Source organism: Trachypithecus francoisi, unplaced genomic scaffold (assembly GCF_009764315.1).
Source record: "Trachypithecus francoisi isolate TF-2019V2 unplaced genomic scaffold, Tfra_2.0 Lachesis_group2, whole genome shotgun sequence".
Classification (NCBI taxonomy): domain Eukaryota; kingdom Metazoa; phylum Chordata; class Mammalia; order Primates; family Cercopithecidae; genus Trachypithecus; species Trachypithecus francoisi.
In genome coordinates this window covers 73,107,877-73,229,616 of record NW_022681465.1, presented here as the reverse complement: position 1 = coordinate 73,229,616, position 121,740 = coordinate 73,107,877, and the positions used below count along the sequence as shown (strand labels likewise).

Sequence of the window (121,740 nt, the reverse complement as noted above, 5' to 3'; positions counted from 1 at the left end):
GATTGAATAAGCTTACCTACAGCTACCTACTGGCAAAAGAGAATACCACAGAAATTACGAATTCTGGAGGATAAAGTTGAGTATCAAAGTTAGGGTCTGTTAATAAAATATGGTAAAATATATATCTCACTTCAAGAAACGTTTTGGACAGTTTGGCAAATTTCTGTATATCATTACTCCCAATGTCTTCCACTGTATATGTCATTGAAAATGTAGTTGGCCCCAAAATAAACTAAAAAGCATACTTATAAATTCATCATGCCGCTGATCTTTTAATAAAGTCCTAATGTAGCGGAACTTAGAAAATACTGTTTCATTTTTAAAACTCTTTAGCATGTAAAATACTCAAAAATACAGTACTAGTTCGGTATTGATTTTAAGAAACTAAAATATACTAAAACTTCCCTTAATGCTTAGAGGAATAAAACAACTATGCTTTCAAATTGAATATACCTATTGTGTTGTAAACATTTTAACTGAAAGTTCTGAAAACTCTCTTCTGTTTCTCTCTTCCAGAGTTTTAAAAGTTCTTTATGCAGAGTGCTTTAACATGCTTTGTAAATTCGAGATGAAAGCTTATCTTTCAACAGAACTCTTAGAAGTGTTAATAAGATATTAAGTCTTGACGTTCTTAATCAATACACATTCTAGTAGGTAACGAGGTTGACCCTAATTAGTTTGGGTTAGGTGTTTGAATGTAGGAAGCATTTCAGCAGTCGTACTGTTGTGTGAAGAGGTCCCAACTCCCATCCTGAATTATTGAGGTCCCCCGCACACAGGTGAGGACCGTGCACAGGCTGATGCAGGATTTAAAGGCCATTAATGCCAGTGCCGTCCACCACTCAAATATCCTGATATTTTTAAGGAATTACTACTGTGATTTTAGGTGCAATTTTTAACAATTATTATGACTATATTAGAAAAAGTAGAGCTTATTTAGAGAACTGATATTTACATGAAATCATGATATCATGATTTGCATCAAAACAATGTGAGGAGAAAGTGAACAGAGGTATGGATGGAGCGGAAACAGTCATGGGTAGTGGCCATTGGGACTGGTGATGATACATAGTGGTTTATTAAACTATTCTACTTTTGTGTATATTTGAAATTCTCCATTTTTCTGACACATGAATATGTATTTCAAAGTTTCTGAATAACACTTCCTAAAGCCATGTTAAGATAGCATATAGTATTGAAAACTAAGGTTTTGAACATGAATTTATTTGGTTATGACCATTGGAGAAGAAATGTTTACAGCCAAGACTATAGGTCATAGTGATATTATGAAGACAAACGTTACATAGCCCAGCATTTCCTATTGGCATGTTGTGGTATTTCAGGAAGACTTCATTTGATTTAGGCCAGTGATTCTCAAAGTTTAGTGTGTAGATGTATGCCTGGGAACTGATGAAAAATAGATACCAGGTCCATGCCCCAAAGATTCTGATGAAGAGGTTTGTAGTCATACCCAGGAATTTACATTTTTATTTAGTAAGTTCATGAAGTGATGTATCATCTAAACTAATTACTAGATTTTCATTTCATTGAGGGTGGTAAAACAATGTGATGACGAAATATTTTAATTAAGGTTTATTTCAATATTAAGAATGACTTCGTTTTGCGTGAATTATTTTTTAAACAAAACTGTATGAAAAATATGTACAAATCAGTCACGAATGTCATTGACATTTTTGTGAACAAGTTTCAAATGAAAAATGTAATCCCATCATAACAAAAGTACATAAATAAATAAATGCTGACAATACTGGCCCTGAAGTCTAACACAACTGTTAGACTAATCAGGATACCACTTTCTACTACATGAGGAGCACATAATCAATGTTTCCAGCAAAAGGCAAGTACTGGTTTGTGTAGGTTTATTTAGGTCAGTTGACAGCCACATTATTTTGAGGTGTGGCTACTTGTTTCTCTTCATAGTGTTGAATGGCACAGTGCAAGGCATTGGACACCAGAGGCATAAGCATAGGCACAGCCATTTCTACCATGCTGACGGCAGGCAGGTAGACAAAAAGGAACCCCTTTCGTGCTTGTTTGGAAATGTGACGGCTAGGCGCAGTGGCTCAAGCCTGTAATCCCAGCACTTTGGGAGGCTGAGGTGGGCGGATCACCTGAGGTCAGGAGTTCCAGAGCAGCCTGACCAACATGGTGAAACCCCATCTCTACTAAAGATACAAAATTAGCTGGGTGTGGTGGTGCATGCCTGTAATCAGAGCTACTCGGGAGGCTGAGGCAGGAGAACTGCTTGAACCTGGGAGGCTGAGGTTGCAGTAAGCCAAGGTTGCACCATTGCACTCCAGCCTGGGCAACAAAAGCAAAATTCCATCTCAAAAAATAAAAAATAAATGTGACCAGTAATGTGACAAATAGGCTGGGCATGGCTCACACCTGTAATCCCAGCACTTGGGGAAGCTGAGGCAGGTGGATCACCTGAGGTCAGAAGTTCAAGACCAGCCTGGCCAACATGGTAAAACCCTGTCTCTACTAAAAATATTAAAACTAGCCAGGTGTGGTAGCATGCACCTGGAGTCCTAGGTGCTCCGGAGGCTGGGCAGGAGAACTGTTTGAATCCGGGAGGTGGAAGCTGCAGTGAGCTGAGATTGCACCAAGAGAACCAACATGTACTAAAATACCAGTTGTGTACCAGGTACTTTGCATATATTAGTTTGGAATATATTGGTTCAGAGGAGACAAAGTTGCTCCACAGCCAACATGGAATTTCCCACTCCATAGAACTTTTTAGTTATATCTAAATTATGTCCAACAATGGGTTTCATTTTACCATTTTAGCATAATATGAATATAAATGTGACAGAGTTCTCTTGGCCCAGACAACGTAGTGCAGAGTCCAAAGGATGCCAAGTGAAAACAGGCCTTTTATATCCAGTTCTTGAAAGGAAAGGAACCAAACACTGAATGGAATTATGTGATATACTTTCCTTTTTATATTCTGAGGTAGTCATCAAAAATTATGGTAGAATACTGATGTCTATGGAGCAGAAGTACAACTGACAGTAAGTCAGAAGTTACTTGCCAATCCCATTCTTTCACTGTAGTAAGCTTGACAGAAGAATTGTGGAAATCTTGTTGATTGATCACACATTTTACATATTAGATTAGATCTATGCCCCCCGCCCCACCCACAGAGTTAATTTTACTGTGTCCGTGAACTATATAGATTCTTATCCCTTCAAGGTAAGTCTAAAATCTGTCCTGGCCTGAGACACCTGAGTTTTTTCATTCAATACGCTCGGTAAATTTACATTGACAATTTATGCTGTAGTAATAAGTCTCCTGTGGCCTTTATTAAAGCCTTCAATCTAATAATTGCTTTTAATGGAAATATTTCCTCAGTAAAAAATGAACTTCTAGGACCACAGCCACCCTGTACAGTACTGAGTGGGAGTCTGTAGAGTGGTTAATGCATATCCTTGTGTCAAGCTCAAGTCTCCTGTTCTAAAGGTGAGCCTGGAACAAACAGCAGCAAGGTAAGCATGCTCCCATGATCCTGCCATTTCTAGGGCAAGCCTGCTCCAATGGGGAGTGTTAAGTTCCATAGCTTCTGGCCTTTAACCTAGCCAGATTGTAGTGGTCTTACATAAACCAGACCTGCAAATCATACTGGGATTAAGGACCAAGGCCACTGGTGATGACAGGGTGCCAGCTCTGCTCTTCTTAATGTCTGTGTAGCATAAGGTATGAAATCGGCATGCTGGTTAGTGGTAGTGTTCACCTGGATCTAAAAGGGTAATTGAGGAAAGGCTGCTATTCTCGGTCGGGCGAGGCAGGGCAAGATGCAGGGGGGCTGCCATTTGCATTTTATACTCTGAACAGTGTGGTGATTCCACTGGGTTTGGTGGGAGACTGTCCTTGTCTCCAGACATGGGTGAAGCCAACTGGGACACATAATTCAAACTTGTTTCTCCAGCTGGGACTTCTCCCAGGGAGTTCATGTAGTTTTTTTCTAGTGCCTTTAGTACATTTTCAGGTGAGGTCATTAGTCCCAGCATACTTGGTGGGGCTTTGGGGGATACTGGAACATGGCCACAAAAGCCAGAGTCAGAAGCTGCATGGTTATAGGTAAAGTTCTCAAAACAGATGCAGGGGCCAGGGCCAGAGTGATTCTTTTCTGTTGGAAGGAGATAAAGGTAGTTGGGCTTAGTCAACTCAGTTTCTGTGAGTGACTTCCTAGTGCCTAGGATCTGTATCTTTGTCCCTTCTGGCTTGCTTACAACTTCAATAGCATCTGGGATACAGTCACTGACATTCATTATTGTTAGGTGAGGGTTCTCCTAGAAAGGAAACAAAAATATGTAAATATAGACATTGGTGTGCATGCATACATGCATCAAAGTATATTAAGCATGTGAAATACACTTAGAGCTTCAATGTTGTTTATGTTTCTTCCCGGTCACAAGTAACCTGGAGGTGAAGTTGAAAACCAAAAGATGTCCCCTGACAGAAGAAATCAAAGCTCCAATCACCTATTTCATGGCTATGAGTACAAAGGTGGCTTTTACTGTGCTATATTTTCCTGAGGAGCTCTAGGAAAGTAGGATTCTGACAGCCCCCACTCTGGGTTAGTCCTTAATAGGTGTATGATATACATACAACTTGCCAACATTTACCTTGAATTTTATTAATGACAGGATGTTGCTCTTGTAAGGGTCAGGGATGTCAGGATAACACGTCTCCTTGATCCTAGAAAAAAAAAAAAATGGAAAATGAGACTGAATTTTACAGTACAGTGGACTAGTTAAGAGCAAGAACTCTGGAGTCAGATTCCTGGCTTCTAATCCTTGCATTGTAACTTAATAAGCAAGTTACTTGGTTCTTCCATGCTTTAATTTCTTATTGGCTAAATGGAGATAATTATGGTACTTATAGTGTCCTCATGAGGATTAAATGAATTGATAAAGCACTTAGAACACTGCCAAACATATAGTAAGTAAGATATAAATATTAGCTATTGCTGTTGAAAAAATTCTGTGGCCTATGTTAAATGGTGATTAGTTTCCTCATATAGTCACCTGGAGAGCAAAATTGTGAAATAAAGTACATATTCTCACCCCAGCCTCTTTTGCCCTTTTCATTTTCTGTACGTTGTTTCGTATTATTCAATGTCATTTCTATCTTACTAAATCTCTTTCCAGATTTTTCTCTTACCCTCTTCTTGGATAAAACCTTCCTCACACACTTACCACTGACTTTTCAAGTAGCACACGATCATGATGAACAAGACGCAGAAAACCATGGGCAGTAGGATATGAATCAACATCGAGGCTGAACAAGGAAAAACAAAGGGACATTTTTAATAAGTACTTTTCCCTTCCTCAAAGGAATAAAATTAAGTTTATGATTGAGAGTAATTTTACATGTTTATTATTTCTCAAATTATGTGTGCAAGTTGTAATATGAGTTCTGCCTGACTTCAGGGGAAAAGCCAACCAACCAACTAGCCAACCAACACAGGAAGCCATTTGCCATCAACAGTGTGTGACTCAAATGTGTTACCTCTTCTGATAGATTGCATCATGACTTGCTGTATTAAAATTATGCTTTTCCACTCCTGCCAAAACTTCATAGTAGGTGAAAACACTTTCCTGTGGGGCTCAGCCATGTGCACTGGCTTGGCCAGTGGGCTGTTGGTAATTGTAATGTAACTAAGTGTTTTAAATGTGCATGTACACATTGGCTTGCCCTCTTGTGTTCCTCACCATGAGAAGTGTGTGCCCCAGGTAGCTGCTGCGACTTCAGCCTTAGCCCTAGAATGAAGATGCGTGAAACAAACCTGAACATAACTGAAGCTTGGAGTCCAGCTTACCCCAGCCTAGATCAGCCAAGTCTCAGCTGACCTGTAAACCCACGAGCATAAAAAGAAATATTTGTTCTTGTATGCCACGGAGCTTTTGAGGGTGTTTGTTACACATCAAAAAATGACTAGTGCATTCCTTCTAGTTAGTCTCAGATTACTTAAATATGTCTTAATCTGGGGAAATGAGTACATTTATTTCTCCAATATGTCAACTGGTGCTTCATTTATTTCAAATGACCATTGTGAAATCTGTTAGAATAAAAATGGAATCACTAATGGTAGGAAACCCTGACAAACAGAGCTGGGAAGGCCATGCAGATAACAAAAAACACTACGAAAACCACAACCTTGCACAAAGGCCATCACAACCCTACACACACACACACAAAATGCTTCTGCAAGGACATCTTCCCATTAAGCCTTGAACTGGCATCACCCTTGTTATTAATCTTTGTAGTCAAGGATAATTATTTCAAAGCAATTATATAATCCTCCTCATTTTTTTTTTCCTTTAAAAACTTTTGTCTTCCTTTACCTCCCTGAATATGCACATAGTTTACTATAGTTTATTTTGGCATAAGTATTTCCATTGAAATTCTCAGTCCCAAATAAACGTCTTTTCTTTTAGAGAGTTTCTCTCTCTTATTAGACTGACACCATCTTCCTGTTCCCATTGCTTGCAATTTCCACCAAATAATAATTCAGCTGGGTTGGTAAACAACCCTTTTCACAAATGTAAATTGCTCAGGGAGGGTCTAGGGGGTTAAGTTATTGAACATATGATTCTGTTCAATCCATTTGCCGCCTCTGCCCTCCCCATGCTCCACCCCATACCTAGCTGTCCTGGAAGAAATGGGGCTTGATCTGGGGACAGTGGTGTGGCAGATAATGTTGGAGTTTTGTAAAGAAACGTGGCCCTGGGTAGATGCACAAGCCCATGCTATGAGGCAACACAGGGTTCTAGAGAAAAGGACCCAGAAAGGTAAGAGAGGGCCAAAACAACTGACCTAAAATTAACCCTGACCCCTGAAAAGGGGAAGGAAACTCTCTTTATGAATCTTACTATGGTAAACTTTGCCCTCAAGAACAGTACTTTTGATGATGTAAACCAAAAAGTATCTGAGACAGGTCTCCATCAATTTAGAAGTTTCTTTTGCCAAGGTGAAGGACAAGACTGGAAGAAATAAACAGAATCACAGAAACGTTATGTAGTCTGTGCCTTCCTCCAAAGATAATGTTGAGGGCTTCAATAACGCTGAGGGCTTCAATTTAAAGGGGAAAAGTGGGCTGGAATGAGAAAGAGCTGGAGGAAAAGTGGGCTGGAGGAGGGAGGGTATGATTATCCACATGTCACAAGAGAAAAGGAGGAGACAGAAGAATAGTTAATTATGTATTCATCTCCCAGGAGAGGCTAAGGTAAGATAAGGCAAACACACAGAGTGCTACCTGTGGAGATATTTAACCTTTTACTGTACCTATCTGCTTAGAAGCAAAAGGAAAGGCAGCTTCTTGCATGAACCAGCTTTCAGCATATTTTTTTTCCTTTGCATAGTGAATTTTATTTTCCGTTCACAATCACTGTACTAGTATGCGTCTTTAGGTATTTCTTTAGGGTTTATGTAGGCATTTTGGGGGCATATATACCTAGGAATGAAGGTTCTCATGTCTAAGGTATATATATATTCATTTTAGAAGATACTACCAAGGAATTTTCCAAAACTGCTTGTACCAATTTACTCCCATCAGCAAGGTATGGGAGTTCTATTTTCTACATCCTCATCAACACTTGGTATTTTTCATCTTTTACATTTCAGCTATTTTCAGGCTAATTTTAAACACAAACTTTCGGAACATAATCTACTTCCATACTCAGGATTTAAAAATGATTCAGTAATGCCTATTAAATTCAGAAGGAAATGTAGTGCCAAATGTCCAAATATAAAAACACAAATTACAGTTGGTTTGGACACCCTGTATGTTTAAACGAACCGCTTACCCTCTCTGTGCCTCATTATCTCTATTTAATAACCTAGTATCCTGATCAGAGAAAAAGTTAACAAACCAATTTACAAAGAGAAAGGATTATTTTGAAAAATACTAACAGAATAAACATTTATTCACTACTTTGCAATCTCAGTATTACATTAATTTTTTGCATTTCTGTTTTTTGTTTGTTTTTGCTGTTTAATCATTCTAGCCTCATTGCAGTAGATACAGGTATTTTTTATTCCCATCTAACAAGATCTGAGGTACAGTTAATTGGATGATAGTCACATAACATTCTACCTATTTTTTTAAAAAAGTAAAATCTCAGGAAAGTAGAAAAAAGTTTGAAATATTTTCTACTTTCTATTTCAAATATTTTATTTCAAATAATAATATAATCAGTAGTCACAAACCAAGCCAGGGCTAATGAAGTTTAACATAAGGGAGATGAATGAAACTTAGAAAAGTGTGTGTGTGTGTGTGTGTGTGTGTGTGTGTGTGTGCATGTGTATACCAACCAAGTAAATTACAAAGGTAGAATAAAACTAACCTGAAAATAAATTTAAAATTAACTCCAAAATGCCAAGAGTGCTCAAGTAATGTAAATCATTGACACATCTTAATCAGATAAGGGGTTCTAGGTTTTGGCTTGGAGACCTAGGGACATGTTTCAGTGTAGTAGTCAACATGCAGTCAGCACCACAACCTGTCTGATACTGTTTGGCTGTGTCCCCACCCAAATTTCATCTTGAATTGTAGCTCCCATAATCCCCACGTGTCATGGAAGGGACCTGGTGGGAGGTAATTGAATCATGGGGGTGGCTACCCCATGCTGCTGTTCTTGTGATAGTGAGTGAGTTCTCACAAGATCTGATGGTTTTCTAAGGGGCTTTTCCCCCTTTGCTCGGCACTTCTCTCTCCTGCTGCCGTGTGAAGAAGGATGTGTTTGCTTCCCCTTCTGCCATAATTATAAGTTTCCTGAGGCTTCCTCAGTCATGTAGAACCGTGAGCCACTTAAACCTCTTTCCTTTATAAATAACCCAGTCTCGGGCAGTTCTTTAAGGCAGTGGAGAATGGACTGATGCAGTAAATTGGTACTGAGAGAGTGAGGTGCTGCTTATAAGGATGCCTGAATATGTAGAAGCGACTTTGGAACTGGGTATCAGGCAGAGACTGGAACAGTTTGGAGGGCTCAGAAGAAGAGAGGATGATGTGGGAAAGTTTGGAACTTCTTAGAGACTTAGAGGGATCAGAAGACAGGAAGATGTTGGAAAGTTTGGAACTTCTTAGAGGCTTGTTGAATGGATATGACCAAAATGCTGATAATGATAAGGACAATGAAGTCCAGGCTGAGGTGGAAGTCCAGGCTCAGATGGAGATGAGGAACTTGTTAGGAACTGGAGCAAAGGTGATTCTTGTTATGCTTTAGCAAAGAGACTGGTGGCATTTTGCCCCTGCCCTAGAGCTCTGTGGAACGTTGAACTTGAGACAGATGATTTAGGATATCAGCAGAAGAAATTTCTATGCAGCAAAACATTCAAGAGGAAGCAGAGCAAAAGAGTTTAGAAAATTTGCAGCCTGATAATGCAATACTAAAGAAAAACCCATTTTTTGAAGAGAAATTCAAGCCAGCTGCAGAAATATTCATAAATAATGCATATATACAGCCACACGTATCTGAACAAGATGCCAAATGTTAATCATTAAGGCAATGGAGAAAATGTCTCTAGGCCATGTCAGAGGTCTTCATGGCCACCCCTCCCATCACAGGCACAGAAGCCTAGCAGGGAAAAATGGTTTCCTGGGCTAGGCTCAGGGACCCCTGCTCTGTGCAGCCTCAGGACATGGTACCCTACATCCCAGCTAACTCAGCTCCAGCTGTGGCTAAAAGAGGTCATTGCTTCAGAGGGTGCAAGCACCAAGCCTTGGCAGCTTCCATGTGATGTTAAGTCTGTGGGTGCACAGAAGTCAAGAATTGAGGTTTGGGAACCTCTACTTAGATTTCAGAGGACGTAAGGAAATGCCTGCATGTCCAAGCAGAAGTCTGCTGCAGGGGCAGAGCCCTCATGGAGAACCTCGGCTAGGGCAGTGAGGAAGGGAAATATGGCGCTGGAGCCCCCGCAGAGAGTCTGCACTGGGGCACTGCCTAGCGAAGCTGTGAGAAGAGGGCCTTCATCCTCCAGACCCCAGACTGGTAGATCCACCAACAGCTTGCACCATGTGCCTAGAAAAGCCAAGAAACTCAATGCCAGCCCATGAAAGCAGCCGGAAGGAGTCTGTACCCTGCAAAGCCACAGGGGTGGAACTGCCCAAGACCACAGGAGCCTATCTCTTGCATCAGCATGACCTGAATGTGAGACATGGAGTCAAAGGAGATCATTTTGGAACTTTAAGGTTTAATGACTGCCCTATTGGAATTCGAACTTGCATGGGACCTGCAGTTCCTTTGTTTTGGCCAATTTCTCCCATTTAGAATGGGTGTATGTACCCAATGCATGTACTCCCATTGTATCTAGAAAACAACTAACTTGCTTTTAATTTTACAGGCTCATAGGTGGAAGGGACTTGCCTTGTCTCAGATTAGACTTTCGACTTGGTCTTTTGGGTTAATGCTGGAATGAGCTAAGACCTTGGAAAGGCCTTCAAAGACTGTTGGAAAGGCATACTTGTGTTTTGAAATACGAGGGCATGAGATTTGGAAGGGGCCAGGAGTGGAAAGATATGGTTTGGAAGTGTCCCTACCAAAATCTCATCTTATATTTTAGCTCCTATAATCCCCATGTGTCCTGGGACGGATCCGGTGGGATGTAATTGAATCATGGGGGCGGTTACCCCGATGCTGTTCTCACGATAGTGAGTGAGTTCTCACAAGATGTGATGGTTTTGTAAGTGGCTTTTCTCCTTTGCTCGGCACTTCTCTCTCCTTCCGCCATGTTAAGAAGGACATGTTTGCTTTCCCTTCTGCCATGATTGTAAATTTCCTGAGGCCTTCCCAGCCATGTGGAACTGTGAGTCAATTAAACCTCTTTCCTTTATAAATTACCCACTTTCAGGTAGTTCTTTGTAGTAGTGTGAGAATGGACTAATACACTGCCACTGCAGCCACGTGTATCTGAATCACCAGTCAGGGCACTCCAGGGTCAGCAGTCCAACAGGACGTGCCCATCTCTACAGCTGCAGCTTCGGTGAGGGCACCCTGCACTAAGGAAAGTTGGTAACTTCAGGCAAGCCTTTTGAATCTATTTGCTTTTTTACATAGGTGCCTTCCAGGACCTTCTATGATCCCCTCATTGAAGATACTCTTTTCTCCTCTTTCTTCCATCAGCATCTATTTTCTCTCACCACATTCCTGTTTATTGGTAGTCAGTGTTTGCCATGAGAATAAATTTTTCCATCAACCAGTTCTTACTGTTTTTCTCCCTTCCCTCTTACTTCTCCATCTTTCAAGCCAAATGTATTTTTGAAAAGATCTCTCTCTCTCCACCTCACCATTTCCCATCCAAATACGCAAACAGGGAGTTTTTGGGTAAGTATTCCATGCCCCTGCCCAATTCCCACCCCACTGTACCCCTGGAGGCCCTAGCAGAGTCAAGAAGCAATTTGTTTGCTGCTGAGGGAAACAATCTAGAGGAAAGCTAGCTGCAGAGAACAATTCTGCTGAGAAAACCAGCGCCACTCTTCTCTAGACAGAAGCCTTGTGGCTCTTCTGATGTCAACACTAAAATATGCTATCTGTGATTTTCAAACATACAGGATTGTGAGACTGAGTTCCAGAGAATTGTCTCAAGGGCCACTGAGGGAGGCAGAGGGAAGATTTTAGGCCTTAATCAGACAGATTACCTCCATTTGTATCTATTTCATATAGTGAGAGTCTGTGTAACTCTTTTTTTTTTGTGACACAAAGGGTTTCATCGAGAGAAAGAGGGAGGTGTGATGGAGAGAAGAAAGGTTTGAAAATTCCTGATCTAGACAAAGCCTAAGTCAACACTTCTGTAATTTGTTAGTTTCCCAGAAACTCCTAAGGGAAGAACTTTGATCTGGGAAAACTCACAGTGTTCATCCGGAGTCGTGACCTTCGTGAACGTAGCATTGGGGCCCTCGCCAGCACTAGTGAATGGAGTGACGAAAAACTCATAGGAGGATTCTGGCTTTAGGTTGTCCACAATCAATGCCTTTTCTTCTGGGTTGTCAATTTTGTATTTGCAACATTCTGAACCATCTGTGATTTTTAAATGTTTTTTTTTTCAAGGAAAAAAATATTGTATTAAAAGTGTGGTAAACATCTTGTGAGAGAGTTGGACACTAATACTCTTGTTAACTCAGCACCATCAATATGTTTAAACCAAACAAAAATCAAATCATAATTTCATCACCATGGGCACACCAGGTAAAATGTTCAGGAGATGGCACAAAAAGCAAAAAATCCACTGAACACGGGGTACTAGTGATCCAACCAAAGCATACAAATCTGCAAGAAACAGTAAGAGTTTGCAAGGGGCTTAAAAATAAATTGGAACAATGCTCAATAAAGTGAAAAAAAAGAGGAAAGTTTCATAAAGAGCAGGTTTTCTTAAGGAGCTGGTGGTGCTTCAGATGCTTCTAAAAATACCAGTTCATATTGTTTTTTAAGTAAGTTAAAACGCTGCCCCACCCCCACCATCTTGCTCACCCTACTAATTTGCTTAAGAACACCTTTTCAGTATAAAGTCATGCAAGAAGGGAATTCAGCCTGGCTACACTCTGAAGATGGCAGCCATTATTTTCAATGATTTCAAATAATGAGATATTGAAAGAATAAATAAATTAAAAATAGACATCACCTGAAAGAACTGCCTTTTGAAATCGTGGGTGGCACTGCCTTGCCTTGGATTTCAGATAGACATGGTACCCTTGTATAAAACCAGGCTGAGATTCAGTAGAGTAATCTTTCCAACTCAGAGTGAAGGAGTGGGATGTCAACATATCTACCAGCACGTGAGGGTTGTCTGAAGGAGCTAGGAAAAGAAGTTGGGATAAGAGAAAAGTCATGATTTGGAAACAGTCTCAGAATATTCATGTCAACTAATAGAAGAACCATAGCCAGCTCCAGAGGTTGTAAGAGCTTATACCGAGTTAAGGAGTTGTATCTGTTTCTCTAGAGGATTTGTGCCTTGACATAGTTTATGCGAGCTGTGAAGGAGTTGAGCAATCTTGTTCAAGTCTTGCCTCTCACAGATGAAGAATGGACACGCAGAGACTAAATAACTTGCACAAGCTCACATAGCCCCCCCCCAAAAAAAAAAAAAGAAAGAAACTAAAGTCTAAAAAAAAAAGAGACTTAATTCTGTTCTTAAATTCGAAACAGTGTTTGAAAAAAGACTCAACCACAGAACCTACTAAAGTGAGGAAGAAGGGAGGAAGTGAAAGTGGAAGGATTATGTTCAAAGAGGCAAGTGGGGCGATTTGATGAACTAGATCTAGTTCCCAGGTTGTGGCAGTGCCCAGTTATCCAAGTGTCACTGAAAAACAATCCAAGAATGTTTACTTTGAAGGCTTTGCTGAGGCTGTTTTCCCACACACGCTTATGCACACTTGGACTGTGCACACGAGGTCACACACCTCCTGCCCACTCTGAGCCAACTGTAAACTGTGGATCCACTCCTGCTAAAGGAAGAACCCCTGAGAACTGGTCTGATTTGTGTGAACAATTAAGCACCCACCTGAAGAAGGAGAATAAACAACCCCATGGGAGGATCAAAAATCCCCTCCACTGCTGGTGGGACAGTGGTGACATTTCTAGGGGGTGATTTCACAACATGTATGTAAAGTCTTAAAAATTATGAAAGAAATGAAAAAAATATTTTAAAAGTTGAAACCCTTTGATTCCAGCATCCTATCTTTAAGACATCATTTACAAACCATTATTATGGATTTGGACAAAGATTAGCTAAAACAATGATTATTCACATAGGGTATAAGAAACTGAACAAAGGAAGAAAGAGAGACTTAGCAAAGAGAATTAATGAAAATGTTTTATGTTTGTATGATTAAAAAATAATTTTAAAAACCCAATAGCTAGAATAAATGGGATATCAAAAAGCGGGTATGATGTCAACATCTTCCTAAACCCAAAGCTAGGAATCTACGAATTGTTCTGAACAAGTCTGCACATGGGGCACATGAAATGCTTTAAACTTACCAAGTTCCTGAGAGTATCCTGTTTTTTTCTCTAATAAACAAGCAATCCTTTTTGTAGATAACCCATAGATTCTGAAGTCGTATCGAACTCCTGGCCTAAAAGCATCTAGGGAAGAAAAGTCAACAGATTTTTAATAACAGAATGACATTTCCTAATTCTGAAAACAAAAACGATGAAAAGGCGTGGCACAGTGGCTCACACCTGTAATCTCAGCACTTTGAGAGGCTGAGGCAGGCAGATCACTTGAGGCCAGGAGTTGGAGACCAGCCTGGTTAACATGGTGAAACCCTATCTCTACTAAAAACAGAAAAATTATTAGCCAGATGTAATGGCGGGCACCTGTAATCCCAGCTACTGGAGAGGCTGAGGCAGGAGAATCACTTGAACTCAAGAGGCAGAGGTTGCAGTGAGCTGAGATCAAGCCACTGCACTCCAGCCTGGGTAACAGAGCGACAGTCTGTCTTCCAACCCTTCCCCCTCCCCCTCGACAAAAGAATGAAAAATAAATTTGTGTTCCCCTAATAATTGCCTTTCAGGAATTTTGCATTTTATCCCCACCATATTCCCTCCTTCCATGAAGCCTTGGAGTCCTCCATGCTGCAAACACCTGGCCCCACTGTCTTGTCTCCAGCAAAGCCTGCAGGGACTAGCCTCTGCAGTGTTCTTTGAAGCAAGAGTTCTCAAACATGCCTGTATCCATGTGCACACAACTGGGTGCAGAATCAGACCAGATACAGAAAACCATTCAAGCCCTTCTTTGACTCCAAATCCCCCTCTGGTTACTTGTCTTCCCTCTTCCCATTAAAGCCAATAGTCTTGAAAGCTTTGCTTCCACTTCCTCATTTCCCCATTACACCTATACCTCTGCAATCTCCTTCCAGAACCCACCACACCACTGAAATTGGCGAAGCCTTGATCATTCTCTGAACAGGGTTATTTCCCACACCTTTCCCTGAGCCCAGCAGATGGCGCCACTCACCCCTTCAGCTCAAGCCACACAAACGCCCACTCTTGTGTCTGCTAAATTAGCAAATCTTCATATTACAAATCCAACGTGGGAGGTAAGAGAACATGTTCTACATGTTCTATTGAAACTGAAGGCTGATGATCGATTCTCATCACCTATATGTCCTAAACATCTTCCAAATCCATGCAATTCTCTGCTTTTGTAAAAGCTCTCTGGACAACTGTTACAATGTCCCTCTGCCATTCGAGACTTTGCACTAATTTAGAGAAACAAGTTTATGAAAATCAGTTCCCATCTCACGTGCAGATGCTCTCTGCAAAAGGAGATTTAAAGGTTGAGTTTTAAAACATATTCTTGTAACATCTGAACCCCTAACACTCATGCTGGATTTGTCGTTTCAAAATTATTAGCTTAGCACAGTCAAAGTCTGTGAAGCAGTCCAGAAACCCCACTTGAACTTGCTTCAAGGTGAATATACCAATGCAATGATATGGAAGGTTCTTCTTACCTGTACTAATGACTGTGCTTGTGGTATTGGGACCTACATTCTTCCACTGGAGCACATCCTGGGGATGGTCACACCAGTCCACAACATAGCCTATAACATCTCCAGGCTGGGGTTTCCAAGACAGAGCGAATCCACCATCTGTGCCTGCAATTCTTTCTTCCTCAACCTCTTCTGTATATAAACAAATAGAGCAATGCTCCAGATTTAACTAACTGTAAATTGTTTTAAGTATGTAAGGTAGAAAGTAAATACATACATGCATGGTATCTAGCAGGTAACAGACCTCCACTGCAATAGTTACAGGTGCTTGGGTGGGGGATGTTTTCATGGGTGAGTTCCTGCCTCTTACTTCCCAGCAAACATTCACATCTGCCCTTCAGATGCCCATCATGTTGGCCTTCTGAAGTCCAACCAGACTTCAGCACCTAGGACAGGGGCCAGTAAACTACCACCAGGATGATTCCAGCCTCTGAGGGCTGTTTTCATATGACCCTTGAGCTAAGAATGGTTCTAAGACATTTTAAGAGTTGTAAAAATACAAACAAACCAAAAAAGAAGGCATATAATAAAATATGTAATGGAGACTATATGACCTGCAAAAATGTTTGCCATCTGCCCCTTTACCACAAAATTTGTTGATCCTTGATCTAGAATCTGGTATTGGGTACTGGATCTGCTTCAAAAATTACCGTTGAATGAATAACTAATGCAGGTTAATTCTCCCACAATAATATCAGTTGCTCCTAAACTAAATACTGCTTCTGAGATGTGTTACGGGTAGGAATTGAGTAGAAGACAAAAAAGAAGAAAAGATTCAGGTATATAAAAAGTTGGGTTATATAAGGATATGCACACAGTTTATGACTAATGCTGCCATCTCGATAGATTTTATATGTTAAAGTAGGTTTCCTGATGTCTGACAATTGGAAAAAGGGTAACATGGCCTCAGGGGACTACCGGTTCTACTGAGTTCCAACAGGGATATACCTTATCCTTGAGGCATGAGAATTTCTCCTCTTTCCACAGACTTACACTAAGAACTGGTTTATTGTTTGTCTGTAATTGACATTTAGCTGGGCCTCCTGTATTTTATCTGGCAATCCTAATTACAACTGAATAGTGGTGTGAAAACCACTGATTCACTTTTATAGGGCATCAAAATATCATCCAGCTGGGGGCACCCAAAGGAATGTGTAGCTCTAGGAATAAGGTAAAAGCCCATGAGGGCTTTATAGATCCCATCCACATGGCTTCCCTGCTTTCCTCCCTCAAGCAGACAAATGCCCCTCACATATTAAGGCTTGACATTTTTCACTTGACTTATTAATACTTAGTAAAATTTAACTCCAAACCAGGGTTGAAACTCTTAGAAAGCTGCTTCTTTAAATTGAAAATATGTTTTCAGAGATGGAGGGAGATCAAAGAGTAGGGGAATCTTTTCGTCAGTCATTCACACCCTAGTGTGAATTAGCTTAACCTTATTGATTTTCTCACAGTACATAAGTGACTTTATACATGCTGATGATGTAGAAACAAGGAGCACTTAAGGATAGCTAGCTGGAGCCTCACATAAGAAGGTCTAGGCATCTGAAGGCAGGGCATGGGGATGAAGGGTATGGTAGGAGACCCCAAAATATATAATTGCTCTCAGCAGTGTTGCTTTGAACTGGTCTCTGCCTTCCTCAGGAGAGACCAGTACCAGCTCCCCAAAGCTGAACGAAATGCCCCCTTTTGCTGTTCGGATCCTAACGAAGTCAGAATATAACTTCTTTCTCTAATATAGTTCTTCAGAAAACAAAGGCTACACTAAACAACTCCTAAACCAACTCCTAGAGTTTTTCTTCTATGGCACAATATAATTTATTTTCCTCATGTGATACATACTGGATAGTTCTTTTATAAAAATAAAACAACAACATCCTCTAATCCAACTCACTTAACCCAAATTTAAGCTGAACTTGAATAAACAAATATCATAGAACCCACCATAACATCATAAGCAGGGTCCAGAAATTTTAATAGCAGGAACCGAAGGATGATATTATTGCAAGGTTCGTGAATGATCCTAGCATGCCACTGCCCAACTGCATTATGTATGCCCATGTGTGTATCATCTCATAGTGTGTAACTGTGGGGCTGACTCTTTTTATGGCTCTCTAAGAAGGAAATTAATATCACTATTGATTTGGCATGTAGGGCAAGGGCATTCCACCTTGTTTTCTCTTTCATAGGCAAGAGATTAGCCAGTTATTATCTTTTATTCTACAAAGTTGGCAGAGCACCTGGTGAAAGCTGATGCCAGTTCTGATGATCTCTGGAAATATTCATGGGCTCTTTCCAGGTGCAAAGACTGACAACACTTTTTACAAAATAGTAAATGCAATTCCTATTTCACAAGCCACAAAGATCAAAAATAGTAACTCCAACTTTCAGTGGTAACTGTTGGTTGGGGTTGCATTTACTTCAATAAACTTGAGATAACTTCCCAAGTATGTTGAAGAATCCCCTGGACAGAAATATCCTGAGCCATGGCTGAAGTCTCCCCACACTGAGGGGACTGTCCCACTGAAACATGTTGACACACTTGGCCCAAAAGAAAATGGTTGTTTGGTGACTAGACATTTTGTCTTCCCAAGTTACTGTTTTCTCAATGTATCCATCACTATTTAATAACGTCATCAACATTTTCCGGGAGAATAAAAACAAAACAAAACGCAAAACAAACTCACTGTTTTCAGGGTCCGCAGAGATGACTATTATAGAAGCAGGAGAAGCGCCCACACTGTTGTTGGCTGTGACGCAGATTTGGTAGGAACACCTGTCGAGGATTAGTTTTGTGCTGTTGGCTGGTGCCGGAATGGAACGGAGCTCTGACCTGGACGGTTTGTCTAGGTTTTCTACAACTACATTATAGAACAGGATCTTTCCATTGGCATGCAGTTTTGATAATGGCTGAAAAAAATATTGATAAACATTTTTAAGTGGATTTTAATTGAAAGGATTTTGTACAACTCCTTTTTCATCTTTTCTGTCCCTCAACTCCTTTATATATGCACACCCACCAGAAAATTCAAACAGCTTAATAGAGAAAATAACTCTCTCAACCAAGTCTGAAATCAGACATTCAAATCTAACTGAAGGTGAATAGAGAAGAGGATCATTTGGAGATAAAAGCCTCAAGAGCATTATGTGTCCTGAGAAGAGGGCTCAGATCAGAATCACAAGGAATAGACTCTTTAACCTGGTGGAAAAAAGAATGTGAGGGGTAGTCAAGGGCAGAAAAGCAATGAGAACAAAGAGCACCACCCTGGGACCCTGCAGGAGGAGCCTGGGTACTGGCCTCATTCCACCTCCAGCTGTATTGTCCCCATGCAGCTGTACAGGGATGAGCTGCTCTCCATACCCAGAGTTCTCCTCTGGAAGGTTCAGTTTGCAGAGAAATTCTTGCTCACACAGTCCCAAGCCGTTTCGGGGTCTGTTCCTCAGGCCTCCTCTCCCCTGGCATGTGTACCACCAGATCTGAGAGTGGGCTGGGAGTGGCTATCTGCTTGGGGTGTGGACAGAACCCAGACATGAAGACTGGCATGCCCACATGTCTGTGCAGAGAGATTCTTGCAGAGTGTGCCAAACTAAAGGTGAAAAACAAAAGTGGGGTAGGTTGAGACCAGAGTCAACTCTCCCAGTATCACCATGTTTCGGTGTGAAATTGACGCATCACAGAGTTCAGAATACAAACCTGGCCTTCCAGGTTGTCATGAAGGTGTATTAGGCAAGATAGAAGGATAAAATTTACTTTCTATTACAATTTTTAAACATAAATAGTATGAATGTTTAAATATGTGTAACTTTTAACTATCATATGTCGTTGTTTACTTACATCTTTGCCTTTGGGCCCTGCAAAAGTCAGGGCTGGCCTGAGTTGAAGTTGCAGAGAAGGTTCTACCAATCAGAACTGACTGTCGGTTGCATGAGCTGTCAAAGGGGTGGAGTGGGAGTCCTCTACTAGGTAAGAAATTCTATTGGATGAATGCGAAGATCCCTCCCACTTGGGACACTGGACCAATCAACAGTTCTCCAGAGGAAGACACATTTGTTTCCACAAATGGGGCTTTTGGAAACAATCACACTTTTGGAATCTGCACATCTCACCTTCCAGAATAAGGTCACAGTATGATTTCCTGGCTCTGAGTTCACACTTCTCCAGACATCAGGGGCCTCTGAAGGAGCTGAAATTAACCAAAGAAAAGCCCTTGGGTCATAATATGTATGTAACGCAATACGCTCAACCTTTTTCTAGGTTGGTCAAGGACATGACAATTACCTGTCTAACCTGAGGCTTGCCTCTCCCCTTTTTGCTCTCTGTGACTTCTACCCACTGGTCCACAGCCACACTGCTCACTCCTCACTAGGTGCACATAGTACACGGCTTTATAAAAAGGTCAGCTGCCTCTGAAAGCCTTTATAAACATCAAGCCAGAGAACTACCAAAGAATTTTGGAATAATTCATCCATTAGACCAATTCCAGATGAGTTAGGTAGATTTCCCCTTTTCTGACTTTCTAGGCAGCAGACCTTTGCTACTTCCTTGCCTCATTTGTGATGGACAGAGACACACTGATGGGAAGCCCGCTAGGGGCAGGATGCTTTCTTTCTCACCTTCATGATACCCATGGCTGGTCCGCTCACTGGAATGCTGGTCTCCCTCCACTGGGAAGGCCTCATCCCACTCTTCCTCCCAGCACCCTGCCTGTGGCTGGGTCACCTGCTTGCTGTGGACACTTGAGGCACCTGCAGCACCCAGCATTTCTTCTATCGTGGCTCTCACCATGCTGTTTTAGAATAATGTGCTTCCTTGTCTCTCTGTCAATAAACCATAGGATCCCTGGGGCCAAGGGCTTTGAAACTCCAGCATCTGCCTCAGGGCCTGGCACTTTGTGAACTTCTACAAACTGTTTGAATAAAAACCAAACTTCAAAGGAACTCAGAAAACAATCTGCTTCAATGTCCCAATCTTTTCTTGTCTCAATCCCTCACTCAGAAATCTTTGTAAACGGATTGACTGATTGATTTTGCATCTAAATCCGCATTTGCTTAATCAACTTATCATGAGGAAAGGTCTTTAAATCCAAGCCAACTCTGGGTACCTATGTATAAAACCATTTAGGGGATCTCTTTTACACATAATAATAGCTAATATTTATAGAGGGGCTACTAGATGCCAGCCGGGTTCCAAATGTTTTGCATATATTAACTCATTTAATCCTCATAACAATTCTATGGGGCAGGTATGATTATTTACCCCATTCTCCAGATAAGGAAACTAAGACCCAGAGAAAGTAAGTTAATTTCTTAAATCACTCAGGTGAAAGTAAAAGTGAAGGCAAGATTTGAACTCAAGGTAGTTAGGGTCTGGTCATTCCACTATTCACCTTTAGAAAACGGATGGTCAACTGAAGACTCAGCTTGCATGACAAGTTCAACAAAATTCTCATTAAAAAAAATCTCAGCAATGGAAAAATAATGAAATCAGTGCCATTTATTTTAAAATCTTAAAAAAGGAACACATTTTAATCATTGATTGATAAAAATATTATGAAAGTCCTATTAAGATGAGTACATCTTTTAGTTTGTAAATTGTTTTGTTGGATTTATGTAATACTCTGTATTCCACACAGAATCAAATTTTCTACTGATACAATTTGTCATGGTATGACATTCACAAGAATAGTACAACAAAAAGTAGTCAAAAGAGAATTTAAAACATTCACAAGCCACAAGAAATACCAAGCTTTAACTGCTGAACATATAGATGACCCAATGATAGCACATCCATGGAGACAAAGAAGAAAGGGACTCACAGGTATTGATGTCATTCTGCAACTGAGCCCTAACAGCATATCTCATTTTTAAATCCAGACTTAAAAAACATCTTCATCTCTCTACTCAATCACATTTTGTGAATGTGCTGCTTCAGCTTTCTGAATTTAAAAATACAACTATAGCATGTCTCCTATGACTTTTATTTTTAATGTTTACTCTGAAACTTCTCTTGAATTCTTAAAGATAGCTTGAATATTCTAGTATAGCCCCTAATAAAAATAATTGAATTAAATTCAAGTATCTAATTAAGAGAGTTATTAGCAATGGCTACAAACCTATAAAACTCTTGTGGTAACAAAAATCAATTTAAATATAAGATGTGGTACAAAGTTGTTAGTTTAAAATCTAATGGTTTAATAGTCCAGATTCCATTTTAGAGTAATGATATAAAATCCAAATTACTTATTAGTAGGTTCCTTAACTTTATATGAATTATTTTTCTTCCAACTCTTCCAACTTTTCTTCCAACTCTCAGTTTGCCAAATCACAAATTTGATTTTAATCAGAGAAAAAACATCCTTTTTGGGAGGTGCAAATCGGTATTTACTAAATGTTTACCAGTCTACTATCATTGATAGGGTTTACTATATTTCAATATATATCCCAGTGCTGTCAAATTGACAAATTGTGACTTCATTAGTTTGATTATCAAAACATAACTTCAAAGTCTGTCACCTGAGTGCTACTTTAACCTCCAGACTTCTTTGTGCATGCTATTATGTTCTTGAAAGTAATTTAGCACATTTCCATATAACTCATTCATGTGAAACCATAGTCAATACTTCATTATTCAGTAGTTAATAATCAAACTTCAGTGAATCATATCCCTCCCTATTACATTTTATTTTCCTTTGAAATACTTTTTTAAAACTTCTTAGAAACTTTTTATAATTTAAAGTTTTATTTTAGAGTCAGGGAGTACATGTGCGTGTTTGTTACATGGATATATTGTGCAATGCTGAGGTTTGGAATATGAATGATCCCATCACCCAAATAGTGGGCATAGAACCCAACAGTTAGTTTTTCAACCGTTGCCCCCTCCCTTCCTTCCCCTTCTAGTAGTCCCCAGTGTCTATTGTTTCTATCTTTATTTTCATGAATACCCAATATTTAGTTCCCACTTAAAAGTGAGAACATGCAGTATTTGGTTTTCTGTTCCAGGATTAATTCACTTAGGATAATGGCCTCCAGCTACATCCATGTTGCTGGGAGGAACATTATTTCATTATTTTTTATGGCTGTGTAGTATTCCATGGTGTATATGTACCACATTTTCTTTATCCAATCCACCACTGATGGGCACCTAGGTAGATGCCATGTGTTTGCTATGGTGAATAGTGCTGTGATGAACATATGCGTGTTGGTAGAATGATTTATTTTCTTTTGGACATATACCCAGTAATGGGATTGTTGGGTGGAACAGTAGCTCTGTTTTGAGAAATCTCCAAACTGCTTTTTACAAAGGTTGAACTAATTTATATTCCAACCAACAGTGTATAAGTGTTCCCTTTCCCTGCAGCTTCCCCAGCATCTGTTGCTTTTTGACTTTTTAATAATAGCCATTTTGACTGGTGTCCTCATTAGAAAAGGCAATAGGTGCACAGAGAAGCTCAAGAGAATACCTGTGAGCACAGACATAGAAGATGACCATCTATCAGCCAAAGAAATGGCCTCTGAGAAACAACTTCAGCCAACAACTTGATGTCAGATTTCTAACTTCCATAATTATGAGACACTACATTTCTCTTGTTAAAGTTCTTCCATCTGTGGTACTGTGTTATTAAAGCCCTAGAAAACTGTTACAACCTATTAATACACATACAATATATTCCCTGCAGCATGGCTGAAATGAAAAGTTTTATTATGTCAGGCTCCACTTGCATTTGAGAGCTGAAGCACTGTGGAAAGTGGCCTCCCTTAAGAAATATTATGAAGACATGTGAAGAAGGCTCCTGCCCTGATGGCTACAGGGATGAGTTTTGTGAGATGACACATTGTAAACAAATGCATACAGTAGCTTAAGCTTCCCCCTTTTCGTGTATCACCTCCCTTTGTGTGAAAACTTTCTTGTAAGAACATTGGCTATTAATACTTAAAGAGAAGGTCTAGCAGGGCAGTGGTGCTGACTGCTACAGAAGCTACCTGGGGTTGTTAAAGAATAAAAACAGTAACAACATGCAAAGATTTTTAAAAATAGCCTTTCTGATTGGTGTAAGATGTTGTCTTATTGTGATTTTAATTTGCCTTTTTCTGATGATTGGTGATGTTGAGCATTTTTTGTTTTTCTTTTTTGGCTGCTCGTATGTCTTCAGAACTCTCTGTTCATGTCTTTTGCCCACTTTTTTTATTTTTAGATAGAGTCTCACTCAGTCACCCAGGCTGGAGTGCAGTGGCATGATCTCTGCTCACTGCAAGCACCACCTCCCAGGTTCACGCCATTTTCCTGCCTCAACCTCCCTAGTAGCTGGGACTACAGGCGCCTGCCACCACGCCCGGCTAATTTTTTGTAGAGACGGGGTTTCTCCGTGTTAGCCAGGATGGTCTCGACCTCCTGACCTCATGATCCACCCACCTCAGTCTCCTGAAGTGCTGGGGACCGCATCCAGCCCTTATGCCCTCTTTTTAATGGGGTTGTTTGCTTTTTGCTTGTTGAATTAAGTTCCTTATAGATTCTAGATATTAGATGTTTGTTAGATGCATAGTTTACAAATAATTTCTCACATTCTGTAGGTTATTGCTTACTCTCTTGATAGTTTCTTTTGTGGTTCAGTAGCTCTTCAGTTTAATTAAGTTCCGCGTGTCAATTTTTGTTTTTGTTGCAATTTCTTTTGAAGACTTAGTCATAAATTATTTCCCAAGGCCAATATCCAGAATAGTGTTTCCTAGGTTTTCTTCTAGGATTCCTATAGTTTGAGGTCTGACATTTAAATCTGCATTCATCTCAAGTTAATTTTTTGTACATGGTGAAAGGCAGAGGTCTAGTTTCATTCTTCTACATATAGCTAGCCAGCTATCCCAGCATCCTCTATTGAATTAGGACTCCTTTCCCCGTTGCTTATTTTTGTTGACTTTGTAGATCAGATGGCTGTAGGTGTGTAGTTTTGTTTCTGGGTTCTCTATTCTGCTTGACTGGTTTATGTGACTGTTTTTGTACCGGTACCATGATGTTTTGGTTACTGTAATCTTGTAGTATAGTTTGAAGTTGGGTAATGTGTTGCCTACTGCTTTGTCCTTTTTGCTTAGAAATGCTTTGGCTATACAGGCTCTTTTTTGTTTTCATATCAATTTTTTGAATAGTTTTTTCTATTTCTGTGAAAAATAACATTGATAGTTCATAGAAATAGCATTGAATCAGTAGATTTCTTTGGGGAGTCTGGTCATTTTAATGATATTGATTCTTCCAATCCGTGAGCATGGAATATTTTTCTATTTCTTTGTGTCATCTATGATTTCTTTCAGCAGTGTTTTCTAGTTCTCCTTGTAAAGATCCTTCACCTCCTTGGTTAAATGTATTACTAGGTGTTATTGTGTATGTGAGTATTGAAAGTGGGATTGCATTCTTGACTTGGGTCTCAGCTTGAATCTTATTGGTGTATAGAAATACTACTGATTTTTATACATTGATCTTGTATCCTGAAACTTTGCTGAAGTTTTTTTTTTTTCAATCAGATCTAGGAGCTTTTATGCAGAGACTAGGGAGTTTTCTAGATATACAATCATATCACCTGCAAACAGAGATATTTTGACTTCTGACTTTCTCTTCTTCTATTTGGATGCCTTTTATTTCTTTCTCTTGCCTGATTGCTCTGGCTAAGACTTCCAGTACTATATTAAATAGGAGTGGTGAAAGCGGGCATCCTTGTCTTACTCCAGTTCTCAAGGGGAATGCTTCCAGCTTCTGTCCATTTAGTATGATGTTGGCTGTGGATTTGTCATAGATAGTTCTTATTTTGAGGTATGTTCCTTCAACACCTAGTTTGTTGGAGTTTTTAACATGAATGGATGTTGAATTTTATCAAAATCTTTTTCTGCATATATTGAGATGATTGTGAGGCTTTTGTTTTTAGTTCGGTTTATGTGATGAATCACATTTAGTGATTTGTGTATGCTGACACAACCCTGAATCCCAGGGATAAAGCCTACTTGATTGAGGTGGATTAGCTTTTTGATGTGCTGCTGGATCTGGATTGCTAGTATTTTGTTGAGGATTTTTGCATCTGTGTTCATCAAGGATATTGACCTGAAGTTTTCTCTTTTTGTTGTGTCTTTACCAGGTTTTGGTGTCAGAATGATGCTGGCCTCATGGAATGAGTTAGGGAGGATTCCCCCCTCCTCAGATTTTTTTGGAATAGTTTCTGTAGGAATGGTACCAGCTCTTTATACCTCTGGTAGATTTCGGCTATGAATGCATGTGGTCCTGGGCTTTTTCTGGTTCCTAGGCTTTTTGTTACTGATTCAATTTCAGATCTCATTATTGGTCCGTCCAGGGATTCAGTTTCTTCGTGGTTCAATCTTGAGAGGCTGTATGTTTCCAGGCTGTATGTTTTCTAGTTTGTGTCCAAAAACGTGTTCATAGTAATCTCTGAGAGTTTTTGTATTTCTATGGGGTCAAGTGGTAATGTCCTCTTTGATATTTCTGATTGTGTTTATTTGGATCTTCTCTCTTTATTCTTTATTAGTGTAGGTCGTGATCTATGAAACCTATCCTTTTAAATAACTCCTGGATCATTGATCTTTTGTATAGTTTTTTTGCATCTCAATTTCCTTCAGCTCAGCTCTAATTTTGGTTATTTCTTGTCTTCTGATAGATTTGGTGTTGGTTTGCTCGTTTCTCTAGTTCTTCAAGGTGTGATGCTGGATTGTTAATTTGAGATCTTTGTTGCCCAGGCTGGAGTGCAGTGATGCAATCTTGGCTTACTGCAACCTCCACCTCCCGGGTTCCAGCAATTCTCCTGCCTCAGCCTCCCAAGTAGCTGGGACTACAGGCACGTGCCACCACATCTGGCTAATTTTTGTAGTTTTCAGTAGAGATGGGGTTTCACCATACTGGCCAAGCTGGTCTCAAACTCCTGACCTTGTGATCTGCCCGTCTTGGCCTCCCAAAGTGCTGGGATTACAGGCATGAGCCACTGCACCCAGCTGAAACTTTACTCTTAACATGGCTTTGCTGTGTCTCAGAGATCCTGGTATATTGTTATCTTTCTTCTCATTAGTTTCAAAGAATTTCTTAATTTCTGCCTTAATTTCATTGTTTACCCAAAAGTCATTCAGGAGCAGGTTGTTTAATTTCCATGTAATCGGGTGGTTTTGAGTGATTTTCTAGTACTTGTTTCTGTTTTTATTCTGCTGTTGCCTGAGAGTGTGTTTGGTATTATTTCAGGTTTTTATGTCTAATTGTGTGTTCAGTTTTAGAGTATATGCCATGTGTAGATGAGAATAATGTATATTTGTTTTGGGGTGCAGAGTTCTGTAAGCCTATTTGGTGAAGTGTCAAGTTGAGGTCCTTAATATCTTTGTTAGTTTTCTGCCTTGATAATCCATGTAATACTGTCAGCAAAATGCTGAAGTCTCCCACTATTATTATGTGGTTACCTAAGTCTCTTTGTAGGTCTCTAAGAACTTACTTTATGAATCTGGGTGCTCCTGTGTTAGGTGCATATATATTTAGGACAGTTAAGTCTTCTTGTTGAATTGAACTCTTTACCATTATGTAACGCCCTTCTTTGTCTTTTCTGATCATTATTGATATATTTGGATAGAAACTGTAATAGCAACCCTTGCTTTTTTCTGTTTTGTTTGGTTGGTACATTTTTCTGCATCCCTTTACTTTTTAGCCTATTGGTGTCACTGCATGTGATATACATCTCCTGTAGACAGCATACAGTTGGATCTTGCTTCTTTCTCCAACATGCCACTCTGTGCCTTTTAATTGGGGCATGCAACCTGTGTACATTCAAGTTTAATACTGGTATGTGTGAATTTGATCCTGTCATTGTCTTGTTAGCTGGTTATTATGCGGATTCGATTGTGTGGTTGCTTTATACTGTCAATGGTCTATTACTTAAGTCTGTTTTTGTGGTGGCTGGTAATGAACTTCCTTTTTCTTTTTTTTTTTTTTTTTTTTTTTTGAGACGGAGTCTCGCTCTGTCTCCCGGGCTGGAGTGCAGTGGCCGGATCTCAGCTCACTGCAAGCTCCGCCTCCCGGGTTTACGCCATTCTCCTGCCTCAGCCTCCGGAGTAGCTGGGACTACAGGCGCCCGCCACCACGCCCGGCTAGTTTTTTTGTATTTTTTTTTAGTAGAGACGGGGTTTCACCGTGTTAGCCAGGATGGTCTCGATCTCCTGACCTCGTGATCCGCCCGTCTCGGCCTCCCAAAGTGCTGGGATTACAGGCTTGAGCCACCGCGCCCGGCCTCTTTTTCATATTTAGCACTTCCTTAAGGATCTCTTCTAAGGCAGCTCTGATGGCAGTGAATTCCCTTAGCATTTGCTTGTCTGAAAAGGATCTTATTTTTCATTCACTTATGAAGCTTAGTTTGGCTAGATATGAAATTCTTGGTTGGAATTTCTTTTAAGAATGCTCAATATAGGCTCCCAGTCTCTTGTGGCTTATAGCATTTCTGATGAAAGGTCCACTGTTAGCCTGATGGGGTTCCCCTTGTGGGTGACCTGCCCTGTCTCCCTAGCTGCCTTTAACATTTTTTCTTTCATTTCAACCTTGAAGAATCTGATGACTATGTCTTGGAGATACGGTGTCTTTGGGATGGTCACCTCGTCTAGTATCTCACAGGGGTTCTCTGCATTTCCTGAATTTGAATGTTGTCCTCCCCAATGAGGCTGGGGAAATTTTTGTGAATAATATCCTCAAGTATGTTTTCCAAGTTGCTTGCCTTCTCTCCCTCTCTTTCAAGAACACCAATGACTGGTTGATTTGTTCTTTTTACATAATAATTTTTCTTTGTTGTTTTTTCTTTATTTTTGTCTGAACTGAATTTTATTGAAGAACTGGTCTTTGAGCTGAGACTCTTTCCTCAGCTTGCATTTGTATTATGAAATTCTTAAAATCAATGATTCAACTCTATCAGATCAGTTTGATTATTTCTTTAAATGGCCATTTTGTCTTTTATCTCCTGTATCATTTTGTTGTATTCCTTAGATTCCTTGGATCGAGTTTTGACTTTCTCTTGGATGTTGATGATCTTTGTTTCTATGCATATTCTGAATTCTAGTTCTGTCATTTTGAACAGGTTAAGAATCATTGCTAGGATGCTAGTGTGGTCTTTGGAGGTAAGAAGATACTCTGGCTTTTTGAGATGCCAGAGTTCTTGCATTGTTTATTTGTCATCTGTGTGGGTTGATGTTCCTTTAATCTTTGAAGTTGCTGTCCTTTGGATGGGTTTTTGTTTTGTTTTATGTTTTATGTTCTCTGATGTCCTTGGGGGACATCTGATTTTGGTACAAGGTGGGTTCAGTTGACTGGGTTCCCATCTGGAAGATTTTAAGGGGTCAAGGCTCAGCTTAGCACTCCTGGTCTGCATGCTCTAACTCTGCAGGACTGGCATCAGGCCCCCACCTTTGTTCTCTCACCCCTCAAGGCTAGGAACCTGCTGCACTGGAGGGACTGAAGTATTCTCAGTCTGCTGGCCACAAAACTCCGATGAGTGGTGCAGGCCAAAGCACTTCATCATGGTAGTGGCAGCAGGATCCATGCTCATTCACATGTGCCAGCAGCCAGGGCAGTGCAGTGGGTTGTACATGCATCAGCTGGGGTAGGGTACCTCTGGGAGTAGGGCTGCAGGGTTCCTGCATGCAGTTGCCCTGGTGGTGGGATGCAGGCAGGGACAGAAGTGCCAGTGACAGTGTTCACACTGATGATGATGGCAGTCATGGGGGCAGGAGGCTACCAGTCTTTGTGCATGAGTCTGCACAGGCAGCAGTGGTAGTGTAGGGGTGGGTAGAGTTGCCAGCATCCATGCATGCATTCACACCGACAGTTGTGCTGGCACTGGGAAGGCAGGGCTGTGGTTGTGTGTTGGTTTGCAGCAGCCACAGTGGCAGCACAGAGGTGGGGGCAGAGTTGCTGGTGTCTGTGCATGCATTTGTGCCAGTGATGCTGTTGGGGGGGGACGTGGGGCCATGCACACATTCACACTGGTGGCAGTGTCAGCAGGAGTGGGGGTGGGGTTGCTGGTGTCCATGCACTCTTTCACACCAGAAATGGCAGCACCAGGGGGAGGCAGGACCACACGTTGCACTTATGCCAGCAGCAGCAGCAGTGGGATATGTGCACACACGAGCCACTGGAGGAGAAGAGGCAAGGTCCACCCACACGTGTGCACTGGCAAAGTGGTGGTGGGGTGGCCATGGACAAGTGCATGCTGGCAAGGTGGTGCGGGGGAGGCTGTGGTCAGGGGAGGCTGCAGGTGGGCTGATGCATGTCAGTAGGGGTTGCTCTGCTGGAGCTCTCCAGTGGTCAAGTGCCATCAGCCAGCAAAGCAGCTATGATATGGTCCCCGAGGAAGCACCCTGGTTGGGCATCTGAGGCTGAAACTCCAGCTAGCATGGCCAGGATGGAGCCTCAGGAGAGGCCAGCAGACAGGGGACCACTCAGATTGGACTGGTCCCATCTCATGGGTAAGACCCTTCTCCTCTGTCTAGGTCTCATGGTCACCCTTATGGCCAAAGTCTACTAGAGGAGCACGGCAAGGCTTAGGGGATTTGTGTCCCTGGCCATGCTCGACTGCAGACATTTCTGCACCAAACCCTCTGGGCTCTGCCCAGGATGTACCTCTATTCCTACTACCTCTCTAAGAAGCTCTTCGTGCCAGCCCAGTTGTCTATGAGGGTTGTGGGTTTTCCTGCTGCCTGGATTCCAAAGGTCCATGGCAGGGGCAGGCTGCCTGTTTGACCACTTCCCCAGGAGTTCCTGGGGGGTCAAGAACAAGCGTGGGTGCTTTGTAGCCCTGTGCAGGGTGTGCAGCTTCCTGACCCTTCAGCCGAGCATCTGCGTTCTCCCTGTGTCCACTCTTAATGTAGGGTTTTCTAGATATGGAATCATACCGTCAGCAAAGAGAAAGAGTTTGACTTCTTTACCTTTTGGGATGTGTTTCTCTTGCCTGATTCCTCTGGCTAGGACCTCCAACTTCTATTTCTTAAATATGATTGCTGCATACTAAAATGGTTTAAAAAAATTTGGCTGCTAAGTGTGAAAGTGTTAAATAGCAACTGTCATGAAATTAACAAAATTTAACAAAATTAAGATGTTTCCAATATTAAAAAATAAATTTTCTATTTTTTTTAGTTTTTGGTTTGTGAGAGGACAAGTAACTTTTGATCTGATTCAGAACATGTCTTTGAAAGAAGAACTGTTTTGGAACATAACATAAAAATGTATCTCTCCATCTTATAAAAATTTAGTCTTTTTTGCCTAATAACTGACATTCAAGTTTTTTATTTTAGTTGCTGACTCAACACTTTATGCTTAAGTTAAAGGTGACCGTATGTTTTTAAATTTATTAAAGCAGATTTCAATTAGCTATTGGAGAAGCCAATATTAAATTTAAAGCCACTGGAGAAGCCAATATTAAATTTAAGACTTTACTGAAATACTCAGGGACAATATCTAAGCTCAATGCAAAATCTTCAGCTGGCTTGTAAATTACTATTTATAACAAAAAAGTGCTACAATACAGTTAATAGCACTATATTTTATAAACAATATCGTTTGTACTATCGTATCATTTAACTCAATGTCTGCTCACTATTATACTTAAGCATGATTATAATACATATAAACATGTGAGTTTTCCAGCATTAAGCAAAGCGCGATCAGAAATAATAAAAAATTCCTATACGTTCACCTTCAGTAGATTCCTATCATTTTCTTGTCATCATCAAAAGCAAAGTTAAGTGTTTTCAAGATGCTGGATTATTACTATAATCTAAAAGAAACTCTATTCTTGTGCCATCTTCCCTTTTTACATAATTTTAGTTGTGTTGGAATAAATATTCAAAAAAAAAAACCAAACAGAAAACATAAAGCAAAATAATAAAAATTCTTTTCTAAAACACACTGAGGAAAATGCAACATTCCTCTCAGGAACAGGGCCTTCCAGAACAAAGATTATTGAGGACCCTGTACCCCTAGGGAAAACTACTGGAGTCTCAATGGGCTTGAGGATGGGCAGGCACCACCAGGGAAGTGGGGAGGCCTGCAGAACTTGACTAACGACCATCCTCATGTGTGGATTCTGATTAGTTGCGCCCACCACCCCCAAATTAGAGTTACTGCTTTAAAATGGTCCTCCCAGAATGAAACAGAAAAAGTTCTGCCAGCTGCCATATACAAATAATAATAATAATAAAACACATATGTATAATCCTCCTTTGGCAGTAAAATAGCCAGGACTTGAATCAACAAGATCTGGAGGTTGTAATAACACCAAGAGAGAGCACACAGAACTGAGTTCTGGGTAAGGGTGGAGCTCTGGTGTCAGGCTGCCCGGACATGAGTCGCAGCTCAGTCAGTGCTTGGCTGGGCCAGTTAAATTACTTAATCTTTCTATGCACTGATATCCTCCGGCACAAAATGAGGATAATAAAAGCACCTACTGCATGTCGTCAGGATGAAAAGAGAGGAGCACAGAGGGCCCTTCGAGCTATGTATGGCTCACAGTAAATGTTAACTCCTGTGATTTTTTTTTTTTTTTTGAGATGGAGTCTCACTCTATCGCCCAGGCTGTAGTGCAGTGGCAAAATCTCGGCTCACTGCAACCTCTGCCTCCCAGGTTCAAGCGATCTCCTGCCTCAGCCTCCTGAGTAGCTGGAATTAGAGGTGCGTGCCACCATGACTCGCTAATTTTTGTATTTTTAGTAGAGATGGGGTTTCACCATGTTGGTCAGGCTGGTCTTGAACACCTGACTACGTACGTGATCTGCCCTCCTCGGCCTCCCAAAGTGCTGGGATTACAAGTGTGAGACACCACACCCAGCCAACTCCTATGATTATTATGATGTCTGTACTGTTCAGTAACTCTGCAATTGGGGCAAATCTCTTCAGTTATGGGTACAAGTCGCCTCATCTGTAAAATGGGCAACAGTTATCTTTTATGACATTGAGTTGGTGGGAGATGGAAGCAGGATTGGGCCACTGAATCTCCTGAGGCCCATTTGAGTTCTGAGACATAGTTATTTAGCAGAAAAATTTTGCAATCAATACTGAGGAAACCCTGCCACAGAGCATGCTGGAGAGGGCACACGGTGTGCCATCATCGGGACAAATGACTCGCAAATAAGCATTAAGGTTCCAAATGTCATTAAATTTCAAATGTGGCCTGAAGTTGTTTAGGATGAGACCAACGCTTTCCTTGTCATTAACACTTCCATTTGTTTCCAGTCCTGAATTAAAGGTGTATATTAATTTATATAGCTCCAGATCTACTGTGAAGGTTTAGAAACCATTTTGGAAAAATGAAAGATAAGAGAGAAGATAGGCAGTATAAACAATACTATTGTCAACTGTCTGAGGTGGATGGCTTCCCACTCACTTCTCATTAGGCATCTAATCTAATTTTTTAAATGCTACTCCACCTATATTTAAATACTTTTCTCTTAGTTTTTGGTATAACCAAAATCTCTCAGGGAAACCAGCCTAACTCCTAAGACCTGCTTCTTTGGGTTAAATGCCAGGGGCCTGAACATACCAGCTTCAAGTGTGGTGAAGTTCTGACCACTCCATTCACTCCATTTCCAGAAGTGGCTGGCATCAGCACAGCGTACTCGGACCATATACTCTGTGGCAGGTTCCAGTTCACTTAAGAAGTACTCACCGTTCACCTTGATAGAAACATCGTACTGCTTGATCAAAAAAGAGAAGAAAGGAAAAAGGAGAAAAGAACAAGACAGAAGCATCGGTGAGTATATCCCAATTACAAAGGCGAACCAGGACACAGCAAATCCTGACCTGGAGGTCAGGATCGGTTCTTCTTTGGGGGGAAAAAAAATCTCCAAGGCCCATTTCCTAACCATGAAAGTCTATGATTAATTTCATGGACCTTTTCAAACAGATGACCCACACCATTTGAACCTACACAGAAATAAGAGTTTAAAGTGATTTTATTCATCAGTGTCTCTGTTCAGGACAAAAAGGAATTTGAAAATTAAGCAGGGTTCTTACTTGCATCATTTTTCCTTCATCATGGAGTTCAATCTGACACAAATATGTGAAATTATTCCTCATGGAGTGCACCTTCCAGGTCATGATGGCGTTTGTGGCATTTACATTTTCAAAGTTGACACTAAAAGGATTCATTAAATAAACTGTCAAAAAAAGAAAAAGAAAAAGAAACAAAGAAAAAATTCAAGCATAGATCCAAAAAGACATTGGTAATAGTTTATTTCTTCATTTGTTCAACAAGTATTTTTTGGTTCACTTTTGAGAACATGACAAACAAGAACTTACAGACAAGCTAGAATGAACCAACAGCCTTTCTCTCTCAAAGATTCTACTACACACATTGAACAAAATACAGAAATAAACTACCTGAGGACTCTTAAAATTGAACACACGTGGGCAAATTGGGAAGGGGAGTCAAAACTTGGAGAAGGTGGCCCACAGGGGAGAATTATAACAGAACTCAGAGTCTAACCAAAATAACATTAACAATGTCAAGGATATAATCCAAAATATGTAGAATGTGCTAGGAATGCAACATCTTTAGATGACAGCGGGACTGGCTAGAACAGCCCAGGCTCTGTTCCAGTCCTCCCTAGAAACAGGATGTCCTTTAACACTTTAGTGCAGCGAGTCATGTGTTGTCAGGATATAAAATCCAGGATGGATGCTTCTGAGGTCTCTCAGCTATGGTACAAGTGAAGAACTCAGAGATAACATTCTGTTTGCCCTGGGCAGCTCTCCGCAACCTTGTGGACCAGCAGCAATACATCCCAGGCTTGTGTTGTCCCTTGCTGCCCGTCTGATGGTAGTAAGTCCATTTCATGTAACTTGTTGTGTATGAGTGTATTCTGTCAAACTGGATTCAGACAGTTGATAACCAGTGTACAGAGAGCACCTGCTTCACAAAACTGGCACAGCAAGCAGGATTCAATTTGACAGAACAATGGCTCATTGGTGAAGTAGAAGGGGCAATACCCTATCTCATACCTAGCCCACGGCAGAGACCTCAGACCAGCTAGATGTTTTATGAGGAAGAAGCAGTGATAAGAGAGACATAGGCCACATATATACCCCGAGAATGTGGGTGAGGTGGCTGCATGGATTGTGGCAGAGGAAAGAAGCACGGAAACAGGGGAGCTTAGTGCACATATGTGATTGCTCCTTCCTGGGTACGTAGATGCATCTGAAGGCATCTGAGAGGGAATCAAAAAGAGGTCCTCTGATGGTCCTTGAGACATCTGAGAGGGAACCAGCATGCACAGTGCAGGCTTTCACAGAGAAGGAGACTCAAGATCCAAAGGACACACATAGACATAAGCAGTAAGCTCTCAAGCAGCCTGGTTGGTGTGTTTGTTGGATAAAGGGACACTGTGGACCCAAATGGTGCAGTTGGGGTTGCAGCCAAAGTCTCCAGGTGCCTATCGAAGGCCACTGGCCTAATACTTTTGTTAAGAGAAAACAGAAAAAGAAGAAAATTCAGACTTTTCTGGGGTTCTTGGACCCTGGAGCCCACATGACAGTATTTCCTTATTCTTTTAGGTGAAAAATTAAACTGGCGACATTTGGAGGTTTTCGGAGAAACATAGTGACCCCCAAGATGCTTATCTGGTTGTGGGCAGGGCCCGTTGGGCCACTTCAGGGGCCAGTAACTATGGTTCCTACCACTCAGTGCATCACAGGCATTGGCATTTTGGCTGCTTGGGGCACAGAAAGCCACCTCCATCTGAAGGGGTATGTTCCCCCAACACAGCTAAGAATTTGAGCCATAACAGTGGGGCATATCCACTTCTGCCTGCCACCTAAGCTCCCCAAGTTCCAATGGCTTATTCAACAAAAGTAGTACTATTATACATACTGAGTGGAGAATAGGACAGTACTTGTTAATCGAGTTCACCTGCACAAGCCACAACCATGCACAAAAGTCAACACAACCTTACACACAAAAAGTACTTCTACAAGGACATCTGTCCAGCAACTGGATTATATGTTATACATGTTATAAACCACCCTCTCACAATGTAACAGCCCAGTTTGGCTGGTCACAAAAGGCTCCCCAGGGCATGGAGACTAACCATGGACTATCACAGGCTAAATGCCAAGGCCACTTAAGCTGAACACCAAAGAAGAATCCCTGATATAGCCAAACAAAAGTGCTGCCCCTTGTGGCATCCTCTAATAAAAACGAGACCCAGCAGCTGGTAGGTCTCTTTGAGTACTGGAGACCACATATACCCAACCTGAGTGTCCTTTTGCTCTCCTTAGTCAAGGTGACCAGCAAACCCATCAATTTTAAATGAAGTCCTTTGCAACAACAGGCCTTGGAAGCCCTTCAGCAAGTTGTGGTCCAGGCACTGCTTTTAGAACCCTTAATCCCTGTTAGCTCAATAAAATTACAGATGTCCAAAACCTCCATGCATGTTGACTGGAGTCTCTGGAAAGAAAAAACCACCACCGGGATGTACCAGCCTCTCACATTTTGGATACAAAAGTTGCTTGAAGCAGCCCCCAGATACACCCCTTTTAAACAGCAACTCCTTGCTTGCTACTAGGCACCAGTCTCTGGACACTGAGCATCTTATGGCCAGAGCACCACGTACATGACACTACAACATAAAATGCCCATTCTTACTTGGGTTCATGCAAACTCCATCAATCAAATTAGACAGGCTCAACAGAGCTCAATTATGAAATGAAACTGGCACATTTAACATCATGTCCACCCAGGCCCCATGGGACCAGTAGGTTCCACGAACAAAGGGCTAGCTAACGAAAACTGACCAAGTAACCTGTTGAGGATGTTTTGGCTCCTCCTATGGATTAAAAAATATGCCTACCAATGGTCTGGCATGGTTTACTAACAGTTCTGCCAAACTAAAAGCAGATGGATTTCATTGGGCTGCCACCACCATCTGGCCAATAGATAGCCAACTTTTGACAGAGACTGGACATGGACATTCTATCCAATAGGCCAAATTACTTGCAGTGGCAATGGCCATGCCAGCCACCTTTCTCACCATATCTTGCTGTATTTTCACAGACTCATGGGCCATTGCCAATAGCCTAGCCATGTTGTCAGAAGAAAAACAACTGAGTGACTGGACTGATTAAGGAATCCCCTGTGTGGGACAAGACTTATGGCAAGAGCTTGCAACATAAAAGTTGTCAGAATCAAAATGGGGTCATTTATGTTAAAAAACAAAATCCTGAAAAATGAAGCCAGGTAAGGTCACACAGGATGGGCTCTCTTACACCAATACCTGAAAACAAAACTATCCCGAAACAACCTGTAAAAGCCACAACCATGCACAAAGGTCAACACAACCTTACACAAAAAAATACTTCTACAAGGGTATCTGCCCAGCAACAGGATTATCCAACCTTACACTGACACCACCCTTGTTATTGATCCTTGTAGTCAAAAATAATTATCTGAAAACATTATGTAATCCTTCTCATTTTTTTCTTTAAAAACCTTTGTCTCTGTTTACCTTCCTGAATATACACATAGTCTTCTATGGCACATGTATTCCCATTGCAATGTCTATTCCTGAATAAATATCACTTTCTTTTAGAGTCTCCCTCTGTGTTACTTAGATTGGCATACTGGTATCTCAGAAGCAAGACTAAGATGGCTAAAGAAAAGGCTCCATCGATCGTCCCACCTGCGGGATCACCAGATTTAACAATTATATGAGAAAAGCACCTTCATAAGACTGAAAAATCAAGTAGGCACTCACAGTACCTGGCTTCAACGTCGTATCACTGAAAGAGGCACTGAAAAGGTGAAGAAAGATATTCTTCAATCACTGATGCCACCCCTCCCCTATTCCCTGGCAGCAGCCCTGTGTCATGGACAAAACCTCTGTGCACTTAGGACAGGGAGAGCTCAGTGATTTAGAGACTTTGCATGGAATTCAGTGCTGCCCAGTCACTGGCAAAGCAAGTAAAACTGGGTTGAACTCAGCTGATGTCCGCCTACAGAGGGAGCATTCAGATAAGCCCTAGCCAGACAGGAATCACCCATCCCAGCAGTCAGAACCCAGTGGTTCTGTCAAGGCTCACCACTGTAGGCTAAAGTGCTCTGAGGCCCTAAATAAACTAGAAAGCCAGTCTAGGCAACAAGGACTGCAACTCTTAGGTGAATCATAGTGTTGAGCCAGGCTTAGAGCAAGCAGACTTCAGGGAAAGATGACCTACTGAGACACTAGCTGGGAAGGCTTAAGGGAGTGTTTGTGCCACCCCTGCTCCAACCCCAGGCAGCACAGTTCGTGGCTCCAAAAGAAACCCTTTCCTTCCACATGAGGAGAGGAGAGGGAGGAGTAAAGAGGACTTTGTCTTGCATCTTGGATACCAGCTCATCCAAAGTAGGACAGGGTACCAGTCAGAGTCATGAGGCCCCCATTCCAGGCCCTATCTCTCAGATGACATTTCTAAAGACACACCCTGGGCCAGAAGAGAACTTGTTGCCTTGAAGGGAAGTACCCCACCCAAGCAGGACCCATAATCTGCTGACTAAAGAGCCCTTGCCTTTGGGCGCTGAATAACCAGGAGCAATACCCAGGTGGTACACCATGGGCCTTGGGTGAAACTCTGAGACTTGCTGGCTTCAGATGAGACCCACTATCGTGCCTACAGTGAGAGACACCCTCTGCCTAAGAAAAGTAAAAGGGATTTTGTCTTGTACCTTAGGTACCAATTGGAGACAGGGGAGTAGAGCACCAAGTGGGCTCTTGGGGTCTCTGATTCCAGGCCTTGGCTCTTGGCTGGCATTTCTGGATCTGACCTGGTACACAGAGGAGCCCACTGCCCTAAAAGGTGAATCCCAGACCTGGCAGCATTCACCACAAGCTGACTAAAGAGTCCTTGGGCCTTAGGCCAGGCGCGGTGGCTCACGCCTATAATCCCAGCACTTTGGGAGGCCAAGGGGGTGGATCATGAGGTTGGGAGTTCAAGACCAGCCTGGCCAACATGGTGAAAGCCCGTGTCTACTAGAAATACAAAAATTAACCAGCCATGGTGGCAGGTGCCTGCAATTCCAGCTATCCGGGAGGCTGAGGCAGAGAATTGCTTGAACCTGGGAGACAGAGGTTGCAGTGAGTCGAAATCATACCACTGCACTCCAGCCTGGGTGACAGTGAGTGAGACTCAGTCTCCAAAAAAAAAAAAAAATTATATAAATAGAAACAAGAAAAAGTTAAAAAGTAGAGAGACAAAGTTAAAGGGTATAGTTTTTATTACTTTTCTTTTTGCCTGTTTGTTTAGTGTAAGCAGTATTATGTTATCAGCTTAAAATAATGAGTTATAATGTAGTATTTGCAAGCCTCATGGTAACCTCAAATTAAAAAAAAATATATGTATAATGAATATGCAACAAGGAAAAAGCAGAAAATTAAATCATACCACCAGGGAAAATCACCTGCACTAGAAAAAGACATGAAGAAAGGAAAGAAGAAAGAGAAGAACAGAAAACAACCAGAAAACAAATAAAAAAATGGCCAGAGTAAGACCTTATTTATCAATAATATTGAATGTAAATGGACTAAACTTTCCAATCAAAAGACAGAGAGTGGCTGAATGGATTTAAAAACAGAAGACCCTATGAGAAACACACTTAACCTATAAAGGCACATAGAGACTGAAGATAAAGGGATAGAAAAATATATTCCATGACAATGGAAACCAAAAAGAAACAGGAGTAGCTTTACTTATGCCAGACAAAATAGATTTCAAGACAAAACCTATAAAGAGACACAAAGTAGGTCATTATGTAATGATAAAGGGGTCAATTCAGCAAGAGGATATGACAATTAGAAATATATACACAACCAACACTGGAGCAGCCAGATATACAGAGAACTATCAGAGCTATAGAGAATGATAGACCCTAATACAACAGCTGCAGACTTTAACACCCCATTTTCAGCATTAGACTGATCTTCCAGACAGAAAATCAACAAAGAAATATCTGATTTAATCTTCACTATAGAACAAATGGGCCTAATAGATATTTACAGAAATATTTTGTACAACGGCGAGAGAATACACATTCTTCTCCTCAGCACATTGATCACTCTCAAGGACAGATTATATGTTAGGTCATAAAACAAGTCTCAAACAGTTTTAAAAATTGAAATAATAGCAGGCATCTTCTCTGATCATAATGGAATAAAACTAGAAATCAGTAACAAGAGGAATTTTGGAAACTATAAACTACATAGAAATTAAACAATACGCTCCCAAATCAAGAAATTAAGAGGGAAACTGAAAACATTCTTGAAACAAATGATAATAGAAACACAATGCACCAAAACCCATAGGATGCAGCAAAAACAGTACCAAGAAGGAAGTTTATAGCTATAAGTGCCCACATCAAAACAGAAGAAAAACTTCAAATACACAACCTAATACAGAACTAGAAAAGCAAGAGCAAACCAAACCTAAAGTTAGAATAAATCATAAAGATCAGAGATGAAATAAATGAGATTGAAATGAAGAAAACAAAACAAAAGACCAACAAAAGTGGTTTCTTTGAAAAGATAAACAAAATTGACAAATTAGCCAGACCAAGAAAAAAAAAAAGAGAGAAGACCCAAATAAATAAAATCAGAGATAAGAAGAGAGATATCACAACTGATATTGCAGAAATTCAAAGGATCATTAGAGGCTACTATGAGCAACTATATGGCAATAAATTGGAAAATCTAGAAGAAACAGAAAAATTCCTAGACACATAAATCTAACAATATTGAACCGTGAAGAAATCCAAAACCTGAACAGATTCAATAACAAGTAACAAATGTGAACTTGTAATAAAAAGTCTCTGGGACCCAGTGGCTTTACTGCTAAACTCTACCAAACATTTAAAGAAGAACTAATACCAATTCTACTCAAACTACTCTGAAAAACAGAGGAGGAGGGAATATGTCCAAAGTCATTCTACTAGTCCAGTATTACCCTGATACCAAAACCAGAGACAGATAAAAAGATGAAAACTACAGGCCAATATCACTGATGAATATTGATACAAAAATCCTCAACAAAATACTCCCAAACCAAATTCAACAACATGCCAAAAAGATCACTCATCATGACCAAGTAGGATGTATCCCAGGGATGCAAACATATGCAAATCAATAAATGTGTTACATCATATCAACAGAATGAAGGACAAAAACCATATGATCCATCTCTGAGCAGCCATTGAAGGGGAAGAAACTGCGGCGGGGTGTGTGTATGTGTGTGTGTATGTATGTGCACGCATGTGTGCATGTGTGTGCATGCACTAGTGTGTGGACAAGGAGGTGGGGGCAGCTGAGTTAGAGTCCCAACTCTTGGACTCTATTTGCTATTCTCTTCTTTCTCCCCCACACCTATCTAGTGGTAGTGGGCATTTATATTTGCGTTCCTTTTCATTCATTTATAAATCTCTTAAAAGTTTTGGATTGGGGGTATTGGGAAAGGCAGGAAAGGGAAAAGAAGGAGAGTAGTAGCTGAAGAGGAAGAGGAGGACATGGAGATGAAGAAGATTAGCCTGGAGTTAGGGAACAGAGCCCCAGAGGAGGTGACAGAGTTAGTCTTTGATAACTGCCTGTGTGTCAATGGGGAAATTGAAGGTCTGAAAGATACTTTTAAAGAACTAGAATTTCTGAGTATGGCTAATGTGGAACTAAGTTCACTGGCCCAGCTTCCCAGCTTAAATAAACTTCGAAAATGGGAGCTTAGTGACAACATAATTTCTGGAGGCTTGGAAGTCCTGGCAGAGAAATGTCCAAATCTTACCTACCTCAATCTGAGTGGAAACAAAATAAAAGATCTCAGTACAGTAGAAGCTCTGCAAAATCTTAAGAACTGGAAAAGTCTTGACCTGTTTAACTGTGAGATCACAAACCTGGAAGATTATAAAGTATTTTTGAACTGCTGCAGCAAATCACATATTAGATGGATTTGATCAGGAGGATAATGAAGCACCGGACTCTGAAGAGGAGGATGATGAGGATGGAGATGAAGATGATGAAAAAGAAGAGGAAAATGAAGCTGGTCCACTGGAAGGATATGAGGAAGAGGAGGAGGAAGAGGAAGAGAAGGATGAAGATGAGGATGAAGATGAAGATGAAGCAGGTTCAGAGTTGGGAGAGGGAGGAGAGGAAGTGGGCCTCTAATACTTAATGAAAGAAGAAATTCAGGATGCAGAAGATGATGATGACTATGTTGAAGAAGGGGAAGAAGAGGAAGAAAAAGGTCTTTGAGGGGAGAAGAGGAAATGAGATGCTGAAGATGATGGAAAGGAAGAAGATGACTAGATCATTCTAAGACCAGATTCTCTAATGTTTCTGCGTGTGCAATAGAGTGATCATACCTTTGTTTCTTCATGTACGATAGCTATCCCTACTGAAGATAATGTGTAAATTTTTAGAGGAAAAGTGTGGTTTTACTATTTTTGCCTTATCATTCCAAATAAGAACTAGTCTGTTAATGATCATATTGTATGTAGAGAAGAATTTTCATTGACTCCCATTGTGGAATTCCCTAGCAATTTATTTAGACTTAATTTTCTAAATTCAAGCTTATTGTATTAGTCATTTTTAGCCCATAATTAAAACATGATCACTTAAAAAAATATGATCATTTCAATTGATGCTAAAAAAGCATTTGATGAAATTCAATATCCCTTTCATGATAAAAGCACTAAAATAACCGGGTATAGAAGGAACATATGTCAACACAATAAAAGTCATATATGACAGACCCATAGCTAGTATCATACTGAATGGGGAAAAACTGAAATCCTATCCTCAAAGATTGGGAACAGGACAAAGATGTCCACTTTCCCCACTGTTATTTGACATAGTACTAGAAGTCCTTGCTAGAGCAATCAGACAAGATAAAGGAGGGAAGGGCATCCAAATTGGAAAGGAAGAAGTCAAATTTTCCTTGTTTACAGATGATATTATCTTGTATTTGTTAAAACTTAAAGACTTCACCAATAAACTATTAGAACTGATAAACAAATTCAGTAAAGTTGCAGGATACAGAATCAATATACAAATATCAGTAGCATTCCTATATGCCAACAGCAAAATATCTGAAAAAGAAATCAAGAAAGTAATCCCATTTACAATAGCTACAAATAAAATTAAATACCTAGGAATTAACCAAAGCAGTGAAGTATCTCTACAATGAAAACTACAAAATATTGATGAAAGAAATTGAAGAAGACTCAAAAAAGGAAACATATTCTATGTTCATGGATTGGAAGAATCAACATTGTTAAAATGTCCATTCTACTCAAAGCAATCTACATAGTTACTGCAATCCATATCAAAATACCAAAGATATTCCTTACAAAAATAGAAAAAAAAAATCCTAAAATTTATACGGAACCACAAAAGACCTAGAATTGCCAAAGCTATCCTAAATAAAAAGAACTAAACTTCAGGAATCACATTAGCTGACTACAAGTTATACTATAGAGCTATAGTAACCAAAACTGCATGGTAATGGCATAAAAACAGATACATAGACCAGTAGAACAAACTAGAGAACCCCAAATAAATCCATACATCTATAGTAAACTCATTTTTTACAAAAGTGGCAAAACACATACATTGGGGAGAGGACAGTCTCTTCAATAAATAGTGCTGGGAAAACTGGATATCCATATGCAGAAAAATCAAACTAGACACCTGTTTCTAGCCACATACAAAAATCAAATCAAAATGGGTTAAAGACTTAAATGTAAAACCTTAAACTATGAAACTACTACAAGAAAACATCGGGGAAACTCTCTAAGACACTGGAATAATTTATGCAAGTAAAATCCATTGAGTAATACCCAACAACCACAGGCAACCAAAGCAAAAATGGACAAATAGAATCTCATCAAGTTAAAAAGCTTTTGCACAACAAAGGAAACAATCAACCAAGTGAAGAGACAAACCACAGAATGGAAATTAATTTTTTCCAAACTACCCATCTTATAAAGGATTAAGTAACCAGAATACATAAGAAGCTCAAACAACTCTATAGGAAAAAAACCTAATAACTTGATTTTAAAATGGTCAAAAGACCTGAATAGACATTTCTCAAAAGGAGAAATACAATTTTCAAACAGGCATATGAAAAAATGCTCAACATCATGGATCATCAGAAAAATACAAATCAAAACTACAATCTAGCTAGGTCTATCAATCCTGTTTATCCTTTCAAAAAACCAGTGTTTGGTTTCATTGAGCCTTTGTATGGGTTTTGGGGTCTCAGTTTCCTTCAGTTCTGCTCAATTTTAGTTAATTTTCTTCTCTAGCTTTGGGGTCAGTTTGTTCTTGTTTTTCTAGTTTCTCTAGGTGTGATATGAGATCGTTAATTTGAGATCTTTCTAACTTCTTGATGCAGGCATTTAGCACTATAAACTTTATTCTTTACAGTGCTTTTGCTGCATCACAGAGATTTTGGTATGTTATGTCTCTGTTTTTGTTTATTTCCAAGAATTTTTTTATTTCTTCCTTCATTTTGTTGTTTACCCAAAAGTTTTGATTTTTTTGCATTTATTGAGACTTGATTTATGGCCGAGCATCTGGCTAATCTTAGAGTATGTTCTGTGTGCAGATGAGAAGAATGTATATTCTGCGGTTGGTGGGTGCTCTGTAGATGTCTATTAAGCCCAATTTGTACAGTGTTGAATGTAAGTCCAGAATTCGTTAGTTTTATCCCTCGATGATCTAATGCTGTCAGTGTGGTGTTGAAATCCCCCCACTATTTTTGTGTGGTTGTGTGGTTATTATCTAAGTCTCTTTGTAGGTCATAAAACAGGAAGTACTTGTTTTATGAATCTGGGTGCTTCCATTTGTGTACATATATATTTAGAGTCAACAGTCTTCTTACTGAATTGAGCCCTTTATCATTATGTAGTGTCTGTTTTTTTTGTTGTTGTTGTTTTTGTTTTTGTTTTTTGTTTTTGTCTCGTTTAACTGTTGTTGGTTTAAAGTCTGTTTTACCTGATATAAGAATAGTGACCCTTACTCTTTTTGGTTTTCCATTTTTATGACAGATCTTTCTCCAACCCTTTACTTTAAGCCTATGGATGTCATTACATGTAAGATGGATCTCTTGAACATAGCAGACAGATGGGTCTTGTTTTTGTTTTTTGTTTTTGTTTTTTGTTTTTGTCTCGTTTAACTGTTGTTGGTTTAAAGTCTGTTTTACCTGATATAAGAATAGTGACCCTTACTCTTTTTGGTTTTCCATTTTTATGACAGATCTTTCTCCAACCCTTTACTTTAAGCCTATGGATGTCATTACATGTAAGATGGATCTCTTGAACATAGCAGACAGATGGGTCTTGTTTTTGTTTTTGTGTTTGTTTTTTTCTTTTTAATTCAACTTGCCACTGTGCCTTTTAAGTGGGGGTGTTAAGACTGTTTACATTCCAGATTAATATTTATATAGGAGGTTTTGATCCTATTGTGAAGTTGTTAGCTGGTTGACTTGTAGTTTCTATTCTGTTTCCTTTATAGGGTCTGTGGGATAGATACTTAAGTGTGATTTTGTGGTAACAGGTATTGTTCTTTTGTTTCCACATTTAGAACTTCCTTAAAGATTTCTTGTAAGGTTGGTCTAATGGTAACAAATTCCCTTAGCAATTGCCTATCTGCAAAAAGATTTTATTTTACCTTCATGTATGAAGCTCAATTTGGAGGACATGAAATTGTTGGTTGGAATGTCTTTTCTTCGAGAATGCTGAAAACAGACCCCCAATCTCTTCTGGCTTGAAAGGTGTCTACTGTTAGCCTGATGATCTGACCTTTTCCTCTAGCTGCATTTAAGATTTTTTCTTTAGTGCTGGCCTTAAACAATCTGGTGACTATATGCCATATTGATGTTCATTTTGTGTAGAATCTAGCAGGTGTTCTCTGGATTTCTTGTATCTGGGTGTCTACCTCTCTAGCAAGATTACAGAGATTTTATTCTATTATTCCCTCAAATTTGTTTCCCAGATTGATTACTTTTTCTCCTACTCTCTCAAGAATGCCAATAATTTGTATGTTTAGTGGCTTTACATAATGTCCTATTTCTTAAAGACTTTGTTCATTTTTAAAAATTATCTTTTCTTTATTTTTGTCTGACTAGGTTAGTTTGAAAAACATTCTTCAAGCTCTGAAATTCTTTCTTCTGCTTTGTTCAGTCTATTAACAAAGCTTTAAATTGTATTTTGAAATTCCTTAAGTGAGTTTTTCAGTTCCAGTAGTTCTAATTGATTTCTTTTTGAGATGTTTATCTCTTTCTTCATTTCCTGGACTGATTTAGAAGTTTCTTCATGTTGATTTTCAACTTTGTCTTGGATCTCTTTGAGCTTCCTTACAATTGATGCCTTAAATTCATTATCTGTCATTTCTGAGTTTCCATTTTGGTTCAGGAGCCAGAGAGATCCTTTGATGTTGTTCAGCATTTCGATTTTCATGATGCCAGAATGCTTTTTCCTTCTCATCTGGAGAGGGTAAGGTCTTTTGGCTTTGCACCTATAGCCCTATAGCCATACATACTTCTGTCAGCAGGTTTCACTGTGGGCTCCATGGCGTGGACTACAGACCAGTAGATGGCACTTGCTGGTAAGTGCCAGCTGCTACACAAGCAGGTGGGTAAGTATCCTGTCTATGTTTACTGTGTTCTGTTTTTGCAGGTGAAGGCCAGGACAGCGGAGTGCCCAGTTCCCTGGGATTCCTGTTCTACAGAGGTAGGGTGACAAATGTGGGCAGAGCTGAAGCCCCCTGGCTTGCCCACAAATACCCCAATGGTGAGCACAGGCACTAGCCCTGGCAAGGGTGACTAGGATAAGCTCCTGTAAACACACTTAGGTCTCTGCGGGGATGGGGGGTAAATGGCTTCACCAACTCCACATCCTAGATAGGCAGGAACTTGGGCTGTTTCCCTGTCACTCCCCTGTTGCAGGACTTGTGACTCCTAGTTCAGGGGTACCTTGTAGTCTATCTGCAGTCCACAATGTGGTTGAAAGCCATGGGAAATGTCTGTTTTGTGACTCCATGGGAGTGGTTTCACAGCATAATCTCGTTACTCAACCCAATACAGATAGCCTTATGGCTTGTCTGTTCTCGGATGTGGCAGTACGACTGCTTCTTGTATGGGGGGACTCCACCTTTGGGCCCACGTGAGTGGATGTTGGTTGCAGCGCTATTGGCTAGTTGAGTCAGCCCAATCTCAGGCCCCAGGGAAAGCGGTTGGAGTGAGGTAGGTATTTCCACAGTTCCAGGCCGCTAGCCAGAGGGAATATCCCAGGCCAGTGGGGACTGGGTTTTCAGAAGGGCTCTGGGCCACAGCTGAAATGTTCAGGTAGTGGCAGGGAAGCTAGGCTGTGGGTCCTTCACTGGGGAGGGCAGCATTTCTCAGCTGAAGCAATGAAGACACATGGCTCTGGGGTGCGCAACATGCTCCTACTTCCTCCCACCCAACCGATGCTGGACTTCACTTTTGGGGGCACACAAGGGTGCCACACCTTGTTTACTACCTCTGGGAGTTTTGCCCCAGAGGAACTCAGAGCCGTGACTGTCCACAGTGTTCAGGTGGGGGTGTGGCTACTGTGCTGGAGCCCAAGCCATGAGCCTTGCCTGGAGAAGGGAGGCAGGGGTAGGGGATCGTGTGATCTGCAGTCTGGGTGCTTCCTGGAGGAACACAGACCCACACTACCCCCAGTGTTCAGGCAGGGGTGCAACTGCTGTACTAGAAGCCCAAACCAACGAGCCTTAGTGAGAAGCAGTGGGGCAGTCTGGCCACTCCTTAGCACCGGGACAATGGCCTCTATTGGGGTTACAGCATCTTGCACCAGGCTGCTCAGGGATCCAAGGCCTATGGAGCTTCATGTGGGCTTGAGTAGTACCTCTCTAAAGACTCCAGGCAGCTCTCTGTTAGTCCAGAGGCCTGGGCCAGGGGCATGTGGGTTCTCGTGTGCCCAGGATTACAAAGGTCCATGGTGTAAGTGTGGATCCCCCAAAAACTCTCACCTGTTCACCCTTTCCCCACGTTAGGGAGCCTCCCCTGGCTCCACACCAGTCCCGGTAGGAACTGCCTGGCTTTGCTCATCTCTGTTCTCCATGGGGCCTGCTGCCTCCTTTGTAAATCCTGATGTGATATCTTAGACAATCCACTTGAAGAGCTAGTATTTACAGACCACTTTGTTTCCTCTCTGTGAGAGCAGCGCACACTAGCTGCTTCTAGTCAGTCCTCTTCAACTAGAAACAAGGCCATCTTAAGAAAGGACCTTGCATCCTTCCTGGGAGGACCTTGCATCCTTCCTGATTTCTACAAAATCAGAGTGCTGTTTGGTCTGCAAACCTGATTTAATATTCTGTTTGCTCTGCACATCTGAGTTACAATTTCTGCAAGTACTCTGATCTTGGTTTCATTTTGATTTGGTTGTGTGTATCTGTAAATAAGTTGGCTCTTTTTCTCTTGCTTGCTTTTCAATGTCTTCTGAGAACAAAAATATTGTAAATGGTGGCCAGGCAATGGCCAGTTAAAATCCACTAAGGTGGCTAATCACCTTCTAAAATACTGGTCTAAACTCCTGACATTCCCTGACAGGATTTATAGGATTTATTTGGTCTGGAGAGATTAATAGCAAATAGAATGGGATTCCCCAGTATTCAAGCATGCCAAGTATTCTCGTTGGCTACATGGCTTTTCCTCATGAACACTTTTCAGCCAATGGTCATCTTAAGAATCATTCAGCATCCTCAGACTTGTTTTTCCCAGTACCAAATTAAGAAACTACAACTATAGAATTTTTTAAAATGCTGGTATATAGAGGCTCCCAACTTCTTTATCTGTTTTTTTTTTTTTCCTTCTTCCTCTCTGCTTACTCTGAATCTATTGACTTTTCCACTGGAATTAGGATATTCTACTGTTACTAATCTCAAAAACCAAGTAGAAGTTTTCCTCAAGGCATTTCAGTCAAGAAAAACCAAAAGAGGGCTTTCAAACTCCAACAGCTCTGTGGCAACCAATAACCTAGCCTTGTACACCTAACAGTCATCCTTTCGGAAATGTAAAATTAGGTTTGCCTTGCTAGCAGTCGCTTAGGGTGATATAATACCTAATTAAAAGACTGATAATCTAAAAAGAAAAGGACTAGATAAATGTTTATAAAAAGTTAGGTTCTCAGATTAAACAAGTCAAAATCTTGAGTTCAGAGCAATAACATAAGTTATCTCTGCCTGGCATAAAAATTTTGCTTTGTCTTTCATGCATAAGCCAGAAAAAGCCAAGGGAGCCGCAGACTGTAAGTACCTTTTTCTAAAACATTTCCCCACTTAGGTTGACTAATTGAGCCAATGAGACTGGCAAACAAAAAAATTAATTATTGCTAAAATTGAAGGCCACTTATAGATTTTGGTCTTGTGATACAATTTAGCTAGTCCTAGCTAAAATGCAAATATTTGAATGTTTAACCCCTAAACTCATTTGAAACACAAAAAGGGAAGATGCTTTTAAAAAATCTGCTGCAGAAATTGCTTTACCCAAAATTTGGTACCTAGCCTTCATAAAATTATCTATCAGGGCAAATATAACATAGCCACATGAACAGGTCCCATTTTGTCAGACATGTCATTTGAACCCAACTCTCCTTCCATAAACCAGTGCATTGATTTTGAATTCTTGCTATCTGCCTGTAGGTTGGACTAGATCCTGTATTCTCTTAATTTCCTCCAATATTTGGCTATAACTCTCCAAAACCTGCTCTGTTCCTAAAGTCCTTAAACTGAAGCTGGACAACTTAACTTTCAAGGGACAAGTCTCATACCTGATGTACAAGCTGCACAGACAGGTCATGGAACCTGCTGATTCCACACCCAGTGACCTTCAAGCTGCAAACGAGGACAAGAGGTTGATGGCTTTATGTAGTGAACAACTTTTTCCAAGATGATGAGACAAGATTCCCCATCATAATGAGACTCTTGCCCCTCTTACTTTTTCCTTTCTTATGCGTATCTTTTTCTTTACAGAATAATAGTGTAATTGAAATTTCACAATCAGTAGTTCCTGTTGATAACTTGATAGAATCTGACTCCAGAGCTCCCTTAAGTCATGAAATTAGGAAATATCTGTGCTACTGCTAATACTACATGTTGTATACGGATAAATTCCTCTGGGGAAGTTGAGGCCTGTATACATACAATTTTTTAATAAAATAGGTCACATAATTACAACAGGTCTCACCTAAGTCCCATGTCATCTGATTTATTCAATTGTCTGCCCTTAAGGTGAGGCTCAAAGCTCAAAACTATTATGCAAACTGGAATTACCATATTACTATTAACTTTATTTTCCATTTTCCTTTTAAAATTTTGTACTTCTTCCTTGTCAGATTTCTGCTGAAGTACTATTCCTAACAGAACAATGCTGGCCCAGCACTTTGAGAGGATGGCCAAAAGACTACAGAATAGATAAAATTAAATTTAACAATGAACTCCAGGAAGGCTTATCTTGAGAGTAACTCCCTCCAGACTTCCCTTTGTTGTTCAAATATGGCTAAAATGGTTTTGACATTGACCCCTAGTTGCCAATCACTCCCTCCAATGTGGGACCAGATCAGTAACCCAGGACAGGTCCATCCTGGTTAAAGGATGATCAGCAATGATTTCAGAGAGAGATCTTGATCCAAAGGGAGAAATGTGAAAGTTGTCAGAATAAAAATGGAGTCACATGATTTTTTAAAACCCTGAATAATGAAGCCAGGGAAGGCCATGAAGGGAAGAAGGGTTCTCATGCATGAATATCTGAATAAAAAATTCTCACAAAAGACTGCAAAAATCATAATCTTGCATAAAGGCCATCATAATCTTACACACACAAAAAATGTCTGCAAGGACATCTGCCCAGCAACTGCTTGTCCAAACTTGGACTGATACCGCCCGTGTTATTGATCCTTGTAGCTAAGGATAATTATCTCAAAACAATGATATAATCCTCCTCATTTTTTCCTTTAAAAACCTTTGTATTCCTTTACATTCCTGAATATACACAATTTACTATGGCACACGTATTCCCATTGCAGTGTCTATTCCCGAACATTCTCTTTCAGAGAATCTCCCTCTCTCTTCATTATGTAGAATGACAGCTAGCTAAAAAGGTGAAATACGTGTCACTCATGTGAATGCTCAGACTACCATAGCTGCCCTTATGAGAAAGTTGTCATCATTTTGAGTATCCCATGAGAGTTTAAACTGAGCAAGTAACATCCTTCACAGCCCAAGCAACACAATAATGAATGCATTCTCATAGAATATGGTGGGCTTTCCATGAACCCTGTCCTTTGCAAGCCAAGGGAGCCACTGAATGATACTAAAGAACAGCCAACTCACACAGCAACTGAAGAAAGAACATCAAGATAGCCTACTGGTGGGGTAGTACTCTCATCTGACTAGGGCAGTGTGGACACTAAACGCTGCTTTCCAGCACAAGGAAAACATGCCACTGCAGTGCATGCTGGGAAACACTGAGCTGGGTGGGGCTGGAGGCCTCCCTCTCATCCTTTAAGACTGCTCTCTTAGAGGCTTTCCATAACCATCCTAATGGCAGCAACATCCCGGGCATTCTCTACCCTATTACTTGAATTTTACTTTCTTTGTAGGATTTACCTGCACTTGAAGTTATTGTACTGACTTCTTTACATGTTAACACGTTGCTATGTTTGCAGTCCTCAATCCTGCCCCCAATCCAGCCCTCTCAACACATACTAGCATATGAGTTCACTAGAGGCAGTCACTCAATTTTGTTCATTGCTGGGTCCCCAGTGCCTGCTCTGTTGGAGGGTGAAGTGAGGATTAAGCTGAAATCTAAAGAGATATAGTAATTAAGCAGGTAAAAGGAGAAGAGGGGGGCATCCCAGTAAAAGTGAACAACATGTATAAAGATCCTGCATCAAGAGATTGCAACAAACCTGGAGGAGACAGAGAAGGCACCTGGCCTCAACCTGAAAAAACAAGGGGCAGACAAAGAAGAAGGTGGCCAACCTGTGCTTGACCATGAGGGTTATATCAAGTGATGTTGTCTATATCTTTAAAAATGCTTTACTAATTTTGAAGCAGTGGTAATATGATCAAATTTGCTTTTGAGATGATCACCTTTGCTGGGGTATAGAGAATACGAAGATACTTGTAAATCTGGTGGGAAGCTATATTTGTGGCCCAAGTCAGGAGGGAAGTAAATTGGGCTAAGGGAGTAATTGTGGAGACAGAAAGAAGTGAGTATGTTTTTTAAATGTTTAGAAATAAAAAATCAAATAGTAGTTGCAGATGGAGTGAATCTGAAAGATAAAAGGGTGAAAAGTACCACCAAGAATGATTCCTAAGTAACCAAACGCATACAAGATTCTGTAACGATTCTGCTATAGTGGAAAGCTTTCAGGTATGATATAAAATATAGGTCCCATCTGGCCAATACAAATGCCAATCTTGGACAGAAGACTGCAGAAGGTAGCAACCAACCTGGGCCAGAACATGGAGGTCACATGAAGCAATGCTGTCTGTATCTTAAAAAAAAAAAAAAAAAGCTTAAGTAATTAAACTCAAACTCAGACCATGGGAGCAGGGGTTCACAGCAGTAACAACAGGAAAGAACAGAAGTCCTGCAAGGCAAGGAGCTGAGGAAAATGAGGAAATCCTCTTTTTCTTCTTCTCTCTCCTCTAGACACACAGGTCTGGTAGATTCCAATCTAACCTCTTAATGCTGCTTCTTGAGGGATGAAAGTGAGGGGCACGGCTGAAGGTGAAACCCTGACCTGAAGGGCTGTTGGATATAATGAAGATTGATTAATTATGGTTTTGGGGGGCTTATATCTCTCTATCTTCAGCTCATCCCTAGGCCATGCTGGGGTTTGGCCTGTAGCCTTTCCCTGATATTTACCGGCAAACAGCATAGAAGATACTTACGGGGGAATTCAAGCTCAGAAACCAAGACAGTGAGACATCTGAGCAGCATGACTATGACGAGAAACACGACAAAGGGATTTACAGACTTGCAGTATAGCAGTGGTATTAGAACAAACAGATGAAGAGTTTAAAATTAACAAAAGAAACATTTTTAAAAAGACATACAAGAAATCTATGGATTAGCATAAAGAAGATACAGTGACTCTAAACGATGAATCTGATAAAATACCCTCAAAATACGTAAAGTAAAAATGTATAGAACTTCAGGGAGAAATAAACAATTTTACCAAAATAGTGAATAATTTTAACATACCCTTCTCAATTACTGATAGGCCGGTCAGCAAAACCAAGAAAGATACAGAAGATCTGAACAAAACAATGAACAAATTTAACCTACTTCATCAGAGACTAGATCAATGCTTCTCAAACTTTGATACAGATAGGAAATCACTTGATGACCCTGTTAAAATACAGATTCAGGTTCAGTAGGACTGAGGCGGGGCCTGAGATTCTGCACTTCTACAAAGCTCCTAGGTGATACTGATGCTTCTGGTCCATAGATCACACTTTCAGCAAGGTACAAGCCCGTAAAACAAACCTTGACAATTTCAATGAATATGTACCACACAGACACCTTCTATGACCACAGTGAATTTCTGTTAAAAATTAATAACCAAAAAATAAAAATTTCATTTTAGAAAATTTGAAACAAATGAATTCATGGATTAGAAATGGTATCATATATAGTTCGTTATAATGAAAGCACTGCAATGTTAAGTTAAAACTTACTGGATTGTTGTGGATGCCATAAAACTGGTATTTCAATGGAAATATATAGCTTTAAATATTTTATTTGTGAACTAATACTCAACTTATAAAAGTAAAAGGAACAACAGAAAAAAATCCAAGAAAGTAGAAGAAAATGGGTAATAAAAATTACGGTGGAAATTCAACAACAACAAAACACAATAAAAAGAACAATTTTCAAAGCAAAGTTGGTTTCTTTTAAAAAAGAAATCAAAGTAGTTAAACTTCTAGCAAGATAACCAAATAATAAGAGCAAAGGTACATATAGATAATATTGTGAACGAAAAAGACAGAACCAGAAATACAGCAGAAATGAATATGATGGTAAGACAACTACTTCAAAATAGACTAAAAGACATTGTAAAAGTGATAAAAGATATTAGAGAACAATATAAATCAGATTTAGCAAATGTCATGGATGAGGTAACAGAACTCAGGAAAGAAACAGATATAAAACAAAAAATAAATTCTAAATTGAAGACTAAACTGGAAGTAGTTACCACAGGAAAAAAAACACAACAGATAATTTCTTAAGCAAATAGGAGGTAAAGGGAGAAAAAAAATTTTTAAACAAACTAAATGAAGGGATAAAAGTAATTCAAGAGAAAGTAACAAATATTAAAGATCAGAAAAAAGGTTCAATATAGAGTTAGCAGGAATTCCTGAAAAAGAAAACCAAAGGAAGGTGGCCAAATACCAAAAACGATAATTCAAAAAATTTCCTGAATTAAAAAAATATTTGATAACACATATTGAAAGAATGTACCATATTACTGAACACATCAACCTAGCATAGCCAACACCAAGACAAAGGTTTTAAAGACAAAGAAAAAAATTTTTTGGGCATCTAGGCAAAAAAACCAAGTGACTTCTAATGGGGAAAAAAATAGATTACCATTACTACTAGGTTTTTCATGAGCCTTGCTGTATGCCAGAAAAAAAAAAATGCAACAATAAAATTTATGATACTCAAGGAAGAAAATGTAAGCTAAAAATTTTATATCTATTCAAACTGACCATTAAATACAAAGACCAGAGTAAAACTTTGATTGACATTCAAAAATTCAGGGGACTGTTGTTTCCATAAGCACTTTCTGAAGAAAGTACTAGGGAATAAATTTCAGATAATCAAAATGGCCGGAGAAATATTTGCATAAGCTCTAATGGTGAACATTAAACATATATAGTTACTTGTGGACTTACAAGATGCAGCAAGATTTAAAAGGGAGATGATGTAACAGGTAATATCTATGTGCTGTGCATAGAACATCAAGGTGCCCTGCATTTGCATATTAAAAAGGTAGGGTGGGAGGGCCATTTTTTTCCTAGGGTATGTGAATGACATGCCTGGTCAAACCAATCCCCTCCGCCCTATGCAAATCAGAAACCAACTCCTCCAGCCTCCTCATATAAGCAGCCACTTTTCCGCTGCACAGGGAAGGTTTTCTCTTTGTTCAAATCCCTCCTCCCTCTGTCTCTGTATGGGGGAGCTGTTTCCTTCTTCCTTCTCTCTTGCCTATTAAACTTTTCTCTCCGTAAAACCACTCCACACGTGTCTGTGTGGTTTTATGCAAACCGGCTCGAAATGAAGAACCAGGATATTCCTCCAGTCACTGGAGCCGTATCAGTAGTACCAAAAATATACAAGGGAAAAATAGTATACAAGGGAAACATTTAAAACTTTATCAAATGATTTTAACAGAGGCCTAAAGAAATATAAAAATATACCATGTCCATGCACAGGAAGATTTAGTAACATAGAGATATTGATCTCTCCAAATTGTATTTATAGATTAAGTGCAAATCCAGTGAAAAGCCCAGTAGGGGTTTTCATAGAATTTGGTAAATTAATTATCAATTTTACACAAAAGAGTATGGCACCAAGAATAGTGAGGATATTTCTGAAAAAGAATAGGGTGAGAGACTTATCCTACCTGATGTCAAGACTAATCTGAAACTTTAAGTAAGTTAGTGTAATACTAGTGCAGGAATAAACAGACCAACCAGTGGAATTAAGAATCCAGAACTCTCTTATGCTTTCATAACAGTGAAAGAGGTGGCATGTCAGATCATTAGCGAAGGAAGAGTTATTTGATAAACAGTTATGGAAAAATGGTTACCAAACAGAAAAATTCAGCGTCATAACCCTATCTCACTTAATATAAAAAAAAATCAATCCCAGATGGATTTGGAATTTGTCTTCTTAAAAACCTTTAAACTTCTTACTAAAAACTTATAGGTGACTACCCTTCTGATCCTGGGGTAGGAAATGATCTCTTTAAAATATTTTTATAAAATTATCTGCTTTAAAAATGATAAACTTTTGTTCATCAACAGACATATAAAAGAAAGTGAGTTACAAATTGGGATAAGATATTAGCAGTATAGAAATGAACAACAAATCAGTATCAGGAATATATGAATACTCTTACCAACAAAAAATGTGTAAATTGCATGAGTAAGCTTTTCATAAAAGAGAAAACAGATGTGGCCAAAACACTCATAAGATTCAATCTCAAGACTATCATGAAATACCATTTTATAGCCATTTAATTGGCAAAAATAAAAAAAAAAATGTGCCAATACCAACTTGGTAAGAATATGTGAATCTATAGGGTGGGAGTATAACTGGTACTACTCCCTTGAAAAATAATTTGACCTTATCCTATAAGTTAAACATATTCTACATCTGATCCAATGCTTAAGCATTATAAGCAAGAAAAACAATTGTAGATGTGTACTGGACACACGTATAAAAACGTTCATATTAACATGTACCCAAGAGCAAAAACCTTGATACAACCTGCAAATCCATCAAAGGAGATGCACAAATAAAATATTTAATAGTTACACAATGAAATACTACACAGCAGTAAAAGTGAACCGACTACAGCAACACTAAACAATATGGGCAAATATTAGCAATTTAATATTATATAAACATAATTACTGAATTATTACACACAGCTTGATATTCTTTCTATGCATTAAAACCAAACAAAATAAAGGCATTTTTACCATTACATAAGAAATGAGAATACACATGCACACAATTTAAAGTGATAATTATCTTGGTGGAAGGAGCAGGCTGAGGGCATGATAGGATGAGATATGATAGAAGTTATTGTTAGAGTCCTAGTTTTCAAGTGGGGTAATAAGCTCATTGGTGCTCGTGACATTATTTAAAAAAACAAATAACAGGTGATGCGTGCATCCATGAGGAGAAACGTGGCATCAACAACAGGTATAAATTCTAACTCTCGGCGGGGCGGAGCAAGATGGTCGAATAGGAACAGCTCCAGTCTCCAACTCCCAGCGCGAGCGACACAGAAGACCGGTGATTTCTGCATTTTCAACTGAGGTACTGGGGTCATCTCACTAGGGAGTGCCGGACAATCGGTGCTGGTCAGCTGCTGCAGCCTGACCAGCGAGAGCTGAAGCAGGGCGAGGCATCGCCTCACCTGGAAGCGCAAGGGGGAAGGAAATCCGTTTTCCTAGCCAGGGGAACTGAGACACACAACACCTGGAAAATCGGGTAACTCCCACCCCAATACTGCGCTTTAAGGAAACAGGCACACCAGGAGAATATATCCCACACGTGGCCGGGAGGGTCCCACGCCCACGGAGCCTCCCTCACTGCTAACTCAGCAGTCTGCGGTGATCTATCCGCAAGGCAGCAGCGAGGCTGGGGGAGGGGCGCCCGCCATTGCTGAGGCTTAAGTAGGTAAACAAAGCTGCTGGGAAGCTCGAACTGGGTGGAGCTCACAGCAGCTCAAGGAAGCCTGCCTGTCTCTGTAGACTCCACCTCTGGGGACAGCCCACAGCTGAAGTCCAATAGGGGAAGCAGCGGGGCCGGTGCAGACGCGAACGACTCTGTCTGACAGCTTTGGGGAGAGCCGTGGATCTCCCAACGCGGAGGTTGAGATCCGAGAACGGACAGACTGCCTGCTCAGGTGGGTCCCTGACCCCTGAGTAGCCTAGCTGGGAGACATCCCCCACTAGGGGCAGTCTGACACCCCACACCTCACAGGGTGGAGTCACCCCTGAGAGGAAACTTCCAAAGGAAGAATCAGACAGGTACACTCGCTGTTCAGCAATATTCTATCTTCGGCAACCTCTGCTGCTGATACCCAGGCAAACAGGGTCTGGAGTGGACCTCAAGCAATCTCCAACAGACCAACAGACAGTCCTTCTGACTGTCAGACGGAAAACTATCAAACAGGAAGGACACCTATACCAAAACCCCATCAGTACGTCACCATCATCAAAGACCAGAGACAGATAAAACCACAAAGATGGGGAAGAAGCAAGGCAGAAAAGCTGGAAATTCAAAAAATAAGAGCGCATCTCCCCCTGCAAAGGAGCGCAGCCCATCACCAGCAACGGATCAAAGCTGGTCAGAGAACGACTTTGACGAGATGAGAGAAGAAGGCTTCAGTCCATCAAACTTCTCAGAGCTAAAGGAGGAATTACGTACCCAGCGCAAAGAAACTAAAAATCTTGAAAAAAGAGTGGAAGAATTGACAGCTAGACTAATTAATGCAGAGAATATCATAAATGAAATGACAGAGATGAAAACCATGACACGAGAAATACGTGACAAATGCACAAGCTTCAGTAACCGTCTCGATCAACTGGAAGAAAGAGTATCAGCGATTGAGGATCAAATGAATGAAATGAAGCGAGAAGAGAAACCAAAAGAAAAAAGAAGAAAAAGAAATGAACAAAGCCTGCAAGAAGTATGGGATTATGTAAAAAGACCAAATCTACGTCTGATTGGGGTGCCTGAAAGTGAGGGGGAAAATGGAACCAAGTTGGAAAACACTCTTCAGGATATCATCCAGGAGAACTTCCCCAACCTAGTAGGGCAGGCCAACATTCAAATTCAGGAAATACAGAGAATGCCACAAAGATACTCCTCCAGAAGAGCAACTCCAAGACACATAATTGCCAGATTCACCAAAGTTGAAATGAAGGAAAAAATCTTAAGGGCAGCCAGAGAGAAAGGTCGGGTTACCCACAAAGGGAAGCCCATCAGACTAACAGCAGATCTCTCGGCAGAAACTCTACAAGCCAGAAGAGAGTGGGGGCCAATATTCAACGTTCTTAAAGAAAAGAATTTTAAATCCAGAATTTCATATCCAGCCAAACTAAGTTTCATCAGTGAAGGAGAAATAAAATCCTTTACAGATAAGCAAATGCTTAGAGATTTTGTCACCACCAGGCCTGCCTTACAAGAGACCCTGAAGGAAGCCCTAAACATGGAAAGGAACAACCGGTACCAGCCATTGCAAAAACATGCCAAAATGTAAAGACCATCGAGGCTAGGAAGAAACTGCATCAACTAACGAGCAAAATAACCAGTTAATATCATAATGACAGGATCAAGTTCACACATAACAATATTAACCTTAAATGTAAATGGACTAAATGCTCCAATTAAAAGACACAGACTGGCAAACTGGATAAAGAGTCAAGACCCATCAGTCTGCTGTATTCAGGAGACCCATCTCACATGCAGAGACATACATAGGCTCAAAATAAAGGGATGGAGGAAGATCTACCAAGCAAATGGAGAACAAAAAAAAGCAGGGGTTGCAATCCTAGTCTCTGATAAAACAGACTTTCAACCATCAAAGATCAAAAGAGACAAAGAAGGCCATTACATAATGGTAAAGGGATCAATTCAACAGGAAGAGCTAACTCTCCTAAATATATATGCACCCAAAACAGGAGCACCCAGATTCATAAAGCAAGTCCTTAGAGACCTACAAAGAGACTTAAGACTCCCATACAATAATAATGGGAGACTTCAACACTCCACTGTCAACATTAGACAGATCAACCAGACAGAAAGTTAACAAGGATATCCAGGAATTGAACTCATCTCTGCACCAAGCGGACCTAATAGACATCTATAGAACTCTCCACCCCAAATCAACAGAATATACATTCTTCTCAGCACCACATCGCACTTATTCCAAAATTGACCACATAATTGGAAGTAAAGCACTCCTCAGCAAATGTACAAGAACAGAAATTATAACAAACTGTCTCTCAGACCACAGTGCAATCAAACTAGAACTCAGGACTAAGAAACTCAATCAAAACCACTCAACTACATGGAAACTGAACAACCTGCTCCTGAATGACTACTGGGTACATAACGAAATGAAAGCAGAAATAAAGATGTTCTTTGAAACCAATGAGAACAAAGATACAACATACCAGAATCTCTGGACACATTTAAAGCAGTGTGTAGAGGGAAATTTATAGCACTAAATGCCCACAAGAGAAAGCAGGGAAGATCTAAAATTGACACTCTAACATCACAATTAAAAGAACTAGAGTGGCAAGAGCAAACACATTCAAAAGCTAGCAGAAGGCAAGAAATAACTAAGATCAGAGCAGAACTGAAGGAGATAGAGACACAAAAAACCCTCCAAAAAATCAATGAATCCAGGAGTTGGTTTTTTGAAAAGATCAACAAAATTGACAGACCACTAGCAAGACTAACAAAGAAGAAAAGAGAGAGGAATCAAATAGAAGCAATAAAAAATGATAAAGGGGATATCACCACGGACCCCACAGAAATACAAACAACCATCAGAGAATACTATAAATGCCTCTATGCAAATCAACTAGAAAATCTAGAAGAAATGGATAATTTCCTGGACACTTACACTCTCCCAAGACTAAACCAGGAAGAAGTTGAATCCCTGAATAGACCAATAGCAGGCTCTGAAATTGAGGCAACAATTAATAGCCTACCCACCAAAAAAAGTCCAGGACCAGATGGATTCACAGCTGAATTCTACCAGAGGTACAAGGAGGAGCTGGTACCATTCCTTCTGAAACTATTCCAATCAATAGAAAAAGAGGGAATCCTCCCTAACTCTTTTTATGAGGCCAACATCATCCTGATACCAAAGCCTGGCAGAGACACAACAAAAAAAGAGAATTTTAGACCAATATCCCTGATGAACATCGATGCAAAAATTCTCAATAAAATACTGGCAAACCGGATTCAGCAGCACATCAAAAAGCTTATCCACCATGATCAAGTGGGCTTCATCCCTGGGATGCAAGGCTGGTTCAACATTTGCAAATCAATAAACGTAATCCAGCATATAAACAGAACCAAAGACAAGAACCACATGATTATCTCAATAGATGCAGAAAAGGCTTTTGACAAAATTCAACAGCCCTTATGCTAAAAACGCTCAATAAATTCGGTATTGATGGAACGTACCTCAAAATAATAAGAGCTATTTATGACAAACCCACAGCCAATATCATACTGAATGGGCAAAAACTGGAAAAATTCCCTTTGAAAACTGGCACAAGACAGGGATGCCCTCTCTCACCACTCCTATTCAACATAGTGTTGGAAGTTCTGGCTAGGGCAATCAGGCAAGAGAAAGAAATCAAGGGTATCCAGTTAGGAAAAGAAGAAGTCAAATTGTCCCTGTTTGCAGATGACATGATTGTATATTTAGAAAACCCCATCGTCTCAGCCCAAAATCTCCTTAAGCTGATAAGCAACTTCAGCAAAGTCTCAGGATACAAAATTAATGTGCAAAAATCACAAGCATTCTTATACACCAGTAACAGACAAGCAGAGAGCCAAATCAGGAATGAACTTCCATTCACAATTGCTTCAAAGAGAATAAAATACCTAGGAATCCAGCTTACAAGGGATGTAAAGGACCTCTTCAAGGAGAACTACAAACCACTGCTCAGTGAAATAAAAGAGGACACAAACAAATGGAAGAACATACCATGCTCATGGATAGGAAGAATCAATATCGTGAAAATGGCCATACTGCCCAAGGTTATTTATAGATTCAATGCCATCCCCATCAAGCTACCAATGAGTTTCTTCACAGAATTGGAAAAAACGGCTTTAAAGTTCATATGGAACCAAAAAAGAGCCCGCATTGCCAAGACAATCCTAAGTCAAAAGAACAAAGCTGGAGGCGTCACGCTACCTGACTTCAAACTATACTACAAGGCTACAGTAACCAAAACAGCATGGTACTGGTACCACAACAGAGATATAGACCAATGGAACAGAACAGAGTCCTCAGAAATAATACCACACATCTACAGCCATCTGATCTTTGACAAACCTGAGAGAAACAAGAAATGGGGAAAGGATTCCCTATTTAATAAATGGTGCTGGGAAAATTGGCTAGCCATAAGTAGAAAGCTGAAACTGGATCCTTTCCTTACCCCTTATATGAAAATTAATTCAAGATGGATTAGAGACTTAAATGTTAGACCTAATACCATAAAAACCCTAGAAGAAAATCTAGGTAGTACCATTCAGGACATAGGCATGGGCAAGGACTTCATGTCTAAAACACCAAAAGCAACGGCAGCAAAAGCCAAAATTGACAAATGGGATCTCATTAAACTAAAGAGCTTTTGCACAGCAAAAGAAACTACCATCAGAGTGAACAGGCAACCTACAGAATGGGAGAAAATTTTTGCAATCTACTCATCTGACAAAGGGCTAATATCCAGAACCTACAAAGAACTCAAACAAATATACAAGAAAAAAACAAACAACCCCATCAAAAAGTGGGCAAAGGATATGAACAGACATTCTCAAAAGAAGACATCCATACAGCCAACAGACACATGAAAAAATGCTCATCATCACTCGCCATCAGAGAAATGCAAATCAAAACCACAATGAGATACCATCTCACACCAGTTAGAATGGCAATCATTAAGAAGTCAGGAAACAACAGGTGTTGGAGAGGATGTGGAGAAATAGGAACACTTTTACACTGTTGGTGGGATTGTAAACTAGTTCAACCATTATGGAAAACAGTATGGCGATTCCTCAAGGATCTAGAACTAGATGTACCATATGACCCAGCCATCCACTACTGGGTATATACCCAAAGGATTATAAATTACTCTACTACAAAGACACATGCACACGTATGTTTATTGCGGCACTATTCACAATAGCAAAGACTTGGAATCAACCCAAATGTCCATCTGTGACAGACTGGATTAAGAAAATGTGGCACATATACACCATGGAATATTATGCAGCCATCAAAAGGATGAGTTTGCGTCCTTTGTAGGGACATGGATGCAGCTGGAAACCATCATTCTTAGCAAACTATCACAAGAACAGAAAACCAAACACCGCATGTTCTCACTCATAGGTGGGAACTGAACAATGAGATCACTTGGACTCGGGAAGGGGAACATCACACACTGGGGCCTATCATGGGAGGGGGGAGGAGGGAGGGATTGCATTGGGGAGTTATACATGATATAAATGATGAATTGATGGGTGCTGACGAGTTGATGGGTGCAGCACACCAACATGGCATAAGTATACATATGTAACAAACCTGCACGTTATGCACATGTACCCTAGAACTTAAAGTATAATAAAAAAAAAAAAATTTCTAACTCTCACATCGGCTGTGAATGAGGCAAAGATCTACAGCACATTTACTTGATGACATAGTCTGTCAAACAAAGACATGTTAGTAGCCACGGTGGGCTGTCACAACTCTAGTCTCACCTCGATGAGTCAGGTTAAAAAGGATATTGACACTTCTCTTCCTTAAGTAATTTTCAGCTATGAGTGTGAAGTTATACGTTTCTTGTGAGTCTTGAGTTATTTGCCAATTACACCAGTTTTTGTGTGTACAAAGTTTCTTTGCCCCAGAAAATCTTAAAAAACAAAACAAAATAATACATTACAAGGTTTTTATTTTCGTCAAAGCACATGTATCCCTTATCCCTCAGGGCATACTCAGTGACTGTCAAACTATGTTCCCCATAATGGCATTGATCCATCACCAACAAATACCAATAATGAAAATATTGTTTCTACAAATTTGATATATGTGCTGAAACGTCTGAACATGAATCACTGACTTCCCATGGGTGGTGAGAACATCCCTTAATTTACTTGGAATATTCCTAAAAAGTCAGAAATTGGGTAGACCCAGATTATCAGATATGACTATTTTCACGTTAAGGTATACATTAACTGTCTTTCTTACCATGCTATGCTAAATGTTCATTTTTAAAAAACCTCAAGTAGAAAGTATTAGACACTTGTTATCACTTAAAGGTTTCCTCTTGACCTTGGCAGGTGGTTCTGAAATACTTGTTCAAATTTCCTGCAACACCTAAGTGTAGATTTTGCCATGTTGTCACAAGCACCTCAAACAACGAAGAACTTTTCAATAATGTAACCAGAGCCAACTTACGATTCAAATAAAGTATAGCTTTGGGAAGGTTGTTTAGACCACCCCAAGGCAGTGTCCGTCCCAGGATCCCAAGTACAGTGCAAAGTCTTGAAGTCCTGGGTTTCACAAGAAAAGTCCTTGGGCTCCTCAAGTACTTCTGTCCATACAAAGGAAAACATACCTAGTTAAATCTTTTTATTGGAAGATAAGCCAAATGGAAAGCTCTGTTTAGAGTCTGAAGCCACAGAGTTACTCTGAACAATGAAGGGATGACTGAGGTGGAAGGCTACCTATCAACAGCCTCTAAAAGTCACTTTTCAGGGGTCACCTCATCTTGGCCCCTTCCCCTTCCTGCCCTTGTGATTTTCTGAGATGTCAAGGGCATGGATGGTCCATGTCATGCAAGTGGTTGATGCTGTATCCACTTGACAAAGGTTGTATCCCCAGTGCCTGCCAGTGTTTCATTTTGGTTGCTGTGGCTCACAGAATGCTTTGGGGATGCGAGAGAATCAGTCAGATTTGTGAACCTGCTAAATTCAACAGGCGGGAGCTGCGTGTTTGGGGAATGGTGAAGCACCTCCGAATCCCCAGAGTTACTGCTGCCTCTTGTGGCCATGCTAAGGGGACACAGATGAACCAGGCATCCAGGAGACTGGAGACTTCCTTTGGCAAGGGAGGCAGGGAGGGAAATGTTCCCTACTGTGCAGGGGAAGGAGATGCTCAAAACAAAATACAGGAGGTCACTAGTTGTGCACAGATCTATATAAAAATCAAAATGTTCCCACTCCACTAATATATCCAATGGAACGAATTTACTGCACAGTTAAGAACAGTAATGGCCTCCATTTGCTGATCTCCTACTGCACACAGTTATTACTGTGGCCAGGCGCTACCCACATTCATTAATCCTCACAATCACCATCACTGTCCTCATTTTACAAAGGAGGAAACTGGCTCAGAGAGGCTAGGAAACTTGGCCAAGATGACACACCCAGCCAGGGAAAGAAGATTAAAACCCAGATCTCCTGGGCTAAAACCCTGGCTGACTCCAATTGGACAACCCTGGTTGTCCAATCTATAGCCCCTACCCTCCCTCTGTGATCCCAAAGTAATTCCAGCATGGGTGGGGCACAAAAAGGTATTTTCCCAGTGGTCCAGGTCATGACCTGAACTGTCTCTATCTAATACTATTGATCTCTAGGAATACAACTCTCAGGAAGGACAAGAAAACAACAGGAAATCCTGGAAACATTACTAAAGGTCATCAACTTCAGAGCCTCTCCTAGAAAACTTGGGAAACAAACGAAAATCAAGATCGTGGGTGGAAGTGTTTGTCTTCTAGTAAAGGAGATTTAATCTATTCCCCAGGAAATGAGAAGAAAGGGCCACAGAGAATTTGCATACTTACTTGAGACAAAGAGAACGATGCCTTCTATGCCTTTACTGACATTTCCTTGACTCGCCTCACAATAGATATTTGTCCCTCTATTCCTAATGAAAGGCACACTATTCAAGTTGAATGCGGTTACATGTGGATCAAGTTGTTCTCCATGAATCTGTTTCCCTTCCAAATAACAGGATACATTATTTTGAATGTTCCTAGAAACATAACAAATGGTAACATTGGAGCCTTCTTCCACCAGCTTATCTTTAGGGAAAACGAACAAGATACCCCTTCCAAGAGAATCTTGTACTGCAAGAAAAAAAAAAATAGCCAAGTTAGAATTGCACTCAAAATTCAAGCCTCTTAAAACAAGTTACCCATTTGCCTTCAGCAGATAACTTTAGCTTTTTCTACCTTCTGGAGAAAATAGCAACGTAAATTTCTCTGCCAAACCTCTACCCTTTGGTGAATGCAAGACAATCCTTTCCACCATTGTTCCTATTGTTACACTGATACCACTGCTGTTGCTCTTACTGCCACAGACAGCATATTACTATTACCACCTGAAGATTGCGTGATTGCTATTTGCTGGGTTATTGTAACTGCTTTCTATCAAGTCCCAGCCCTGCCCGAGGCCATGTTAAGTGTGTATGTACAGTATCTCATGTCGTTCTTAGTACCTTATAACAAGGGGTCAGGTAGGACTTAGCCAAAGTTTGCTCAGTTAGAAAGTGGCAAAGCCACATTCAGAATGGCAAGGTCTATACAGCTCCCAAATCCCTCATAATCTCTTCATTATACTGGAGATCATATCTCTTCCTACCTTCTCAGAAATGCCAGTCCCTCAAGTGTGAGGGGTCTTTTAAAAGTTCATTTTTTTAAAGCTTTTTAAAAATCCAACCTTCAAGCGATTCTCGTGCCTCAGCCTCCAGAGTAGCTGGGACTACAGGCATGTGCCACCACACCCGGTTGACTTTGTGTATTTTTAGTAGAACTAGGGCTTCGTCATGTTGTGCAGGCTGGTCTCGAACTCCTGAGCTCAGGCAATCCGCCTGCCTCGGCCTCCCAAAGTACTAGGATTACAGATGTGAGCCATGGCACCCAACCACTTACTATCTTTTTAATATCTTTCCCTGCGGATGTGTACTCCTTTCCAGAGTAGGATATAATGGTTAAGCACATGACCTCTGGAGTTAGACTGTCTGGATTGGAATTCCAGCTCCAACACTTAGTGGCATGGTGACCTTGCATGGCTTCTTTAACCTCTTAGTGCCTCAGTTTCCTTTTCTATAGGACTGATATGAGAACTAAATATGTATAGTACTTTAAAAAGTGACTACGTCATAGATTTAATTCAATTATTATTATCTCATTATTATTATTAGTTTAATCAGAGCAAAAGAAACTGACAAAACCCACTCTAAATTTTAATTACAACAAAATTAAATTATCAGTAATAAAGAATATTTAAAATATATTTATCCATAATCTCATCTTCACCACTTTCATTTATCCATATTCCGCCTCCCCGCCCTTCAAGTCCCGACTAGATTGGTGGGGATTACAATTTGAGCCCACCATTTGTTGTTTTTTGGTGTGTGTGTGAGAGACAGAATCTCGCTCTGTGGCCCAGGCTGGAGTGCAGTGGTGAGACCTAGGCTCACTGCAACCTCTGCCTCATGGGTTCAAGCAACTCTCCTGCCTCAGTCTCCAGAATAGCTGGGACTACAGGTGCCCATCACCATGCCCAGCTAATTTTTGTATTTTTAGTGGAGACAGGATTTTACCATGTTTCCCAGGCTGGTCTTGAACTCCTGACCTCAAGTGATCCACCCGCCTTGGTCTCCTAAAGTGCTGGGATTACAGGCGTGAGCCACCATGCCCGGCCCTGTTTTTGCAAATAAAGTTCTATCAACAAAGCCCTCTCATTGGTTTACACACTATGGCTGCTTTCACACTGCAGTAGCAGAGTTGAATAGTCAAAACGGAGACTGTATGCTCTGAAAAGCTTACAGTATCTCTTACCTGTCCCTTCACAGAAAAAGGTTCCCAAACTCTACTCTAGATGCATACACATTTTGTGTTGCTCAAATAAATATTTACAATTTATGTCTTGCTTTGTTCACTTAACATTTATAATACACACACTTTACATGTTTTGAAAACAAATACAAAATTGCCTGAATCTGCACAACTATCTCAATGAGTAAGCTCAGAAGTAAGACTTCAGACTATATCTTCCAGTGCCAAGTTTCACACCTGTGTTTTTTAGTTTCCATAGGAGCCAAAAGAAAATAACGTCAGTGTCTACCCAGGGTTCCTCAAAGGAGATTTCCACTATTTGACTATTGCTCCTCATTAAAAAATATATTAACCCTTTTCACTGTTGTAACCATCTCACTTCTTACCACTGACTTCCTCCCAGGAACTCCAGTTGCTCCAGAAATTTGGCTCAGGGAAACTGGCATCATCCATCACACTCTTCATTCTTACAAAGTGTGTGGCACATTCCAAAGGGAGTTCTGATTCCCAGCTCCAATGCAGAACCTGGTTCCACTTCACAGTGGTGCTGTAATTCCCCTAAAAGCAAAGAGGAGAAAATTGGAAACACATAGCCATCTTGTCCTATAAAATAGCTTGACTTGACTTATCCCAAAGCACAAACCTAAGGCCCCAATGCAGGTCTACAATATGTACCAGTGAAGTCCATTTCTGCTAGTCAATTCCCCATGTTCTGATGCCTCACATGGGAGCCAGCTATGACCTCCTGCCTTTTGAAAACTCAGCTTCCAATCCCTATGGTCTTCCAATTCCAGGGGACTCATGTGGAACAATTGGGAGAGAAGACAGAGGCTACTCAGGTCTTGGGGGAACAGATCAGAGACAGAAGGTGTTCACTACGCCAGTCCCAGAGAATCTGCTAAGAAAGTTCTTGAAAAGTAGAGAATTAACACAGTCATCCTTTTTTAAAAAAATTGATTGTTTTTTAAAAATACTTGTCTTTGGTAAGGTTTAGATTAGGATGGTCAAATCTCAGTCAAGAAAGCAGTCTTTCATGGCACAGCAGAAGTTCCATTTTCTCTCGGAAGTTGACAGATGGCTCTCTGAGTCTCCCTTGGTTTTCTGTCTCTTATCCTTTCAGATATGGTGGCCACATGGACCACACTCCATCTCTTGGGATCCATCTGTCAGACTCTTAGGTCCTGAAGATGTCAATGACACAAAATGTCTTACACTGTTCTCTAGGAAGTTTGTCTAAGTTGAACTGTAATTTGGGTTTTTGACACAGCCTTTAGCCTTCATCTTTCTGAGATGCTGGTGTTTCCATTCTCTAATTCCACAGGCTTCAATGGTTCCTTTACACCTTGCCCTGTCATGCAAGGCCTTCTATAATCTGGCTCCAACCCAGCAGTCCCTTGCAGGAATCATCTCTCCAAACATAGCGCTTCCTCCACTCTTCTGGATATGCCTTATGATTTCAGACCTGTCTTTGCTCAGGCAGTGTCTTTGGTTTGGTGTCTTCCACTCCCTGCTGTATGGGGATCTGCCTCGTTCTTCAAGCCCAGGTTATGCCCCGTCTCCTTCATGAAGCCTTTCTTGCTCTTTCATCTGCATTCCTCTTGTCTCCACCCCTTCTGAGGCCCTCCTATATACTGTGGCTAGCTGTTGGTATATCAGCTGTGACTTTAGCATGGTCCTGAGGGAGCAGGAACCACGCTGTCTTCTTCACGTGCCCATAGCTCCAGGTCTCCTCAGGGTGCCTCCTCCAAGACCCCTGTTTCCTGCCCCACAGCTGCAAGGTGGAGACGACACACACTTGACACTTCCTGGGGGAACCTGAGCTCGAGTCTGCATCCATGTTTCTACGGGAGAATAATAAGTCCTCAGTGAAGGGGATGGGACAAGTCACATGTCACACACTGCTTGGAGTTAGCAACTCGGAGGCCTTCTTCTATTTATGTCTGCCCCCTGTTCAGGTCCCAAACTTGAACCAGTAACCCTGACAGAATTAAACCCAGCCCTGGGCTGAGAACATCCCACCCAGGGGGCATTTAATTGTGGGCTTTCTTTTTCATTCTCTGCAGACTGTGGTTTTTTAAATGTTTATATTTGATTTCCCATTTATTGCACTACTTTATTCCTAGATCACAAAATATGTTCCTTTAACAAGTTGTGAGGTCCTGACCCATGAAACTCTCACTATTTAACATGAGCAATGTCAAGTACATTTTGCTTAAATACTTTTAAAATTCAAGAGCAAATATCCCAGGACTTTGGGAAGCCAAGGCAGGCAGATCATGAAGTCAGGAGTTTGAGACCGGTCTGACCAACATGGTGAAACCCCATCTCTACTAAAAATACAAAAATTAGCCAGGTATGGTAGTGTGCACCTAGAATCCCAGCAACTCAGGATGCTGAGGCAGGAGAATCTCTTGAACCTGGGAGGCGGAGATTGCAGTGAGCTGGGATTGCGCCACTGCACTCCAGCTTAGGCAACAGAGTGAGACTCCATCTCAAAAAAAAGAGCAAATATTTCCTCTCTTCCCCCGACCCCTGCTAGAAGGAAGTACATCAACCTCACTCTAATGCCAACAAGTCACAGACTGACTTTTACCTTCCTTCTCTCCCTCAAACGCAGCTGCTTCTCACCCACATCTCTGCTTGGCTGGACCCCACAGCTCACTTCTCTCACCTGCATCTCTGCTTTGGCTGGACCCCACAGCCGCTTCTCTTACCTACATCTCTGCTTTGGCTGAACCCACAGCTCGCTTCCTAGTGGCCATACATCCCTTTCCCCAGTTCCCCACCACACTCTGCTGTGCCGCTATTCAAATCAGAGCTTGCCACTTCCTTTGTTCTTATTGCCCTTGGGATAAAAAAACAAAACCTGAGCATGCACCTCATGGTCCTGTGTATCAAGGCCTGCGCTCCCATCCCCATGTGCTCAGGGATCCAGCACCACAGCTGGCTTTCAGGCCTGGAAATTTCCTAGCCCCTTCTCTCAGGGCCTCTGCTCATGCCTGTTGGGTCTGCTCAGAACACTCTTTTCTATTCTACTTGCGAAATTAACTTCAATCCTCTTGGGATATTTGGTCTCAAACAGCCCTTTTTCCAAATTGTGGGAGAAGGTGAGGCGTAACCCCCACCTCATAGCATTTCATCAGTGATCTGCACACACAGCCCATGTGTAGAATACCCTATTTGTGTGTTCACCTCCTCATTCTTTCCAGCGGGCTCAGCGCTGACATTCCCACACTGCGCACAATGCCTGATCTGGGCACACAGTCTAAAACTCTGGACTGAATGATTTAATCATTTCATTAACAGGCAATGAGTTGTATTTCCCCCAAACACTATTTATGTGTGGAACCTGTTTAACCTCAATTTCTGCTTTGTGGTCTTTACAGCCCTGTTAATAGAGGAGATAAAACTTTTCCCCAATTCAGTGATTTTTTTTTCCTTTAAATATGATGAATTGTCTTTGGGTCATTTCATTCATTGAAGTGGTAAGTTTAATTTGACCCTTGCAGACATCAGCAAGTCACAAGAAATTGACACACACATTTACGCAAAAGTCTAACAGAGGTCACTGATTTGTTACTGAGACGTTTGACTCCCACATCTGGCTTCCTTCCAAGCTTGAGCTCTTACTCTACTTTGTCTTCCTATGCCATTGACAAAATCATAAAGCAAAGGGAAGGGGGGGACCATGACCCAGGAGGGCAGGACCATGCAGTTCAGGGTTCCAAATGGCCAGTGCCATCCAGGAGACAGCTCAGTGCCTCTGGTCCAGCTGCAAGTAACTAAGTCAAGGCGCTCTTCCTTTGGCTTGTTTGGGAACAGAGGTGTCCGAGACATTGAGTCCAGAGGCTTCACCGTATCCCCCAGCACGAATGAGAGTACCCCGTCAGACTTGCACTACAGGGAACTTCCCTGTATAAGGGAGATTTTGGTCTAAACAGAAGCAGCATCCTCCTCCTTAACTGGAGGAGGATCTTACATTTCTCCTCAACTTCAGGTATGGTGATTCAGACAGCGTTTCTCAAGGCATCCTCTATTCCATAGGACATGAGCCCACCGATGGCCTGGGGCTGCATGTGACTGTCATCCCTTTCTGGGCACAGGGGTGAAGGATGATTCCCACCCTGCCTCTATCACCTGGAGCAACACAATAAACCTCTCTGTGTTGTGGTTTCTCCACTGTTGTAGTCAGGCTGGGTTGAGTATTATGAGGACGACACAATAGACAAGGCAAAACTCTACCCTGAAGGGTCTTGAGCCCTAGAAGGTTACAGAAATAGTCTATACTAGCTGCTTTCCCTTGAAAAGAGGACTCTTACGGGAATCAAATATGAAAACAGATATGAACAATCGCTTTTTAGGAAAATAAAGAAAAAGATCCACTTGGTCTATGGCTAATATTACTTTTTCTAACAAAACAATAGATATGAGTTACCTTTTGGAAAAATAAAGAATGGGATCCATGTAGTCTACAGTTAATGTTATTTCTGCTAATGGTGCTAAGTGCTAGTCTTCCACAATTCCTCCAGCACATCCACCTCAATTTTTTTGTGTGTGGATAATCCTTAGTCTCAATATGACCTTTGCTTCTATGTTTTACTCATCCCAAATTACCAACGAGTGTACCCATTAAAAATACAAAAATCAGACTCACTAATATAAGGTGGGATAGTGGAAAGATGTGTTGATAGAAGGGAGTAAACAGCTGCATACAAGCATCGCTGTTGTTGAAAATCACCATACCAAGTCTCATTGTGTGAAACTGTCCTTTGAGAGGTAGAATTATAGACTTGATATGAATCCTAAATGGACAGAGTCAAAATTTTATTAAACTTGCTCAGATCTCAAATTTCACTAATGAATATGGAAAGAAACTGAAAATGTTAAAATTAGTGACTTGTATGCTTTATCAAAGGAACTATCCATGCTGTGTCTGTGTACCCAAAGCCTCCACTGCCTGGGTGAAGACTGGAGCCTGGTTGAGCTGACAGAGGGCCCAAGTATAGTCTTAGGCTTCTCTTACCTGCAGGAAAATTCTCAGTTCCTTTCACTGAGAAAACATTCCACTGTCCTTAAATATCCCATGAAAATGACTGAACATTATGTGCATATAGATTACTATAGTTCCCAGATGAGAAACGGAAATCATTAACCACTAATGTGTCCCAGTGCCCTAGATGGGGACACCTCAGGCAAAACTGACAAACTGACCTAATAATCATTTGAACTAAGTGAAAAATCCACCCCAAAGAATTCAAAGACAAAAAGAGTGTGAAATTCAGTATTTTCTTAATTTAATTTGTTGTGGAAAAAGCCACATGTGAGGCAACAAAGGACACAGGAAATTACTCAACAACATGGCTCCTTGTTGGATGGAACATTAAGTGCTAGTACTTACTCTTCCTTGCATTTCAGCTGGGTACAGGCCAAGAAACTGTCAGGACACTACATTCAAAAGAAAAATGTTGCCAAATGATTACATCTTATTTAGGAAAATCTCTGGGGGACAGAGAAGAAAGAGGTAGGAGGAATGAAATGGTTAATCTTCGTGGCTCTCTGGAATTCAGTATGCATGAGGGCAGACTCAACAGTCTTAGAAGACAGACCAAAACTGAGAAAACCTATTTGCTTAGTGCATCTCACCCTACCTACCTATCCTTAACTGAAAACACAGAAATGTAATTGTTTAGACAAACTGTTTTGAGCTGCTAATGTTTCCAAAACGAGAATTTTTCAGATGTTATAAAAGAAAGCCATGGTGTCTTTTTTTTAAAGATGACTTTTTAAAATACTGAGCCAAAAAAAATTACTTACCACCCAGACAATATTGGATGTTTCAGTCCTACTGATCTGGATCTGAAATACCATTTTCAATTCCTGATGATAAGGAAGGTTGTGGACAGTCCATTGTAAATGCAAACTCTGATGTATAGAATTGGTGGAAACTTTAAGTGACACAGGAGTCAATGGTAAACGTTCAGCCAAGACTGAAAAGATCAAAATGAAGTATGAAATAATATTTAATAGGAGCATGATTGAAGAGTCAGAAATAATTAAACCTTAATATCATCATTATTTAGCTCTGGAAAATATTGCTCATATGTGCATCCTGGAATCAGACACTTTGGAAATGTGGAAGAGAATTTGGAAATCACTTAGCAGACACAGAAATTAAGATCTAGATGAATGAAGTGACTTGCTCAATAATATACAGCAAGTTCATACATTGATAAACAGGTAAACGAAACAGAAGAATCCTTTATTGGACAATCTAACTGGTTTGGAAATTTATAACAAGTCTGAAAAAAAGAAAGAGGACTTTTTGATGGAAATGTTATATTTCTGAAAATCAGAAATGAAAGTTTCCTTTTTGAAAGTCAATATTTTATAGTTTGGTAAAAGATTACAATGTGGGAGCATGTCTTATCTGTAGACATGGTCATTTATGTCTCAATGTATTTAACTTAAAAGATAAAGATTAGCAAGAATTAACTGAACTCTTTCGATGAGAACAGCAAGATACCAGACATTTGATGTGAAACAAAATAATTGTGACAAGGTTCCTAGCTCAAAGAAGAAAGTTAGCTGGAGAGACATGATGAACTCATATGAAATAGTCCAAGAGATTGGAATTTTAGACCAGTTAGTGGTATGACACAGTCTGTAAAAGAATAGGAATTCAAACATGAAACAGGTTTGCTGAAGTTGGTGGCCTTGGGAAGCAGCAGACTATCTCTTAGGCTGACTGCATAAACCACCAATGGTGCCACTGCAAATGGTGGCACACAGAGGTTTAAGCTGATATATCTGCCACTAGAGACAGAATGTGTCCTGACTGAGTTAAGTCACTGCTAATTCTTAGAGAAGAACAAATCATGACTTTCCACTTAAGAGGAGAAAAACACCATATAGATTGGAAAATAATTGTGTATTGCTGATTCAACTATTTCAACTGTGAGGGTATCAGAAGTAAACTGGGAGTGGTACAAAGGTATTGAACAGATAAAGCCTGTATCGATAAAATCAGCTGCTATCTGATGACCCATGGCATAACAGATATCATCTTTTAAGCATTCAGTTTTCTAGTTTCAGGGGGATTTCCCCTCCTCATTTGAACCTCTCTAACATTAAGTTTAAATGGTAACAGACTATCTCATTTTGACAACAAAAAATGGAAACAATCTTCAATACTGAAAAAATGTCCCCAAACTGCCATTCTGCACATGCTATTTTTCTCATAGGGAAGTAAAAATAACAATGAAATTGAGCACATGTTATTGACCAGGCACAGTGCTAGGGCCTTTACTTACGCTGTCTCATGCAATGCCTACTACAGAAGTGTTAAACAGCAATTTTTCAGATAAGGAAACTCAAGCTCAATTAGGGTAAATAACATATACAAAGCTATGTGAAGTTAAATAGGAATCTCTCTAATACCAACACCTGTGTCCCCTTTTACTGTCCTCCAACTGTTAAGACAGGAGCATTGGCCCAATCAAAGTTTGCATGGAATGGAATGTCTGAGAAGTATTTGGCATGGCGCCAACAACAATGTCCTGCCATGGTCAGGACACAGGTGACAGGATGGGGCTCTGTATGGAGCCAGATAAACTGAGGAGTATCCCTGGTGGATACAAGACAAACATGATGTTTTTCATGTGATTGGTCCACACAGTAGAAAGCTTCTGATTCAAATGGGGCATAACCTCAGAATTTGGAGGAACACCTCAGACAACTCATTCTATGAAAGTGAGATGAACAAGAATGCCCATAAAAGGCAAGGGAGCCACAACGGTTACCTTCCCAGGAAGTTACCTTGTGATATTTTGTAAATGTGATGCTGGGAAGGGCTAGGGTGATAACTATAACTCAGTGTGAATTCCACAACCGTGAGTTTGGCAGTGGGTCCTTAGATCTGAATCCAGAGTATGTGCAACAACAACAACAACAAAAATAGCCAATAAAATAAACAATTCTGTGCATTGAATAACAATATCAAAAACGTGAAAAGTGAAAAGACAACCTATAGAATGTGAGAAAATATTTGCAAATCATATATCTGATAAGGTTCCAGTATCCATACTATACAAAGAACTCTTACAAACCAGCAACAAAAAGACAAAGAACTCACTTTAAAAATAGGCAAAAGAGTCTGGGCAACATGGAAAAACCCTGTCTCTACCAAAAAAAAAAAATACAAAAATTAGCTGAGTGTCATGGCACATGCAGTCTCAGCTACTCAAGAAGCTGACATAAGAGGATGGCTTGAGCCGGGGAGACAGAGGTTGCAGTGAACCGTGATCACACCACTACACTCCACCTGGGCAACAGAGTGAGACCCTGTCACAACAAAATAAAATAAAATAAAATAAGTCAAAAGACTTGAATGAACATTTATCCAAGGAAGATATACAAATGACTAACAAGCACACGAAAAGATGTTCAATATCATTAGTCACTAAGGAAATTCAAGTCAAAATCACAAAGAGGTACCATTTCTTATCCATGAAAATGGCTATAATAATTTTTAAAATGGAAATAACAAGTGTTGGTGAGGATGTGGAGAAATTACAGCCCCTGTACAGCCCCTGTAGGAATGTAAAATGGCTCCACTTTGTTGAAAACATTTTGATAATTGCTCAAAAAGTTAACTCCAGCCTGAGTGATAGAGTGAGACCCTGTCTCCAAGACAAACAAGTTAAAATAGAATCACCATATAACCCAGCAATTCCATTTGTAGGTAGATATCCCAAAGAATTGAAAGCAGGAATTAAAACAAATAATTGTCCACAAATTTGCATCAGCATTATCCACAACAGCCAAGAGGTGGAAACAACTGAGACTGTCATCAGTGGATGACCAGATGAACAAACTGTGGTATATACATACAAAGGACTATTACTCAGCCATAAGAAATTGAATACTGATACATGCTACAATTGGATTAACCTCACAAACATCATGCTAAGTGAAAGAAGCCAGATACACACGGTTTTATACTGTGATTCCATTTGTATGAAATTGCCAGAATAGTAAGTACCATAGAGACAGAAAGTAGACTGGTAGCTGCCAGGGGCTGAGAGAGAGGGGAATCAAGACTAACTGCTTAAGCAGTGGTTTCCTTTGGGTGTGATGAAAATGTTTTGCAACTGAATCAGGTGATGGTTGCATAACATTGCGAATGTACTAATATTGCTAATTTACTCACCAAATGAGTATCATGAATCAATGTCACTAATTACTCATGATAAAAATGCTTGCATAACACAGAGATTGAGTTCCCATAATCCTACTCTTTTATTCTATTGCCAAATTTAAATCATACATATTTTCATTGGATTTTCCCATACACTTTTAAAAAATGTATTGGAATATGTACCCCATTTTACGATTTTTAAAGGACATGGTTTTTTTTCAAACCCATAAAGGAAAGTAAAAATAAAATGTTAACAATCATTATAACAGCAGTTATTTCTGGATGATGAGGTTGAGTGATTTTAATTTTCTTCTTTATACTTTTTGGTATTTTGTAAACGTTCTTCAGAAACATGTATTAGTTTGAGAATCGAATAATAAGTTGTATTTTAAAAGAAATACTTTGTTAAGCTATCCGATTCACTCCACTATAATCATACCTCAGAATTCCTCCTTAGATTTCCTAAGCTCTTGTTTGGAGCAATGATTGCAACATGCTGTAAGAGTCTGTTTCTGTGCCTGTCTCCCTGCAGACTGTGAGTGAAACAAGGTTGGGACTCAGCCTTGCTCAGCTTAGAGAAACCAAGACTAAGAACATACTAGTTATGGGAAAGACATTCAGTGATTGGTTGCTGAATGAATGAGTCAACTACCAGTCTAAATTTTACTTCTGGAAGCTCTAGACAAAAGAAGAACTCTTTATATTAACATACGCTATCAGTGAGTGCTGAATGACTCAGGTGCTCGAGTGACATCAGTCAAAAATAATCTGGTTAAAAGCAACCTAGGACTTCCTTGGGAAACAGTGGAAAATGCCAAGGTTAAGTCAGAGAGATCAAAGAATCATAAAGATTATTAAACCCAATCCCATTATTTTTCAGACGAAGAAATTGAGGTTAAAAAATGGGAAGTGACTTTGCCACAGCCGCACAATCAGACCAGAACCTAGGGCTCCTGGGTCTCTGTCCAGCTCTCTTTTTATAATGCTGGAGTGTGGCCAAGAAGGCCAGGTTTGGGAATCAGACCAGGACTTAACCACATACTCTCCTCCCACTTTCCCCATCCTGTTTCTCTGACCATCCATAACACTACTCAAGGAAATAAACCATTGTCCATTCATAAGAAGGTTTATCATGCAGCAATTAAAAATAATGTTGTTCTTCTCTAGAAGAACATTTAATATCAAAGAAAAAAACTCATCATGTGTTGTAGTAATTGTTTTAAGTAATAAAAAATTCCTGAGTATATATATACTATAATTTAACTTTTATTTAAAAACACACTATGTATTTATCTCCCTATCTCTGTCTGTATGTACATATACAAACAGACAGAGGAATATATTGCTGCAGTCATAATCTCTGGCTGATGGAAACATGTACCGAGGGTTAACTGAAGAAAGTCTTGGCTCTGCCTTGTTGATTGGAGAAATTAAGCCAGGTTACTTGGAATAAATCCTCAGCAGAAATTGAGACAAGAAATCCGAACAGTACAGGTCAGAGCAATGACAGGATTAATTATCAAAGAAAGCATGCTTGACAGAGAAAGCTGGAAGCAGAAGTGAAGATTGGTTGATAGAAAAACAGGGAAATGTATATCTGATCTAAATAAAAGAAGCTGAAAGCATGAGCAGCAGAGCTTACTCTGAGAGCAGAGTGGCTTGTACATAAAAGGCACATAGTAAATAGTGCTGGATCAGAAAATGAAACTTTACTGGAGAAATGAGCTGGGCTGAAAGCTTAGCGTTAGATGCCTGAGATTTCCTGGAGACCCCGTGTAACCGAGTAACTCATTTTTCAAAAAAAAAAGAGAATGAGTTACTATTGTTTTATTATTTTCTCTTTTCCCCATTTCCCTCTGTTCCCCACTTCCTACTTAGCCCTTTGGAAATGCAATTATAACCTTTTATCTCCCCTTCACCAGACACTCCCTACAGGGCAAGTTCATCTATTAATAATGATATGCTTAGAAGCTCCAGAGAGGAACTCTCACCCACCAGGAGACTGCCTTGAGAGATAACAGTTGATTTACAACCCAAAGTATGCCCACTGTGAAACTCTCTCCCACCTGGAGAATTTTCAGCCACCTTACAGTCTATTTCTGCCCATAAGGATGCCAACTCAGAAATAATACCACACATCTACAGCCATCTGATCTTTGACAAACTTGCCAAAAACAAGAAATAGGGAAAAGATTCCCTATTTAATACATGGTGCTGGGAAAATTGGCTAGCTATAAGTAGAAAGCTGAAACTGGATCCTTTCCTTACTCCTTATACGAAAATTAATTCAAGATGGATTAGAGACTTAAATGTTAGATCTAATACCATAAAAACCCTAGAAGAAAACCTAGGTAATACCATTCAGGACATAGGCATGGGCAAGGACTTCATGTCTAAAACACCAAAAGCAAGGGCAACAAAAGCCAAAATTGACAAATGGGATCTAATTAAACTAAAGAGCTTCTGCTCAGCAAAAGAAACTACCATCAGAGTGAACAGGCAACCTACAGAATGGGAGAAAATTGTTGCAATCTACTCATCTGACAAAGGGCTAATATCCAGAATCTACAAAGAACTCAAACAAATTTACAAGAAAAAAACAACCCCATCAAAAAGTGGGCAAGGGATATGAACAGACATTTCTCAAAAGAAGACATTCATACAGCCAACAGACACATGAAAAAATGCTCATCATCACTCGCCATCAGAGAAATGCAAATCAAAACCACAATGAGATACCATCTCACACCAGTTAGAATGGCAATCATTAAAGTCAGGAAACAACAGGTGCTGGAGAGGATGTGGAGAAATAGGAACACTTTTACACTGTTGGTGGGAATGTAAACTAGTTCAACCATTATGGAAAACAGTATGGCGATTCCTCAAGGATATAGAACTAGATGTACCATATGACCCAGCCATCCCATTACTGGGTATATACCCAACGGATTATAAATCACACTGCTATAAAGACACATGCACACGTATGTTCACTGTGGCACTATTCACAATAGCAAAGACTTGGAATCAACCCAAATGTCCATCTGTGACAGACTGGATTAAGAAAATGTGGCACATATACACCATGGAATACTATGCAGCCATAAAAAAGGATGAGTTTGCGTCCTTTGTAGGGACATGGATGCAGCTGGAAACCATCATTCTCAGCAAACTATCACAAGAACAGAAAACCAAACACTGCATGTTCTCACTCATAGGTGGGAACTGAACAATGAGATCACTTGGACTTGGGAAGGGGAACATCACACACCAGGGCCTATCATGGGGAGGGGGGAGGGGGGAGGAATTGCATTGGGAGTTATACCTGATGTAAATGACGAGTTGATGGGTGCTGACGAGTTGATGGGTGCAGCACACCAACATGGCACAAGTATACATATGTAACAAACCTGCACATTATGCACATGTACCCTAGAACTTAAAGCATAATAATAAAAATCAAAAAAATATAAATAAATAAATAAATTTAAAAAAAGGATGCCAACTCAACTAACCAGTAGATAAGGTACTAAAGTGAGTATGCAAATCCCTATCTGCTCACTTCTGCCACTGCATAGGCCCCCTGCTTGAAAAGTGCCCACTCTCTACTCCAAAAACAAAGCAGTCCCCTTAAAGAGGAAAGCCTGTACTTAATACCCTAAGTTAGCTTTGGAATCAAAAGTTGTTTTTCTTTTTTTATACCAGACCTTGCCCATTTTAACCGGACTCTGCAAGCTGCAAGCAACTGAACCTGCATTTCGGTTACACCTGGAGGTGGGGCAGTGGGTCTGTTTGAAAATCATTCTTATTATAAGGTTTGACCACTCAGTCCAGTTGCACCGTGCTTAGATTTTAGCAAGTAAGATAGAGTAAGCGAGAAGTATACATCCTACAAATGAGAAATCCTATTTCCCACTTTTTGGCCCCAGATTAGAAGAGACTAACATCAAACTATGGTTTTTAAGATGCCAAAAGAAGCAGCATAGTAGCGTCTTCCCATGTACCCTGGACCTAATATAAATAAATCCAGATGAAAGAAATGCCAGACAGAGAATTGAGCAATTATCAGAACAATGTTTCCTTTTCTTTTTCAAGTATCTTTTCATGGAGTTTCAAGGAAGATGAGAAATTCTATGCATATTCCCTGCAAAGATCATTTTCGTGAATCCATGGACAGGAACTGCATGAGTAATTACTAGGAGCAAACACCTGTACACTCCTTTAAAAGAAAAGTACAGCAGGCCGGGCGCAGTGGCTCAAGCCTATAATCCCAGCACTTTGGGAGGCCGAGGCGGGCGGATCACGAGGTCACGAGATCGAGACCATCCTGGCCCCGTCTCTACTAAAAAAATGCAAAAAACTAGCCGGGCGTGGTGACGGGTGCCTGTAGTCCCAGCTACTCAGGAGGCTGAGGCAGGAGAAAGGCATAAACCTGGGAGGCGGAGCTTGCAGTGAGCTGAGATCAGGCCACTGCACTCCAGCCTGGGCAACAGAGCCAGACTTTGTCTAAAAAAAAAAAAAAAAAAAAAAGCCAGGTGCGGTGGCTCACGCCTGTAATCCCAGCTCTCAGGGAGGCAGAGGCGGGAGGATAACTTGAGCCCAGGAGTTCAAGACCTGCCTGGGTAATACAGCGAGACCCTGTTCTCCACAAAAAGGAAGAAAAAAAAAAAAGACAAAAAAAAAAAATACAACAAAAGAAGAGCACAGCAAAGAATAAATATAGGAAGAGGAAAATGTAAAGCTTTGTAAAATACAGATGAAAGGTACAAAAAAGTATGCACCAATAGAAACTCTCTGAAGTCTAAGATCCACTTCTAAATGAGTTCAAAGTAATAGGGTATCAATAATATTTTAGAGGTATTAAATTCTTATTGACTTTATTTATTGTCAATAAGTCAATTCTTATTGACTTTTTTGAGTTTCTGTTGGTTCGTATTTTCATTGCTTTTACTCATATTTCACTAAGCTAACAGCTTCTCAATGAACATAGTTGAGAGACATAAAAACTTGTACTAACCTAGTGGTCAACACTGATGTGGTATATCCAGTGTCTTTTCTCAGCAAGGTACAGAAAGAACTGCTCTGATGATGGTTTGATAAAATATATCCATCATGAATTTCTAAGGGATTAAGTCTATTTACAACCGCCCTAAGGACCAGTGCATTGACCAGGAAGTCAGGGTGAAGGGGTGGCTTATTAAGAGAGCCATCAAGATGAGAGAGGCCAAGACTAAAGCAACCACTGCTTAGAGAGATTGACAAATCATCTCATGGCAGATACTCATGAATTTTAAGTAATTCTCAAAGAAAAAAGAACTGTTTAACTTTTTCTCCAAGCACAATGACTTCAATTGTTCCTGACATGATTTTTGTCTTTACTGTTCCTTCCACTTCTTACCTTCACTCTGGTAAGTCCTCAAGGACAGCAATGTTAAGAAGAATGTTGTCTGAAAGACTACAAATACAGCCATCAGTTCTGGTTTTCTGAAAAATATAAATTACAAAGAAGGAAAATTTTATTTAATTTTCAATCCTGGTAGGTTTCTTTGAGCCAATTGTGGTAGATGAAGCATTAAAGGCTCCCATATTTCTCCCTTCCCTGTATCCATGTCTCTTGTCATGTTACATTAGAGTCCCCCCAAAACTAGGAAGAGTATATTTCCCTGCCCCATGGGACCTTCTTAGGTCCATAGATAAGGCACAAGTGATAGTGTGCCAGGTAGGATGGTGTGCCAGTTTCTACCTGCTCTTTTGTGTTTCTACCTTTGACATGAAAAGAGTATTTATGGGCTACCCTACTATATTAGTCTGTTTTCATGCTGCTGATAAAGACATACCTGAGACTGTGAAGAAAAAGAGGTTTAATTGTACTTACAGTTCCACATGGCTGGGGAGGCCTCAGAATCATGGCAGGAAGTGAAAGGTACTTCTTATATGGCGGCAGCAAGAGAAAATAAGTAAGAAGCAAAAGTGGAAACCCTTGATAAGTCCATCAGATCTCATGAGACTTATTGACCATCAGGAGAACAGCACAGGAAAGACCAGCCCCCATGATTCAATTACCTCCCACTGGGTCCCTCCAACAACGTGGGAATTCTGGGATATACAATTCAAGTTGAGATTTGGGTGGGGCCACAGCCAAACCATATCACCTACTGGAACCAGAAGGGGAATGAGCAACACATGAAACACAGAGGGCCACCTCAGCTGCTCTAGCTGAGACCAGCCTAGATCAGCCAGCAGCCAGCCAACCCCAGACAAGGGCAGCTGACCTTAGGTAAAAGAGCAATAAATGCTTATTGCCATGTGCCACTGATGCTTGGTGGCAATGGATAACTGATCAACCAATTCATTCAGACCAAGCAGAGATTGGTAAAGAAAGGTCAAGCAGAGAAACAAGAGTTAAATATGGACAACAAAATCTGATTAGAAAGATAACAAATACAATAGTCTCAAGAGAGCTAAATTTAAATTAATTACTTGGAGGTGAGAGCATCTCCATTCTTCCCTATCTCCCTCATTAAAATTTAACCTAGGTTAGCATATTCTCCCAAGAGACAGTCAGTTTTTCATTATTCCAAATAATTTCCGGTTTTCCTTTCCTTAGAAAAGAATTGTAAAGACCCAAAGAGCTTCAGTGATTCATCAGGTACTCTGACCACGGGAAAATCTGTGGACATCAAGAATAAGGCTGGATGACCTCAAAAAGGTTAATATGTTCTTAATTTAATAACAAATGTATTAGTCAGGGGAAGCACTGAATTTCACTTTTCTCCTTCAAACTCTGACTCAGCAGAGGGCAACAATGAAACAATTAATTTGAAAACAATTTTTGCCTCTGTCCAGCCACCTGGATTTTATCAAAAGCCAGCAATTCAGTAAACCAGATAATCAACTCTTATTGCCTATGTCCTCTATTTTTAAAAATAATATTTTACAGGTAAGTGGGAACAACCGTGAAGACTAGAAGAGGGTTAAACCACATCAACAAATTATTCTAGGGTGGTCAGACCTGTCTATAGGTAAGCCCAATTGCAAACAGAGGCAAAAATCTGCAAAGAACAGGTTTTATTTATATTCCTTTAAGCACCTCTTTCCACTACTTTCTATTTTTGGCAAACATGTCATTCATACTTCTCCAAAATCTCTACTTAAAACTTCAAATAGAATACACTGAGGGAGGGGCTTCAAGATGGCTGGCTAGAGGCACCTGGCACTCACCTCCTCTTAAAAGGACCAGCACAGTGAGTAGATAATCACATGTTGAATAGAGCATCGAAGAGAGACCACTGGAATTCAGCAGGGAAGTGACGGGAGAACCCCTGAGAAGGAGAGAGAGGTAAAGCAGATGACCCAGCCAGGATTGGCTCAAGAGCCAGAAGAAACTCCTTGGCGCCAGGAAAAGTTAAGTGAGAGATCCCCAGTGGTTTATAGCACTACTGTGCACTCCTGTAATCCTAGCCACAAGATAGTCCCTCCACCCTTGCCAGCCCTGAGACTAGCATAGGGAGCTGCCTGGAGTCTGTGTGATGGCATTGCTCCAGAGAGGAAGTGCGTGTGGGGTCCCTTGTCCCCTTCCTCTCAACAGCACAGGACCATGTTGAGAGCCCAGCCCCCATTAGACTACATCCTGTGCTGGGGCCAACAGACCCTGCTCTCCACATTCCTGCAGCCCTGCTGACATCACCCAATATCCATTCAGAGGGCTGTGGTGTTGTAATGCTGACTGGACCCAGCAGTGTGGCTGCGTCCCCAGCACTCTACCTCACTCAGTCTACATCCTGGGGAACAACTGGTACAGCACACTGGGGAAGCTACCCTCAGAACAAAAGAAGCCAAATCATGTGCTCCCAAAAGCCTGAGAGTCCGTTACTTGGGATCACTGTTACTGACAGCAACTCTAACCCATCCCCAACCTCCAGCATCAGGGCTGCCACCCACCTGCATGTACTTTTAGGGGGTCTGGGGACCAGTCCACCCCACCAACCACTGTCACTAGCACTGCCTGAGTGCATTGTCCGGGGCCCTGGGGATCAACTTGCCCCATCTACCACAGCTAGCATTCATGCACAACATCCGGAGGTCTGAGGACAGGCTTGCCACGCCCAGCACCACCCTCACTAGTGCCTGCACACATGAAGCGGGGGCCTGGGAATTGATCTGCCTTGCCCACCACCTGTGGCAGCCACTCACACTTTCTGGAGTCCTGATGACAGCTCCCCACTACCCTACCCAGCCTGTGGGTGCCCACATACATCATCCAGGAGCTTGGGGATTAACATGCCCAGTCTAACACCACCAGCATCTGCACCTGCCTCCTGGAAGCCTGAGCATGAGCCTGTCATCATCACTGCCACCAGAACCCACCTGCATACACTACCTGGAGTCTGGGAACTGGCCTGCCACAACCCATCACAGCCACCACCAGCACTCACGTGCTGACTGGGGCCCTGAGGGCTGACCTGCCACAACTACCATTACCAACACCACACATACTGCCCAAGGGCCAGAAGATCTGTCTGCCTACCTAGCCTACCACTGCCACTGCTGACACCCAAGAAAGCCACATGGAGGCCCAAGGACTGGCCCATCCGACCCCACTACCACTGGTGCTTGTGTACATCAGGTGGGCATGTGGGGGCCCAAGGACCGACACACTAGGCCCGGTGCCACCAGCACCAGTGGGGCTCAACAACCAGCCTGTCTCACCACAGCTTCCACTAACAACAGCAGACTAAGCCACCAAGGAACTCACAGACACTACTAATGCTGATTACAGCAAAATATATCATACAGAGACTACATTACTGTGTCCAGCCAGAATCAAAACCTAAGCACTCTCTCTACCCAACCAACACTATTGATACAGCTATAGGAAAAAAAATTTTCCCTATGAAAGCAAATCCATAAAATTACAAACAGCAACTCTTTCACCAGATGCTCAGATAGCAATGTAAGGACACAAGAAACATGAAAAAGCAAGGAAACGTGATACCTCCAAAGGAACATAATAATTCTCCAGCAACAGATTCCAATGAAAAAGAAATCTATGAAATGTCTGAAAAAGAATTCAAAGTAATGATATTAAAGAATCTCAGAGAGATGCAATATAACGTAAACAATTCAAAGAAATCAAGACAATTCATATCTGAATGAGAAAATCAACAAAAGAGATATCATTAAAAGGAACCAAACAGAAGCCCTGTACTTGAATAATTCAATAATTGAAATAAAAAAATACAATCAAGAGCTTCATTAGCAGACTAGAAAGAATTTCTGAACTTGTATACAGGTCTTTTGAAATAACTCAGTCATAAAAGAGAAAGAGAGAGAGAGAAAGAGAGAGATACAGACAGACAGAACTTAAATGAAAGAAGAATGCCTACATGACATATGGGACATCACAAGGTGACCAAATACTCAAATTTCTGGTGTTCCATAAGGAAAAGACATGGGCAATGGCATTGAAAATCTATTTAACAAAATAATAGCTGAAAATTTCCCAAGTCTTGCAAGAGATATAGACATCTGATACAGAAAGCTCAGAGATCCTGAAAGATATTCAATCCCAAAAAAGTCAGACAGTCAAAAGTCAAAGACAGGGAGATAATTTTTTAAAAAGAAAGAGAAAAGCATCAAGTCATATATAAGGAAACCTCCATCAAACTAACAATGGATTTCTTAGTAGAAAACCTAAAGGTCAGGAGAGAATGGGCTGGTATATTCTAAATGATGAAAGAAAAAAAAAACTTCAGGCAAGAATACTGTATTCAGCAAAGCTATCCTTCAAAAATGAAGGAGAAATAGTCTTTCCAAGATAAGCAAAAACTAAAGGAATTTATCCCCTCTACACCAGCCCTACAAGAAATGCTTAAGGGAATCGTATATCTGGAAGTGAAAGGATGATATCTACCATCATGAAAACACATGAAAATATAAAACTAATTGGCAGAACAGACATGCAAATGAGAAAGAGCAATGACTCAGATATATCCACTGCAGAAAACCACCAAACTGCAATGATGAACAATAAGAGAGAAAGAAAAGACCAAAGGATATAAAAAAACAACCAAAAAACAGTTAACAAAATACAGGAATAAGTCTTCACGAATCAGTAAGAACCTCGAACGTAATGTAAATGGATTAAATTCCCCACTTGAAAGATGTAGGTTGAAAGGATTTAAAAAATGACCCAACTACAGGCTGCTTACAACAAACAAACTTTACCAGTACAGACACATATAGACTGAAAGTGAAGGGATAGGAAAAGATATTCTATGCCAATTGAAATCAAAAGCAAGTGAGAGTACCTATATTTAGATAAAATAGATGTTAAGAACCAGAGAAAGACAAAAAGAAAGTTGTTACATAATAATAAAGGGCTCAATTCAGCAAGAAGATATAAAAAATACCAAATATATGTGAACCCAACACCAGAGTATCCAGATTTATAACAAAGCAAACATTACTAAATCTAAAGGGAAAGACAGACTCTAATACAATAATTTCTTCTTCTTTTTTTTTTTTTTGAAAGGGAGTCTAGCTCTGTCACCCAGGCTGGAGTGCAGTGGCGGGATCTCGGGTCACTGCAAGCCCCACCTCTCCGGTTTCACGCCATTCTCCTGCCTCAGCCTGTGGAGTAGCTGGGACCACAGGCGCCTGCCACCACGCCTGGCTAATTTTTTGTATTTTTAGTAGAGGCGGGGTTTCACCTTGTTAGCCAAGATGGTCTCAATCTCCTGACCTCATGATCCGCCCGCCTCGGCCTCCCAAAGTGCTGGGATTACAGGGGTGAGCCACCGCACCCGGCCATATTTGGGGATTTTGATATCCCTCTCTCAGCATTGGACAGATCATTTAGACAGAAAATTAACAAAGAAACACTGATTTTAAACTGCACTTTAGACCTAATGGACCTAACAGACATTTACAGATCATTTTATCCAACAGCTGCAAAATACACATTCTTCTCATCAGCACATGGAATATTATCAAAAACAGACCATATTTTAGACCACAAAACAAGTCTTAACTAATTTTTGTTTTTTTTTTTAAGACAGTCTCGCTCTGTTGCCAGGCTGGAGTGCAGTGACGCGATCTCAGCTCACTGCAACCTCTGCCTCCTGGATTCACACGATTCTCTTGCCTCAGCCTCCCAAGCAGCTGGGACTACAGTCACATGCCACCATGTCAAGCTAATATTTGTATTTTTAGTAGAGATGGGGTATCACCATGTTCTCAAGATGGTCTCGATTTCTTGACCCCATGATCTGCCCACCTCAGCCTCCCAGAGTGCTGGGATTACAGGCATGAACCACCATGCCTGGCCATCTCAACTTTTTAAAAATCAAAATCATATCAAGTGTTTCCTGAAACCACAACAGAATAAAACTAGAATTCAGTAACAGGATAAACTTTGGAAATTTTCTTTGGAAAAATGGCTCCTGAAGGACCACTGGGTCAATGAATTAGTTAAGGACATAAAAAATTCCTGATCACGCCTGTAATCCCAGCACTCTGGGAGGCTGAGGTGGGCAGATCACCTGAAGTCAGGAGTTCGAGACTAGCCTGGCCAACATGGTGAAACCCCATCTCTACTAAAAATACAAAAAGTAGCCAAGCATGGTGGTGGGCGACTACTCAGGAGGCTACTCAGGAGGCTGAGGCAAGAGAATCGCTTGATCCCAGGAGGCGGAGGTTGCAGTGAGCTGAGATCACAACATTGCACTCCAGCCTGGGGGACAAGAGCGAGACTCCATCTCAAAAAAAAAAGTCCTGGAACAAATGAAAATGGAAACACATCATGTCAAAACCTATAAGATAATGCAAAAAGTGTTATGAGGGGTTTACAACATTAAATAGCTATATCAAAAAAGTGAAAAAAATTCAAATAACCAAATGATGCATCTCAAGGAACCTGAAAAGCAAAAAAAAAGCAAACTCAAAATTAGTAGAACAAAATAAAGAGCAGAACTAAATGAAATAGAGACTAAAAACATAACATAAAAGATCAATGAAACAAAAGCTGTTTTTTTAAAAAGGTAAACAAAATTGGTAAACCTCTAGCTAGATTAGCCAAGAAAAAAAGAAGATCCAAATAAACAAAATCAGAAAAGGGAAAGCAGACATAACAACTGATAACACAAAAATACAAAGAATCATCAGAGACTATTATGAACAACCATATGCTAACAAATCAGAAAACAAAGAGGAAATGGACAAATTCCTGGACACACACAATCTACCAAGATTGAACCAGAAATAAATAGAAAATCTGAACAGACCAATGAGAAGTAGTGAGATAGAATCAGTAATAAAAGTTACTCAATAAAGAAAGTCCAGGACCAGATGGCTTTACTGCTTAATTCTGCCAAACTTACTGAGAAGAAGTAACACCAATTCTCCAGAAAGTATTAAAAAAAAATTAAAGAAGAGGGAATTCTCTCTAATTCTACAAGGCTCGCATTACCCTGACATCAAAGCCAGACAAGGACACACACACAAAAAGAAAAATATAGGCCAATATCCCTGATGAACATAGATGCAAAAATCCTCAATAAAATACTAGGCAAATAGAATCCAACAACACATCAAAAAGATAATACACCATGGATCAAGTCGGATTTATCCCAGGGATGCAGGAATGGTTCAACCTATGCAAATCAATAAATGTGATACATTACATCAAAAAAAAATGAAGGACAAAAACCATATGATCATCTCAATAGATGCAGAAAAGGCATTTGATAAAATTCAACATTCCTTCATGATAAAAACTCTCAACAAACTAGGCATAGAAGAAACGACCCTCAACATAATAAAGGCCACATATGTCAAACCCACAGCTAACATCATACTGAATGGTGAAAAGCAAAATATTTTCTCTCAGAATTGGAATGAGAAAAGGATGCCCAATTTTACAACTCTTATTCAACATAGTACTGGAAGTCTTAGCTAAAGCAATCAGGCAAGAGAAAAATAAAAGGCATCCATTCGCAGACGTCATGATCTTGTATATAAAAAACCTAAAGACTACACAAAAAAATTATTAGAACTGATAAATGAATTCAGTAAAGTTGTAGAATACAAAATCAACATAGAAAAACTAGTAGTGTTTCTCTACACTAAGAACAAACTGGTTAAAAAAGAAATCAAGAAAGCAATTCCATTTACAATAGATACACCAAAAAAAACCTAAAAATAAATTTAACCATGGAGGTGAAAGACGCTGAAGGAAAGCTACAAAACACTAATGAAAGAAACTGGAGAAAACACAAACAAATCCATTTTCATAAATTGGAAGAAATAGTATTGTTAAAATGACCAGATCACCCAAAGCAATCTACAGATTCAATGCAATCCCTATCAAAACCTCAATGACATTTTTCATAGACATAGGAAAAACAATTCTAAAATTCATATGAAATCACAAAAGATCTCAAATAGCCAAAGCAATCCTGAGCAAAAAGAACAATGCTGAGACCTCACAACACCTGCCTTCAAAATATACTACAAAACTACAGTAACCCAAACAGCATGATATTGGTATAAAAACAGACACATAGACCAATTTATGAGAACAGAGAACCCAGAAATAAATTCACATTTTTACAGCCAAATGATTTTCAACCAAGGTTCCAAGAACATACATTGGGGAAAGGACACACTCTTCAATAAATGGTGCTGGGAAAACTGGATAGCAATGCAGTAGAGTGAAACTAGATCCCTATTTCTCATCATAGACAAAAACTCCAAATGGATTATACACTTAAACATAATACCTAAACTATAAAAATACTAGAAAAAAACATAGCAGCAACACTTCAAAACATTGGTCAAGGCAACCGTTTTATCACTAAGACTTCAAAAGCACAGGAAACAAAAACAAACACAGATAAATAGAACTATATCAAACTAAAATGTTTCTCCACAGCAAAGGAAACAATCAACAGAGTGAAGAGAAAACCTGCAGAATGAGAGCAAATATTTGCAAACTATTCATCTGACTAGGAACTAATATCCAGAATATGCAAGGAACTCAAACAGCTCAACAATTAACAACAAAAATCCCATTAAAAAGTGGACAAATGTTCCAAACAGACTTTTATCAAAAGAAGACATACAAATGGCCTACATGTATATGGCAAAAATGCCCAACATCAATAATCATCAAGGAAATGCAAATCAAAACCACAGTGAGATGTCATCTTACTCCAGTTATAATGGCTAGTATCAAAAAGGCAAAAATAACAAATGCTGGCAATGATGCAGAGAAAAGGGAACTCATACACTGTTGCTGGGAATGTAAATTAGAATAGTCATTTTGGGAGGCCGAGACGGGCGGATCACGAGGTCAGGAGATCGAGACCATCCTGGCTAATACGGTGAAACCCCGTCTCTCCTAAAAAAAAATACAAAAAACTAGCCGGGCGAGGTGGCGGGCGCCTGTAGTCCCAGCTACTCGGGAGGCTGAGGCAGGAGAATGGCGTAAACCTGGGGGGTGGAGCTTGCAGTGAGCTGAGATCTGGCCACTGCACTCCAGCCTGGGCGACAGAGCGAGACTCCATCTCAAAAAAAAAAAAAAAAAAAAAAAAGAATAGTCATTATAGAAAACAGTATGGAGGTCTCTCAAAAAACTAAAAATAGAACTACCATACAATCTAGCAATCCCACTACTAGGTATTCATTCAAAGAAAAAGAAATAAGTATATCAAAGGGATACCTGCACCGCCATGTTTATTGCAGCACTATTCACAATAGCAAAGATACGGAATTAACCTGTGTCGTTCAATGGACGAGTGATAAAGAAAATGTGGTATATATACACAGTGGAATACAATTCAGCCATAAAAAGGAATGAAATCCTGTCATTTGCAGCAACATGGATAGATAGAACTCAAGGTCATTATGTTAAGTGAAATAAGCCAGGCACAGAAAGCAAAATATCACATGTTCTCACTCATATGTGGGAGCTAAAAAAAAAAAAAAAAAAAAAAGTGGATCTCATGGAAATAGAAGTTAGAATGATGGTTACCTGAGGCTGAAAAGGGTTAGGAAGGGGGCAGTCAACAGGCACAAACATGCAGTTAGACTGGAGGAACAAGGGCTAGTGTTCCATCGCACCACAGGGTGATTATAGCTAACAACATATTGTGTATTTCAAAATTGCTAAAGGAAAAAATTTCCCCAACCCAAAGAAATGATAAATGTTTCAGGTGATAGATATCCTAAAGATCCTGATTTAATTACTATGCATTTTATGCATGTATCAAAGTATCACATAGACCTCCTAAATATGTACAATTATTATATATACAATTCTTTAAAAGATAACTAGAAGATGTTGGGCATGGTGGCTCATGCCTGTAATCCCAGGTGGGCTACAGGCCACCATGGAGGCTAAGGTGGGTGGATCACCTGAGGTCAGGAGTTCGAGACCAGCCTGGGCAACATGGTAAAACCCCATCTCTACTAAAAACACAAAAATTAGCCAGGTATGATGGAACGCATCCACAGTCCCAGCTACTCAGGAGGCTGACGCAGGAGAATTGCTTGAACCTAGGAGGCAGCAGTTGTAGTAAGCCAAGATGGCGCCATTGCACTCCAGCCTGGGTGACAGAGCGAGACTCCATCTCAAGAAAAGAATAAAAATAAAAATAAAAATAAGATAGGTAGAAGAGAGAATTTTAAATGTTATTAGAAAGAAATGATAAATGTTTAAACTTTTGAATATGCTAATTACTTTGATCATTATACAATGTATACATACACTGAAATATCACAACTGTACCCCATAAATATGTATAATTATTATGTCAATTTTAAATAAAACTTCAAATGAGTTTGTATTACAACTGAATATTAAAGCCAGGAGGAAAACTAATTCTAGAGGAAATAATTTCTAGTCATAACCAAGGGGAAGTCAAAGCAAAATCCACCAAAATGTCTGACACTCACTTTGCAATTTAAAATATCCCTCATAAATTTAAAGGCAGATGATTCAGAGAGTGATGTGCACGTTGCCAAATGTTTTTGAAAAGGACTATTTAAAATGTTTCTAAAATTTTGACATTTTCCTAGAATATCGAGTATTTTACATGTCACAAAAAATTCAGGTTATGGGGCAGAAAAACTTAAGACTAAAAATTAGAAGCCACTTGCCATTTAAGGGTAAGCAGAAATTAGAGAATAAAAGCTGTCAAACACCACAATGGAAAGACACGAGTATTTACAAAAGATGTATTTCTATGGTTTCAGTACCACAGAAGAGCCTTTGAGAATCATCAAGATAGTCTTTTCTGGGCCAGGCATGATGGCTTATGCCTGTAATCCCAGCATTTTGGGAGGCCGAGGCTGGAGGACTGCTTCAGGCCAGGAGTTCCAGACCAGACTGGGCAACATAGCAAGATCCATCTCTACAAATAAAAAGATTACCTGGGCATGGTGGCACGTGCCCACAGTCCCAGTTTCAAGGGAGGCTGAGTCAGGTGCATCCCTTGTATCTGGGAGTTCAAGGGTGCAGTGAGCCATGATCACACCACTACATTCCAGCCTGGGTGTCCGAGCCTATCTCTAAAACCAAAAATAAAACATCACAGGATAGTCTTGTCTGGAATTCCTGCCCTTTGTACTGTCTCTCACATACATCGGGCTATGAATCCTAGAAGCTTAGCTTCAGCGCTCAGATTCCCTGTTTTTTTCTGTCAACAGTTGACACATGTTGGGCAGGGGCGAGCAGGACACAGTAGTCACTGCCTATGCATGAGCAAAGTGATTATTATTTCCAGTGGTGGGACTGGACAAGGCCACCCCCCGTGTTTCAGGCCCCAGGCCACCTGAGGACCACAAATAGAAGGAAGATGAGTCCTAGCTACTATCCAAAAACTTTCTGCTAAAATCAATAAAGTTTATCAAAAAGTGCAGAACAGGAGTCAACACCAGGAAGAACATTGCAGAGACACTGTGGAGCTTCTTTAGTAAATGCCAGAGGAACAGGCTTCCTCACGGCTGACGCTGTGTGAAAAAACACAAGACACCAATGATTCCAAGTTGGCTGCTTCCAAGACCCAAGAAGTCCCCAACTCTATACCTTGTAAATAAATCCTCCTCAAGTTATCTTGTTCCAAGTGTGCCACATGTTTCCTGATGGGACCCTGACTAACACAACAAAAAGCCCACAAGTGAGGGAGAAAACTCTGCAAAGATCCTGAGGTAGGGGGGCTGCTTGGAGGATCCAGGGAACAAGGGGGAGCCAGGTGTGGCTAGAGAGGAGTGAGCAAGCAAGCTGGTGAGAGCCAAAGAAGACATCAGAGGGCATGCAGACAGGCAGAACAGAGCAGGCAAAACGTGGGAAGAACCTGGGCTTCTGCTCTGAGCCAGATGGGAGCCACTGTAGATTTTAAGCAGAGGAGTAACCGGTCTGGCTTACATTGAACGGAAGCCGGCAAGGATGAGAGACTGAAGAGACGACAGTGAAGTGATAGACAACAGGTGGTGGGGGGGGGGGGGTGGCGGTGGCAGTGGGTTAGGGGGGTTAGTGCAATGGTCCAGACAAGAATGATGAGGGTCTCAGAGCAGGTGACAGTCGTAGAAGCAGTGAGCAGTGGATGGAATTTGGGAGTGATTTTAAAGATAGAGCTGACAGGACAGGGGTGGTGACGCATCATGGATGGCTACAGGAGTTTTGACCAGAGCCCCTCGAAGAATGTAATTACCGTTTATGGAGAAGCAAAGGAGTGTGGGAGGAACAGACCTGGTGGTCTATATCAAGAGTTCAATTTGTCACATGTTAAGTTCAAGATGCTTATTTCATCTCCAGGAAAAGATGTCAGGCAGCTAGCTGGATACACAGTTTGGAGGTCTGGGAGTGGTCCTGGCTAGGCATATACATTCAGGCATCCTCCATCCTTACACACAGTACTTAAACCCATGGGACTAGACCATCACCAAATCGGAAGTACAGACAGAAAAGAGAGGAGGTCTGTGCACGAAGCTCTGGGCTGCTCCACACCCTCTACTATGGCCCCTCCTGCAGATCAAGTGAAAATCCAAGATGGGGCCAGGCTTTCCTAGTTCACCTGAAGGATGAGGGCTGTGTGGTGGGGGTGAGCAATCTGCACAGCCCTGCAGCTCTGGCACAGTCTCACTGCTGCTCTGGCCGGGACAACCTTGGTGGTGTCTCCTCTGCAGCTCTTCTTCTGACACAGGAAAGGCAGTCGGCCCTCTCATACACCTGGTCGGCTTTCTCCACAACTGTCAGTGAGGAGCACTGCTCCTTCCAACTTCCAGTGAGAAAAGGAAGTCAGGGAAGTGTGAAGCAGCAGAATTTAGAAAGGGAAAAAATACTTCCTGCTTCATCCCCACTACTTGGTCCTTTCCCCAAATCTGTTCTTCATTTCTCTCTCCTTTTCAGGTCTCCATCATTCCCAACCACACTATGAGCCACTTGCAGGCAGGCCTGGATCTTATTCCCCATTGTCTATCAGTCCCAGAACACAGTTGCTATTCAGTAAATATTTGGTAAATGAATAAAAATGGGTACTAATTTTCTCATGTTCTCTCTTCTTTGCTTTAAATCTTATTTTAATGAAAACAGATTCCTGTTCAGGCCTTTCTACTTTTACTATTGTCAAATATTGCCTAATTTATAAATCTTGCATTGACTTTCCTTCTCTGCAGGGCAAAAGAAGGGAAGAAAAATTACCCATTGATTTTGTAAAACTTCTTATTCAAATCTTGTCTCTTTGCAAAATCTCATTCTCAATAAAGATGCTTATAAAAATCCCTCAGAAAAATATCACATGCCTAATGAAACACAACTTTTTAAATGGATTTTAGTCTGCCCTTCCTCACCACACTTCTTGTTCTGTCAAATATTCCTGGGAAGTTTCCTCCACAAATAACACCCATGAGAAGCAGCATGATAAGAGTTATTCACTTCCGAAGAATGTGGGTGTATTGCCAAACTCTTCAAAACTGGCTGGGTGACCTGATGATGTCTTATGCAAATGCCATTTTAAAGGAAGAAGCTGTTCTTGGAGGTCTTGTGCCTGGGTGTATGCATTTATGAAAGAGTCCTGTGCAGCAGCACAAAGAGTTGAATGCTACTTCTTGCAGGTTCTCCATGATTCTCAAACTCGGTTATCTTTGTTTTTTTTTGTTTGTTTGTTTGTTTGTTTTTTTAGAGTACTGCCTGTTATATTTGAGAGCCTCTTTGAAGAGGCCTCTAACTTAGAGCATAGGGTTGATTACTTACAAGTGTTCACTCCAATTCCCTTCCTCCTCAAAGCTCCACAATCAGAAGCTACAGTCATGGGAAGCTTTGAGCATTTCTCCTTTCACATCCATCTCCCACACCCCAACTCTTGAATCTGTCCACTGGATAATAGTTAAGTGTTTCCACCAGAGTTATAAGGCAAATCCTGATTTATAAAATTGAATTAGCTCATGAATAACTGATTTTTTAAAAAAGCAACGTTCAGTCTTCTGGAATTTGTGACATCAGCTAGGATGAAAGCTGTATCTCTAAGAGGTAAATGAAGCCAAATAAAAAAATGAAAAACATGAATCCAAGGGTATTCTGAATCTAAAATATATGTACACATGCTAAAGGTGATATTTTAAATCACTTTTGAGAAAACATAAATCATTCCCCAAAATGGTACTAGAACAATAGCCTGGAGACTTGTGGGAAAAGGAAGCTGGAATATTAATAATTAAGTACCATGGACTCTGACATAAAATGCTTAGGGTCAAATTCCTATTTCGGTACTTAAAAACCATATGGCCAATGACAAGTCATTTAACCCCTCTAGGTTTCAATTTCCTTTTCTACAGAAGGAGAAGAATAAAATAACTTACCTTATAGCATTGGCATGAGGATTAAACAGGCTTATGAGAACCTACATATAGCAAATCCAGTTAATGTTAATTTTATTATTATGGCTATTGCCTCACTTCCTTCAGCAAAATAAATTCCAGATGAACAAAGATATCAATGCAAGAAATAAAGCCGTTAAAATTACTAGAATAAATCCTAGATAAATAGTTTTATAATCTGTTAGGCACGATATAAAACCCATAAGCAAAAAAGATAAGGATTGTAGGGGGAAGGTGAAGAAAGATAAAGATAGCTATACTGATTAATAAACACTGAAACATTTTAGTGCTTTAAATGAAAACAATAGTTTCAATATGTATCACAAAGAGTTATCCCTCACATACAAAGAATTCTTAGAAATAAGTAAAAACAGGTAAACAACTCTAGAAAAACATGAATACATAATTCATGAAAAAAGGGAAATACAATATCACCCTCCCCAACAAAAAACTTGGCAAGATCACTAAGAATTAAAGACAATTGTGTGTGTATATGTCTGCGGATGTCTATGTAGTATCCAATCGGTAATGTTTAAAAAGGTCTTAATGCCTCACACTGGTAAGAGTTTACAGAAGTAAACATTGTGACTCACTAATGATCAAAGCATACAACTTTACAGAGGTCCATTTGACCACATCTACTAAAATTCCATGTGTATTTCTGTTGATCCAGAAATAATTCTATAATTGTATTGCTGAAATTTTGCCTTACAGATGATAGATAAGACAGATAGAGTCACCTTATATATTGTATGCACATGTATTTAAAGACTCTTATAGCACTGTGTACACGAGGGAAAAAATGAAAATTCAAGAGCCTTTAAAAAGGAACTGAAAAATAATTATGGTGCATTTCTACAAAGGAACGTCATGCAACCGTTAAAAAGAATGAACTAGATCCATATGCTGACATGGAAAAATATTCTAAAATACTGAGTGAATGTATTAGTTCGTTTTCACACTGCTGATAAAGACATACCAGAGACTGGGCAATTTACAAAAGAAAGAGGTTTAATGGACTCACAGTTCCACATGGTTGGGGAGGTCTCACAGTCATGGTGGAAGGGGAAAGGCACACTTCCCATGGTGGCAGACAGGAGAAGAATGACAGCCAAGTGAAAGTGGTTTCCCCTTATAAAACCATCAGATCTTGTGAGACTTATTCACTACCATGAGAACAGTATGGGGGAAACTGCCCCATCATTAAGTTATCTCCTACTGGGTTCCTCCCACAACATGAGGGAATTATGGGAGCTACAATTCAAGATGAGATTTGGGTGGGGACACAGCCAAACCACATCGGTGAATAAGTCAGTTTCAAAACAGTATACACCTAATAACATCTCTGAAAGAGAAATGTGGCAGTATGCAGCTGTGCCCCTCAGTGCTCCCTTCAAGAGAGCACAGATGACTGACAGCCTTCAGACACTGCCCCTTCAGATCTGCTGAACATTCACACACCCCAGGCTGCTCCCAGCCAATAGCTGCAGCTGGAAGCAACTCCTTCCCACCTTCGTTCCTCTCCCTCTCCCTCTCCTTCCACAGGCATCACACCTGCACTGGGTCTGAAGGCTCTGTGCCTACTGTTACTCCCTTTCCCCTTACAAGTCCTTTCCCTAGTAAATCTCCTGCACATGTGTTTCTGCCTTGCTGTCTTCTACTTGAGGGATTCAAACTGGCCCCAAAAGACACACCCACTTACTAAGTTATAAATTTAGAGCTGAGATGGAGGGAGGGAGGTGGCCAGAATAAGAGAAATTATAGATAACTCATTTCAAGTTATACAATTCTGCAACATTAAGCATTCCTTAAAACATGTGTGTGCATGTTTTAAACATATTAAGCTCAGTCTTGTGCAAGTGACAATTTCCTTATTTCCACACTTGAAACCATATATCCCAACACGAATAAACTAGTTGACAGTGTTTATGTTTCCAATCCAACCCATGGTATTGAATAGACTTGAAAAAGGCTGACAGTTTTTACATACTAGATCAACCTGGGAGGATGCCGTGTGTTTCTGTACAGAAAATGTAACCTCTTAGGTTCTGAGAAAGTGTAGATAGTTTAATGATCCATTTCCAAATGCAAAAAGTAGCCAATGTGCTGAGTAGAAAAATCATACTACCATCCCCTGCTGACAGACAGGCACCCTGAAGTATATATATGAAGTAAACTTGCTCAAAATCTCCCATTATGGAGGCTGAAAGTAGAAAGAGGTGACCAAGAAATAACATGGTGTATGAAAAATTTACTCACAAGAAAGCATAACTTCTGTTGATACACATCTTCTCAAAAGCTGGCATACACATGAACAATGGAACCTCAATCACTGTTTTCTGAGAATTATTTTGTCTTACATTTTCCCAAGTGTTCTTCATGTCCTACATTTTCTATTTGCAGAACCACTTACAATTGTGCTTTTCTTTAGTTGACATTAAATGTCATATTCAGGCTGCATATATTTTATGTGACTGTCTTCAACTTAAGTCAATAGTTTAAAATAATTCAGATGGTTAACTGCCTCAATGATTCCAGATCTAAGAACACAGCCAGGTATTCTATTTAGCGATCTCACCAACCCTCCTTCTTTCAACAAAAATGAAGGGAGGGAAGGAAGAAGGAAGAAAAGAAAACAACTATAATTTAGTTCTTTAGCATGTAATTTTAAAAGAAATAAATTTACAAACCCTGTCAATCACATTCATTACAAATAAGAAGTACTATCACTAGCAGCATAACTTTAAATAGTAGTGCAAGACTGTATACCCAAAGTGTGGACAAAAGACCAGCAGTATAAAGACTACCTGGTAGCTTGTCAGAAATGCAAAATCTCAGGTCAGACCTTAGACCTCTTGAATCTGCATTTAGACAATCTCCTCAGGTGATTCATATGCACAGTGAAGTTTGAGAAACACTACTATATTTAAAATATATGATATATTTTTGTCTCTTAGGATACTATCAGTAAATAAAGGAAATTATTTACTGGTTCCTATTACCAGTAGGGCACTCTGCAAAACTATGAGTAAGATATAAATATGAAAAAGATCCCAGCTAGCATGTATTAGATACTAACTCTCTACAAAGTGCTTTGCTAAGTGACTTACATGCATTTATTAATTGAATCCTCGCAACAGTGCTAAGAAAAGGATTATATTATTATTCCCATTCACAAAGGAGGAAATTAAGGATAAGAAAGTTTAAAAGTCACTTATCCAAAGCGACCCAGTTAATCTGATGTGAAGCCAGTATTTGAAATCAGGTAAGTCATTAACCAAAGTTCACATGACACAGCTTCCTTAAAGCTTGGAGCTCATACCAAAGTTGACATTAAAGCATTAAAAATTGCTAACAATTATAAACTCAATAAAATCTTAATTAAAAATAGGATTGTATTAAACTTGACAGGCTATTTGTAAATAGAAAATGTATGTGACTTATAAAAAAGTTATTTTTCAAAGTACAAATATATGCTACAAAATTTTTAAAAACACTATAAAGCTACGGTAGTTAACTCAGAGTGATACTGGTATAGGAAAAGACAAAAAAAAAAGATCAATGAAACAGAATAGAGTCCTGATACAGACCCTTTTACAATCAGGAATTTATTTAATGATAAAAACAGAATTTCAAATGAGTTGGAAAAAAGACGAATTATTAAATAAATGCTATTGGATCAGTTGTCTTAAACTTTACAAAAAAATTAAGTTACATCTTTACCTTTCACTTTGTATCTATCAAGTGGAAAAATGGGCAAACCCTTTGAAACAAGAATACCTCTCCTAGGATTCTCTTCCACAGAAATACTCACACTTGAGCAGGAAGATGAATGTGTGATCTTCCCTGAAGCAATGTTGCTAATGCTGAGTATCCATCAATACAGGAAAGGATGGATAAATTACATTCTGTTTCCACTTTAGAATAACATGTAGCTGGCCAGGCGCAGTGGCTCACGCCTATAGTCCCAGCACTTTGGGAGGCCAAGGCAGATGGACTGCTTGAGCCCAGAAGTTCAAGACCAGTCTGGGCATCATGGAGAGACCCAATCTTTACAAAAAGTACAAAAAAAAAAAAAAGAAAAACAAAAAAAGCCAGGTGTGTTGGCATGTGCCTGTAGTCCCAGCTTCTCGGGAGGCTGAGGTGGGAGGATCACTTGAGCCCAGAAGGTCGAGGTTGCAGTGAACCATGATCATGACACTGCACTTCTGCCTGTGTGACAGAGTTAGACCATTTCACACACACAAAAGAAGAACAACACGTAGCCATTAACAAAAGAGGTACATAGAGACAATGGAAACGTCTCTAAGACTTGGGAAGTGAAAAAGCAAGCTGCACAAAAAGTATAGTAAGATCATTTGCATATTTAAAACATATGTATACGTATGTATTATGTAAATCTATAGAAAAGAAACACAAACCTTAGAATGGTATTATCAAACTTAACCTTCCCTCTTCTGAGTGGCAGTAGGGAGGATGGTGATGGCACGCCTGCATTTCACTTCACTTCTATATTGTTTGAGAATGAGTTATTATTTGTATTATTTTTAAAACATAAAAATATTACAACATGGAGTGCACAAATGCAGAGCGACCAGTAGAACTAAAATGAGGAGGGAAGGAAGGCTATGAAGCCACCAATACAGCTGTTGGAAAAAAATTCTCCCTTTATGTAGCTACAAAGAAGCCTACTTGGAGGAGGGGGTTTCTCCAGCAAGGCCATGATATTCTGTTTGTTTTGGTTTGGGGTTTTTCCCCCCATTTTGCACATTTTTTAAGAAATTCAAGGATTTTTAAGGATTTCCTTTCCTCCCCCAGGGAAAGGAGGGCCAAGGCTCACCGTTCCTGTAAGTGAGCGAGACCACACTCACTATGATTCCCTTCTATTGCAGCCACGAACGCCTTTTCCACAAGGAAAACATACTCCTTCTTCTTGTCAAATACAGTACCACTGATTCCTCTTTCAAAACTGTGATAGTTCTCCTGATTCGGTTTTGTCCTCAGGACAAAAGGGTTACAAAAACATGAGAGATCCAGGAACACCTCTGCATGTGTTCCTGGTCTGTTCAGGTTAAAGAAAAGGATAGAGGGGGAAATATCCAGTGTTTATGTGTTCTCCCCAATGCGGCTCGAGTCCCTGCGGAAGAAACACCCAAAACCAGCCTTTTTCTCTCAAAGCAACCTTTGATACAAAAGGCTTAGCCACACCTGCTGGGACAAACGGGAACTGAGACCAAGATATAAGTCACAAGGAGGCAATTTACAGCAGAGAACTAGCTCTTCCCACAATAAAATGTGAGGTGGTGAGCTTCCTGCCACTGAAGGCACTGAACAAATGCTATGTGGGAAACATTAAACTGAGCATTTCCTGAAGATTCTGAATAGGAGGCTGTGGTCGGAGTTTGATGCTTTGAAAGCTCCAGAAATGATTCGCAGACACAGCGGAGTCTGGGAACATCGAGGGCTCTGAGTGCATTTTAAAGCAGTCCAGGAGAGAGACAAAGCAGGAATCATAATGAAACACCCTACCCAGTCTTAGAGTTTCAGCTACAGCACAGGAATCATGAGCAGATACCAAACCCCAATCCTGATATTGTCACCTGCTAGCTGTGTGACCCTAGCCAAGTTACAAACCTCTTTGGGCCTCAGTTTCCTCAATAAAATAAGAATAAAAAACTAGTACCCGCCTCACTCATGAAGCTTAAATGAGCTAGCATATGCCAAGTGCTTAGAATAGGGGCCGGTCCACAGTAAGTATGAACCATTATTATTTGCAGACAAGGAATCTAAGAGGTGATAAGTAGTTTGACCCATGTTCCAAAGTCAGTTTCAATCTTGGGAATAAGACCCAAAAATTTCTTTCTCCTCCATCAGAATTCCTTCTAGCTCAAACTAAGTATCCCACATTCAATTCTATCTTCTCTGCCTACACAGACCCTTCCATTTACTTCTCTTGAATATCTTGTTCCCAAAGTGTTTTCAAGGCAGGTCTGTTACCAAGCCACTCCATCAGCAGCACCTAGCTAGCACTGTGCCTCCCGCAGCAAGGCAGGCAGGATGGATGGACAGATGCAGGCATGCATGGGTGGGTGGATGAAGGGCAGATGAAGAACTATCGAGAAAGGAATCGCGGTGTCAGGGGTAAAGCCCTGGCCTGCGAAAGCCGGGCTCGGATTTCAGTGCCCTCACAGCTAGCTATATATATGGCCTTGGACAAGTTACCGAACCCCTCTGTGCCTAGGTTTCCAGAATGTAGAGGACCACTTCCACTCACGGAGCTGGAGAAGAAGGTAAGCGCCCCGGACGGACACTACTGCACCGTCGCCCAGGGGTTCCTCTCTCCACCTGTGCGTGAGCTCCTCCCGCTTCTCTAGGGACCAGGTTGAAGAGATACACGGATTCCCAGAGAAATGGCTCTGTCAGGTGGGAGTTAAGGGTTGAGAGAGGAGAGGGAGGGGAGGCAATGAACTCCCCCACACGATGTGTTGGGAGAGAGGCAAGAGGGGTTCAAGTGGGAATTTTCACTCAACAAACATTCCCCCATCATTTGAGAAAGAGGCGCTGGGATGGTGAATTTCAAACAGGCTGGGAAATGGGCGACTCGGCAGTGAGCGGCCTGTAAGGAATGAATCGTTTAGTGTTTACCCACCAGGTAGGCGGGCCGAGGGCGAGGACCCTCCGAGCGCCGTCCCCGCGCAGGTGGAAGCCCAGCCAAAGCAAACGCTGGGCAGAGGCGGCACCGAGGGGAACCGGCGGCTGCACTCCCGGTCGCGTCCAGCCGGGACGGGCTGCGAAGTTGTCAGATTCTTTCCCGCGCAGCACCGGGCTCGCCCGTCGGAAAAGCCACCGAGGGCGGCGCGGCGGCAGGGCGCGAGCCGAGTGGGGCCGGGGTGTCGGGGGTACTCACGCCGCGGACGAAGGGCTCCACGAGCCGGGCCGAGTCCTCGGCGGCGCGTGGGGCGCGGGTGCGGGCGCCGGGGTGGACGTGCAGAGGCGGCCCGGGCCGGGGCTATGAATCAGCTGCGGGGCAGCGCGGAGGGGCGGGAGTTACGGGAAAACCGCGGGGGAGGGCAGAGGGGTGAGGTCTTTTGCAATTTCCCGTCTTGCTGAGCACTCTTGGCACTCCTGGGACCCACAGGAATTCCCTCCCTTCGGTCCCGGGGGGAGGCGGCCGCGATCCTGCGGGAGGTGCGGCCTCATAACCCGGACTTTGCGGGCGGGCGGGCACGGGTAAGAAGAGGAAGTGGGAGAGGCCTGGGAAGGAAACATGGAAACCCAAAACTCCGCGGCCGAGGCTCCGCGCCCTGCGCGCAGCGCTGCTCCTGCCCGGGCCAAGGACGCCCGGGCCAGCCGGCGGAACCAGAGGGAAGCCGAGTGACCGATGAGGCCTGGGGCTGTGTATCCCACAGGGACACTTGTCATCCCAACCCAGAGGCCAAACTCGTGAGATCCCCGGCTGAAAATCTTCAGGCAAGAGAAGTCCTTTAACCAAACTTCTGGCCGTGTTTCCATTTGACGTCCAGAGCAATGAAAACGTGTTTGAACCGAACCATAGGGTCCTCATATTTCCCCTACTTGTGTCCTATCTAGAAAGGCCCTGTCCGACAAAGTTTCTTCGGCTGCAACAGTCCCAAAGCCTTTATTTCCCAGTGCAATGACATGCTACACATGATTTACTTTTCCCCTTAAAAATGTCATCCAGACTTTTTTTGGGGGGGGGGACGGAATCTCACTCTGTCGCCCAGGCTGAAGTGCAGTGGTGCAATCTCGGCTAACTGCAAGCTCCGCCTCCCGGGTTCACGCCGCCCTCCTGCCTCAGCCTCCCTAGTAGCTGAGACTACAGGCGCCGGCCACCACACCCGGCTAATTTTTGTATTTTTAGTAGAGACGGGGTTTCACCGTGTCAGCCAGGATGGTCTCGATCTCCTGACCTCGTGATCCGCCCGCCTTGGGCTTCCAAAGTGCTAGGATTTAGGCCTGAGTCACCGCGCCTGGCCAAAAATGCCATCTAATCTTTACCGTGTCTGGGCCTTTGAAAGGTGCGTTTGACCTCTCTTAGAGGATAACAGGGGCCTTCCGAGGCAGCCTCGGACTGGGGGATCCCATAACCTCACCTATCTGGAGGCCTGACAGATAAGCAGGCAAGGGGACTTGCTCCAGATCAGCTGAGCCCAGTTTGATTTGAGTTTGAGGACCCTGGAAAGTGTCACAAAAGGAAAGTTGTAGGAGGAGGGTGGGGGAGGGAACCAAGAGTCATCAACAAGTATCGACCATAAACATATATTAGAATCCTATATTGAATTGACTGGATGACTCAAAATAATGTCAGGATTATTTTAAAATGTTACTTTTATGTTTGTTCACATATCTGGCTCCTCCCCAATGTCATCCCAAGGAAAGCTGGGAATCTTTTTGTTTTTTTATTTTTCCTAAAACAAAGGCCTAAAGGCCCTAATACACTTAATACCTAATAGTGCCACAAAGACCATGATGCATAGTAAATATTTGATGATAATAAAAGGTAGTTTTGTCTCAATAAATGTATGGTCCTTTGCCACGCCTCTTATTACTTGAAGAGTTTTAAAGAGTCCATTAGTTTAGCCATCTGCATGGTTATGGAAACTGCCAAGCCCAAGAGTTGGAAAGGCTTTATGATTTTATATTTTACTGAGAAAAAAATTATTGTTTATAGAAACAGTTGAAAGGGATCTCTATTCTACCAAATGAGACGTCAAATAAAAATATTCAGCCCAGTATGAATTTCTAAAAGAAATTGATAAGATTGTGTGGCCAAGGCACATATTACTCTGCTTCATTAAACACTTTCTATTTTTTTAATTTGTGTGTGTGTGTGTATTTATTTATTTATTTATTTATTTATGTAGAGATGGAGTCTTGCTCTGTCACCCAGGCTGGAGTACAGTGGTGCGATCCCGGCTCACTGCAAGCTCCGCCTCCCAGGTTCATGCCATTCTCCTGCCTCAGCCTCCTGAGTAGCTGGAACTACAGGTGCCCGCCACCACGCCTGGCTAATTTTTTTGTATTTTTAGTAGAGACGGGGTTTCACCGTGTTAGCCAGGATGGTCTCGATCTCCTGACCTCGTGATCCGCCCTACTTGGCCTCCTAAGGGATTACAGGCATGAGCTACCGCGCCCGGCCCATTAAACACTCTTTCTGGACGTTCTCTCTTCCTTTTGATTTCAAAAGCAATACTGTCTCCATTCTTCCTTCATTTACCTGACTTCCTCCTCCCTCATATTTTTGGGCTTCTTGTTCTCCACTTGCCCCCTACATGTTGGTGTTTCCCAGGGCCTCAGGGCCTCCTGAATGATCACATTCACATCCAGGATTTCAATGATCACTTGTGCCTTGATGGCTCTCAGCTCTTCCTTTCCATTGCAATGATTTCATCTGCACTCCAGACCAATTTCTTTGTACTTCGAAATTAGTATGCCCAAATTCAAACTTCAGTTGTGCTCACTTGATTTTATTATACTAAGTGAATGGTTCAGCCTTTTATCTTTACTAAGTTAATGGGCCAGCCTTCATTTAGTGTCCCCTGGACACTGAAGTCAAAACCCTGAGAATGATTCTCGATCCCTCCTCTTTCATCCATCTTCCATCAGAAAGTCTCCTATGTATAACTATTATGGAGGAGGGATTAGTGGAATGTATCGCTACCCTATCTAACTTCTCAGAGGAAAAATAGTTCTATAACTATCAGGAACATTATATTTATCTATATCTCTATGTATACGTACATCTGTGAAATCAGCTATGTAAATTGTGAAATATAATTGTGATTCTATTTATTCCACTACTGTAAATAGCTATAATTACAAGTTTGGCAGCATTTTGTTACCAACTGATGGAATTTGAAGGTATTGGGGATTTTGTGAAGAAAGTGGCTTCATCACCTAAGCAGTGGATGATGGTTTACAATTACCCTCATTTACAAGTTCTGTAGAATTCCGTATTTTGTTGGCATATTATCACATTTGACTTTTTAAAAATGTGACAGGGTCTCTGTCACCCAGACTGGAATGCAGTGGTGCAAACTTGGCTCACTGCAACCTCTGCCTCCTGGGCTCAAGCGATCCTCCCACCTCAGTCTCCCAAGCAGCTGGGACTACAGGCACACACCACCATGCCTGGCTAATTTTTGTATGTTTTATAGAGACAGGGTTTTGCCATGTTGTCCAGGTTGGTCTCGAACTCCTAGGCTCAAGTGATTTACCCACCTCAGACTTCCAAATTTCTGGGATTATAGATGTGAGCCACGGTGCCCAGCTGACACTGACATCTTAAAGATTCACTTTTAGGCCTTAATGCATGCCTCTGTGATTATTATTGGTGGTGATATTGGCCTTATTTCTAAAAAAAAAAAAAAAAAAAGCTTATTGGAAACTAAAATTATTTTGTGGAAATAATTATTTTGTGGAAAGCTAAACAGGTCTTCCAAAAAAAATTTAATCTGAAATTTACCATAAAGCTTGATTAATTAAAGGACATCTGTTACTGAATGGAACTGGGTCCTTTTGCCCACTTTGCAATGGAAAGCCAAACACCAAAACAGTCGGGTTTTGTAGCAAGAAAAATTTATTGCAAGGCTGCCAAGCAAGGAGACAGGGGTCTGGCTCAAATCTGTGTCCTCACTGGGTGCTTGTCTCAGGTTCTATAGTCAGAGGGTAATGAGGCGTGACCTGATTGGATCTTGCAATAAGGTGAGGCTGGGAGGCATGATCTGACTGCATCCTGCGATGAGGTGACACGAGGGCGCAATCTCATTGAATCCTGGATCCTGCCATGTGCTGTACACTTCTTAATGTAGTGGTCTAAGCATTTAGGTTCTGCCCATGGTTGCATTCTTAGTTCATCTGGGCCTCCACAAGTTACATGACCTTCAACCTGGGGGTCCATGGCAACTAAAAAACAACTCACAGCTTCGCTACATAAATGTTGAACCACGAAGTTGAACCAGCAAATTAACACAGGAACAGAAAACCAAACACTGCATATTCTTATTAGTGGAAGCTAAACATTGAATACATATGGACACAAAGATGGAACAAGAGACAGCAGAGCCTACTGGAGGGAGGAGGGAGGAAGAGGGTAAGGATTGAAAAACTACCTATCAGGTACTATGCTTATTACCTGGGTGATGAAATAATATGTACACCAAACCCCCCACGACACACACTGTACCCACATAACAAACTGCACATGTACCCCCTGAACCTAAAATAAAAATTGAAAAAAAAAAAAAAGTTGAGCCAGACTGGTCTGGTGCAGTTACACATCTAACACCTCTGAATATCCAAAAAAGTGACTCTGCAATGGCAAAGCAAGATGTTGAGTGTAAGAAGACTACGTGAGACTTTCTCATTTTATCATTTTAGGAATTCCCTATAATTACTTAATGATGAATTGTTTTTCTTTCAAAATCTCTTAAGTTAATTTAAATGATGAATAATATTATCCACAATAATTCTACAGGAATTCCTTAATTAGACTAGATATTATCTGAAAATTGATTGATTTTGCACATTCCACCCTCTTCTGGATGTTGTAATTGTGCTCACACCTTCTTCCAGAAGTCATCAGAAACCAGACAATGAGGAGAACCTTCCTGGTCTTTTAATTTTTTTCCCTCAGGGACTTTAGGGAAAATATTGAATATGTGTTTGTTTAGATAGCTACTTTTATTCTCTTGGCCTATGGTTATGGCACTTACTAAATTTGAGTGCAGTTGTTAATGCTAAAGGTTAGAACATTAATACAGTGAGAGAGAAATACTTTGGAGAGAATTAGATGGGAACTTTCGGGATTTTTGAAAACTACTGGCTTAAGGTTGATCCTAAATAAGTCTATAGTTGTATTTATATTTAAACTGAATCTCTTATAGAAAACACATAGTTGAGAGTTTTTTTTAAAAAGTTGGCTGATAATCTCTGCATTTTCATTTGATAGAGAGTGTTTAGTAGAATTATAAGGCAGTTATTGATATGCTTGTGTTTAGCCTACCATTTTACTATAGGTTTTCTGTTTTGTTCTCTCTGGTTTTGTTTTTCTATTCCTCCTTTTCTTCTTTTTTTCTGGACTCTATAAATACTTTTACCTTTTCATATTTCCATTTTAATTTTTTTAGAGTTGGGGTCTCACTGTGTTGCCCAGGCTGGTCTCAAACTCCTGACCTTAAGCGATTATTCCACCTCAGCCTCCCAAGTAGCTGATATTACATGAGCCACCATATCTGGCTTTGAACACTTTTTAAATTCCATTTTTATTTGCCTTTTTTTTGTTGTTATTCCTCTTTGCATGATGTCTTAACATTTTCTCTATGGATTACAGTATACATTCTTAATTTTCACTGTGTACTTGAAATAGTATTGTACCTTTTCACTTAATAGGTCCATTTAACCACACACCCCATCCTTTAGACTATAATTGTAAAGTGTATTACATCTACAGACAAGATAAAACCCACAATGTAATATGTATTTTAAAGAAATTAAGAGGAAAACTGCTCTTTTATATTTATACATATATTTACCTTTAATGTTCTTAAATCCTTCCCAAGGATCTAAACTTCTCTCTGGTAGTATTTCTATATGCCTAATAAACTTACTTTAGTATATTTTTTATTGCAAGTCTATTGGAGATACATAGTATTAGTCTTATTTTATTTGAAAATATTTCACTTCATCCTCAAGGAATATTTTTGTTGGATATAGAATTCTATTTTCTTTCAACTATTTAAAGATACTGCTCTACATTTTACTGCCTTTCATTGCTTCTGATGAGAAGTTAGGCATTATTTGATTCTTCTTTCCCCTGTCAATATGTGTCATTTTTTTCTCTGGTTTAAATATTTTCTCATTATCTTTGATTGTCAATAGTTTATCAACTAGGTGCTTAAAAGTTTTAAAATTATTATTTACCCTGGCTGGCATTTGCTAAGCTTCTTGAATTTATAAATTTATGTCTTTTACCAAATTGGAGAATTTTTCAGCCTGTGTATCTTTTTAATATCTTTTCTGCACCATTATCTTTCTTATCTTTTTGAAATTCCAGTTACAGTTATGTTAGACCCCTTAATATAGTCCTAAATGCCCATGAGCCTCTGTTGTTTTTCAACCTTTTTTCTGTGCTCTTCAGATTCAATAATTTCTATTGAACTATCTTTAAGCTTACAAATTCCTTTTGTGTTGTTTCCATTGGGCTATTAAATCCATCTAGTAAATTTTGTGTCATATATATGATATATTTCAGTTATAGAATTTCAATCTGTTCTTTTAAAATATATTGCCTATTTCTACACTGGTTGTCCCTATTCTTTTTATTATTATGAGCATATTTTCCTTTGCTTTATTGAGCATAGTTATTATAAATGCTACTTTTAAAACATTGCTTCATTATTCCAATATTTACATCATCTTGGAGTCAATCTCCACAGAATTTTTTTCTCTTATAAGAATGGATTACATTTTCCTGGTGTTTGAATTTACCTATTTTTGGATTGTCAAGTAATTTTGGAGTGCAACCTGTGCATTACAAACATTATGTGATGAAGATTCTGTTGTATTCCTCCAATGACACTGATTATCTTTTAAAATGGCAAGCAGTGTGGTTAAACTCAAACTGCAAACCTGATATTGCTTACAGTAAGTAGAAGCTCAAATCTGAATTCATTTTTTAATGTTAACCAGACTGCTTTGAGTTTGCCTTGCACAAGCATGGTTCAGAGATTATCCAATAATTGGTATTTACTTTAAATACAGAATTTGGGCTTCTTCCTCTCTTGCTCCCTCCTTTATGTTCCCCCCAACTTTCCAAAGAATGCTGTTGCTGTGAACTCTGACCCCTGGTTCTTCAAACCAGAAATATTGCATATTTTCTAACAGAGTTTTTAGCTACCTCACATTGCACAGACATGCGCTAGTCTTGGGCTGAGGGTCATAAAATTTGGGAAAGTTGCTCCATGCCTTTCCTCTGCCAAGTGTTCACTTTCCTCCGTGTTCTGCCTGGTGTTGGTCACTCTCCACTGTCGATAATTGTTTTTAATTTTTAACAATATTTTTTCTAGTGTTTTATATTGTTATATGTGGGGGAGGGACAGTCGATTAAACGGAGCTATTCAGCAATGGTTAAAAGCAGCACTCCCTGCAATTGTAGCTATAGCTGCTAAGTGACTAGGTTATTGGGAGGAGCTAGTATGAACTGTTTCCTTTGTTAAATTAGATTTCTCTCCAATAGAACATTCTTTTGGATGCAACCCAGTTTTTCAAAAGATTGAAATACATTTGCCATAGACCTAAATCTGGAAATTGAGTAAAACCTCTCTGAAATCATGTATGGTTAATCTATTATGGCTGAATATCACTTTAGAATGAAGGCTTAAATAAATATTAATACCACAATAATACAAAGGAAAGAATTTTAATCAAAAAAGGAAAATAGTTAAATGCATTCTTGGATTTCCTCTGAACTTTGTTCAAATGCTAGACACAAAATTCATTTGAGTGAGTTACAGTAAGCTATACCTTTATCTTTGTTATCTTATTTGTGCTTAACTCCATGTACACTGAAACAAAAACTTCCTAAAGGCATTCATTTTTATACCCAGTCTTATCAGCTACTTAAATGTAGCTCCTTTTGTCCAATTATAACGCAATGACAATTATTTTATCCATTATAAAACTGTGGCCTATGATGTTTAATCACTTTGGAATAATGCTCAGATAGTTTTGATACTCCCACGGGAAGTATGTGGGGAACAGGCTAGGGAAACATGTTTATTAAATTTAATACGAAGCAATCAAGCTAAGAGAGAAAAAGATGGCACACCCAAGAAAGAAAGAAATGTTATTATATCAATTTCCTTAGCTCTGGAACCGCAAATAATCATAAGAACTTATCTTCCTATCATAAGATCATGGAACATGATGCCTAAAGATAAAATTGTAAATGTTTTGAAAAAGAAGACAGGCCGGGCATGGTGGCTCACCCCTGTAATCCCAGCACTTTGGGAGGCCGAGGCGGGCAGATCACCTGAGGTCAGGAGTTCAAGATTAGCCTGGCCAACATGATGAAACCCCGTCTCTACTAAAAATACAATAATTAGCAAGCATGGTGGTACATGCCTGTAGTCCCAGCTACTCTGGGGGCTGAGGCAGAAGAATTGCTGGAACCCGGGAGCTGGAGGTTGCAGTGAGCCGAGATGGTGCCACTGCACTCCAGCCTGGGTGACAGAGTGAGACTTCATCCCCCACAAAAAGAAGACAATAGGCAATTTCTTCTGAAAATCTTCCCTGTTTTTAAAAAGAAAAAAAAAGTTAAAAAATATTCTGCTTGACTGGATATTTAGGCTTACAAACAACCATACTTGCAAAACTATAATACATACACACACAAACACACGAATGCTCATTAGAAGAACATTGTAGTAACAAAGAACTTGTAACAACCTAAAAATCTGCCAATAGAAGACTGAAAACTATGATTCATCCCTTCAAAAGAAGGAAGATTATACATGTATGCGCCTATGGAGATATATCCATCATGCACAACTCAGTGAAAAAGCAGAAGTCAGAAATATGTATATAGTATATCCAATTCATCTATTTAATTTCTTAGTATTTATGGAGTAGATACATAAGAATGTTCTGGATAGGATTACAAGAAATCGGTAGCAGGATATTCTTGTGGAGAAGGTCTAAAGATGAAGAATGAGGGGTAAGAGAAGATTGTGCTTTTCATTTCAGAGCTGTCTGTGCAGATCAACATTTTATCATTGGTATTTTTATTTCTTAAAAATAATTTTTGAAATCAAAGAATGCCTTGCTGGAGAAGAAGCGTCATTTGTTATTTTTTGAATGTTATATTCAATTTATAATCAATAAATATTTATGAAATGTTTATATACAGGGTATTGCACTAGGTTCTTTGCATAATCCAGAGAACAACTTGTGCCTTGGTCCCTGTCCTCAAGAATTTTATTGTCCAGTTGTGGACTATGACAATAAATGCTATTTGTGATAAGCACCAATTGAGAAGCACAAGCAGTAGCCTTTCAGGAGTTCAGAGGAGTGATGACTTTTGACTGTAGAGGAGATGGGGTTAAGAGCTATGAGAAAGAAAAAGTAATAGGGATAACAACAGATTTATAGGAACTTAGCAAGAGGGTGTGTCAGAAAGGGGATCTTCTTCTTGACATGGGGGGCTGATTTTTCTCACGGGAACAGCAAGATTGTTTGCTAGCATACTTTGTTGGTGAAGGCATCCTTTTACCAACTATTTCATTAGTACTATCCAGCTCTGCATATCTCCAGGGACTGTGCTGGCCTGATTAAGCTCTGAATGGGTTTCTGAGTTGCAGGGAAACTGGAGGGAGGGGAGACCCGTTTTCTACAGTATAGCCTTGTCAGAGCTGAAAGGAAGGTGGTACTTCCAAGTTTAAAGAGAGGAAGAAACTAAATTGCTTGCTGGAACCAAAGAAGACCCAGAGATTTCTGACTGTTAGGTAGTGGGGCAGACATTCCAGGCTAGGACAAAGATCTGAACAAAGGAAACAGACTTTATTGAAGAGGCAATTCCCAGGCCTACGGAATGGAAAGAGAGGTGTCTACTGGAAGAAAGTAAAACATTCTTCATAAGGAAGGTTTGGAGCCAGATATAAAGAAAGATATTGAATGTCACATGATAATTTTTGCACTGAAATAGGCAATGATTAAAAGTTTGACAGTTCATAAAGCATGCTTTTTTTTACAAAGAAAAAGAGGATAGAAAAGAATTAAATATGTCTTAAGATATATTTTGAAAAACAAAAAACAGCCCGGGCGCGGTGGCTCACGCCCGTAATCCCAGCTCTTTGGGAGGCCGAGGTGGGCAAATCACGAGGTCAGGAGTTCGAGACCAGCCTGGCCAACATGGTGAAACCCCATCTCTACTAAAAATACAAAAATTAGCTGGGTGTGGTGACACATGCCTGTAATCCCAGCTACTTGGTAGGCTGAGGCAGGAGGATCACTTGAGAGGCGGAGTTTGCAGTGAGCCGAGATTGCGCCATTGCACTCCGGCCTGGGCAACAAGAGTGAAACTCCGTCTCAGAAAAAAAGAAAAAAAAAATTAGTTTCCTCTAGGAAAGTCCCCAGGTGGCTAAGGGACAGAGAGGAGTGTCTTAACTCTCCTTTTCTCTAGCTTTTGAATTTTTACTTACATAAATATATTATTTAAAAATTAAAATTAATAAAATGATTAACAGAGAAAGAGAGACTAAATTAAAGTGTTGTATGTATGAGCGGAGATTATTAACAAATGGGCTTTATGTAAGCTAGGCAGACCTTCAGTGCCAAATAGCCTGAGATTAGATGTAAGCTGTGCAGCAATTGTCTGAGAATACTGGCTCCTAGCACCTGACAACAGTTTTAGAAATTAGATTCGTAGAGCTGGAGATGCCTCAACCCATATAACACTGGGTTGGGGCACAGACCCTCCCATAGGGAAGAGGTAACCCTTGTTCCAGGTCAGCGCATCACCAGATGGCAACTTCAGGGTCATTCAGCAGACAATTCAACTTGTCTCTCTCCACACACTCTCTCTTTTTTTTTTTTTTTTTTTTGGGACAGAGTCTAACATTGTTGCCCAGGCTGAAGTGGAGTCGTGTGATCTGGGCTCACTGCAACCTTAAACCCCCGGCCCAAACAATTCCCCCCACCCCAGGCCCCCAGAGTAGCTGGCACTACAGGCATGTGCCACCATGCCCAGCTAATTTTTGTGGTTTTTGTAGAGACAGGGTTTTGCCATGTTGCCCAGGCTGGTCTTGAACTTGTGAGCCCAAGCAGTCCTCCTGCCTCAGCCTCCCAAAGTGATAAGATTACAGGCATGAGCCAGTGCACCTGGCCCACACTCTTTTAATATTTGTTTGTTTAAAGAATAGCTTTGTGGGCTGGGCATGGTGGCTCACCCCTGTAATCCCAGCACTTTGGGAGGCCAAAGCGGGTGGATCACCTGAGGTCAGGAGTTCGAGACCAACCTGACCAACACAGTGAAACCCTGTCTCTACTAAAAATACAAAAAAAAATTAGCTGGGCATAGTGGTGCATGCCTGTAATCCCAGCTACTTGGGAGGCTGAGGCATGAGAATCACTTGAACAGAGGAAGTGGAGGTTGCATTGAGCCAAGATCACACCATCACACCATTGCACTCTAGCCTGGGCAACAAGAGTGAAACTCCATCTAAAAAAAAAAAAAAAAAAATAGCTTTCTGTATAAACTACAAACTTATACAAAAATATAAAGAAGAAAATAGTAACTATCCACTTATATCCACTTACTTAAAATAGGAAAAAATAACCCAAATATTTCTCATTTATGACAACAACATAATTGGAAATAACCAAAATATTGCTATTTACTTACAATAATGGAAAGTTGGAAGCCACTTGCAGGTCTTCCCTTAGGTCGATCATTTCAGTAAGTGCAGTAACTCACAGAGGCTTGTTTCTCACTCAGATCATATAGTCTGATGCCAATTAGATGGTCTTTTCTCTGCCAAGTGGTAACTCAGGAATCCAGGCTGCTTCAGTATTACAGCCATGTCAACTAGCACCTCCAAAGTTACTGCAGCATCAGACAAGAGAGCTAGAGGGAGACATGAGTTTTTCAGGCCCAGGCCAGTCATTTTCACCCACACTCTATCAGCTGGAACCCAGTCACATGGCCCCAGCAGACCTGCAGGTGAGGCAGGGAAATGTGAGCATCCTATGTGCCCAAGGAGAGGAAGCAGTGGGCAGAATGAGCGAGCACACTGGGCACAGGAGGAACTTTGTTAATAAATTATGATATATCTTTATAGTGGAATATCATTTAGGCTTTAAAAATCAGATTGTGAAGAGTATTTAATGACAGGAAAATGCCAATGGTAAGTGAAAAGAATGTAGACTCAGGATTCTAATTTGGGAAAATAAATCATACATGTATATACGTACTTATAGACTGAGAGGTAATAGAAAATATGTTATTTGTGTTATCTCTAAATAGTAGGGTTATAAGTTACTTTATTTTTTACACCTTCAAAGAAATTGCTAAGTTTTCTTAATTGATCACATTTTTTTTTTTTTTGAAAAAGAATCTGGATAACTTGAAAGCCAATGCTTTTTTTTTTTTAAGTGAAAAAGAAATCCTCAGACCATCGAAAGTATAAGCTGTTACAGACTATGAATCTGAAGTTATGCCAGTAAGCTTTTTTTATCAGCAGAGGGCAGCTCTTTAGCGCTTATTTTTCCTGGTGGCATATGTTAGCCACATTCCCTGTTTTACACATTCGCTGTGGTCAGAATCACCTATCAGATTTATTCCCTGGGAAGGAGAAGCCAAGGCTGAAACATACCTGTCAGTTGCAACATTTATTGAACAATATACATTTTGCTGAAGAAAGCAACTAAGCAAACCAGCTCTGCCCCTTCAGAAGGTCTTAGAAAGCAGACAGAACTAAATCTACAGCCACAGAAAGAGAGAGAGAGAAGAGAGAGAGAGAGAGAGAGAGAGAGAGAGAGAGAGAGAAGAGAGAGAGAGAGAAGAGAGAGAGAGAGAGAGACCTATAGAGCCCTCTAGTGGTTGCTTTGTAGAGAACAGGCCATTTGAGGAATTTGCTTCACGTCTTCCCACCAAGGTGCAAAAGGCAAGACTGACTACTTAGAGGACTTGGATGCTTGGCTACCTGATCCCACCATCACCACCTGAGACTGGCCAGGCACAGTCCTCTGGCTTGACTTTGCCTAAGATGAGCTCTGGGCATTCCCAGAGTGGTACAACTGAAAATTCCTTCCCTGCTAGTTAAAGAAAAAATTGTTCACGGATAATTAATAAAGCCTGGTAAGAAAGACTTTATTCAGGACCATCTCATAGGTATAGGGATCACAGCAATGGGATTTTGCAGTGAGAGAGAGAGAGATTGGGCTCAACTCCAAATACAGCATGGGCAAGTGGAAATTTATAACCAAGGAGCAGGATGGTGGTGAGTGGATGGAAAATTACTAAGAGAAAACATGAGGAGTATGGGGGATTCTGTGTAAGGCAACCTCACAAGACTCTTGCTGAAGACAGGCCAGGGTGATAAGACATCACCTGGGAGATGGTGACCGATGAAGAATTTGATCAGATACTGAGGGTGGGTGGGTTGGGGGTGGTCTTGCTAAACTGACTTAACAGGGTTCTTGCTAAAACTAGATTTTACAAGGAAATACACATATGAGCCTATGAGAGGGTTCAGGACTCTGACTAAAGTTTAGCCAAGCAAAGGATCTTTGTCACGGTGCACCAGTGCATATAGACAAGGAATCTGGCAAAATCCCCAAAGATGTTATCTTATGTGGAATCCCCTGGAAGCACAGGGACACACTTACCAGCAATTCCCTGGAGCAACTTAGGTTTCCAATTGCTTCCTTGAAAATATGCAAACTAAGTTTTTTAACGACCTTGAGTTATACAGATTGAGCAAGTAAGGAAAACACTACATAGGTAGGAAAGAAGCGCGGTGGGATAGGGACACAAAGAAACATTTAGGTTTGTAAAGTGCTTATTGCGTGCCAGAGATCAGGGCTGCTGCCTGTACTGGTGTCACGTGCTGGCCCACCCACCAGCCCTAAGGCACCTCTCCACACATTAGCAAAAAGTAGGCACAGAGCTTAGCAGAAAGACAGAGACTTCGTGTGAAGCCAAACATGCCCTATTCTTGGGTATATGCAGCTGCATGTCGAGACATACAACTTGGCAAGAAAAGGGGACTTGAATGTGGTTCCTGCTCACCTCCACCCTGTTGGCCAAGGACCTTGGTAGAGTGCACCAACTCCCAGCTATACAGCAATCTCCAGTTTTTCCAATGCCAAAGGCCCCCAACCAAGAAAAATAGTGAGGGTTAAAATCCAGCCCTTGCTCTCCTGGCCCTGAGTCCTGTGTCAGTCTGGAGGGGTCACCCTTGCGTAATAAGCACAAAGTTACCTTTGTGCCAGTGGCCCTGTCTGTATGTTGTATCATCCTCTAGTTCCCCTGTGAGGTAGTCAGAGTGGTTTTACTGTGAAGCTAATGACACAGACTTTTCCAAGACCCAGCGAGAGGCCCAAGGATTGGTTTACATGGTCATGTTTTGTCCTAAAACTTTCAAAAGCAAGATAATTTAACTGTGTAATTATAATAATGGGAACTTGCATAACAATTTCAGTTAAAAATATTGTCATAGCAACTTTTGAAGACAAGTACAATTATTACCCCATTTTACAACTGAGACACAGAACAGTTCAGTAGCATTGCTATCGAGTGGTAGGTAGAGCTTGAATTTGTTGCAAGCGGGCTGACTCCAAGGGCAGAAGATCATGGGGAATATGTGTACTGTTCCCAAGAAGACAGAGTTTCCAAGAGCATCCTACAAGGTGCTGTTCATTCTTGCCCCAAATTCTCCAGATGTCATGAGATACAGAAGAGAAACATCTTTCGATGTTGTTCTAGTCAGAGGAGACTTCTAATAGGCAGAGAACAAGTTATGGAAGTTGTTCCTGAAAGATGCAGTTGTCTTTGTGAAACCAGTCTTGGATGTTGTGTGGCAGCTGGACCACACAGCCACTGTTATCAAGGAGAGCAATATGTCTTGTGATCGTTATGTTATTTAGGGTAGAGTCTTTCAGAGAGAAACAACTTCTTCTCTGTCCTCTTAAGTTCAGTATCTGGGGGCCTATGAATTAAACTAACAAAAGATAGATTAATGAGAGAAAAAGCATGTAATTTTTGCAATATTTATATGCACAGGAGTTCACAGAAAAGAAGTAGTTAGACTTCTAGTTTACATATAATTTTAATAAAGGAAAGGTTGAACTTCAAGGGATGATAAATCATGGGGACATAAGTAGGAAATATATGGGGAAAACTAATGGAAGATACAGGTTCTTTTCCTAAGGTCTGTTATACAGATTTATCTTGGTGCCAACTCTCCATCTCTGGTGATATAAGTTGCTCTCCTCTTCCTGGTACAGGAGATAGACAACATAACACAGGGAAACTCATGCCCAGCTTCTAGGCAGATAAAGGGAGGGTGGAGAACTCTTCTACATCTGTTGATTTTCAGTTGCCTTCAGGACAAAATAAACCTTTTGTTAAAGTGGCATATTTTGGGGTCGCATATCCTGATCCCCTTCAAGTTAAAAAAAAAAACAACACACTGTGGCTTACCTAAAATGTGAATTTATCTCACTCCCATTTAACAGTCCAGAATAAGTAACCTGGGTCAGTAGGACAGCTTCATTATGCTCAATATATGGCCCCCAAGATTTCTTCAGCCAGCCATCACCTAAGGCACGAGTGAGTCCCTTTGGTTCAGACAGAATCACATGGTCACATTTAGCCGCTTAAGAAGACAAGAAATTAGTCTCTAGCTGGGCTCATGTAAAACTTGGGGGTTCTTTTTTTTTTTTTTTTTTATACTTTAAGTTCTAGGGTACATGTGCATAACGTACAGGTTTGTTACATATGTATACTTGTGCCATGTTGGTGTGCTGCACCCATCAACTCGTCAGCACCCCTCAATTCATCATTTATATCAGGTATAACTCCCAATGCAATCCCTCCCCCCTCCCCCCTGCCCATGATAGGCCCCGATGTGTGATGTTCCCCTTCCCGAGTCCAAGTGATCTCATTGTTCAGTTCCCAACTATGAGTGAGAACATGTGGTGTTTGGTTTTCTGTTCTTGTGATAGTTTGCTAAGAATGATGGTTTCCAGCTGCATCCATGTCCCTACAAAGGACGCAAACTCATCCTTTTTTATGGCTGCATAGTATTCCATGGTGTATATGTGCCACATTTTCTTAATCCAGTCTGTCACAGATGGACATTTGGGTTGATTCCAAGTCTTTGCTATTGTGAATAGTGCCGCAATAAACATACGTGTGCATGTGTCTTTATAGCAGCATGATTTATAATCCTTTGGGTATATACCCAGTAATGGGATGTCTGGGTCATATGGTACTTCTAGTTCTAGATCCTTGAGGAATCGCCATACTGTTTTCCATAATGGTTGAACTAGTTTACATTCTGCCAACAGTGTAAAAGTGTTCCTATTTCTCCACATCCTCTCCAGCACCTGTTGTTTCCTGACTTTTTAATGATTGCCATTCTAACTGGTGTAAGATGGTATCTCATTGTGGTTTTGATTTGCATTTCTCTGATGGCGAGTGATGATGAGCATTTTTTCATGTGTCTGTTGGCTGTATGAATGTCTTCTTTTGAGAAATGTCTGTTCATATCCTTTGCCCACTTTCTGATGGGGTTGTTTGCTTTTTTCTTGTAAATTTGATTGAGTTCTTTGTAGATTCTGGATATTAGCCCTTTGTCAGATGAGTAGATTGCAAAAATTTTCTCCCAATCTGTAGGTTGCCTGTTCACTCTGATGGTAGTTTCTTTAGCCGTGCAGAAGCTCTTTAGTTTAATCATATCCCATTTGTCAATTTTGGCTTTTGCTGCCATTGCTTTTGGTGTTTTAGACATGAAGTCCTTGCCCATGCCTATGTCCTGAATGGTACTACCTAGGTTTTCTTCTAGGGTTTTTATGGTATTAGGTCTAACATTTAAGTCTCTAATCCATCTTGAATTAATTTTCGTATAAGGAATAAGGAAAGGATCCAGTTTCAGCTTTCTACTTATGGCTAGCCAATTTTCCCACCATCATTTATTAAATAGGGAGTCCTTTCCCCATTTCTTGTTTTTGGCAAGTTTGTCAAAGATCAGATGGCTGTAGATGTGTGGTATTATTTCTGAGGACTCTGTTATGTTCCATTGGTCTATATCTCTGTTTTGGTACCAGTACCATGCTGTTTTGGTTACTGTGGCCTTGTAGTATAGTTTGAAGTCAGGTAGCGTGATGCCTCCAGCTTTGTTCTTTTGACTTAGAATTGTCTTGGCAATGCGGGCTCTTTTTTGGTTCCATATGAACTTAAAGCCGTTTTTTTCCAGTTCTGTGAAGAAACTCATTGGTAGCTTGATGGGGATGGCGTTGAATCTGTAAATAACCTTGGGCAGTATGGTCATTTTCACGATATTGATTCTTCCTATCCATGAGCATGGTATGTTCTTCCATTTGTTAGTGTCCTCTTTCATTTCACTGAGCAGTGGTTTGTAGTTGTCCTTGAAGAGGTCCTTTACATCCCTTGTAAGTTGGATTCCTAGGTATTTTATTCTCTTTGAAGCAATTGTGAATGGAAGTTCATTCGTGATTTGGCTCTCTGTTTGTCTGTTACTGGTGTATAAGAATGCTTGTGATTTTTGCACATTGATTTTGTATCCTGAGACTTTGCTGAAGTTGCTTATCAGTTTAAGGAGATTTTGGGCTGAGACAATGGGGTTTTCTAAATATACAATCATGTCATCTGCAAACAGGGACAATTTGACTTCTTCTTTTCCTAACTGGATACCCTTTATTTCTTTCTCTTGCCTGATTGCCCCAGCCAGAACTTCCAACACTATGTTGAATAGGAGTGGTGAGAGAGGGCATCCCTGTCTTGTGCCAGTTTTCAAAGGGAATTTTTCCAGTTTTTGCCCATTCAGTATGATATTGGCTGTGGGTTTGTCATAAATAGCTCTTATTATTTTGAGGTATGTTCCATCAATACCGAATTTCTTGAGCGTTTTTAGCATGAAGTGCTGTTGAATTTTGTCAAAAGCCTTTTCTGCATCTATTGAGATAATTATGTGGTTGTTGTATTTGGTTCTGTTTATATGCTGGATTACATTTATTGATTTGTAAATGTTGAACCAGCCTTGCATCCCAGGGATGAAGCCCACTTGATCATGGTGGATAAGCTTTTTGATGTGCTGCTGAATCCGGTTTGCCAGTATTTTATTGAGGATTTTTGCATCGATGTTCATCAGGGATATTGGTCTAAAATTCTCTTTTTTTGTTGTGTCTCTGCCAGGCTTTGGTATCAGGATGATGTTGGCCTCATAAAATGGGTTAGGGAGGATTCCGTCTTTTTCAATTGATCAGAATAGTTTCAGAAGGAATGGTACCAGCTCCTCTTTGTACCTCTGGTAGAATTCAGCTGTGAATCCATCTGGTCCTGGACTTTTTTTGGTTAGTAGGCTATTAATTATTGCCTCAATTTCAGAGCCTGCTATTGGTCTATTCAGGGATTCAACTTCTTCCTGGAAGAGTGTAAGTGTCTTGGAAGAGTGTAAGTGTCCAGGAAATTATCCATTTCTCCTAGATTTTCTAGTTGATTTGCGTAGAGGTGTTTATAGTATTCTCTGATGGTTGTTTGTATTTCTGTGGGGTCCGTGGTGATATCCCCTTTATCATTTTTTATTGCATCTATGTGATTCTTCTCTCTTTTCTTCTTTATTAGTCTTGCTAGCTGTCTGTCAATTTTGTTGATTTTTTCAAAAAATCAACTCCTGGATTCATTGATTTTTTGGAGGTTTTTTGTGTCTCTATCTCCTTCAGTTCTGCTCTGATCTTAGTTATTTCTTGCCTTCTGCTAGCTTTTGAATGTGTTTGCTCTTGCTTCTCCAGTTCTTTTAATTGTGATGTTAGAGTGTCAATTTTAGATCTTTCCAGCTTTCTCTTGTGGGCATTTAGTGCTATACATTTCCCTCTACACACTGCTTTAAATGTGTCCCAGAGATTCTGGTATGTTGTATCTTTGTTCTCATTGGTTTCAAAGAACATCTTTATTTCTGCCTTCATTTTGTTATGTACCCAGTAGTCATTC

General features: G+C 40.5%; 1 protein-coding gene and 1 pseudogene across 11 annotated transcripts; one reads left to right on the top strand and one right to left on the bottom strand.

The window, feature by feature from the left end:
* Positions 1-1,578: 1,578 nt before the first annotated feature.
* On the bottom strand, positions 1,579-103,032 carry OSMR (oncostatin M receptor). 11 transcript variants are annotated; one of them, XM_033179418.1, is made up of 19 exons: positions 102,637-103,007; positions 83,331-83,431; positions 81,508-81,593; positions 72,728-72,900; positions 67,300-67,471; positions 64,916-65,200; positions 63,529-63,664; positions 62,832-62,983; positions 33,531-33,673; positions 33,058-33,211; positions 19,625-19,701; positions 18,205-18,427; positions 15,476-15,646; positions 14,001-14,105; positions 12,643-12,816; positions 11,874-12,041; positions 5,223-5,304; positions 4,650-4,722; positions 3,297-4,313 (listed from the first exon to the last, which is right to left on the bottom strand). In XM_033179418.1, exons 3-19 carry the CDS (start codon positions 81,578-81,580, stop codon positions 3,738-3,740), a joined length of 2,937 nt encoding a protein of 978 aa, XP_033035309.1. In that variant the 5' UTR covers positions 81,581-81,593; positions 83,331-83,431; positions 102,637-103,007; the 3' UTR covers positions 3,297-3,737. The 11 variants fall into 11 exon arrangements, 10 of the variants coding, with proteins under 10 accessions (XP_033035308.1, XP_033035312.1, XP_033035311.1 ...); XM_033179419.1 differs by having other exon boundaries at positions 102,895-102,966; XM_033179417.1 differs by lacking the exon at positions 83,331-83,431 and having other exon boundaries at positions 1,579-4,313; positions 102,895-103,032.
* Positions 40,747-41,845, top strand: LOC117065047 (annotated as a pseudogene).
* Positions 103,033-121,740: the final 18,708 nt, after the last annotated feature.

Coding starts and splice junctions, on each gene's coding strand:
- OSMR (XM_033179417.1), bottom strand. CDS start 81,580: ATGGCTGTATTTGTAGTCTTTCAGACAACATTCTTCTTAACATTGCTG. Junction 14,106..15,475: donor AAGCACAGTCATTAGTACAG/GTAAGAAGAACC, acceptor TTTCTTCCCTAG/ATGCTTTTAGGCCAGGAGTT. Junction 5,305..11,873: donor CACGACTCCGGATGAACACT/GTGAGTTTTCCC, acceptor TTCCTTGTTCAG/CCTCGATGTTGATTCATATC.